We start from the raw sequence: 143,057 nt of genomic DNA on the forward strand, positions 1-143,057 counted from the left end.
CCCCCACCCTTTGGAACTCCATCCCACAGTCCCTTCACTTCGTCCCCCACCTTCCTTGCCTCCTTGAAGACCCGTCTCAAGACCCTCCTCTTCGATCGCGCCTTCTGTCACCCACCTTACCCCCACCCTCCACCCCTCCTGATCCCAGCCTCCAGCTCGGGTCTAAATCTCTGAATGTCCAGAACTCCCTCCTAAATGGCTTCGCTCTAATTAGCTTCTTGTTCTGGATTCCGCCATCAGAGGAAATAGTTTCTCTGTAGCTACCATAGCAAATCCCTTTATTATTTTAAACACCTCAAATTTGATCAGCCCTCGAGCTCCTAAACTCAAGGGAATACGGACCAAGATTATGTAACCTGTCGACGTGATTTAACCCTTTAAACCCTTGGAAGTGGGGCGGGGGGGGGACTGTGTGTGTGTGGTGGAAGCACAAGCTACAAAGTGTGAGGCAGTGTGTTGAATTTCAACACAAGCTGAGGAGGAAGAGAGTGCGTGACTGAGAGGGACGAGAGTGAGCGAGGAAGAGAGTGAGAGCTCCGAGCGGTGAGTGGAATGAATAAAACAGAGAAAGCAACTGCTGTATTGGCTGGATTGAGTCCCCCCGCTTCCTGTTTGAAGCTGTGACTCTGCTCCTCGCTCTGTGTGATCGCTAAAGGCAATATCACAGCCACCAGCCCTGACCGGGTGACAAATACCCTCTACTGACCTTTTGGGTCTCAAAGGGCCAATGCGTCCTCCCTTTCTTGGGGGGAGGGGGAATGGGGGCGAAGCGGGGAGGGGGTAGAAGCAGGGAGGGAGACCTCTCTGTCTCTGTCTGTCTGTCTGTCTGTCTGTCTGTCTGTCTGTCTGTCTGTCTGTCTGTCTGTCTGTCTGTCTGTCTGTCTGTCTGTCTGTCTGTCTGTCTGTCTGTCTGTCTGTCTGTCTGTCTGTCTGTCTGTCTGTCTGTTGTCTGTCTGTCTGTCTGTCTGTCTGTCTGTCTGTCTGTCTGTCTGTCTGTCTGTCTGTCTGTCTGTCTGTCTGTTCTGTCTGTCTGTCTGTCTGTCTGTTGTCTGTCTGTCTGTCTGTCTGTCTGTCTGTCTGTCTGTCTGTCTGTCTGTCTGTCTGTCTGTCTGTCTGTCTGTCTGTCTGTCTGTCTGTCTGTCTGTCTGTCTGTCTGTCTGTCTGTCTGTCTGTCTGTCTGTCTGTCTGTCTGTCTGTCTGTCTGTCTGTCTGTCTGTCTGTCTGTCTGTCTGTCTGTCTGTCTGTCTGTCTGTCTGTCTGTCTGTCTGTCTGTCTGTCTGTCTCTCTCTCTTGGTAGTAGTCAGGTTCCTGAGCCAGTATTCCAGGGCACTCACTGCTGATGACAGTACAGCCCGGTTCATCAGCAGGACTTCGAAGGGCAGTTACCCCCAACACGCACTCTGAGGTCCCCAAACCTTGGCTGTTGCCAACCTATGCCTAATGAAATCCTGTAGATAAGTGGTTAGAGGACTCGTCTTGCAAGTGAGAGGACCCGGGGTTCAATTCCCAGCAGGGGGCGAAACCTTGGGTAAGTTTCCTTACTCCACGCGCCTGATAATAATCCCTCAAAAAAAATAACAATGATAAATTATTGAATCACTTCAATCCACGACTGTTTGTGGAACACTGATGCCGCATTTCGCCCGCAAAGTATACAGTCAGTTCACTTTATAATATATTCTGTGAAGCGCATTGAAACACCTAGAAGACCTGAAAATGCAAGGATTATTATTATGAAATATAATGGAGTTCTCAGCTTGTTTCGGAGGCTCTTAAGCACAGTGATGGGATTCCGCATGAGTCAGACACCCAGTAAGACAAAAAAACATAGGTAACTGAATGGAAAGTGGGGGGGAGGGGGGGTGGGGTGGGGTAGAGAAAGGATTGGAGGCTATATTACTGCTCTTAGAGGGTTCTAACATTTAATATGCCCTCTTCCTGCTCGCTGGTTAGACCTTGCCTTACTGGTTTCAAAACCCAAACGACATCAGTTTCATAAACACCCACTTTGCTGCTCCTGCGAATCGTTTTGAAAAGCGTAGAGCATGTCAAAGGCTATTTACGTGCAAGTCTCCTTTGTGCCTTTTGCTAAGCCAGGTTCACTGATACTTATATAATTATAATTATATAATGCATTTACAATTGCATTTAATACAGTTTAGCGCCTTTCCCATCCGGAGAACATCTCAAAGTGCTTCACAGGATTCACTGTGTGCATTTGCGCACAGCGAGGTCCCTCTAAGCAGCCATGAAGTGAGTGACCGATTTTATCTGGGGGATTGTCGACCAGGACACGGGGAGAGAGAGAGAGAGAAATTCCTTTCGCTTTCCAAACAGCACCGGAGGATCTTCAATGTCTGTCTGAATAGGGCACAGACGGGAGTTTGGGTTAAAGTCTCACCGAAGGCCGTCACCTCCTATAATTCATTACTCCCCCCCCCCCCCCCCCCCCGACCCATATTGTGGGTGTTCAAAATTTTGAAGTAGGGGCTTGAACCCACAATGTTCTGACAGAGAAGCGAGAGTACTAAGGCTGACACCTAACCCCAACACGGTAGCCTTCTACTTTTAGAGGGGAAGATGGGGGGGAAGGGGCGGATGATAACTTTTTTTATTGAATTTAGCGCAAATTAATGCTCATCCACACACCCCCCCCACCCCACCACCTTCCCCCACTCTCCTCTCCTCCATCCGCCTTTCTCTGAGCAAGGCTCCGGCGAAAAAACACACAATTAAGGATGTGGTTGCGACTGACCTAAATATAGGTCAGAGCCATGTCTCTTGCAACAGAAAAGCCTGCAGAATAACAAATCCTTTGCATTGCAAACTGCAAGTTAGTTCTCTGCGCTTTTACTGCGAGAGACAGCTTACAAGCAAACTGAGCGCTGGGCACTGCAAGGCCCTCAAACCTTGTTGCTTGGAAGAGCACAGTCAGACATACCCAACTCCTCAGACTCTGCCTCCATGGTTCAACGTTGGCTGGTGAGGGTTCCCAAAGTCCCGGTGTTTCGACGCGGCAGGAGGGGATCTGCTGATGTCTCTGGAGTCCAGCATAGGAGCCGTTTGGGAATGGAGAAGTGCGTTGGCTTTGGGAGTCCGTGTGCTTACGTTTTGATTTTCCTCAGTAGGGGCTTGGGAGGTCAGGAGGAGTGGAGAGAGAGAGAGGAGAGAGTCGGGGAGAGAAAGAAAGGGGTCGCTGCCTGGCTCAGCGGCTGATAAACAGAGACGCAGCGCTACAGACTCTAAGCTGCCGGTGCTACACACACGCACGCCTCTCTTCTCCTCTGTGCTGTCAGTCGGCCTGTGACGTCAGCTATCTTCTCAGCACGTCTACTTCCTAACTCGCGAAAAAAAAAAAATACTTCTCGGAAAACTGAGTTTAGTCAGCAGTTTGGGCCTCAGAGGAAAGCTGGGGAGTATCCTCTCACTCCTCACCACTTCCCCCCCCGTCCGTACTCCCCCCACAACATCCCCAATGTTAAAAAGCCGGGCGTGATGGAAATGGGAAGATGGAGGGGATCACCTCTGAATCAGACGATTATGAGTACACAACTCATATAGTCTTGGCTGACACTCCAACGCCGTGCTGGGGGGAGTCTCCCTGTTGTCCTGGCCGACAACCCCCCCCAGATATAATTGGTCGCTCACTCCATGACTATTCGCGGTTCGTTTCCGTGTACAATTGTGCTGCCGAGTTTCACTCACAAAATACACACTTGCAGTATATCCAGTGCAGCACTTTGAGACAACAACTTGGATTTATATAGCGCCCTCCACGCCGGACGGCGTCTCAGAGCGCTCAGAGACATCTCAACGACACGACAAGGCTCCAAACGCAAGGCTGCAGCGCTTTAAGACATCCTCTCGACGTGGAAGTTGCAGTATCGTAAGGATTATTCGATTACTGCAGCAGACGGGGTTGTGGGGGGGCAGCCAGGCAAGTACCTGACACGGGCGGAAACCCATCACCATGGTTAAGAGTCTCCAAACCAAACTGAGAATTCCATGTATCCCACCCACACGTGGAAATCCCTGAGGTAGATTGTCGCAATGGAATGCGCACTCTCTCTCTCGCTCTCTCTCTCTCTGGAGGGAGGGACACATCCTGCTTGCCTAATTCAGGAGAGTATTGGGTGCAGGTTGGCAAGAGCCAAGGCTTGGGGGGGAGCCCAGGGTGTGCGTTGCGGGTAGCTGCTGAGAGTCTAAGCAGCTAAAGCCACATAGCTTGCCATTGAGAGCGCTGTCTGGTAAGCTTTCCTGCTGCTGGTCCAGCTCGGACCCATTAGGGCTTTGACTTCCCAGGTTAACAACAACAACTTTCATTTACACTGCGTTGGAAGGACACCTGGAAATGCTTTACAATCGGGGTGGGGTGGGCGGAGGGAGGTGACCTCAGTGTTTAAATAAACCTCCTCTTTATGCAGTGCAACTTATCACCAGTGGAGTGGGGGGCTATGGCTGTGCACAAAAGGTCTGCCATGGCCAGTTGCCCACAGACGAAACAGTCACTACACTTGCTGGTAATTACCGGTGAAGAACGTGAAAACCTGTGAAGCAATGAGCCTTGGTGCGAAAACAAGTCTTTCTTCTTAACATTGCAACAGCAACAACTTGTTGCGTGTCATACAGGTAGCATCTCGGAGCCCTTCACACCCCTGGTCCAATCCCTCCCTCCCCCCTCCTTTTAAGAGGCAACTTTAAGCGCACATCACAAGATGAGTTTGGTTGAAGAAGACCTTTCGGCCCAACTGATCTCACCATCTCCACAAAGCCCCCCAACTGTCCCCCCCCCCCCCATCACAGCATCGAGCTGCTTTTTAAACGAGTCCCAATGTCCTGGCCTCAACCCCCACCCCTTCCTGGCCACCTTGTTCCGGTCGTTAATTACCCTTTGGGTAAAGAAACACTTCCTGGTGTCAGTCCTGAAATTTCCCCTTTGCAACTTAAACCTGAATCGTCTTGTTCTACTGTCTCAGTGAGTATGTCCTGTAGTCCTGTAGCTCAGTGGTTAGAGCACTCGCTTTGCAAGTGAGAGACCTGAGTTCAATTCCAGGCAGAGGGTGAAACCTTGGGCAAGTTTCCTTACTCCACACAGAGCCTAATAATAATCCCTCCAAAACCAAACACAATAATAAATTGGTCATTTTCAATCTACGACTGTTTGTGGGACATTGCTGTGCGCAATTGGCTGCCGCGTTCGCCCACAAATATACAGTCAATTCACTTTACAGTGTGTTCTGTGAAGCGCTTTGGGACGTCCTCCCGACGTGAGGAGCGCTATGTCAAATGCATTATTATTATTATTATTAAAGTATTGATCTGGGTTTAATTTTCAATCTGATTTAAAACATTACACACCTCTGTAAGGACCTTTCTGAGACGTCTCTCAAGACTGAAGAGCTTGACTAATTGTTGCTCAGGGCTCGTTCATGAGGGAGAAGGGAATAGAAGGGAAATAACAACCACAACTTACATCTATAAAGCGCCCCTCACGCAGGTAGGTTCCAAATAGGAGAGAGGAGGGGTTGAAGTATCAACACCAGCAGAGGACTAGTTGGGCTGTTTCTGTGCTGGAAACTATATAACACTGCGATTGTGCAACTCTGTGTGATTGTATGTAACTCTATATAACTTTGTGTCTCAGTCTGGCTCAGTCGCTGTGTGCCAGCCGGGCTCAGTCGCTGTGTGCCAGCCCGGCTCAGTCGCTGTGTGCCAGCCGGGCTCAGTCGCTGTGTGCCAGCCGGGCTCAGTCGCTGTGTGCCAGCCGGGCTCAGTCGCTGTGTGCCAGCCGGGCTCAGTCGCTGTGTGCCAGCCTGGCTCAGTCGCTGTGTGCCAGCCCGGCTCAGTCGCTGTGTGCCAGCCGGGCTCAGTCGCTGTGTGCCAGCCGGGCTCAGTCGCTGTGTGTCAGCCCGGCTCAGTCGCTGTGTGCCAGCCCGGCTCAGTCGCTGTGTGCCAGCCCGGCTCAGTCTGGCTCAGTCACTCGCGCTCTCTCTCACCTCTGGGTCAGAAGGATGTGGGTTCAAGCCACACATCAGGACTTGGAATCACACAGTCTAAACTGAAACTCCAAAGCAGTGCTGGGGAGGTGTTGTATTGTCAGAGGTACCATCCTTCAGATGAAATATTAAACTGAGGTCTATACTTGCTCAGGTGAATGTTAAAAATCGAACGGCGCTATCCGAAATACTCCACCCCCCCATACTGCGCCCCGAGACATTTGGTGATGACTTACCGGTCACTCTGTTGGCCAGGACGGCAGTGGCTGTGTCCAGGCTGTGGTTGTGGTTCAGTCCTGGGTACAGGTTAATGATTCCCTCCACAACCTGCAGCAGCTCCTCCATCCTCCTCAGCACCAGCTTCAACCCCATGTCACCATCACCTGACACACGGACACACACACACACACGCTGGTTACCTCGGGAAAACCAGTCAACCCGGGAATAGCCAACCACCTTGGGAATAGCCGGGCGGGAAAACCATTTAAATATGTGGAGTCCTGTAGCATATTGGTTAGAGCAGTCGCCTCGCAAGCGAGAGGACCTGGGTTTGATTCCCGGGCAGGGCGAAACCTTAGGCAACTTTCCTTACTCCGCACGCCGTTGTTTACCAGCAGTAAGTAGGAACCCGGTTGTTAGTCGATTGACGGTCCGCTTTTCTGGGGGTAATAAGCCCTCCAAAAAGTAAGATTAAAAAATAATGATAATAATTTGGCCACGCAATCCACGACTGTTTGTGGGATACTGCTGTGCTCAACTGTCTGCCGCGTTTAGCCCACAAAATACAGTTACTAGACTTTACCGTACACTTTCCCTGTGAAGCACTTGGAGTTGCCTGGAAGCTGTGATAAGGCGTTGTATCAAATGCAAGGATGATTGTTATTATAGAGGCGCAGCGACTTACCTTCAAAGAACAGAGCTTCCTTAAAGCGACCCAAAGATTCGGCAAATTTCTTCACGGTGCAGGTGAGCAGTGAGGTCTCTCCCGGGATGGCAAAGGCTCCTTCGGCACCAGCTTTCCCCAGGGACGGGCCACCAGCAGGAAGGCACACGGCCATGGCCAGAGAGGTACCTCTACAACTGGGGCTAGGGGGTGGGGTGCGGGGTGGGGGGATGAGATTGGCTCTGTCCACAGCCAGAGAGGGGTGAGTCCAGAACCATTCAAAAACTCCCCGTCCCCGAGCACTCGGGAAATGCTCTCCACAGATCTTTTCCTAACGCTGAACCAACAGTATAATATGTTGTTGTCTTAATCGTCGCTCACATAGCTCGTTCCCTCTAACGCTGATTTTCTATTAACACTGTATCCCGTGAAGCGCTTTGAGATGACTCAACGACGTGATGAAGCGCTGTATCACATGGAAGGATTTTTATTTGAATGAATTAAATAAAATAATAATATAATTGACCCTTATCTGGAGCGGGAACGGTTTGTGAGATCAGTCCAGTGAAGGCAGGATATCATCTGTGCTCTGGAGCGCTTTCCGCACCATGTGTGTAACACAGAGAGCCGTTCGATCCCACCAGAAAGGAATCTGCCCCGAAGGGACTCTCAGCTCCGCAGTGAAGTCTCAAAACTTGTGGGAAGAGTTTTGAATCTCTCCTTGTAGTCATCCCTTTCTCTCTCACTTTCTCGCTTTATCTCTCTCTCCCTCTCTCTCTCTCTCTCCTACAATATTGGTTTTCTCTACCTCACCTTCCCTTCCTCTCTCTCTCTCTCTCTCTTCTTCTAATCCACTACCACACTTTTTTCATTGCACCTGCCACGCAGTTATCTCAAATCTGTGCCATTTCCTCAAAGACTGGTGTGTTCAGCTCAAGGGAGTGGAATTTCTACATTCCTCTCTTTCGCTCTCTCGCTCACTCTCCCCAACCCGAAGTCACATTACAGCGTTCCCTCCAAGCAGGTATGGGCTCACATTCCAACTAAGTCATCCCGATTCCAGGAAAACAGGATCGTACTACAGCAGATTAAAGGCACGTGGCTGTAAGCACTCACAAACTCACACATCTCCGATCCCCTCCCCCTATTGAGCAGGAGAAAAGCCTTTAAAGTGCCCCCAGAGAGATCCTCCCTCCAGCCCTCGAGGCAGGTCCTGTATCTCCTCAGAGCACATGGTCAGTGGCCACAGAGGGACTGTTTGTGGCAAATCAAGGACACTCGCTCCGACATACAGCATTGCCATTGAGAGCACTATCTGACAAGCCTCCCGCTTGTCTCAGCCCTACCCGAGAGAGGTTTACAGGGTTAACAGAAGCCTCGGTAAACTGATTTAAAATTCAGCCATTAAACTCACGCCACAACACAACACAAGTCACCATTTTAAGACTGATTTTAATAACATGATCGTCCCTTTATTACCTATTCCACTTCTTGCCCTGAGCTAAGGTCAAGCTGCAGTTTGAGGAAATGCACAGATTCACAGAGTCAATGCACTTATATAGTGCCCTCCGCGCAGGGTAGCGACTCGGAGCGCTTATGGATGAGATTGCGAAGTCACAAACAGCTGCTGCGCAGGTTCTAAAGTCAATTCAGAGAACAACGAGGAAGATGGATCTTGTGGCTCAGTGGTTAGAGCAAGCGAGAGAGCCCGGGTTCGATTCGCGGGCAGGGCGAAACTTTAAGCAAGTTTCCTTACTCCAGACTCTTCCGTTTACCGAGCAGTATGTAGAAAGCCGGTTGTTAGTCGGTTGACGGATCACTTTCCAGGGGTAATAATCCCTCCCCCTTCCCCCCCCAAATTAAATGCTAATAATAATTCGGTCACTCAATCTATGACTTTTTGTGGGACACTGCTGTGCGCAATTAGCTCCCATGTTTCGTCCACAAAATATAGTCACTACAATTTTACAATACATTCTGTGAAGCGCTTTGAGATGTCTCAACAATGTGATAAGACGCGATATGAAGTGCAATGATTATTATTATTAGTGTTAGAGGAATGAGCTACGGGCAGTGATTGGACAAGCGAGGGGGCTCTTCAGCCCTTGAGAGAAGGTGTCTTAGAGAGGACCTTATAGAGGTGTGTAACATTGTATATGGGGTTGAACATTAAACCCAGATCACTAGATTAGGAGGCAACAAGGCTCTAAAACAAGAGGACATGGGATTAAAGATGCAAAGGGCACTTTTCAGGTGGACACCAGGAAGTTTTTCTTCACACGCGCGCACGTGTGTATGTGTTTGGGGCGACGGTTGAAAAGATGGGATTGAAAACTTTTCGGAAAAGTGCAAGGAAAAAGTTTGATACAAGTCCGGTGCAACTCTTTCAGGGCAGATTTTTTTTTAGCTCAGAGCCGGGTGTGTATCACACACTGTGGGAGCACCACATTGTCCCATTTGCTGCCCTTCAGGAGACGTTAAACTGAAGCCAGTCTGTCTGTTCAGGTGGACGTTAAAGATCCCGTTCTACTCTCAAATAGAGAAGGAAGTTCCTCTCTCTCTCTCTCTCCGGTGTCCTGGCCAACAATCCCCCAAATAAAACTGATCACTCACTTCACGGTTCTTTGTTGGACGTTGCTGTGCGCAAAGTGTGTACTGTATATTTTTCGCCTAAAAAGTACACAGTCAGTCATCCCACTTTATGGGAATCAGTTGCGAAACGCTTTAAATTTAGACTCTTATTTCAGTGGTGGCCAATTGTTTTGGTCGGTCAACCAAACTAATTTTCCTGAGTGAATATTACTTGATTAATGGATGCACCGTGAACATCGCCAATCTTGAGCTGCAGGAAATTGATTTTAAAACAGCCGCACCTGGACTGGTACGAGTTCTTGTGGCCATCGCTGCTCTCTATGAAGCATTATTATAATTTACAAAGATGTACCAAGGGTGTAATAAAAATAAGAAGAATCCTTGCATTTGATACAGCGTCTCGTCATGTCGTTGAAACGTCTCAAAGCGTTTCACAGAATATATTGTAAAGTGCATCGCACACTGTCCTGGACCAAACCCCGTACCCCCATCTCACCAGTTCCGGCCCAGGCTCCACTGGCTCCCCATTTCCGAATGGATCGACTTCAAGATCCTCACACTCGTGTTCAAATTCCTTCGCTCTCTGGAAACTCCCTCCCTCTCCCCACCTCCTCACTCCCCAATCCACCACCCGGTCAGCGCCTCCGCTTGACCGGCACTGGCCTCCTGCTCGTCGCTTGCACCCTCCGCCCCACCATTAAAGTCGTGGGGAAGGTTTATTACCCCCGGAAGGTGATCCACCAATCGCCTAACAACTGGGTTCTTACTTGCTGCTAGGTAAACAGAACGTGTGGGGTAAGGAAACTTGCCTGTGGTTTCGCCCCGCCCGGGAATCGGACCTGGGTCCTCTCGCTTGCCGGGCGAACATACTAACCACTGAGCTACAGGGCTCCACTGTACAGCACAGAAACAGGTCGTTCGGCCTCACCAGTCCGTAACACCATTTATACTTCACGCTGTTTATAGGCACCTGTTCCACTCTTCGTTCATGTGAAGGTCTGGATTCCTGTGGATTGTATCCACACGGTCTCAGAAGTCTGACCTGGATGGGAAGGAGCCAAGGCATTGACTGCCCTCTGTTGGCAATGAAAGGTGAAGACAGCAGAACACAGAGCGACATTTGCACACGGCCTTTCACATTGGGAGGATGTCTGAACTTTGGGGGGGGGGGGGCAGTGTAGGGAGTGGGGGTGTCAGTGTGGAGGGGATCAGTGTGGGTGGGTCAGTATTGGAGGGTTAGTGTGGTGGGGGGGGGGGGTGTCAGTGTGGGGGGGTCGGTGCGGGGGTGTTGGAGGGTCAGTGTGGGTGGGAGTCGGTGTGGAGGGGGCGGTGTTGGGGGGGGTCAGTGTGCGGGGATCAATGAGGGGGGAACAGTGTAGGTGAGTGTCAGTGTGGGGGATGTCAGTGTTGGGGGGTCAGTGTAGGGGGTGTGGGTATAAGGTATGTGGGGGGGTATAGGGTGTGTGGGGTTGGTATGGGGTGTGTGGGGGTACAGGATGTATGTGGGGAGTATAGGGTGTATGTGGGGGTATAGTGTATATGTGGGGGTGCAGAGGGTATACGGGGGTATAGATTGTATATGGGAGTATAGAGCATATATGGGGGGATATAGGTTGTGTGTGGGGGGCATAAGGTGTGTGTGGGGAGGGGTTTCTAGTGTGTGGGGGGGTATATAGTGTGTGTAGAGTGTGGGGGATATAGGGTGTGTGTATGGGGTGTGTGGGGGTATAAGGTGTGTATACGGTGTGTGGGTGGTATAGGTTGTGTGTATAGGGTGTGTGGATAGGGTGTGGGAGGTATAGGATGGTGTATAGGGTGTGTGGGGGTATAGGGTGTGTGGGGGGCATAGGGTGTGGGGGGTATAGGGTGTGTGTATAGGGTTTGGGGGGTATAGGGTGTGTGTATGGGGTGTGGGGGGGTATATGGTGTGTGTATGGGGTGGGTGTATGGGGTGTGGGGGGGAAAGGGGGTGTGTATGGGGTGTGTATAGGGTGTGTGGGGGTATAGGGTGTGTATATGGGGTGTGGGGGGTATAGGGTGTGTGTATGGGGTGTGTATGGGGTGTGTGGGGTTATAGGGTGTGTGTATGGGGTGTGGGGGTATAGGGTGTGCGTATAGGGTATGTGTGGGGTATAGGGTGTGTGTATGGGGTGTGTGGGGGTATAGGGTGTGTGTATGGGGTGTGGGGGGGGAGGGTGTGTGTGTAGGGTGTGGGGGGTATAGGGTGTGTGTATAGGGTGTGGGGGTATAGGGTGTGTGTATGGGGTGTGTGGGGCGTATAGGGTGTGTGTGTGGGGGTATAGGGTGAGTGTATAGGGTGTGTAGGGTATAGGGTGTGTTTATAGGGTGTGGGGGTATAGGGTGTGTGTATGGGGTGTGTATGGTGTGTGGGGGGTATAGGGTGTGTGTATGGGGTGTGTATGGGGTGTGGGGGTATAGGGTGTGTGTATGGGGTGTGTATGGGGTGTGGGGGTTATAGGGTGTGTGTATGGGGTGTGTATGGTGTGGGGGGTATAGGGTGTGTGTATGGGGTGTGTGGGGTTATAGGGTGTGTGTATGGGGTGTGGGGGTATAGGGTGTGTGTATAGGGTGTGTGTATGGGGTGTGTGGGGTATAGGGTGTGTGTATAGGGTGTGTGCGGGGTATAGGGTGTGTGTATATGGTGTGGGGGTATAGGGTGTGGGGGGTATAGGGTGTGTGTATGGGATGTGTGTATGGGGTGTGTATAGGGTGTGGGGGAGTATGGGGTGTGTGTATGGGGTGTGTGGGGTGGTATAGGGTGTGTGGGGGGATATAGGGTGTGTGTATGGGGTGTGTGGGGGGTATAGGGTGTGTGTATGGGGTGGGGGGGGGAAGGGTGTGTGTGTAGGGTGTGGGGGGTATAGGGTGTGTGTATGGGGTGTGTGTATGGGGTGTGTATAGGGTGTGGGGGGTATAGGGTGTGTGTATGGGGTGTGTGGGGGGTATAGGGTGTGTGTATGGGGTGTGTGGGGGTATAGGGTGTGTGTGGGGGGGTATAGGGTGTGTGTATAGGGTGTGTGGGTATAGGGTGTGTTTATAGGGTGTGGGGGTATAGGGTGTGTGTATGGGGTTTGTATGGGGTGTGGGGGTATAGGGTGTGTGTATGGGGTGTGTATGGGGTGTGGGGGTTATAGGGTGTGTGTATGGGGTGTGTATGGTGTGTGGGGGTATAGGGTGTGTGTATGGGGTGTGGGGGTATAGGGTGTGTGTATAGGGTGTGTGTATGGGGTGTGTGGGGGTATAGGATGTGTGTATAGGGTGTGTGCGGGGTATAGGGTGTGTGTATAGGGTATGGGGGTATAGGGTGTGGGGGGTATAGGGTGTGTGTATGGGATGTGTGTATGGGGTGTGTATAGGGTGTGGGGGGGTATGGGGTGTGTGTATGGGGTGTGTGGGGTGGTATAGGGTGTGTGGGGGGTATGGGGTGTGTGTATGGGGTGTGTGGGGGGGTATAGGGTGTGTGGGGGGTATGGGGTGTGTGTATGGGGTGTGTGGGGGGGTATAGGGTGTGTGGGGGGGTATGGGGTGTGTGTATGGGGTGTGTGGGGGGTATAGGTGTGTGGGGGGTTATAGGGGTGTGTATATGGGGTGTGTGGGGGGGTTATAGGGTGTGTGTATGGGGTGTGTGGGGGGGTATGGGGTGTGTGTATGGGGTGTGTGGGGGGGTTATAGGGTGTGTGTATGGGGTGTGTGGGGGGGTATGGGGTGTGTGTATGGGGTGTGGGGGGGGAGGGTGTGTGTGTAGAGTGTGGGGGGTATAGGGTGTGTGTATGGGGTGTGTGGGGGGTATAGGGTGTGTGTATGGGGTGTGTGGGGGGTATAGGGTGTGTGTGGGGGGGTATAGGGTGTGTGTATAGGGTGTGTGGGGTATAGGGTGTGTTTATAGGGGGTGGGGGTATAGGGTGTGTGTATGGGGTGTGTATGGGGTGTGGGGGTATAGGGTGTGTGTATGGGGTGTGTATGGGGTGTGTGGGGTTATGGGTGTGTGTATAGGGTGTGTGTGGTGTGTATAGGGTGTGTGTATGGGGTGTGTGTGGTGTGTATAGGGTGTGTGTATGGGGTGTGTGTGGTGTGTATAGGGTGTGTGTATAGGGTGTGGGGGTATAGGGAGTGGTGTATAGTGTGTGTGTGGTGTATAGGGTGTGTGTATAGGGTGTGGGGGGTATAGGGGTGTGGGGGGTATAGGGTGTGTGTATGGGATGTGTGTATGGGGTGTGTATAGGGTGTGGGGGGTATGGGGTGTGTGTATGGGGTGTGTGGGGTGGTATAGGGTGTGTGGGGGGTATGGGGTGTGTGTATGGGGTGTGTGGGGGGGGTATAGGGTGTGTGGGGGGTATGGGGTGTGTGTATGGGGTGTGTGGGGGGGTATAGGGTGTGTGGGGGGGTTATAGGGTGTGTGTATGGGGTGTGTGGGGGGTATGGGGTGTGTGGGGGGGTTATAGGGTGTGTGTATGGGGTGTGTGGGGGGTATAGGGTGTGTGTATAGGGTGTGGGGGGGGGGTATGGGGTGTGGGGGGTATGGGGTGTGTGTATGGGGTGTGTATGGTGTGGGGGGGTATGGGGTGTGTGTATGGGGTGTGTGGGGTATGGGGTGTGTGTATGGGGTGTGTATAGGGTGTGGGGGGTATGGGGTGTGTGTATGGGGTGTGTGGGGGGGTATGGGGTGTGTGTATGGGGTGTGTGGGGGGTATAGGGTGTGTGTATGGGGTGTGTGGGGGGTATGGGGTGTGTGTATGAGGTGTGTATAGGGTGTGGGGGGTATGGGGTGTGTGTATAGGGTGTGGGGGGGTATGGGGTGTGTGTATGGGGTGTGTGGGGGGGTATGGGGTGTGTGTATGGGGTGTGTGGGGGGGTATGGGGTGTGTGTATGAGGTGTGTATAGGGTGTGGGGGTATGGGGTGTGTGTATGGGGTGTGTGGGGGGGTATAGGGTGTGTGTATGGGGTGTGTGGGGTGTGTGTATGAGGTGTGTATAGGGTGTGGGGGGTATGGGGTGGGTGTATGGGGTGTGGGGGGGTATGGGGTGTGTGTATGGGGTGTGTGGGGGGGTATGGGGTGTGTGTATGGGGTGTGTGGGGGGGTATAGGGTGTGTGTATGGGGTGTGTGGGGGGTATGGGGTGTGTGTATGAGGTGTGTATAGGGTGTGGGGGGTATGGGGTGTGTATAGGGTGTGGGGGGTGTGGGGTGTGTGTATGGGGTGTGTGGGGATATAGGACTATTGACCCCGGAAGTGACGTATCACCAACAGCGACCCGGAAACAGTAACTTCAGCTCCAGACACTGACACTGAGAGCGAAACACCGTAAGAGAGTGACAGTGAGAGAGAGAGAGTGACAGTGAGAGAGTGAGAAAGAGACAGAGAGAGAGTGACAGTGAGAGAGAGACAGAGAGAGAGTGACAGTGAGAGAGAGACAGAGAGAGAGTGACAGAGAGAGTGACAGTGAGAGAGTGACAGAGAGAGTGACAGTGAGAGAGTGAGAGAGAGTGACAGAGAGAGTGACAGTGAGAGAGAGACACAGAGAGAGTGTGAGAGAGTGACAGAGAGAGTGACAGTGAGAGTGACAGAGAGAGTGACAGAGAGAGAGAGAGTGAGAGAGTGACAGTGAGAGAGTGACAGAGAGAGTGACAGTGAGAGAGTGACAGAGAGAGAGTGACAGTGAGAGAGTGACAGTGAGAGAGTGACAGTGAGAGAGTGACAGAGAGAGTGAGAGAGAGGGTGACAGAGAGAGAGTGGAGAGAGAGTGACAGAGAGAGAGAGACTGACAGTGAGAGAGAGAGTGACAGTGAGTGAGAGAGTAACAGAGAGAGAGTGACAGAGCGTGAGTGACAGTGAGAGAGTGACAGTGAGAGAGAGAGTGACAGAGAGAGAGAGTGACTGTGAGGGAGTGAAAGTGAGAGAGAGAGTGACAGTGAGAGAGCGAGAGTAACAGAGAGAGAGTGACAGAGAGAGAGTGACAGAGAGAGAGAAAGAGTGCCATAGAGAGAGAGAGTGTGACAGTGAGAGTGACAGAGAGAGACATAGAGAGAGAGTGACAGAGAGAGAGTGTATGGGGGGGATGTGTGTGTATGGGTGTGTGTGTGTGTATGGGTGTGTGTGTATGGGTGTGTGTGTGTGTGTATGGGGGGTGTGTGTATGGGGGATGTGTGTATGGGAGGGATGTGTGTATGGGGGGGGGGGGGTGTATGGGGGGATGTTTGTGTATGGGGGGATGTGTGTGTATGAGGGTGTGTGTGTGTGTATGAGGGTGTGTGTGTGTATGAGGGTGTGTGTGTGTATGTATGAGGGGTGTGTGTGTGTATGAGGGGGTGTGTGTGTATGGGGGGATGTGTGTGTATGGGGGGATGTGTGTGTATGGGGGGGATGTGTGTGTATGGGGGGGATGTGTGTGTATGGGGGGGGTGTGTGTGTATGGGGGGGATGTGTGTGTATGGGGGGGGGTGTGTGTGAATGGGGGGGATGTGTGTGTATGGGGGGGGGGTGTGTGTGTATGGGGGGGGTGTGTGTGTATGGGGGGGGGGTGTGTGTGTATGGGGGGGGATGTGTGTGTATGGGGGGGGGATGTGTGTGTGTATGGGGGGGATGTGTGTGTATGGGGGGATGTGTGTGTATGGGGGGGTGTGTGTGTATGGGGGGGTGTGTGTATGGGGGGGGTGTGTGTGAGGCTGCGAATTAACAGCAAGGAATTGCAGTGTTAAACCTGGCGGCTACAGGTTGCTCACGCTCGCACCTCGTTGCTTTCTCAGGGGTTCCTCGGTCGGGAACGATTGCCGGACGTCCACTCGCTCGGGCCATTGCAGCAGCCGTTGCCCCACTGCTCGCCTGCTTCCCGCGGAGCGAGGCCCTGCCAGGTCAGCGCGGCCAAGCCCCGTTTATAACATGCTTCATTATAATGCTGAGAGCGTGTCGTAACGAGACGTCTCGACAACGTGATAAGGCGCCTCATCAGTACATCAACGCAGGAATTATTATTGTATTGTTCGCGGCTGTTTGTGGAACGTCGCTGCACACAATTTGGTCGTTCCCTTTTGCCGACAAAGACACAGTCACTGTATGGTGCAGCGTAACACTCTTGAGACGTCCGCCTGACGTGAAAGGCATTGAATCAAATGCAAGGACTATAATATTAATAAGCGGAGGATAGGAGGATGGTTGGGAGCGTAGACTGTATGAGTTCTAAGTTCCAACGTGAGGCCTGGAACGTACAACCTTCTGACTGAGGCCAAACCTGTGGCGTTTTGGTTAGAGCGCTCGCCTCGCAAGTGAGACGATCCAGGTTCGATTCCCAGGCAGGGCGAAACGTTAGGCAAGTTTCCTTACTCCACACTCCCCTGTTTACCTAACAGTAAGTAGGAAGCTGGTTGTTAGTCGATTGGCCGATCACTTTTCTGGGAGTAATAATCCCTTAAACAAATGCGGTCACTCAATCCGCGACTGTTTGTGGGGACGCTGCTGTGCGCAATTGGCTGCCGCATTTCAGCCACAAAATATACAGTCGGTTCACTTCACAGTATATTCTGTGAAGCGCTTTTGAGACGTCTCAAAGACGTAATGAGGCGCTGTATCAAATGGAAGTATTATTGTTATTAATGGCTGTTGACTTTAAAGACGAATGAAAGGGATAGTTACACATCCAGAGCATTCTTCGCATTGGCAAGTGAGCTTTAATGCCCACGCTAGGCTCTGAGTGCAACTCTCGACACGGTCTTCACCTTCTGATTATTATTATCAATGGATTATTAATATTACCTATATTATTACTCTTATCTTGTTTTCGTAAAGAACATGGACACTCGCTTCACTCGGGGTAAGTCGGTGATACTGGAGCGAGCTATCACTCGACCCAAGACGGAGGTCGGCCTGAGTGCCTTCACCCTGCTCTTCTCTGAGATCGTGCAGTACTGCCAGAACCGGGTCTACTCTGTCTCCGAGCTGCAGAACAAGCTGTCAGAGCTGGGCCAGCAGGTGGGCGCCCGCATCCTGGATGTGCTGGTGATGCGGGAGAAAAACGGCAAGCGGGAGACCAAGGTCATCAACGTCCTTCTCTTCATCAAGGTCAGCGTGTGGAAGGCGCTGTTCGGCAAAGAGGCAGACAAGTTGGAGCAGGCCAACGATGACGACAAGACCTACTACATCATCGAGAAGGAGCCCCTCATCAACACCTACATATCGGTGCCTAAGGAAAACAGCACGCTGAACTGTGCCTCCTTCACTGCCGGCATTGTGGAGGCCATCCTCACCTACAGTGGCTTCCCTGCCAAGGTCACCGCCCACTGGCACAAGGGAACCACCCTCATGATCAAGTTTGACGAGTCTGTGATCGCCAGGGACAAAACCTTGGATGGGCGTTAGCGTGGGGGTGGGGGGATTTGGGTTTTGGTGGAGGGGGCATTAGCAGTGCATGTCGATTCTTTTTTAATGCACCTTTCCCTCCTTCCGTCCCTCCCCGAGTCTTGGAAGAATAAGCTGGTGACATCCTTTTTAAAGTGGAAACAAGGTTTTACTTTGGATTGCTGTATTCTAGTGAGCAAACCTCAACCAACACACTGTTTGTTTCCATATCGTTTAATTTGCTTTGTCCCCTGTCCAGTTCTTTGTTCCCCCCGCAGGTACTGCTTCCAAACTTTGCTGGAGCTCTCTGCAATATTAGCCCCCACCACTCCAACACACCACTCCCTTAATTCCACCCCCAATTCTTGAACTGAAGCATTCCTGTCAGTTTCTGGCATTCGTTAGCATTTGTGTAAATTAGTGACAGTTGGTCATTTTTCTTGTGGTGTAGAAAATTTGCCCCGTTGCCCGGAATCTTGTTGACTATTCCCGTGACCGTATTTCATGTCAGTTCTGAGGGTATGGGGTGGGAGGGGTGAGGGGATGGAGGCAATTCTTGCATTGGTGCAAGTCAGTCTCGTTCTGGCCTGAGACGCAGAGCTGCACTGGTGCTTACTCTCTGCTCAAGAAGCTTCTCAACAGTAAAACAACGTACAGATGAAGCTTTATTCCTGAATTGTTATTGTGACTGGCCAAATAAATAGCTCGTCACCAACCCGTTAAGGTTTTTTTTCTGTGCATTAATTTATCTCTTAAAACGAGATGGGGGTGGAGATTGGGCCATGTTAACAGGGGGCCAGTATGTCTTGTGTCAGTCACGGGGCAATTTATGGGGACCTTATCTTGGGTGTGAAATGCCGAGACCCTGCTCTATAGAAGGGCATTATATAAAGGCGAGTTGTACTTTTGGTCATCACCATCTTAAGAGACTGACAGACTTACGAAGCTGAGGTTTCCATTTATGTATCACCCCTACACGTGGAAATTCACCTGCATTGGCATGGAAGGCCCACAGAGCAGGTATGTGTTGGAGGTAATGTCTGGAGTTCAACCAGTTATAAACTACTGCTTGCTGTTGTAAGTGCTGTCTGGAGAGTTTCCCACTCCTTGTCCAGCTTGGGGTTTGGCCTGCAGAGTTAACGGGATGTCTTCCCCCAATAACCGTTCTGTGGAGGGGGGGGTGTGGGGTAGTGGCAGGGGGTGCTGGAGCAGGGAGTGGGGGAACGGGCCAGGGAGAAAGAGTCTCTGGGTAGCAGCGAGGAACGGAGATCCTGATTTTTAAAAACATTTATTTGCACTAATCTGTGAGCTCAGCCCTCGTGCTCAGCTCCCACCTCAGCCTCCAAGCAGGAACTGCCTCAGTCCAAAACATTTGTTGGGAGGATTTGCCTCAGTGGTGATTGGGAATTGAGTGTTAGCAAGTGATGGAGCATTGATAACTATTTTTGGGGTTCAAGTCAGGATTTTTTTTGATCGCTCTGTGATTAGTCTTGCTGACCATGACTGGAGCGATGGAATGTTGCTCAGTGACTATTTCTCCTCTTTGACTCAGCTTTTGACATCAGCTGAGCTATTTGAGATGCCCTTTGCAAATGGTCAGTACTGTTGTGTATTTATTAGAGCATTGATAGATCAGAAAGGTTAAGAGTTCCCCAACTAAAATAAGCACCCAGTAAACTAGCACCGAGGTGGGAAGGCTGGGACCAACCATCCCCAAGGTGTTTTGCACCCTTGGCACAGTTTCTTTGATCAAGATCTCACTCAACTCCATTGGACTATGCGATCAGTTGATGCTCAGATTAACTCATTAGTAACTAAACAAAGGGAACGTTCTGGTAATGTCAACTCTCACTGAGGAATAGCGTGGAAACCATTCGGTTTGTAACATGCGAGACTCCCCCCAGGTTCAATTGAATAAAACACAAGGTTCCCTTCAATCCTTTGCCTCTTGTCTTTCTTCCTCAACTAAACCATTTCTCAGACCGCTCTCTACCAATTTGACTGTTGGTAGCATTCTTGCCTATTAGTCAGAAAGTTGTGGGTTCAGGCCCTGCGTGGGGACATTAATAATAATAATAATCCTCGCATTTGATATAGCGCTTTTCACGTCGGGAGAGGACGTCCCAAAGCGCTTCACAGAACACACTGTAAAGTGAATTGACTGTATATTTGTGGGCGAACGCGGCAGCCAATTGCGCACAGCAATGTCCCACAAACAGTCGTAGATTGAAAATGACCAATTTATTATTGTTTTGTTTTGGAGGATTATTATTAGGCTCTGTGTGGAGTAAGGAAACTTGCCCGAGGTTTCGCCCTCTGCCGGGAATTGAACCCAGGTGTCTCGCTTGCAAAGCGAGTGCTCTAACCACTGAGCTACAGGACTCCACGTCCACGTCAATTCACTTTACAGTGTGTTCTGTGAAGCGCTTTGGGACGTCCTCCCGACGTGAAAAGCGCTATATCAAATGCGAGGATTATTATTATTATTATTATTATTACAGCTGCAGCCCAGAGGAGGGCAGTGGGTGGTGGGGGGTCACATGATAAGGGAAGGCGAGCCGGCACTGGCGGTCACGTGACAGCCCGGCCGCGAGGGTCATGTGATGCGGTTGGCGTCACGGGGTGGGAGGCAGGGCTGGGGCAGCACGTGACGGGAGCGGCCTGCGAGGTCCGGGATTGGTCAGCCCGCGGCACGTGACGGCTGCTGGTCCGGACTCCTCCTCCTCGCCCCGCCCCGCGCGGCACGTGACGGCGCTGTGACCGCCGGCGGGAGAGCGGCTGCGCGAGGACCGACCGACCGACCGGCGGTGAGGAGAGGCTGTTCGCTCGAGCCCCGGGACACCATGGCCCTCAGCCAGGCCTCAGGTACCTGGTCACTGCCCCTCACGGACACTCTCTGCCCCTCACGGACACTCGCTGCCCCTCTCGGGGTCTCGCTGCCCCTCTCGGACACTCGCTGCCCCTTCTCGGACACTCGCTGCCCCTCACGGACACTCGCTGCCCCTCTCGGACACTCGCTGCCCCTCTCGGACACTCGCTGCCCCTCACGGACACTCGCTGCCCCTCACGTGGTCTCGCTGCCCCTCACGGACACTCGCTGCCCCTCACGTGGTCTCGCTGCCCCTCTCGGACACTCGCTGCCCCTCTCGCTGCCCCTCTCGGTCTCGCTGCCCCTCTCGAGGTCTCGCTGCCCCTCTCGGGGTCTCGCTGCCCCTCACGGACACTCGCTGCCCCTCTCGGGGTCTCGCTGCCCCTCACGGATACTCGCTGCCCCTCTCGGGGTCTCGCTGCCCCTCTCGGAGGTCTCGCTGCCCCTCTCGGGGTCTCGCTGCCCCTCACGGACACTCGCTGCCCCTCTCGGGGTCTCGCTGCCCCTCTCGAGGTCTCGCTGCCCCTCGGGGGCTCAGGTAGTCGCTGGCCCTCAGGTGATGGCTCGTCGCGGCCCCTCATATAGTTTGTGAAGCTTTTTGAGACAACAACAACAACAAGAAGATTACATGTGTATAGCGCCTTTCACGTCAGGAGGACATCCCAAGGCGCTGCACAGTGACAACATTTCAGACTCGAGCTCGGGTCAGGGGGCGAGGGGAAGGGGGGGTGGGTGGCCGATGGTGGAAGAGGAGGGTCTGGAAGGAGACTGAGGAGGGGGGGAGGCGGAGTGACTGGGGGATGGAATTCCAGAGGTTGGGAGCAGAGTGGCTGAAGGCTCTCCCGCCAATGGTGGGGCAGCCGGAGCCGCTGAGCGGAGGGAACGGGCGGGTTGGTAGGGGGTTAGGAGGTGGCAGAGGTGGGGTGGGGGCGAGGCCATGGAGGGCTTTGTAGGTGAGGACCAGGATCGTGAACTGGATCCTCTGAAGGACAGGGAGCCAATGGAGTGGGGGAGATGGGGGTCCCGGAGTTTGGTGCGGGAGAGGACATGGGCTGCAGAGTTAGTTCTGGATTATCTGCAGCCGGTGGAGGGAGGAGTTGGGAAGGCCGACACGCAGGGAGTTTGCGTAGTACGTCTCGGTGACGTGATGAGGCGCTCTAGCAAATTCCAGGATTATTATTATTGTTTATTATTATCAACCAACAACTGGCTGTTATAATAATACTACAAAGTTATAGTTAATAATAATAATCCCTGCGTGTGGTATAGCCCCTTTTGTCATTGAGACGTCTCAAAACGCTTCACAGGATATACAGTATAAAATTATATTTGTATAGCGCTTTTCACTTCGGGAGGACATCCCAAGGTGCTGGATATACTGTAAAATGTAGTAACTGTGTTTTGTGGGGGAAACACAGCATCCGATTGGGCACAGCAGTGTCCCACATATTGTCGTGGAGTTAGTGGCTAATTCTATCTGGAGGATTGTCGGCCAGGACACCGGGAGAGAGAAAGTCCCTTCTCTTTTCCAAGAGCGCCGCGGAATTACAGTTAAAGATCAATGTGAAAGATCCCGCGGAGCTGTCGGAAAAGAGAAGGGAGTTTCTCTCTCCCAGTGTCCTGGTTAACCGTCCCCAGATAAAATCGCTCGCTCTCTCCATGGCTGTGACAGAGACGGCGCTTGTCAAAGTCGCAAACGATGTCCTCTCTATCTGTGACCAGGATGCCCTATGCCTCCTTGTCCTCCTGGATCTCTACTGCATTCGACGCAGTCAACCACGCCATCCTCCTCCACCACCTCTCCTCCCTCATCCACCTTAGTAGGACCACACTCACATGGTTCGAGTCCTACTTAACCAGCCACCTCAATTTCATCTCGGCAAATGGTTTCTCCTCCCGCCCCCGCTCGGTCACCTGCAGGGTTCCCCAGGGCTCCATCCTTGGTCCTGTTGTGTTCCTTATCTATGTTCCCTCTGGGTGATCTCATCCGCAGACACGGGGTAAACTTCTACATGTATGCGGATGACACACAAATCTACTTTGCCTCCTCCAGTACCAACTCCTGTGGAGTCCTGTAGCTCAGGGCTTAGAGCACTGGCCTTACAAGCGAGACACCCGGGTTCAATTCCAGGCAGAGGGCGAAACCTTTAGCAAGTTTCCTTATTCCACACAGAGCCTAATAATAATCCTCCAAAACCAAAACAATAACAAATTGGTCATTTTCAGTCCCCGGCTGTTTGTGGGACATTGCTGTGCGCAATTGGCTGCCGCGTTTGCCCACAAATATACAGTCAATTCACTTTACAGTATATTCTGTGAAGCGCTTTGAGACGTCTAGAAGACGTGAAAAGCGCTGTATCAAATGTAAGGATTATTATTATAACTCCAGGTCCACCGATGTTCGATCAGCTTGTCTGGCAGACATCAGGGCCTGGATGAGTGTAAACTTCCTGTAGCTGAATGTAGACAAGACCGAAGCCATACTTCTTGGCTCCTCAACCTCCCTGGGCTCTCCCATCGTACTCACCGAACCAGTGCGCAATCTAGATGTTCGGTTTGACCCCCAGCTGTCCTTCCTCCCCCACATCTGCTCCCTGACCAGGATAGCCTTCTTCCACCTCCGCTACGTTGCCCGCCTCCGACTGTGTCTTACCCGAAATGCAGCTGAAACCCTGGTGCGTGCGGTTGGCATGCGTTTGGGCAAGGCGAATGGAGGGGATTCCAGAGAGTGGGGATAGGTAGGATGAAAATATTAATTGGGTGAATTTTTAGGGTGAATTTAGATGAGGAGAGAATATAAGAAAATAATAAGTCTTTGCAGTTGACGTAGAGCCTTTTATGTTGGGAGGTGGTCTCTTTTTTGTTTTAGGCAAGTTCAGCAGATATTTGGGCACAGGAGGATCCCACAAACTGCCATGAAGTGAATGGCCAGTTTTATTGGGGGATTGTTGGCCTGGATACTGGGAGAATGTCCCATCTGTGGAGTCCTGTAGCTTAGTGGTTAGAGCACTCACCTCGCAAGCGAGAGGCCCTGGGTTTGATTCCCGGGCAGGACGAAACGTTGGCTAAGTTTCCTTCCTCCACACGCCTCTGGTTACCTAGCAGTAAATAGGAACCCGGTTGTTAGTTGATTGGCGGATCGCTTTTCTGGGGGTAGTAATAATAATAATAATAATTATTATAGTAATCTCTTCCAACAACAAATCATGATTTTGTCGCTCAATCCACGTTTGTGGGACACTGCTGTGCGCAATTGGCCACTGCGTTTCTTCCACAAAATATAGTCAATTAAATTTACAGTATATTCTGTGAAGCGCTTTGAGACGTGAGAAAGCGCCATCAAAAGCAAGGATTATTATTATCTCTTTTTGAATTTTATATCCAGCTGAGCAGCCGGAAGTCACTTCTGACCCCGGCTCCCAGCGCCGTACTGGAGTTTCAGCCAAGACTGTGAGTTCAAAGTCACTTTTAACCCACGTCTTTCTGACTCTTGTTGCAGAAGTGTTACCGACTGAGGTAGGCTGTGCTCCATTGTTAAATGGGAAGTAAAAACTGAATCAATGGGCCTCAGCAAAAACAAAGTAAACGCACGTCTGCCTAAATCTGCACGAGGAGCAGCTCGTACGTCCTTCACATCAAGTGTTGGAAGAGAGAAGCAATGTGCTGTGTCTGTCCAATGCAGTATTAAAAACATAATAATAATAATCCTCGCATTTGATATAGCGCTTTCAAGTCTTCAAGACGTCTCAAAGCGCTTCACAGATTATACTGTAAAATGAATTGATTGTATACTTGTGGGTGAAACTCGGCGGCCAACTGCGCTCAGCAGCGTCCCCACAAACAGTCGCGGATTGAGTGACCAAATTATTTTTCTTATTTAAAGGCGTCAGACCGTGTCCACAACAAAGCTGATCAGAACCACGCGGGGGGATATTTAACTGCCAAACAGCGCAGTAATTGGGATGTCGTGACCAGTTTTTTAATGTCTCTCTGGGTTTGCGATGAGAAAGAGAGTGCATTCTTGTTTTTTGGAAAAAGCATGCAATGCCTATTAGTTTTGTGGAGGCTCTTGTATAAGAAAGCAGCTGCATGTTACATGCAGTCCAGCTATCTCAGAGAGGAAGTGCGCACTATGTTGCACCAGAAGAATAAACCCATTGTTTCTTTCAAGTAATGTCTTGGGGCACTTAACAGTGGTGTCGTTTGATGCTGAGCTGGGAAGAGAGGGGAGTAGACCGTAGGAATGGTTGAAGAATTGCTCCAAGGTGAAGGTGGGGGAAGTGCGAGGATGAAAACAACAGCGCAGTGTGGCCGTACAGAGTAAAACACTGTGACAGTGGAATCAGGGTTTGCTGAGTTGTGGTTTTGAAATTGGGGCTTTGTCTCATTTCAAAACAGCCTCTCTGCTGAGTCAGCGCCGATTTGGGACCTCCCTCAGTACCCTTCCCCTCGGGGAGCCGAGGGTGGGGTGAGGGGAGCCGAGGGTGGGGTGAGGGGAGCCGAGGGTGGGGTGAGGGGAGCCGAGGGTGGGGTGAGGGGAGCCGAGGGTGGGGTGAGGGGAGCCGAGGGTGGGGTGAGGGGAGCCGAGGGTGGGTGAGGGAGCCGAGGGTGGGGTGAGGGGAGCCGAGGGTGGAGTGAGGGGAGCCGAGGGTGAGGTGAGGGGAGCCGAGGGTGGGGTGAGGGGAGCCGAGGGTGGGGTGAGGGGAGCCGAGGGTGAGGTGAGGGGAGCCGAGGGTGGGGTGAGGGGAGCCGAGGGTGGGGTGAGGGGAGCCGAGGGTGGGGTGAGGGGAGGTAAAGGTGGTGTGGGGAGGGGAGGTAAAGGTGGTGTGGGGAGGGGAGCTGAGGGTGGAGTGAGGGGAGGTGAGGGGAGGTAAGGGTGGAGCGAGGTGAGGGGAGGTAAGGGTGGAGCGAGGTGAGGGGAGGTAAGGGTGGGGTAGGGGAGCTGAGGGTGGTGTGGATGAGGGGAGGTGAGGGTGATGGGGAGGTGAGGATGAGGGGAGGTGAGGGTGATGTGGGGTGACGGTGATGTAGGGGGAGGTGAAGACGAGGGGGAGGGTGGGGAGGTGAGGGGAGCTGAGGATGATGTAGGGGAGGTGAGGGAGAGGGTGGGGGAGGTGAGGGTGATGGGGAGGTGTGGATGAGGGGAGGTGGGGGTGACGGGGAGGTGAGGATGAGGGGAGGTGGGGGTGATGGGGAGGTGAGGATGAGGGGAGGTGAGGGTGATGTGGGGTGACGGTGATGTAGGGGGAGGTGAGGACGTGGGGGAGGTGAGGGGAGCTGAGGATGATGTAGGGGGAGGTGAGGGAGAGGGTGGGGGAGGTGAGGGTGAGGTGAGGATGACGGTTATGTGAAGGTGATGCTCCCCATCACACAGAGGATACAGTTCAAGATCCTGGTCCTCACCTTCAAAGCCCTCCATGGTCTTTCTCCGCCCTACCTCTGCGACCTCCTAACCCCCTACCATCCTGCTCACTCCCTCCGCTCAGCGGGCTCCAGCCTGCTTCACGTCCCCTGCCTCGCTCGCCCCACTATTGGCGGGCAGGCCTTCTGACACTTTGCCCCCACCCTCTGGAGAAGAGAGTTTTTCTCTTCTGATTTCTGGCCAACAATCCCCCTCCCCTCGATTTAAAAAAAATGTTTAAGTCATCCGTTTTACAGCTGTTTGTGGGCATCGCTATGCGCAAATTAGCCATTGCGTTCGCCCACAAAAGTCCACAGTCACTATAATAATAATAATAATAATAATCCTTGCATTTGATATAGCGCTTTTCACGTCGGGAGGACGTCCCAAAGCGCTTCACAGAATAGACTGTAAAGTGAATTGACTGTATATTTGTGGGCGAACGCGGCAGCCAATTGCGCACAGCAATGTCCCACAAACAGTCGTAGATTGAAAATGACCAATTTATTATTGTTTTTGTTTTGGGATTATTATTAGGCGTGTGGAGTAAGGAAACTTGCCCAAGGTTTCGCCCTGTGCCTGGAAATGAACTCAGGTCTCTCACTTGCAAAGCGAGTGCTCTAACCACTGAGCTACAGGACTATGCTTTCTAGAGGCTCTGAAGAGCTTTGAGACTGCGTCGATCTTATGAAATGCAAGCATTATTAATAAAGAAATCATTTTTCTTCAGAAAGTGGGAGTTCTGATTCTTCTCTCTCTCGCTCTCCCCTCAGAAAGACAGAAGCTGCTGACTTCGGTGAACAGTTATGGTTCCCAGTGTGACACAGACCCAGCGACTCCTGCCTCGAGCAGCTTGGACCTGCAGGAGGAGGAGTTGAGGAGGAAACTGAAGTATTTCTTCATGAGTCCCTGTGACAAGTACCGAGCCAAGAGCAGGAAGCCCTACAAGCTGGTTGTGCAAATGATCAAACTCATCGCCGTCACAGCCCAGGTGATCTAATTAATCCAGCACTTTGGGATCCCCCCCGATGTGAAAGGCGCTATACAAATGTGATTTGTTCTTGTTGTTGATTCCACGACTGGTGAGGATTAAACTGCACTGAGCGCACCAGGCTGGGGGGGTGGGTGAGCAGGCAGTCCGCGGGGGTGATCAGGCAGTTGGTGGGGGGAGGAGCGGGGGAGCAGGCAGTGTTGGGGGGGGGGGTGAGCAGGCAGTGGGGGGTGGGGTGAGTAGGCAGTGTGGGGGGGGGGGGCGGGGGGGGGGTGAGTAGGCAGTGTGGGGGGGGGTGAGCAGGCAGTGTGGTTGGGGGGTGAGCAGGCAGTGTGGTTGGGGGGTGAGCAGGCAGTGTGGGGGGTGGGGTGAGCAGGCAGTGGGGGGTGGGGTGAGTAGCAGTGTGGGGGGGGGGTGAGCAGGCAGTGTGGGGGGTGGGGTGAGCAGGCAGTGTGGGGGGGGTGAGCAGGCAGTGTGGGGGGGTGGGGTGAGCAGGCAGTGTGGGGGGTGGGGTGAGCAGGCAGTGTGGGGGGTGGGGTGAGGAGGCAGTGTGGGGGGGTGGGGTGAGCAGGCAGTGTGAGGGGTGGGTCGGGGTAAATAGGCGCTATAGAAATGTAATTTGTTGTTGTCTGAAGCTCAGTTAAGCAGAGGCTTAATTTGTATTTATTCGACTCTCGGGTGACATGTCTGGAGGTTCAGGTGTATTTAGAATCATAGAATTATTCAGTGCAGAAGGAGGCCATTTGGCCCATCGTGCCCGTGCCGACTCTTGAAAGCACCGTCCAAATTAATCCCATTCCCCTGCTTTCTCCCCATAGCCTTGCATATTTGTCCTCCCCAGATATCTATCCACTTCTCTCTTAATAGCTGTTATCGAGTCTGCTCCCACCACCCTTTCAGACTTTATAGATCCCACAGCACGACTGGTGACGAGAAGCCTCATGTTGTAACAGGGTGACATGTACCCGCTCCAGGTCTGAAACCGTTCTGTCACGCTCAGTGTTTGAAGTTCCTTGCACTGTGGATTCGGCACAGTGCAGACAGTTGTACCAAAGACATAAAAATGTAGGAATCCCAACAGGTTTTGTGTTGGTGTCCTGTATCGCGCTGGCTCAGCTAGCAAGACCCTCACCTCTGGGTCAGAAGCTTGAGAGTTCAAGCCGCCATATCAGAATTTTGAGCTTACAGTCCAAGCTGACACTCCAGGGCAGTGTTGGGGGAAACACTGCATTGTCAGAGGCACCGTCCTTCGGGCGAGGCATTAAAAAACGAGTCTGCCTTCATCAGATGGAATTAAAATTTCCAATGCACTATTGGAAAATCGGGGAGTGTCTCCTGGTGTCCTCGTCAACAGGTAAAATAAAATGTCTCTTTCCCTTGCTGATTGATGACAGTCCGATTGGCCTGGCACATCGACAGGACTTGGGAGGGCAGACACTGAGAGGGGTGTGGGGGGAGATTCCTCAACGCTCAGATACTATTAACCCTGCAAGCCAGAGCCCCTATGGTAGGGTAGTCCTCGCTGGACAAGCAGCAGGAAAGTTTGGATGTTTTGACTCATGTGGAAACCCATGGTGATGGGTTTCCACATGAGTCAGACACTTGGCTGATCAAAATAGCTCTGTCTGGGAAATTGCTGTCGTACAGTCAGTATACTTGGCAGTAAAGCTCTTGATGTCTTGAGATGCTGTAAAAATGCGAGTTCTTCCTTTAATGTTTCTTCTGCGTTTGTGTTCTCAGTTGATTCTGTTTGGGTTGAGTAACCAGATGGTGGTCAATTTTGCAGAAGAAAACACTCAAACCTTCAAGCATCTCTTTCTGAAGGATTACGCAGACGGATCAGATGAAACGCATGCTGTGTATACACAGGACGATGTTTACAGCTCTCTCTTCTACATCATTGAGCAGGTTAGTAGCTTTGTACAACAGTCCTCCAGGTGTCAGCCTGGTTCTGTTGGTGGCGCTCTAGCTTCTGAGTCAGGAAGATTATGGGTTCAAGCTGGACATCTTAATAATAATAATAATAATAATAATCCTTGCATTTGATATAGCGCTTTATTATTATCTTGACCTTAAACTCACATTGTTTAAGCTGATATTCCAATATGGTGCTGTTGGAGAGGGAAGTACAGAGGTGCCATCCTTCAGATGAAAAATTAAACTGAGGTCTCGGTGGCCTGTTCAGGTGGATGTTGAAGATCCTGTGGCATTAATTTAGAAAGAGAAGGGAGTTTCTCTCTCCGGGTGTCCTGGCCAATAATCCCCCCCAATTAAAATTGGTCACTCACTTCTTGGCTCTTTGTGAGACATTACTGTGCAAATTGGCTGCCTGGTTCACTTATAGCTACAGTCATTATACCTTACAGAAACTCCTATAAGGGTTTGACATTCTAGGTACCATATCAAGAATTGTTAGTTTTGATCAGAAACATCGCTTTTCTCAAATGTTTTATGTGAAGTGCCACTTTTTTAAATGGTGTGAGCAATTTGCTCTTTGTTCCTGGGACACAATCCAGATTTACATTTATATTGTGTCCGGTGGATGTCCCTAGACATCTAACAGCCCTGGTTGGGCATCTGACCTGCGGGTGGGAGCTGAGGGGGTTAGGGTGGGGAGAGGGGAAAGGTGACCGAAAGCGAGGTCAAAGAGATAGTTCTTGAGCCAGACTTTGAAAGAGGTGGAGGAGGGAGAGAGTCAGACTCAAGAATGGAGAAGTACTGCAGAAAATGATATTGAAGACTATTTGTGCAAAGTCTCCTTCCTCTTTCCCAAGGTTTTACTGAGCCTCAGAGCTGCTTTTCAACCAAGTCCGCTTCCCTGTCGTTTAATGGTACTGTTTCTGTAGGTTGCTGTTCAAGAGCACCAGTGACGCCCTGTATCTGTCGCAAATCACACTTGGAATCATTTGCATACCTCAGTGGTTAAAGCACGCGCCTCGCAAGCGAAAGACTTGGGTTCAATTCCCGGCCAGGCAAAATGTTGGGCAAGTTTCCGTCCTCCACACGCCTCGGTTTACCTAACAGTAAGTAGGAGCTCGGTTGTTAGTCGATTGGCGGATCGTTTTTCCGAGGGTAATAATCTCTTCCAAAAAAAAATAATGATTTTGTCACTCAATCCATGTTTGTGGGACGCTGCTGGGCGCCATTGACTGCTGCGCTTCTTCCACAAAATAGTCAATTCACTTTACAGTATATTCTGTGAAGCGTGGCAAAGGCGTGATAAGGCAATATATCAAATGCAAGGATTATTATCACTATATGTACTAGGCAACTAGGCCTGGAAGTCGTTGTGGGTAGACCACAGACATTTGACTTGCATAATGACTGATGAATTTGAGTCAAATGTGTCATAATAATAAATCTTGCATTTCACATAGCGCTTTATTTGGTTGAAAAGCCGCAAAGAGCTTTGCAGAGTTTTTCTGTGAAGTGTTAGTGAAATAAAACTTACACCCTGTGACATCCAGACACCAGTATGTTTTCCCCCCCAAATCCATCACCGCAGTCTCAGTGGTTAGGCACAAAGCTTGTATCTCATTAACCAGCAGTTGGGTTCAACCGTTGTTAAGGAGTCGGCTGGGTGAGTTTGTGGGGGGTGTAATTGGTTATCAATAGGGCAACGGTTTGACCGATCCATTAATTAATACGTCACAGGTTTGCGTTACACACTTTGCCGATGGGGAGTTAGTACTTCTGGATCACACCTGGCCAGTATTTGTTACGGAAGTTGAACCAGCGCGAGGGATCATATTGAGATGATCTTCTTGTTATTGTAGACTTGAAGCTGTTAGTCTGTTAAGTGGCCTCTGGTGGTTTGAGTAGGTGGATGTGGTGATATTGTCAGTGCTTTCAACACAGCCTTGCTGTGTAATTGGCCTATTTATGAAATTGGAACAATTAACAATGCAAAGGAGGCTTTTCCCTTGAAGAATTGCATAGACTGTACAGCACCGAAATAGGTCACTCGGCCCAACTGTTCAATGCTGGCGTTTCTACTCTAAATGGACCTTCAACTCATCCTAATCCCTCCCCCATACCCCTCTATTTCATGGTCTTTAGCTTCCTCCTTGGCTAGTTCTATATTCATCAATTACATGGGCCTCCTGTAACTCCTTGCTATGTGGAGTGCTTTGCATTTAGGTGTATTGAATATCATTTAGTAGTGGTAAACCTGGTTAGGTACCCATTGTGGCCAACCTGTAACAGTGGGATGGGGGAGGTGGAGGACTGGTGTCTCTAAACCACTCGCTTGTGCATTCGTTGGTGCAGGGAAATAAAACGCTCTGTAACTAATCCACTTTGTCTCCTCCCAGTTCCTGGCCCTTCAGAACATGACTCTAGGGACCTATGCCTACGTGATCGAAAATGAGAATCACACTGCTCTCGAGCTCTGCCAGCAGTTTTACAAGAAGGGGCAGATTAATCCCGCCAACGACACCTTCAACATCAACCCACTGGTACAGACAGGTACAGGTTTTGAAGACTGTGATTAATAGTTTGTCAGCTTTCAAGCAGCTTGGCTGTTTTGTTCACAAATATAGGGTTCTACGTTGCAAGTCACTTCAAACGCATTGCACAGGGGACCTTGATTCTGTCGTCACTGAGCCCTGACTCCCGATCGCTGAGGGCAAGGATTCTTCCCACTCACCCCCTGTTAACCCTGGAACCCAAAGCCGTAAAGGGTAGGGTGGTCATAGTTGGACGAGCAGTGGGAAGCTCAGCAAACAGTACCTTCAATGGCAAGCTAGTTTTTTNCTGGTTAAACTCTTAACTGATGCACACTCTTTAGTCCTCCAAGCCATGGCTCTTGCCAACCTGCACGTACAATACAAAATTATATTTGTAGAGCGCCTTTCACGTCGGGAGGACGTCCCAAGGCACTGGGCAGTCAGGGATTAGGTCCTGAACCGGGGGGTGGGGTGGGGGTGTTTGGAATCAGGGAAGGTTGAGGGTAGAGAGAGTAAGAGGGTAGCTAAAGGCATGGTCAAAGAGGAGGGTCTTGAGGCGTGCCTTGAAGATGGCAAGGAAGAGGGTGAGGCGAAAGGAATATGGGATAGAGTTTCAGAGGGTGGGGGCAGAGAGGCTGAAGGCCCGAACGCCGATGGTGGAGCAGGCCGGAGCCTGCTGAGCAGAGGGAACGGACAAGTTGATAAGGGTTAGCAGGTCCAAGAGGTAGGAGGGTCAAGGCCATGGAGGGCCTTGAAGATAAGGTGCAAATTTTAAACTGCATCCGCTGAGGGATGGGGAGCCAGGCGAGGGTGGATGTAATGGGGTCACAGAGCCTGGTGCAGGAGAGGGCACAAGCTGCAGAGTTCTGGATGATCTGCAGCTTGTGGACGGAAGAGTTGGGAAGGCCGCCAAACAAGGCATTGGCATAGTCGAGCCTGGTTGTGATGAAGGCATGTATGAGAGTTTTGGCGGCCGAGGGGGTGAGGCAGTGGCGGAGTTGGGCAGTGTTGCGGAGGTGGGGGTTGATAGTGCAGGTCATGGCACGGATGTGGGGGAGAAAAGACGGTTCAGGATCGAACAAAACGCCTAGGTTCCTGACTGGCTTAGTGAGGTGGAGTGTGCATCCTTTGATGCTGATGCTGCTAGTGCCTGAGGCACTGGTGCAACCTAATCAGGGCCTCAAGTCTTGCTGACGTTCAACTGTAGAAAGTTGGCTCTCATCCAGGACTTGATGTTTGACAGGCAGTCTGTCAGGACATCAATGGTCCTGGGGTTGAGGGTGGAGGCAGAGAGATAGAGTTGGGTGTCATCCGCTTACATGTGGAAGTTGACCCCATGTCTGCGGATGATGTCACCAAGAGGGAGCATGTACAGGTTGAAGAGGAGGAGACTGAGGACAGAGCCCTGAGGAACCCCAAAAGACGGTGCCATCTGAACCATCTGAGCTTAATACTCTCCAGGATTAGGTAAGCGTGGTGTGTCCCTGTTTTCCATTCCAATGGGTTTGGAAATGATGCCCTCATCATTCTTGCGGTGGTGATAATTAATGATTCTTGCATTGGATGCAGCGCTTTATCACAACGTTGAAATATCTCAAAAGTGCTTCACGGGATTTACCGTAGAGTGTATAAAGACTTTTTTATAAAGAGTATAGACTGCAAAGGGAATTTGTAGGGGAAAGTGGCAGCCAATTTGCCCACAAAAGTGCACAACAAACAGCCATTAAGTCAATACCCAATTTTATCTGTCAACCAGAGAAACTCCCTTCTCTGAGCTTTCCCACCCCCTCTCTTCAGCTCCCCACCCTTCTAGTTCGGGTCAGCAGTGCAAACTACTTTTGAGACTGTCATCAACAGCAACTTGCATTTATATAGCGCCGTTCACGCAAGGTGGCATCCTAGCATCCTTGAAAATGGTGGAGTCTGATGCTGATCCAGGGGGAGAGGGAGGAGGGAGGTGACCATAAGCACGATCAAAAAAAAAAAGGAAGGTCTTTAGGCTGGGATTTTAAGGTGGGAAGGGAGGGGGGAGGGAGAGAGTTTCAGAGTTTTGTGGCATAGTGGCTGAAAGCATGGCTACTGATGGTGGAGCGGAGGGACGAGGCACAAACAGGAGACTGAGCGGAGGCAGTGGGTGGTGGTGTGAGGGGGTAAGCAAATCAGAGAGGTAGGGAGGTGCAGGGCATGAAGGATTCTGAAAACGAGTGAGAGGATCTTGAAATTGATCTGTTCGATAATTGGGAGCCAGTGGAGCCTGGCCAGGACTGGTGTGACAGGGGTACGGAAGTTTGTGGGGATGAGTTTCCGGGCGGTAAAGTTCTGAATTAATTGAATTTGTGTGGAGCTGGGAAGACCAGCGGAGGAGGACATTGGAACTGTCCAGTCGGGAAGTGACGAAGGTGTGGGCGAGGGTTTCAGGTGCGTTGGTTGTGAGATGCAGACGGAGGCGAGCAACGTGACGGAGGTTGGAAAAAGCAGTGCTTCAATACGAAAGGCGCTATTGTAAAAAAAACACAGCACAGACGTAGCCTGTGGGTTATACACTGGCTCTCAGAGCAAGCTGTCCATTCAATGCTCAGCTCAGCCTTCTCCCTGGCACTGGGTAAAGGTAGACTGTCGTGTATTGATTCTCTTGGGTTTATCAGATGCCGACAGTTAATTGTCCTTTCTCTTGCAGAGTGCATTGGAGTGAGTCCCAGCACGCTCACTCACCCCACGGAGGTCCGAATGTACAGGAACTTCACACTGAAATTCTACAAGTAAAAGCTTCCTAGTGTTTTCTGATTGTCGCTCAGTGGGCTCCTGCTGTTTGCCTGTGATGGCGATGTGTAGAGTTGTTAACGCAGTTATTATTATTAACCTGTCTTTTTAGTTTGTATTTTGTGCACGGCACTGGTTTTATTTTAATTTAGTGGTTAAACTACAGCAGTTGCCCTCAATACAAACTCTGGGGTCTGTTTCCCCCCCCCCCCACCCCAAAATCTTGGCTCTCACCAATCTGCACCTAAACTGGGGGAACCCTCCAGGAAGAGAAGAGTGTGCATTCCATTCCAGACAAGGGGAGATTTCCATGTGTAGGTGACATACACGTGTGGAGCTCTGTCTCTGGGCATGGTGATGAGTTTCCGCATGCTTCTGACGAGAAAAAATTCAGAACCATGACTCAGGGTTGGGGTGAGCAGTTTTGCTCACAGCGATGATGAGGAGTAATCTTAAGTACTAGCATGCTGCTGTTTCCTTGCATGCCCTTGCATGCACCTCCCTATCTCGCTGACCTGCGTACCCCACAACCCACTGGCTCCAGTCTTCTGCATGTCGCCTGTGCCCTCTGTTCCACCATTGGTGGCCACGCTTTCAGCCACCACGCTCTGAAACGATGGAACGCCTGGCCCCTTCCTTCCCCATCTTCCAGTCGCGCCTGAAGACCTTCCTATTCGACCGTGCCTGCGGTCGCCTCCCACCAGTGCGGTGTCGTGCTCCGCCACTGTCACACACTATGGGACGCTACCCCTGCGTGAACGACGCTATATAAGTGCTGTAGGTTGTTTGTGGTGTTAGTAAAATAGCTGCAATTTTCTTTTCTGTGCCCTAGGCTTATAAACGTTTCCATAAGGTTTAAACTGAAAGCGATCAACATCCAGACGATCATCAACCACGAAATTCCAGACTGCTACACGTTTAAGATTCAAGTAAGTCGTTTTTTTCCGATGTATGCAATTAATCCCTTTCCTGGTCACCCAGATTTGATCACAAGATCAGTTTGGATGAGCCCATCTGATCTCACCCACAAAATCAGTCCATCTGATCTCACCCACAGTGTCAGCCTGGCACAGTCCATAGCACGCTCGCCTTTTAGTTAGAAGGTTGTGGGTTCAAACTGTGAATTGGACTCGTATTATAAAAATCCTTGCATTTGATACAGCACCTTATCACGACGTTGAAACCTCACGAGTTATACTGTAAAATGTAGTAACTATTTTGTGGGTGAATCGTGGCAGCACAATTTGCTCTCAGTAGTGTCCCACAAACAGACGTAGATTGAGTCACCAATTTTTATTTGTGGGATTGACCGGCCAGGGCCCTGAGAGAAACTTCTGTTTTACAAAATGTCTTAACCTTAAGACCATCTCCTCAAAATGTAATGTCGTGCAGATGTTTGCAAAATTCCTCAGTCAGGCCTGACTTTGGAAGCTGGATTTCGAGACTCGGAGATTCACAAAACAGGAAATTCAGTAATTTTTCTTACAAGACACAAAAAGTTTGTGTCAGTGATGAACCCCGCGTTAAACATTAGTAAATTGCTAGGTATGTGAAGAATCTGTGTGCTAATTGTGCCATGCTGTTCAGATGAAAGAGTTCAGTTGTCTGTGCTGAGTTTTCTGTGATACCATATTAATCCCTGCATTTGATACAGGGCCTTAACGCGTCGAAACATCTCAAAGCGCTTCCCAGAGTATTTCAGTAAACTCTAATGACTGTTTATCACGTCCTCCCACAAGATCGGTTTGGATGAAGAAGGCCATTTTGGCTCATCCGATTTCATCCTTGCAGAACATCCACCCTACGGTTGCCTTCCCCCCACCCCATCACAGCCTCAAGCTGCCTTTTAACTGAGAAGTGCTATATCAAAGACGAGCACTATTTATTTCCGAGGCGAATCTGACAGCCAATTTACGCTCAGCAAATGTCCCACAAACAGCCATGGAGTGAATGACCAATTTTTTTTTTTATCTGGGGGATTCTTGGCCAGAATCCTGGCCAACAATCCCTCGGATAAAAAAAAAGAAGGAATTCCCTTTTTTCTAGTGGTGCTGTGGGATCTTTAATGCCTACCTGAATAGGCATAGACGTCAATTTTACTTCCTATCTGAAGGACAGCACATCTGACAGCACAGCATTCCCCGAACACTGTATTACAGCCACATCCTGGACTGTCAAATATCTGACATGGGACTTGAGTCCACCACTAACTAAGATAGTCTGACAATCAAACAGAGAATTTCTGTTCAAATTGGTTTTCCCTGACCTTATAAAAATAATTACATCTGATCAGCTCATGTGAGGAGAATATCTCAAAACGCTTCACAATAAACACTGAAATGCAGTGACTATATTGACTGTAGGATTCTTGGCCAAGAGGCGAGTGAGGCAAGAGTGCTACCAACTGAGCCAGACTGACACCGAAACACATCCAAAGCTAGGTGAATGTTTGGAGAGATGTGGGTGGTAACAACAACAAATTACATTTGTGTAGCGCCTTTCATGTCAAGAGGACATCCCAAGGCGCTGGCTAGTCAACGATTTGGATCCAAGCGGGGGGTTGGGATCAGGAGGGGTGGAGGGCAGGGAGGATGGTGATCGTATGTGCGGTCGAAGAGGAGGTCTTGAGATGGGTCTTGAAGGAGGAAAGGGAGGGGGGCTAGGCGAAGAGACTGGAATGGAGTCCAAAAGATGGGGACAAAGAGGCTGAAGGTGACCACCGATGGTGAGGCAACTCGGGATGGTGAGGGCAACATGGAGCAGGCCCGCAGAGTGGACGGGTCTGCATGGAGTTAAAAGGACACAGAGGTAATCGTTGGGTCTCCTATTTAATGGCTCTCATCCAAAATGTCTCGCTAAAATGCTTGAACTTCCATTGCAGATCCTGTTCGACAACAAAGCACACAGCGGCCGCATCAAGGTCTCCCTGGACAACGACGTGGTCATTAAGGAGTGCATGGATCACAGTGTGCTCGGCTATGGTGAGCAACCACACAGCAAAAATATACCCAATTAAGCCAATGAAGGGCAATGCAACATTCTGACCAGGAGGCAAGAGCTACCGACTTTGAGCACTTTGAGACGTCCTCCTGACATGAAAGGCGCTGCTTCGGATGTAATTATTATTATTATTAAGGTCAGGGCTAATCAATTTGAACAGAGGTTGTTTTGATTGTCAGCCTGGCTCAGTCAGTAGCAATCTTGCCTCCTAGTCAGAACGTTGCATTGCCTTTCAGTGTTTTAATTTTTTTTATTAATTATAATTAAATAATACTTACATTTGTTGTACATTTATTTCATGTTGGCAGAGCGTCCTAAAGCACTTGACAGGATACACTGTAAATAATAATAATCCTTGCATTTGATATAGCGCCTTATCACACCTTTGATATGTCTCAAAGCGCTTCACAGAATATGCTGTACTTTTTTGTGGGTGCAACACAGCAGCAAGTTGTGCACAGATCCACTGTCTCCAGGATGCACAAACACTGCGATCCACTGTCTCCAGCATGCGCTGCCACCAGACACCTGCGCACAGTGTTTTGCTTTGTGCCTGTGGGTGAATGTGGTAGAAAGAAACTCCCTTCACTCTTCAAGTAACGTTTAATGTCTACCTGAACAAGCCCAGACCCCGAGCTCAGTGTAACATCTTATGTGAAGGACGTCACCTCCAACAATGCAGCGCTCCCCAAGCACTGCACTGGAGTGTTAGCCTGGACCGTATGAGGTCCAACCCTCTGACTCTGAGGCGAGAGTGCTAGCGACTGAGCCAGACTGACACGCACATCTCCTTTGCCCCACAGGTCCCAACGATTATAAGCTGCTGATCTTTGACATCTTTGTGCTCGGGTTTTGTGCGCTCTCCTTTATTTTGTGTGCACGCTCCATCATCCGAGGGGTGATGCTGCAGAAAGTGAGTACTGTTTCCCTTCCGGCTTTCCGTGCACACATCCTCCCGATGGCCAGCTTGGCAGTAGGTCAGTGGGGCACCTGTCTGCAGTGCAAATGATTCCATGCAGGACTTTCCCATTATAACTCCTCTCACCCTCCCGCACACACCCCACAGCTTATTGCGAGGTTTGGCTTATAGCTCTTGCGAGTGTTGGGCCGGCCTCCCTGGCTCTGCCTTTACCCGTCTTCAAATCCGACCTTAAAATCTGTAAGACAGAGCCTATGGCCACCTGCTCACTGCCTTTCCTCCAGGCTCAGTGACCCACACTGTCACGTTGTTGTTGTTGTTGTACAGAAGTGTGATACATCCACCTCCGGGCCAGGACGAGCTGGCTTCACATACTTACCAGTTTCCAGTGCCCCGTCTACTAATCGTCTTCAGCGAGTAGCTAAAATAATAATGACCACAATAATAATTCTTGCATTTGGCGGTGCAGCACCTTTCATGTCACGGATGTCTCAAAGCGCTTTACTGTAAAATGCTTTTTGTTGGCAAAAGCAGCAACAAATTTGCAGGCGCTGACTGCGATGTCCCACAAATAGCCACGTGAATTGAGTGGCCAGTTTTATCTGGAGGATTGTTGGCCAAGACACCCGGAGCGGGGGAGAAGCTCCCTTCTCACTCCAGCGCTGCATTGGAGCATCAGCCTGGAGTCTGTACGAGTTTAATGTCCAGGTGTGGGTGGACTTGCACCCATAACCTTCTGACTCGGTTTGCGAGAGTGCTGCTAATTGAGCCAGGCTGGTACTCAACACTGGGAGTAAAGACACGCGATGTATATGGGGGGCAGACAGCGCTGTGCAGAAACGTCCTGCAAAAAGTGGATCCTTTGGTGCAGGGGATTGTGACCTCCCCTCGGACTGTTTTTGTTCCCAGGAGTTTGTGAAGTTCTACTGGCTGCGTTATGGCCGTGAGCTGCCCTGGGCCGTGCGCATGGAGTTCCTGAACGGTTGGTACATCCTCCTGATCATCAGCGACATCCTCACCTTCCTGGGCACCATCATGAAGATTGGCATTGAGGCAAAGGTCAGAAGGCCCTAGGGATGGGATTCACGGAATGGCTCTTCATCCAGCTCTGTGTGTGTCTGTGTCTTTGGGGTGGGGGTGGGGAGTGTGCGGGGGGGGCGGGGGGGGGAGTGTGCGGGGGGGGGGGGGTTGCGGAGGTGGGGAAAGACCAAGCGATTTATGGCATGGCTGTGGGAGCTGAAGGACAGTTGAGGGTCGAACAGGATGCAGATGTTCTGTAGTGGCTCCATGGGGTGTGAGAGTGATGCTCTCAGTGACCGAGGTGAGGAGGCGCTGATGGGAGCAGGAAAGCTTCGGTCTTGTTGACGTTCAACTGGAGAAAGTTCGCTCTCATCCAGTACTTGATGTCTGACAGACATTCTGTCAGGACAGCAGTGGGTCCTGGAGTCGAGGTTGGGGGTGGAGAGGTGCAGTTGGGTGTCATTGGCATACGTGTGGAAGTTGACCCCGTGTCTTCAGATTGATGTCACCAAGATGGAGCATATAGATGTTGAAAAGGAGGGGACCATCGGGTGCGGGGGAGATGGCTCAAAGCGCTTCACAGAATATACTGCAAACTGGATTGACTGTCTCTTTCGTGGGTGAAAAACTGCAGCCAATTTCGCACAGCAGTGTCTCACAAACAGTTGTGGATGGAGTGACCACTTTTTTTTTTTTTGAGACAATTATTACCCCCGGAAAGTGATCTCGAAACCAGGTCCCGACTTACTGCTGGGTAGGCAGAGGCGTATGGAGTAAGTAAACTTGCCTAAGGTTTCGCCCGGCCCGGGAATCAAACCCAGGTCCTCATGCTTGCGAGGCGAGTGCTCTAACCAACACGCTATGGGACTCCGCTTGCACTGAAAGATTATTTAGGCGTCGTCTTCTTCTACTTTCAGAATTTTGCTTCGTACGACGTGTGCAGTATCCTCCTGGGCACCTCCACCCTGCTGGTGTGGGTCGGTGTCATTCGCTATCTGAGTTTCTTCCAGAAATACAATGTAAGTGCCATTGTATTAATTTGGTGTCACTTGGCATCAGCTTGGCTTTTTCGGGACTTTGAACTTGCATCGTCAGTCGAGACTGATGCTCCAGTACAGTGCCGGGGGGAGCACAGCCGTCCTTCACATGAAACGTCCACCTGCTCCTGCTCAGTAGGGGTTAAACATCCTGTTATTTGAAAACTGCACTGAGTAAAAGTATAGAGATCTACAGCACAGAAGAAGGCCATTTGGCCCATCGTTTCTATGCTGACTGTATTAAAGAGCGATATTTCAGTCCCATTTACCTGCCCTTTTCCCCCTCCCTCCATACCCCTGGAGTTGATTCCCTTAACCTCTTTCTAACCCCCCTTTGCCTCTTTTTGACAGATCCTTCCATATCGTACCAACTCTGTGTGTGAGAAAATGTCTCCTGACCACCTCAGTTGCTTGTTTGTTAGCTGTCTTTAAACACAAACAGTCCCTTCGCCTCACCCCATCCCTTCCCTCCTTCAAGGCACGTCTCAAGACCCTCCTCTTCGACCGCGCCTTCATTCACCATCCTACTCCTACCCTCCCTGCCCTCCACCCCTCGTAATCCCAATCCCCAGCTTGGGTCCAGTTCCCTGACTATCCAGCCTGAAAGATGCTGTGTAAATGTCATTTGTTGTTGATGCCCTGTAGCTATTGACTCACTGACCCTTATTTTCTCCCTAGATCCTCATAGTGACGCTCCGAGCCGCGTTCCCCAACGTGATTCGGTTTTGCTGCTGTGCAGCAGTTATCTACCTTGGCTACTGTTTCTGCGGCTGGATTGTGCTGGGACCCTACCACAACAAGGTGTGTGCAGAGGAGATGGTATTTTGTGGCGGATGTTGCAAAACAGCTGTGGACTTTTCGCCTTAGTGCAGCGTAAGAACGTACCAGGGTGAAGTGCCTCCTGCCCAACCTGCTGACCTGGATTCAGGCCGTTTTTCTTTTGTGAGGGAAACTAAAATGATCATCAGGTTGCTGCCCACAGACTGACCCAACAATCCCCAAGTAAAATTGGTCAATTAATTCACGTCTGTGGGATGTTGCTGTGCACAAAATTCACTGCCACAATAGCCCACAAAAACATGTGCTTTACAGTACAGTAAATCCTGTGTAGCGCTTTTGGAGGTTCTTCTGACATGAAAGGTGCTGTAACCATGTAAGGGTTATAATTGTTAATGGTATGTAATGTGCTCTTCCACAGTTCCGCAGCCTCTCCACGGTCTCCGAGTGCCTGTTCTCCCTGATCAATGGAGACGACATGTTTGTGACATTTGCTGAGATGCGGCAGAAGAGCACTCTGGTCTGGCTGTTCAGCCAGCTCTACCTCTACACCTTCATCAGCCTCTTCATCTACATGGTCCTCAGCCTCTTCATCGCCCTCATCACCGGCTCCTACGAAGCCATAAAGGTATGTACGATCAGGAGGAACCGGGGCAGAGGTGGCGGAGAAAAGCGCATCATAATAATCACCCACAAAATACACAGTCACCACACTTTACAGTGTATCCTGTGAAGCGCTTTGAAACTTCTGAGCGACATGATAAGGCGCTATATCAAATGGAAGGATTATTATAATAATATTGACATTTTTTATAGAGCCTTATATATATATATATATATATATATTTATACAAAAAGAAGGGAGTTTCTCTCTCCTGGTGTCCTGGCCGACAATCCACCCAAATAAAATTGGCCGTTCCCTTCATGGGTGTTAGCTGGATGTTGCTGTGAGCAAATTGCCGCGTTTCACCCACAAAACACCCAGTTTATTCCACTTTGCAGTAAATCCTGTGAAGCCCTTTGAGACGTGCGCCCGACATGAAAGGCGCTGTGTGAAGCGCAAGGATTACTATTCTGCTTCACGTCGGGAGGACATCTCAAACGTAAGGATTATTATATTATTCGCCCACAGAGTGTAACAGTCGGTTCACTTTATTGTGTATCCTTGAGGCACTTTGAGACGTCTCAGTGACGCGATCAGGCGCTGTGTCAAATGGAAGCATTGTTATTCTCATTATTAATAATAAATGGCCGAGCAGGAAATGTGACCGCTGTGTGTTGCTCCCCCAGCATCATGGGATCAGCGGGCTGCACCCGACAGAGCTGCACGAGTTCATCGCCGAGTGCAAAGACGCCCCGGGTTCGGGCAAGTTCCGCGAAGTGGAGAGCTCCATGTGCTCCCTTTTCTGCTGCTGCAACAGGTAAACGGCAACGACTTGTCCTCTACACGGAGACCTCTCCCCCAGGGTAACGTGTTAGCGTGGCACGGACACTGGCATGTACAGTGAGCAAGCCCCGGGGAGGGAGGTGACCATAGACATTGTCCAAGAGATCATTTTCTAGGCCGTGTTTACAGACCGTTAGTTAATATTTATCGAGCACCTCACGTGTCAAAAGGGAGAGAGAGAGAAAGGCGGAGGGGTACTACTCAAAGAGAAGGGAATTTCTCTCCTAATCCCCCGCACCGATGGCCTGCTGGCAAAATCCAGTGAAGCGCTTTGAGATGTCCCCCTCTCCCCAAACCCACCCCCCACCGACGTGAAAGATGCACCAAACGCAAGGATTCTGATGATTTTTATTCCGGGGGAAATCGTCCCGTTAGCAATCGCCAGAGCAGGTCACTGTGCGTGACCTCAGGCTGTCAGTCAGGAAGGTGTTCTGTTGCTTATGTTTTTCTGGAGTTAATTTGGAGTTACTTGGAGTTGATGTGAGCTGAGATCATGCTGCAGTCTCTAATCCATCTTCTCTTTCCCTCCCTCTTTCTTTTTCTCCCTCACTCCCCCTCTTCCCCCTCCCTCCCTCCCTCCCCTCTACTTCACTCCCTCTCTCCCTCTCTACCTCCCTCTCAGGACAACAACCTATGAGGACACCGTGTTCATAAACTGAGGTGTAAACGCTAGAGACGATGTCAGAGCCCACAGACCAGCCGAGTGGTTTAGGTTTGGGGGGAGCGGGAGGGGGGGTGGGGGGTAATTACTAGGGCAATGGCTGTGACATGATTGGATTTTAAGCGGACGCAAGGTCTCGCTCTCCTGCTGCTGCTGCTTTTAAATCACTGAACTGGTCGCACGAGAATGGACAGAGCAGATCAAGAGGAATTTGCTGACCAGAGGAACCTCAATCCCATTTGCTGCCACTGCCCTGTGCGGAGGAGGTGGATTTTTAAAAAAATTATTATTGTTTGCGAAATTGCGAAACGTTCAATGAAACTTTGCTGCAGGAACGTGACATCATGTTATTTTAAACGATGGGGAATAAAGCGGTGGCCAGGAATAACAGCCCGGCCATTGCTACAGCTAGACTGGACACAGTGAAGCTGCTCGACACCTAACCCCCAACCACAGCCCAAACCCCTAGCCCCCAGCCCCAGCACCCATCCCCTAGCCCAGCTCCCAGCCCCCAACCCTCAGCCTAGCCCCTAGCCCCCAACCACAGCCCCCAACCACAGCCCCCAGCCACAGCACCCAGCCCCCAGCCTAGCCCCACACCCTCAACCTAGCCCCCAACCATCAACCCGCCACCCCCCAACCCCTAGCCCAGCCCCTAACTACAGCCCACAACCCTCCCCCAACGTCCCAGCCTCCAGGTCCAGCATCAGGGGCAGAATATTCAGGAGGAGACTGGGTGAAGCTGTGCTGGGGTCTGGGCCTGTCACCTGTTGGGTGGTGATTGACAGAGCCATCTCTCAGGTTTTCTGCCTCTGGGCTCAGGAATAATATAGTAAACTGCTGATAACTCAACCCTGGCTTAACTTGTCACCACCTCTCAGCATCATCATCATCTGTCAATAGAATTTATTTATGTGTATATATACATCTGCCCAACTAACTGTCCGCTCCTGATCACTAGTCACTGAACTAGTGATCAGGAGAGATGAGTTATCAGGAGTTTATGGCATCGCATCCTCTGGGGTTTGGGGAAGTGGATTTCTTTATTTTTGGACTTTGCTTCGGGGTAAATGACTTTCCAATTGAGAACTTCAAAATTCCGGGTCGACCCAGCCCTGCGGATTGCACAGTCACTACACTCTGCAGGAAGAAAAGCTCTTGAGGCCTTCTCCACCTGATGAGCATTTGTATCAAATGCCTGTTTTTTTTTTTAAAAAATTATTTTTGATGTGAATTGGTTTTAATGCTATATATTGATCTGTTGCGAGGTGGGTCCCGAGGCATCACAAGTGGAGAGTATTCAGTCGGCTGGTCTCTGGGACAGCTCGGAGCTTTGCCGGTGTCGGGTTCTGTGAGGGCATCTTGCACTGTGGAGTCCTGCGGTGTAGTGGTTAGCGCAGTAGGAAAGCTCAGTGCTGGTTGGAGCGCCTATAGAATTTGAGCGGTTCCGATACAAAGCCCCAAGTACCCGTCTTAACTGTCGGTCACAGAGCGCGGAGGGAGGGCATTAAAAGACGAGTTTTCCTGTGTTATCGTACGTACAATTCTTGTCTCCCGGTCAGCTGCGTCAGGCGCTTTGAAAGCCCGTCACGACATGAAAGGCACTGCTTAAATGTGAACTCTTTTAATTTCAGTACGAATTTGGAGGATTTCTTTAATCCGTGTATTTTTCGTAGCTGCAGTTGTGAGATGGTACTAACAATCCTGGCATTTTATACAGCGCCTCATCACATTGTCAAGATGTCTTCAAACACTCCTTAGGATTTTGCTGTGACGAGTAGGGACTGAACGCGGGAGCCAGTTTTTCACATGGCCGTGCCCCACAAACAGCCATGAAGTGAGCCATCAATTTTATTTGAGGGATTGTTGGCCAGGACACCAGGAGGGAGAATCTCCCTTCACTATTCGAATAGCGCCACCGAATCTTTTACATCCACCTGAGCAGCAGAGGAGCTCGGCTTAACATCTCATCCGAAGGGTGGCACTGTATTGGATTGTCCGCCTGGACTGTGAGTTCAGAGTTCTGCTGTGGGGTTTGAACCCTCAACAATCCTCCAAATGAACTCTGTTCATCTCCTGGTTGTATGTTGCCAGAGTAAGTGACTGTCGATATCTTTGTCGTTAGTTAATGTAACCCTGCCTGGAATTACCCTGTAACCCGAACTCCGCTCACTGTAAAGTGAAATAAATCTACACGCGCTATTTTGTTTTATTGGTTCTTGCATCAACTTACACTCGTTTGTGGCCCCTTTCATCACAGGGCAAAGTCTGACCGCGGTTTAATTTTCGGGGTGGAGGGAGATGGTGAGTGGTGGAGAGAGAGCTGGAGGCACAGCCGAGGGAGAGGATTTCAGAGCCGATTACACAGCAGGAGAGGGTGCCAGAGAGTGGGGGAAAAGTAGCCCAAAGCTCTCCACCGTAATGTTATTTCCTAAGAGAAAACTAATCTGGGTTTGAAGGAATCAACATTTCCTGCTTCAGCCGTCGCCCCGGAGAGCCTGTGCCACAGGTTCAACATTCGTTCACTGAAATAGCATTCGCGTAGATTTGTTCTGAATTAACCCCTTCAATCGCAGGCCGTGGCCTCTGGTTTTACTATTCTGGACAAGTTGAAACAAGTCTCCTCATTAGATTGTTTTGCCCCTTTAGAATCTTAACGACAGCAATCGTGTCGCCTCTCAATCTCCTTTCCAGCGTGAATGTGCCCGATTTGCTCAGTCGCTCCTCATAGCCCAGTCCCTCCATTCCCCCAATCATTTTGGTTATCCTCTCGACTTCTGCCGATTAAATCGATTTTAATTACTAAAATTGTTTTAAAATCTGTTTTGAATTTAATTGTCTTATTTTTGCGGTGCGCAAATTGGTTGCCGCGTTCACCCATAAACACACGCTGACACTTAATTTTGCAGCAAATCCTGCGATGTGCTTTGAGACTTCCTCTGCCATGAAAGGTGCAGTACCAAAGGGAAGGATTATTATTAAGTTTGATTTACTGCTGTCGCAGGTGCGAGGTTCACATTAAAAATTCTTTGCAGCGCAATGAGATCACAGCACTTCACGCGGCTCTTTTTCATTTAATCAACAGTATTTCCTGGAGAGTCAGGAGTCCCAATCCCTTCCCTCTTAACTATCCAGGACATTTCTTCAAACAAAATCTTGGATGGTTGAGATGAATTATGAGGCAGTATAATAATAATACGTGCACTTGATACAGCGCCTTATCATGTCGTTGAGACGTCTCAAAGCGCTTCACAGAGTATACTGTAGAGTGAATTGACTGAATAATTGGTGGGCGCAACTTGGCAGCCAATGGCACACAGCAGCGTCCCCACAAACAGTCGTGGATTGAAGTGACCAATTTTATTCTTATTTAATTTTGAAGGAACTGTTACCCCCGGAAAAGCCGTCCGCCAATCGACTAACAGCCGGGTTCCTACTTGCCGCTGGGTAAACAGAGACGCGTGGAGTAAGGAAACTTGCCTAAGGTTTCGCCCCCTGCCCCCCTGCCCGGGGAATCAAACCCGGGTCCTCTCGCTTGCGAGGAGGCGAGTGCTCTAACCACTGCGCTACAGGACCCCGTGTCGGGTACGGTTGTTACTTCACTCCTGATCAGAATCCCCCTCGTCTTCATTCCTCTTTTCAATCTTGTATTTCAGTTTCCTGATGCCGTGGGTCAGACTCTTCAAGGTCAACGGCTCAAAGTCTTCGGGCAGTAGGAAGTTCCTGTCGATGATATCCGACGCTCTCCACCAGTTTGTAAAACAATCGACTCCCCTGGTGGTGATCTCCGCCACCCCCTCCCTCGTGATCACCTCCCCGTCCGGCCTCACAACAATCACAGTGGGAGACTCTGTGATGGCGTATCTGCTCAGCAGCTCACTGCGGGGGTGGAGGGGGTCGGGGGTGAGGGGGGAATCAAGGGGGTGGGAGGGGTGTGAGGTGGGGGGGGGAATTGGAGGAGATTGAGGGAGGGTGTTGAGGGGTAAGGGTTCAGGGGGATGGGGTGGTGTTGAGGGCGAGTTGAGGGGTGGGGGTTGAGGGGGGAAGAGAAAATCATCTTATTTTTAGTCACAACTTCATGACGGAGGGACATTGCTGTGTGTAGATTGGTTGCCCCCCACACCCACCACCCCTCCATTTGTCCACAAATGCAGTCATCACATAGCAAAGCGCTTTGAAATATTTCTGTAGCACTTACACAATTACTACACTTGACAGTAAATCCTGTGAGCTATCATTGGTGGTGGGGGGGGTGAAAAGTATTCCAGGGCACTCACTGCTGATGGCAGCACAGCCCGGCCTTGGCTCATCGGCAGGACCTGGAAGGACAGACCAGTCACTGGGGTCAGGGAATCCTCCCCCTCAGCTCCTGTTAACCCCACAGCCAAAGCCCTGACCAACGGGTCGGGTGGTCCCAGCTGGACAAGCAGCGGGAAGGCTCGGCCAGACAGGACTCTCAATGGTTTGACTGGACTCCAGCAATCACCCCCAACACATACTCTGGGGTCCCCCCGAGCCTCGGCTATGGCCAACCTGCGTTTAATACCTTCTGGAATTAGAGAAGCTCAGCGCGTCTCTCCAGAGAGTGAGAGTGTGCGCATTCCATCCCAGACACAGGAAAATCTCCATGGAATACCCACATGGAACAGTCAGTCTGTGATGGATACTCTTGAGTGCGGAATGATGGGTTATTATAACAATTTTACGTATTATTTACCAATTAGCTAATGTATTTACAGATGATCATCCTCATTCTGTGACTGTGCTTCTCTCTCCCGGTGTCCTGGCCAACAATCCCGCAAAGAACGCGGTCGCTCACTCCGCGAGTGTTTGTGGGGACGTCGCTGCGTGCAAATTGGCTGCCGCGTTTCGGCCACAAAACGCACAGCCGCTACACTTCGCAGTAAATCCCGTGAAGCGCTTTGGGACGTCCTCTTGACGTGAGAGGCACTGAACTAAGCGCAGAGATTATTGTTATTTTAAGCAAACGTCTTCCTCCCGGATTATCCTGGTTTATATCCACCTCCTCCTCCAAATGTTCCCACCAAATGCAAATTGATCAGTCCAAAAAGCAAAATTACCGCAGATGCTGGAAATCTAGAAATAAAAACAGAAGTGGTTGGGAACGCGCAGCGGGTCCGGCAGCACCGATGGAGAGGGAAGTGAGTTAACCTTTCAGGTTTCATAACTTATTCTCCTCTCTCCGTAGATGTTTGCCTGACCTGCCGCGTTTCAGCAAACTGATCAGCCGCTCATCTCACTGTGGTTTACGTGCCGTTGCTGTTCAGATCACTCCCACCCTCACCCTCGCCCTCACCCTCGCTCCCCTCCACTGGCTCCCCATCCCCCAGAGGATCGAATTCAAGATCCTCATCCTCACCTACAAGGCCATTCCCGGCCTCGCTCCCTCCTACCTCTCTGACCTACTATCCCCCTACCTACCTGCCCGTACCCTCCGTTCCTCCGGCTCCGATCTGCTCCACATCCCCCGCCCCAACCGCCCTACCATCGGTGGCCTTCAGGCTCTCAGCCCCGAGGCTCTGGAACTCTATCCCCCAGTGCCTTCGCCGCTTCCTCCCTCTCCTCCTTCAAGGCCGGTCTCAAGACCTTTCTCTTTGACCTTCAGCCTTCAGCTCCCCTCTCGACTCTCTACCACCCTCCTCCCTTCCCTCCCCCTGACCATTTCCCCCCTCCTCGCTCCCTCCCTTCCCTCCCCTCACCCTGACCATTTCCTCCCACTGCTCGGGTCCTGACCCAACTATCAGCACCTCGGGACGTCTTCCCGACGTGAAAGGCGCTCTATAAATGGAATGTTGTTGTTTGCCCAAATACATAATTATTGATCCAACTTTCACACTGGGAGGACAATGTCAAAGCGCTTCAGGATATGTCGCAGATAATAATAATCATCCTCGGATTTGATTCAGTGCCCGATCACGTCATTGAGATGTCTCAATGCGCTTCACAGCACATACGGTAAAGTGAATTGACGGTGTATTTTGTGGGAGAAGCGCGGCAGTCAGTTTGCGCACAGCGGCGTCCCCACAAACAGTCGTGGATCGAGTGACCCGATCGAGTGATTGTTATTTTTTTTCAAAATGTTTCAAAGTGCTTCGCAGTAAACCACTAAAGTACAGTCACTGTGGATTTTTTGTCGTCTGCAAATGACGACGTTCACTTCATTTCTAATCGGTTATGTTTTGGGAAGAGCTTTGAGATCGCAGCTGCTGTGTGGCCTTTCTATATATTTTACAGTTACTCCTGTGAAGCGCTTTGAGACATTCTGCCTTGATACGGCGCTATACCAAATGAGAATTATTATTAATATTAACGTTCACTTTGCGCCGAGATTGGCAGCAACAACTTACACTTACACAGAGGCCATCACGCACAGTAACATCTCGGAGTGTTCAGAGGTGGGGAATTTCATGCTGAACTGGAAAGATGGAGGGGTGGAGAGGGTGGGGGGGGTACTTTTAATTAAAAATCAATAATAGAGGGTTAGGGTTGGGGGGGTGACCGAAGGTCAAAGAGGAAAGTTTGATCTGAAGATGGGCAAAGAGGGGGCGAGGTTGGGGAATTGAGGCCGAGAGCTCCAGAGATTTGGGGCTCAATGGCTAAAAGCACAGCCACCGATGGTGGAGCGCAGGGGATGAGGGATGTGCAGAAGACCTGAGCCCAGCTGAGCGGAGGGTGTGGGCAGTGGAGTGGGTGGGAGCTGATCAGAAAGGCGGTGTGGAGGGAGGGTCAGGGACCCCATGTGGGGTAGGAAGGACGTCAGGGGATCGAACTGACTGTCTGTGACAGCCTGACACTGTACAATAATAATAATCCTTCCATTTGGTATCGAGCCTTTCGGGAGTCTGTGTCAAAGCGCTTCACACGATATACGATAAAGTGCAGAGACGGTATTTTGTAGCTGAACAGGTAATGAAGTGAGTGATCGCTTTTGTCCGCGGGGATTATCAGCCTGGACACAATTGCGCTGCGGGATCTTTAATGTCCACCTCCCTCTGTGTGATGTAAAAAGCACCAGTTCCTTCCTCACCTTTTGAAGCTGTCTGTGAAGGGCAGCGTCAGCCATCTCCAGGGCATCGTCTTCAGGAATTTCCTCTCCTGCTCCTCCGTCTGGTCCTGTGAGACGTACAGCAGGGCCAGCTGGGCGGCCCGTTCCACATAATACTCATCCAGGAGGCGAGTGGTGAAATCCTTCAGCAGCAGAGAGAAGCACTGGCACTTTGGGCATGAGCCGGAGCCAAAGTACAGGAGCAGCACCTTGTTCCGCAGTTTGCGGACAACCTGCTGCTCTGTGTCCAACTCATCTCGGTCCCTGTTGTTCTGTATCAACGTCCGATCAGCAAAGACGTCGACCATGACGGCTGCCTTTCCCTGTGCTGCTTCTCTGAATAAATCAGATCTGCTCAGTGCGGATTAACGTGCATTAAACTCAGCAAATCTCCTGCTAATGAGGTTCTCCAGGTCAGGCCAAACTCCATTTGGTCAACAATAATACTCCTGGCATGAATGCACCGCCTTATCAAGTCGTTGAGGCGACTCAAAGCCCTTCACAGGATACAGCAAATTACATCTGTAGAGCGCCTTTAACGTCGGGAGGACATCCCAAAGCACTGGGACAGTCAGGGATTTGGACCAAGAGTTTGGCGCACGAAAGCAAATAGATTTGTGCAAAAAAACCAGCTTGCTAAATACTTCTTCTCCGTGATATAACATACACATAAGTACTAAATGCGGCAAATATTAAAATACTTAAGTATACCTGAGTTTTTCTTTGACTGGTTTATCAATGTTTGGTGTAATTGTAGGCAGTGCAATCCTACATCGTGCTCAACATACAGACTATTTTCGCTGACTACAAAGCTGGTTTCACTGCCTAAAATACACTCCATGGAATGTTGCATCTGTAAAGTGTATTTGACTGTGTTTTGTGGGCAGCCAATTGTGCGCAGCAGCGTCCACAAACAGTCGTGGACTGAGTGACCAAATTATTGTTATTTTATTTATTTTTGAAAGGATTATTATCCCCGGAAAGCGATCCACCAATCGACTAACAACCGGGTTCTTACTTACTGCTCGGTGAACAGAGGCGTGCGTGTGGAGCAAGGAAACTCGCCTTACGGGTTCACCCTGGCTGGGGAATCTAACCCAGTTCCTCTCGCTTGTGACCCGAGTGATCTAACCACTGAGCTGCAGGACTCCACGTCAACCAGTTACAGTACCGAAGCTGCTTCGTTCATCCATCCCGGCCTATGCAGATGTCATTTGTCGTTGTTGTTGTTGCAGTTGCTCGCTCATCCACTTTGGTCGGCCACCAGGAGCCTCGCTCGCTTTCTCACTTTACATTTGATACGGCGCCTTTCACTTTAGGAGAATTCTGTACAGGATCTACTGTAAAGTGTAGTGACTCTCTGTTTTGTGGGCGAACGTGGCAGCCATTTTGCACACAGCAACGTCCCGCAAACAGTCGCGAAGTGAATGACTGATTTTTTTTTCTAGCGGGGGTTGGGGGCTGGGGGAGCGTCAGTCAGGATCCTGGGAGAGAGGAGCTCCTTCGGGAACTGCATTTACTACCTGCGCTGGCTTCCCCGCCATCGTCAGGAATCTGCAACGAAGAGGCCGAGTGTTGAGTACAATCTGGGGAGACTCCGCCAACACTGAGATCGTTGTTGTTGCTCAGCCGGGTGCCTGTCACACGCGGAAACCCGTCACCGTGATCAGCCGGGGTGTCTGACACACATGCAAACCCACCACCGGTGCTTAAGAGTCTCCAAACCCAACTGAGAATTCCCCGCATCCCACCCACACCTGGAAATCCCCGAGATAGACTGTTGGTATGGAACGCGCTCTGTCTCTCTCTCTCTCTCCCTGGAGGGACACATCCTGTTACCTAATTCCGGAAAATATTAGGTGCAGGATGATAAGAGCCAAGGCTCGGGGGGGGGGAGCCCAGAGTGTGTGTTGGAGTCTAACTGCACAGCTTGGCCATTGATATCCCGCTGCTTGTCCAGCGAGGACCACCCAACCCATTAGGGCTTTGGCTGCAGTGTGAACAGGAGCTGAGATCTTTTGGCCCGTTCGCTTCTTCCCAAAATCCCAGGAAGCGAGGAAACTCAGGGAAGTAAACTGGTAGCAAAGTCGCTGTATGTCTATGTTCACAACGTGTTGTTGGGTGAGCACACTGGGGGGAAAGGGGGGAAAAGTAATTTGGCGTGCGGGCGCATGGGGTGTGTTTAAGCAAGGGTGAGGGGGCGTTGGTGTCAGCGTACAGGTGTGTGTGTTTGGGGGGTGGGGATAACGTGTCTGTGTGTGGGGGTGGAGGTGAATGTGGGGGTGGTTGGTATGTGTGTGATTGTGGGTGGGTTGGGTGTGTGGGTGTATGTGTGTGGGTGGGAGGGTGTGTTTGTGTTGGGGGGGATAGTTGAGTGGGTGCATTTTGGGGGCAGTATGTGTGTATATCGGGTGTATGTGTGTGTAGGTGTGCGTGGGTGTCTGTGTATGTGTAGGGGGGCTGTATGCGGGGTATGTGTGTGGTGGGGGGGGGGGGGGGGAGTGTGTGTGAGTGAGGGTGTATGTTTGTGTGTGTGGGGTTGGGTGAGTGCGTGTATGTTTGTGTGTGTGGGGTGCGCGCGCATGTGTAGATATGTGTTTGTGTATGTGGTAGGTAGGTGGGTGTCGGGGGTTGTTTTTGGGGTGTGTATGTGTGTCAGGGTGTGTGTGGGTGTGAATGTGTGTCAGGGCGTGTGTGGGTGGGCGCATGTCTGTGTGTGGGTATGTTTGTGTATGGGTGTGTGTGTGTCGGGGTGTGTGTGGGGGTTTGTGTGTGTGGGTGAGTGTGTGGGTGTTGGGAGTAAGAGAGGCAACAGACCGACCACATCTCAAAATACAAAATATTTAGTGGAAACCAAAATATGGTTAAAAAACAAATACTGTATCAGGTCATTAATAAATGTCAACGAGACCCTCCACCCACAGCAACGCTAATGCTTGACAGACGCTGATCAGAAATTGTATGTCATTCTCTAACTCACACCTGTGGCCACGAGCCACACGATAGATTCCATTTGTACAACTAGTTCGGGACTGCTTAACTGGCGGGAGGTTTATACGGGAGCCGTGCTGGTCAAAGCTAGTTAGTAACATTTGAATTGTTGCTTGTGTGTTATTAAAGGATACGGAAGGGCGGAAAAGAGCAGAGATATCGAGTGTTGGCACAGGGGGGGCTGGAATCTCTAATACTCCAAGCTTATGGTTGATGAGGGAGGGAGGGAGGGAGGGAGGGGGAGCCTGAGGTCTCACCCAAACTGATTCCAGCAGTTTTACTCTCTCCGCACTCCCTTCCCTCTCTTAAAAATAGCCTCCGCCTCTTCGGGCTGAAAAGCTGACTGACTTGTGCTGTGCCCAGTGACTGTGCCAACGCTCTCTGAGGGGCCGTGTCCTCTGACAGACGGAAGGGTTAGGGAGCGCAGCCCGTGATCACAACCTTGGAACACTGAGCGAGAGTTCAGACAGCAAACCTCCATTTTAATTGCAAACCATTGGACACTGAGGTTCTCTCCCGAGGCTGAGGTATGCACAGCGCAGTGCTGGGGTGGGTTTATTGTCGGCGACGCCGTACTTCGGGTGAAATGTTAAACTGAAGTCCCACCTGTGCCCTGTTCAGGTGGATGTTAAAGGAAAAGAGAAGGGAGTTTTTTTTCTCTCTCTCTCTCTCTCTCTCCCCAGTGTCCTGGCAGACAATCCCCCAGATAACATCCCTCATTCATGGCTGTTTGTGTCAATTTACACAACAGCGACATCCCACACAGTCACTTCACCTGACAGTGGATCCTGTGAAGTGCTTTGGGACATCCTCCTGATGTGATAAGGCGCCATAACAAATGCAACGCTTATCCTTCTTGTTATTCTATCAGAACTTGTGAAACGTGCTGCACAGTCTCCCTGCCACAGGCTCCGTAACCCGGAGAAACGGGAATGGGATTCCAGATCCCTCGGCCAGACTTCACGGATATCTTTTCCGCCAGTTCCGACCGGCCGTCCACGCTGCCGTTTACGGCAATAAAATAATCTTTGGGTTTGACACAACGCCTCGGCGTATCGTAGCGACGTCTCAAAGCCCTTTCACAGGATTTACTGTGAGGCGGATTGAGTGTGGATTCTGTAGGCTAACACGGCAGCCAACTTGGCAAAGCAACGACCCACAAACAGCCGTGAGGTAATGACCGATTTTTAATCTGCGGGACTGACGGCCTTGGGCGGGGGGGGGGGTTGGGGGATGTAGAGAAAGAGTCACCCAACTCCCCACAGGTTACGGGAGTCAAGGTCCCACTGGTCGTAGTCTCAAGAGTGGAGGAGAAATACAGGAAAGCCCTGGCCATGTGGACACAGCTCTCACAGAGTTCAGAATTAGCCGTATCCGAGAAAAATCCACGACTCATAAATCCCGCCAGTCCCCAGCTCGTCACTGGTTGGTTTTGCCGAGAGCCAGAGCAGAGCGCTTGTTCCCTTTTGTCTATTTTTAATTGATTTAAAATTCGATTCTTGTTCATTTTAAATGTTTCGGGGGTGGGGGGGGGATAGAGTCCTGTAGCTCAGGGGTTAGAGCACTCGCTCTGCAAGTGAGAGACCAGAGTTCAATTCCCGGCAGGTCAGGGCGAGACCTTGGGCAAGTTTCCTTACTCCACACAGAGCCTAATAATAATCCCTTCAAAACCCAAACAATAATAAATTGGTCATTTTCAATCCACGACTGTTTGTGGGACATTGCTGTGCGCAATTGGCTGCCGCGTTCGCCCACAAATACACAGTCAATTCACTTTACAGTATATTCTGTGAAGCGCTTTGGGAACGTCTCGAAGACGTGAAAAGCGCTATATCAAATGCAAGGATTATTATTATTATTTTTTTAAAAAATTCTTTGATATGTTAAATGTAAGGATCAGCCGTTAGCAGGAAACTCCAGCTTGCTGTCGATCCGAATCTCTCTTCCCCCCCATTAGTCCGGTTCCCCTCGGGATTCAGTGTGCTGAGGAATAGGAATTTTAGTGTACAGGGGAGGACAGGACAGGCTGTTACTCTTCCCAGCTGATCTTTTTGAGACCAGGAAAAAACAAGCTTGGGATTGCTCCAGGAATCCCTCAACACTGAAAGCTTGGGAGCGAAGCACTGACAACAAATTGCATTTACACAGCAGCCCTCAGGCAGGGTAGCCCCTCGGGCAGGGTAGCCCCTCGGGCAGGGTAGCCCCTCGGGCAGGGTAGCCCCTCGGGCAGGGTTGCGTCCCAGAGGGCTTGACAGCAACAGAGTGGAGATGCTCTCAGCATATATAAGGCACCTCGCAGCTATAATGCGGGCTGGGCTAAATGACTGATCAAAACCAAACGCTGTATAAAACACGAGAGGACGGGGATTCTCAGAAGGTAAAGGCCTCTCCAATTCCCTCGGCACATCAACACAGGAGCCAAGATAGCGTCCACCCTGGCTCGTGTGTAATTGGCACCTCGGGGGTTAATCGGATTTAGCCCGCCCCACGCACACGCACACACACACACACTCCAGCCAAAACTCCTCAAACCAGCAACACACAGAGCCCCGGCTTCACTGTCGTCGCCCGACTCCGAACACAACGGTTTAACATTACCTGGTGGGGCTCTGTGTGTTGCTGGGAACAGCTTTGCTCAACTCACATAGGGGCACTCACAACTCGTCTCTGGACGAGGCATCCAGTGGGGGATGAGAGGTGTCCAGTGGGGGATGAGAGGTGTCCAGTGGGGGATGAGAGGTGTCCAGGGGGGGATGAGTGGGGCTCAGGGAGGGGTGAGAGGGGCTCAGGGAGGGGTGAGAGGGGCCCAGGTTCTGGGCAGCGTTGCTAATGGTCGCCTGTTCCCTCATCTTCTGTGACTTGGCCCGGTCCCAGTCGGTCTTGCGGTTCTCGTTGTCCCACTCGGTGGAGGTCTCGGTGTCGCTCACGTAACCCGGGTCCCCTGTGTAGTGTGTGGGGAAGATCAGCAGCGGCTCCACAGAGAAGGCCTTGAGGTCCCGTGTCTCAAAATGCTTCATGTACTTGGCTCTGGGGAGGAAATGTACAGCAATAACTATCAAACTGACCTTATAATAATCCTTGCATTTGATACAGAAGTCTCAAAGCGCTTCACAGGATGCACTGTGAAGTGCAGTAACTATATTTTGTGGGCGAAACGCGGCAGCCAATTGCGCACAGCAGTGTCCCGCAAACCGTCGTGGATTCATTTTTTTGGAGGGATTATTACCCCTGGAAAGTGATTCGCCAATCGATTAACAACCGGGTTCCGACTTACTTCTGGGTAAACAGAGGCGTGTGTATGTGTGTGTGGAGTAAGGAAACTTGCCTAAGGTTTCGCCCTGCCCAGGAATCAAACCGGGGTCCTCTCTCTTGCGAGGCGAGTACTCCAACTACTAAATTACAGGATTACCGAGAACACCAGGTTGGTTCGGATGAAGAAGACCCTTCGGCCCATCCAATCTCATCCCACCCTGCAGTGCCCTGGCTGACAATCCTCCCCTGTGCAAACTGCCCATTCACTTCACTGTGTGCAAATTGTCTACCACTTTCGCCTATGAGACAGTGGTTCCTGTAAAGCAGTGAGACATCTTGACGAGGCAATAACTCCATCTTGGAGCCACTTCGCCTCATCCCCTCTCCCTCAATCACCACCGTGTTCAAGGTCCTTCTCAAGATGTTCCTCTATGATCGTACCTTTGGTCATCTTTCCCCTCAATCAGCTCCCGTGGCTTGGGATGAGGGACTTGCAATCCCGGTGTTTGTTTACAGGGTGCCACATAAATGCAAGTTGTTGTTTTATGGTGTTCCCATAATTACGGGATCTTAACGCCCCCAAACCCGAACATGCACCCAGGATGCCTGTGGGTGGGGTGGGAGGTGGGTGGGGAGTGGGGGAAGTCAGACACCAGGACTCTGTGGGAGGTTTGAACACCCGCCCGTCCCCATGGCAACATGTGGCCCAGCCCCCGGGAGCAGGAAACCCGGGCTCGGCCCTTATACAATCCCGGGGTGCTCTTCTGTGAACCCTGGGATTTGGGGAGCACCATTAGTATAGGGGATGGGGAGTCTCAGGACTGCAGTCCCTCCGTCTCGCCCCCTCCCTCACCAGCTTCGAGAACCACCTCTTCGACCGTGCTTTCGATCTCCCTGCTTCGCCCCCCTGCCCTCCACCCTCCCCCAGTTCGGGACCATAACTCTGTCTGTCCAGCATCTTGGGATGTCCTCCCGACGGGAAAGGCGCTGTACACGTGTAATTTTGTTATTGTAACCCTCTCGGGATGACCTCCTGACTGGGAAGGCGCTGTGTGAATTCCTTGAGCATCACGCGCTCCGAGATGCTACAACAACCTGTAATTATATCGCGCCCTTCATACTGGGTGTCTCGGACGCTATATAAATGCAAGTGGTTGTTGTATCAGAGACACGGAGTGTGGCTGTGCGGGCACTACCTACGTCGGATGTTTATTGTACATGACAGGCAGAAACTCGTCCACAGGCAGCAGCTTGGAGAAGGGGTTGGCATTGATGAGTTTCTTCGCTCCTTGCAGGGAGATGACATAGCCCAGAGTCCAGTAGGAATAGTCGGCCTCCACCATGTTCCTCACCCCAGGCACAGGCTTTTCCGGATGATCCACCTGCATCCGCTTCCGACCAATATAACTGTCAGCAACACAGAGAGCAACCAGCTTAGTACACGGGCTTGTGTCAGCTGGGATCAGTGTCTGTGTCAGTGTGTGTGGATCTGTGTGTGTGTGGGGGGGAGGGGGGATCTCAGTGTGTGTGTGGGGGGGGGGGATCTCAGTGTGTGGGGGGGGGAATCTCAGTGTGTGTGTGGGGCAGGGGGATCTCAGTGTGTGGGGGGGGGATCTCAGAGTGTGTGTGGGGCGGGGGGATCTCAGTGTGTGTGTGTGTGGGGAGGGGGTATCTCAGTGTGTGTGTGGGGGGGGGGGATCTCAGTGTGTGTGTGGGGTTGGGGGGGGATCTCAGTGTGTGTGCGTGAGGGGGGTTCTCAGTGTGTGCGTGAGGGGGGGATCTCAGTGTGTGTGTGTGTGTGGGGATCTCAGTGTGTGTGCGTGAGGGGGAGATCTCAGTGTGTGTGTGTGTGTGGGGATCTCAGTGTGTGTGCGTGAGGGGGGAGTTCTCAGTGTGTGTGCCTGAGGGGGGGTTCTCAGTGTGTGTGCGTGAGGGGGGGTTCTCAGTGTGTGTGTGTGGGAGGGGGTGGATCTCAGTGAGTGCGTATGGATCTCAGTGTGTGTGTTATTGGGTGTGAGTGAGCGAGAGCAAATCACACTCCTCAGGTAAGATGTCCTGCAATACTGACTGAGAAGGCTTGGTTTTGTATTGGGACCAAATGATCCTGAGGTAATTCTCTTGTTACTTACATCAGATCCCAGTCCAGACCAGCCTCCTCCACCTCTTTCATCAGGTATATCAACCTCCGCTTGAAGAAGATCTCAAACCTCAAGTCATCCTCAAAGACCACTGACCTCTGTAAGCCTCGCATGACAACCTAAGAAGAAAAGAATAGGAAGAGGAAATCAATACAGATTTACCTTTACACGCAGCAGCGCCTTTCATGTCAGGAGGACGTCCCTAGGTGGTCAACAGTCCTGATTTGACTGAGCTGGGGGTGGAAGCTGCAAGGGGTGGGGTGAGAGGAATAATGACCGAAAGTGCAGACAGGGAGTTAGGTCTTCAACAAGCTGACGGAAGTCGGGATGGGTGGGGGAGATCCTGTAGCTCAGTTAGAGAGCACTTGCCGAGCAAACAAGAGACTTGGGTTCAGTTCTCGGGCAGGGCAAAACATTGGGTAAGTTTCCTTACTCCACACGGCTGTTTACCTAGCAATAAGTAGGAACCCGTTGTTAGTCAGGGTAATAATTCCTTCAAAAAAAAATAATAAATTGGTCACTCAATCCATGACTGTTTGCGGGATTCTGCTGTGTGCAATTTGCTGCTGTATTTCGCTCACAAAATGCAGTCAGTTCACTTTTCAGTATATTCTGTGAAGCGCTTTGAGACGTCCCGAAGACGTGATAAGGCTCTGTGTCAAATACAAGCAATGTTATTATTATTTAGGAGGATTCTGGGACCAGAGGGGGCAGAGCAAAGCGGCTGAAAAACCTCGCCGTTATATTGGGTGGGAGGCATGAAGTGAGCTTGGTGCCTGTCGAGAGAAGTAAATGCAACATACATTTATATAGTGGCTTAATGCGGCTTGTTGCCAATCAACTTTGCGCACACCTCCCCTCCCACTCCCTAATCGTACCCCTCCATTCCGGTTTCCCCCCTGCCCACAGTATAGAGACTGCGCTTGTGAAAGTCACAAACGACATCCTCTCTATCTGTGACCAGGGCTCCCTCTGCCTCCTTGTCCTCTTGGACCCCTCTGCCGCGTTCGACACAGTCAATCACGCCATCCTCCTCCACCGCCTTTCCCTCCGTCATCCAATTCAGTGGGACCGCACTCGCCTGGTTCGAGTCCTACCTCATAAACTGCCAGTAGTACATCTGCACAAACGGCTTCTCCTCCCGCTCTCACCTGGTCACCTGCGGGTACCCCAAGGGTCCATCCTTGGCCCCCTCCTCTTTCTGATCTACATGCTCTCTCTTGGGGATGTCATCCGCAGACATGGGGTATATTTCCACATGTACGAGGACGACACCCAACTCTATTTTTCCACCTTCTTTTCGACCCCCAGTCCCCCGATGTTCTGTCAGCTGCCTGTCAGACCTCAGGGGCTGGATGAGCACAAACTTCCTTCAGCTGAACGTTGACAAGACGGAAGCCATACTCTTTGGCTCTCGTCAACATCTAAAATCTCACGGCTCTCACCTCCTCCACCAACCCGACCTCCCCTGAAACAGTCCAAACCCGTACGCAACCTCGCTGTCAGGTTCGACCCCCAATTATCCTTCCTCCCCCACACCCGGTCCCTCACCAGCACTGCCTTCTTCCACCTCCGACGCATTGTCCGTCTCCGCCAATACCTCTCTCCGAAAGCTGCTGAAACCCTGGTCCATGCGTTTGTCACCTCTCGGCTGGACTACTCTAACGCCCTCCTCGCCGGTCTCCCATCCACTTCCATCCATAAAATCCAGATCATTCAAAACTCTGCCGCCCACATTCTCACCCACAGCAAACTCTGCTCCCCGATCCCCCCAGTCCTGGCCAGACTGCACTGACTGCGTGTCCCAGAGAGGGTCGACTTTACGATCCTCACCCTTGTATTCAAATCCCTCCACTCCTTTGCACCCCCCGACCTCTCTGACCTCCTCTCTCCTCAAAACAGTACCCGTTGCCTTCGTTCCTCCGTGTCTGGCCTCGTCCTCGTCCCCAAGTCCTCCGCTCCACCCTAGGCAGCCGTGCCTTCAGCCACTATGCCCTAAGGCTCAGGAATTCCCTTCCTCACTGCTTTCGCCTCGCCCCCTCTCTTCCTATTTTCAGGTCTCTGCTGAAGATCTTTCTCTTCGACCGCGCCTTTGGTCACTTTCCTCCCCCTCCCCCTCGCTCGGCCCCAGGATCCGCTACTGTGAAGCGCTCTGAGACGCCGTCTGGCGTAGAGGGCGCTATATACATCCAAGTAATCCTGTAGCTCAGTGGTTAGAGCACTCGCTTTGCAAGTGAGACCTGAATTCAATTCCCGGCAGAGGGCGAAACCTTGGGCAAGTTTCCTTACTCCACACAGAGCCTAATAATAATCCCTCCAAAACAAAACAATAATAAATTGGTCATTTTCCATCTACGACTGTTTGTGGGACATTGTTGTGCGCAATTGGCTGCCGCGTTCGCCCACAAATATACAGTCAAATCCACTTTACAGTATATTCTGTAAAGTGCTTTGGGACGTCCTCCCGACGTGAAAAGTGCTATATCAAATGCAAGGATTATTATTATTGTTGTCAATGCTTAAGCGCCCTGGGCCTCTACCCTGCGTGAGGGGAGCTATATAAATGCAAATAGTAGTTATTGTAAAGAGTCTCAAACACTTAAATAGATCAGGATATTGGGGTGGGACAGATCGCTGCAGTAAGAGAGGCTGCAGCTCATCTCTGTGGGGATCGTTTTCAATGCCAAATGGACTGAAGCCAAACCTAAGCTGCCTTTGGACAGATTAGCTGCTCAGCGTGTGAGCAACAGTGAAGCATCCCAGCCAGGCAAGCGGGCAGCCTGACGGAAATTGCAGCGCAGGAAGCCAATAAATAATTACAGAAATTACAGCAATTCATCCCATCAAGTCAACTGTGTCCTCCAGCATGTTCTGACAGGCTGTTACAATCCTCAGCACCACTCTCTCTCTCGCTCTCTCTCCTTACTAGAAGGCAAACAACCAGTGCTGTCAGCTGCTTTCCCCAGTGTACGCAACAACACAACACGCACTGACACCTTTCACATTGTGAGAGCATCCCAAAGTGCTTCAGAGGAATTCACTGTAAAAATGCAGTGACTGTGTGTTTTGCGGAGGCGACCGCGGCAGCCAGGGGGTGAGCGACTGATTTTGTCTGGGGGATCGTCGGCCAGGACACTTCCCTTCTCTTCTGAACAGTGCTGTGGGACGTTTAATGTCTACCTGAAGGACGGCACCTCCGACAACGCAACACCCCCCCCACCCCCACCCCAGCGCTGCACTGGAGCATCAGCTTAGACTGTGTGTGATGCCAAGTCATGACATGAAAAGGTCAAAATACTCACTGGCTGGTCCTAGCTGGACAAGCAGTGCTTTCAATGGCAAACTATGTGGTTTTAGCTGGTTAGACTCCAGCAGTTACCTCAATGCACACTCTGGGCTCCCCCACCCCCCACCCCAAGCCTAATACTTTCCGGAATTAGGTAAACAGGATGCGTCCCTCCAGTGAGAGAGAGAGAGAGAGAGAGAGAGCGCATTCCATTCCGACAATCTATCTCTGGGATTTCCAGGTGTAAGTGGGATGCAGGGAATTCTCAGTTGGGTTTGGAGACTCTTAAGCAGCGGTGATGGGTTTCCGTGTGTGACAGACACCCGGTTGTGCTAATACAAAATTGCCCTCCACTATCCCCAACACGTCACCAAACAATGCAGATACATCCCGAGGAAAACAGCCCCGCTCACCACTGCCTGTAGCCCCCCACAACAGCCCCGCTCACCACTGCCTGCAGCCCCCACAACAGCCCCGCTCACCACTGCCTGCAGCCCCCCACAACAGCCCCGCTCACCACTGCCTGCAGCCCCCCACAACAGCCCCGCTCACCACTGCCTGTAGCCCCCCACAACAGCCCCGCTCACCACTGCCTGCAGCCTCCCACAACAGCCCCGCTCACCACTGCCTGCAGCCCCCACAACAGCCCGCTCACCACTGCCTGCAGCCCCCCACAACAGCCCCGCTCACCACTGCCTTTGCTCACCAGCTCCTCAACACGGCCACTCACCTCCTTCCACACCTTGTGGTGACTGAGGAAACAGCCCAGCTCCCCCTTGGTCAGGGGTCGCCCCGAGTACGGGTCCTCGTAATCCGACATCATAACGATACCCAGACCCTGGACCTGGCTGGAGTTCAGCGCCCTGGAGCAGGGGAGGGGAGGAGAGGAGCCTTAACTCACAATGACAATAACAATCTCTACATTCAGTGTATGTAGCACCTTTAATGTGGGGAGGCTGTCTCACAGAGTATAACAATAATCCTTGCATTTGACATAGCACCTTATCACATCATTGAGACGTCTCAAAGCTTTTCACAGAATATACTGTAAGGTGTAGTGACTGTGTATTTTGTGGGAGTAACGCAGCAGCCATTGTGCACAGCAGAGTCACCACAAACAGTCGTGGAGTGAGCGACCAATTTTATTTGGGGGTCTGTCGGCCAGGACACCAGGGAGAGAAACTCCCTTCTCTTTTCGAACAGCGCTCGGGGAACTTTACATCCACCTGTACAGGGCACAGACAGGAGCTCAGTTTGACGTCGGGGGTGGGGGCGGCATCTCTGACAATGTGGTTCCAATTCCTGAGGTGGGGGTTTGAACCGACAACCTTTGGATTCAGAGACGAGAGTTCCTCTCTCTGTTGCTGACAATAACATCAGTTGGAGGGAGGGCAGGTGGGGGTCCTGTCCAGCTGAGCCTGTTAGGGTGGGGTGCATACGTTTATGTGAGCGTGTGGGGGTAGGAGGGAACATCAAGCTAAAGGTTCAACAACAACAACAAGATTTGTATAGCGCCTTTCACGTCGGGAGGACATCCCAAAGCGCTGGACAGTGACAGCGTTTCACACTCGAGCTTGGGTCAGGGGGGGAAAAGGGAGGGGAGGGGAAGGTGGGGGTTGGCCGATGGCATGGTTGAAGAGGAGGGTCTTGAGGCGGGACTTGAAGGAGGCTAAGGAGGGGGGGGAGGCGGAGTGATTGTGGGATGGAATTCCAGAGGTTGGGGGCAGAGTGGCTGAAGGCTCTCCGCCAATGGTGGGGCGGGTGGGTCGGGGATGTGGAGCAGCCGGAACCGGCTGAGCGGAGGGCACGGGCGGGTTGGTAGGAGGTCTCAGAGGTAGGTTGGGGCGAGGCCATGGAGGGCTTTGTAGGTGAAGACCAGGATCTTGAACTCGATCCTCTGAAGGACAGGGAGCCATTGGAGTTGGGCGAGAGTGGGGGAGATGGGGTCACGGAGTTTGGTGCGGGAGAGGACACGGGCTGCAGAGTTCTGGATTATCTGCAGCCTGTGGAGGGAGGGGTTGGGAAGGCCAACAAGCAGAGCGTTTGCATAGTCGAGCCTGGAGGTGATGAAGGCATGAACAAGAGTTTCAGCCGCCTGAGGGGTGAGGTAGTGGCGGAGTCGGGCGATGTTACGGAGGTGAGGGAAGGCAGAGCGGGTCATGGCTTGGATATGGGGAAGAAAACAGTTGAGGGTCGAACAAGACACCCAGGTTCCTGACTGGCTTTGGTGAGTTGTAGTGAGCAACCATGGAGGTTGATGCTGCAAGAGCCTGAGGGCCAATCAGGAGGGCCTCAGTCTTGTTCACACTCAACTGTAGGAAATTTGCCCTCATCCAGGACTTGATGTCCGACAGACAGTCTGTCAGGACAGCAGTGGTCCTGGAGTTGAAGGTGGAGGTAGAAAGATAGAGTTGGGTGTCATCCGCATACATGTGGAAGTTGACCCCATGTCTGCGGATGATGTCACCAAGGGGGACATGTAGATATTAAAGAGGAGAGGGCCAAGGACAGACCCCTGGGGGACGCCAGATGTGACAGTGCGGGGGCTGGAGGAGAAACCGTTAGAGGCGACAAAATGGAGAAGGTGAGAGAGATAGGAATCGAACCAGGCAAAGGCAGGTACGTGAAGATTAAGTAGAGGAGAGGCGGTGTATGAGGATGGAGTGGTCGACAGTGTCGAGAGAGGTCGAGGAGGACAAGGAGGCAGAGGGAGCCCTGATCACAGATGTTCAGAATGTCATTAGTGACTTTGACCAGGGCTGTTTCCGTGCTGTGGGGAGCGTGGAAGTCGGATTGGAGGGGTTCAAAGAGGAAATGGCGAGAGAGAGAAAGGAGCGGAGCTGGGACGCGACGATTCTTTCCAAGACCTTGGAGAGGAATGGGAGGTTAGAGATGGGGTGGCAGCTGGAGAGAAGAGATGGGTCCAGGGAAGGTTTTTTCAAGATGGGGGTGATGACGGCTGTTTTTAGGGGTGTGGGAATTGAACTGGTGGACAAGGAGAGGTTGATGACATCAGACAGGAAGAGGGGCCAGAAGGTGGAGCTGGGAGATGAGGAAAGAGGTGGGGATGAGATCGAGGGAGCAGGTGGTGGGTTTGAGTTTGCGGACAGTCGTGGTGAGGGAGGAGGGAGAGACAGGGTTGAAGAAGTATAGGGGGGTGGGTCATGAGGGAGAGGTGATGTGGGGGTGGCTGTGGACGGGGCTGAGGTGGCTGAACGTATCCCCTCGATTTTGGATCTGAGGAAGTCCAGCATCTCCTCACAGTTGGAGTTTGAGGAGAGGATGGGCGAGGTATGGGAAGGTGGACGAAGGAGACGGTGTGTGGTGGAAAAGAGAAGCCTTGGGTTGTCCTTTGCCTCCAAGATAACCTTGGAGTAGAAGGAGGATTTGGTGGAGGCAAGAGCGCAGCAGTAGATCTTGGTGTGGTGAAGCCAAATCTGACGATGGACCGTTAGTTTGGATTTGGTCCAGGCGCGTTCGGCAGCTCGCACTTGTGCCTTGAGAAAACGGTTCATGCATCATCAACGTACCGGCCATCAACAGCATCCACGATTTTACACGCGATCTCCTGCTCGTATAGTGTACGAAGCATCTGTGCCCTCCGGTCCGCCCGGCGCTTCAGGTTAATCAGAAAGACCTGTAGGCCAGAGAGTGGGGGGGGGGGGGAAAGCTTAGATTAAACAGGGGAAGAAATGCATCAGATTTTTGGAGGTCTGACATATACGCACGGTCACCTCATCGCTGTGCGAACTGTATCCAACCCATACACAGTATCCACTCTCCCTCTCTCTCTCTCTCTCTCACACCTCCCCTTCTCCCCCCCCACCCCTCCCTCCCTCCCACTCACTCTCTTTTTCCCCACCATGTCCCTCCCCCACTCCTCTCTTCCCCACCTCCCTCTCCTCTCTCCCCCACCGCCCCCCCCCTCTCCCCACCGCCCCCCCCTCTCCCCCACCGTCCCCCCTCTCCCCCACCGTCCCCCCCTCTCCCCCACCGTCCCCCCTCTCCCCCACCGTCCCCCCCTCCCCCACCGTCCCCCCACTCACAGAGGGACACACCCTATTTACTTAATCCCACAGTATCAAGCACCGTTTGGCGAGAGCCAAGTTTGGGGAGCCCAGAGTGTGCACTTCAGCCTCAGAACATTGTTCCCCAAAAACATTCGCAAGAAGCGATGAAGATTTATAACCGTACCTCATCAAAGCCCATCTTGTCAGGGTGCTTTGGAGCCAAATATACGTACTTTGAAGGCATCATCGGAGGGTGATTTACTAAAGAGAGTAAAACATTGTGTTGGAACGTTCACTGACCTCTCGTGTCAGGTTCACACAAACAGCAGCCACCTGAGTCTCGTGTCTGGGCCAGAAGGCACCACTGGCTCCCCACCCCCCGCGGGTCGAGTTAAAAATCCCCTTCTCGCCTTTAAATACCCTCCAGTCTCACCCCCACCCCCTCTGTGACTTCCTTAAACCCTTCTGAACTGGCCGTTCCCTTCGCTAAGCGGGTTCTGGCCTACTTCAGGCCCCCCTCCCAACCCGTCCTACCCACCCCACCATCAGCGGTCGGGCTTTCAGCCTACTTACCCCTACAGCACAGTGTTTAAAGCACTCGCCTCGCAGGCGAGAGGACCAGGGTTCGATTCCCAGGCCGCTTCAATAAACTGAAGCTCTCCCAACAATGCTCTGTGGCAGTGAGTAAACCAAACCATATATATCAAAAGACCAACAGCAAACCAAAACAAGTGGGGTAATCCTGCCCCTGGATAAACCATTGGTGAGATCGTACTTAGAGACTGTGTACAGTTCTGGTCGCCGCAGTACAAAAACGATATTGAAGAAATCGAGAAGATACAGAGGAGGGCAACCAAAATGATTGAAGGAATGGAAGGACTGGACTATGAGGAGCAACTAAGTAAATTGGGCATGTTCACGCTGGAAAAGAGAAGATTGAGTGAGCAAATAGTGAACCTGTGGAATAGGCTTCCTACAGAGGCGGTTGAAGCACAAAGTGTTGATTCTTTCATACACAGATTAGATAGTTTTCTTTTAGAAAATAACATTATGGGATAGAGCACATAGGGAGTTTGGGACATATATGCACGTGACCACCAGGAAGGTGGAAAGCAAACTAGATGGACCTTGGTGTTTTTTGGTCTCGTGTTTCTTATGTTGTTAGGGCAGAACCTTAGTCAAGTTTACTTATTCCACCCATCCACACACACACGCCCACCCATCTGTTTACCACGCAGTAAGTAGGAAACCAGTTGTTAATCGATTGGTGGATCGTTTTCTGGCAGTATTAATCACTTCAAAATAAATAACTAAATAATTTATTATGATAATATATAATTATATAGTCAATTCACTTTACAGTATATTCTGCGATGCGCTTTGAGACATCTTGAAGACATGATAAGGCACTATATCAAATGCAAGGATTATTATTACTACTACTACACTCTGTCTCTCGCTCCCTCCCTCACGTTCTTGAAAGTCTCTGTCAAGACCTTCCACTTTGACTTAAAATGCTCTGAGACGCCATCCGGCGTGGAGGGTGCTATATAAATCCAAATTGTTGTTGTTGTTGTTGTTGACTGCGCTTTCGGTCATTTTTCCCCCCACTGTCAAGCCGGGGCCTTGGGATGGTGTGTAAATGTAAACTTGTTTGTGTTGTAAAGTTGTGGGGTCAAGCTCACGGCTGACATTGCGGTGTGCAGCGCAGTGGCGGCGAGAGAGGAGGTGCCATCCTTTCAGGTGAGATGTTAAACCAAGGTCCCACCAGCGCCTAGTCCCAGACAGGCATTAAAGTCGGGTTCTCAGCACAGGGTACCAGAACAAACCGACTGAACCAGGCGTTCACCTCATGGCAGTTTCTGGGAAATTATGACAATAATAATATTATTCGAGTCCCATAACATTACTGGTTAGAGCACTCGCCTCACAAGCCATAGGACGTGGGTTCGTTTTCCAGGCAGGGCAAAATCTTAGGCAAGTTTCCTTAGGCAGTAAGGACACTTGGCTAAGGTTTCACCGTGCCCGGGAATCAAATCCGCGTCATCTCGCTTGGGAGGCGAGCACTCTAACCACTAACACTACACGACTCTCATACTTGACGTGTGCAGAAACACCTGCAGTGTTTGCCTGTAAGAAACGCTTGCAACAGTTGACGCTAAGTAACTTGTCAGCGTTTGCAGTGATCAGGCGCTCATAAATGCCAATCCTTTCTTACTTACTCATTGCCTCCAACTGAACGTGAGTAAAGCTCTCCACGTCGTCCTGCATTGTGCTCAGAGGCTTCACCGGAACCTGGAGGAACCCGAAGTGTTCCTTGTTACTCAGGTACATCTGCACTCCTGGAAGGAAAGCCACATTCAGTTCAAGTGGTTCTCGCATAGAGGCGCAGGCACACGTACACACACACAGATGGACAGGCAGAGGCGCGCACACACGCAGACGGACAGGCAGAGGCACACAGACGGGCAGGCAGAGGCGCACGCCTACACACACATACACACATGTGCGCGGAAAGGCAGAGGCGCGCACACACGCAGACGGACAGGCAGAGGCGCGCACACAGGCAGACGGACAGGCAGAGGCGCGCACACACGCAGACGGACAGGCAGAGGCGCGCACACACACACGTGCGCGGACAGGCAGAGGCGCGCACACACGCAGACGGACAGGCAGAGGCGCACGTGCACACACACACGCGCACGCGGAAAGGCACACACACACGCGCGCAGACGGACAGGCAGAGGCGCGCACACACACAATGGACAGGCAGTGGCACACACACACACGCAGACGGACAGGCAGTGGCACACGCAGACAGAAAGGCATACACACGCAGACAGACAGACATACACACAAGGCAGGCAGACACCAAACCGACAGACAGAGACACACAGACCGACAGACAGAGACCGACAGACAGAGACACACACCGATAGACAGACAGAGACACACACCCAGGCAGGCAGGCAGGCAGGCAGACAGAGACAGGCACACACACCGACAGACAGACAGACAGAGAAACACACAGAGCGACAGACACACAGAGCGACACACACACACACAGACACACACACACAGAGAGAGACACACACACACAGAGAGTGACACACACACACAGAGAGAGAGAGACACACAGAGAGACACAGAGAGAGAGACACAAAGAGAGAGACACAGAGAGAGAGACACACAAACTTCTCTCAGGGTGGAACCTGATGGACTGGTAGCTGGAGCCCGGGGGTTGGTTTCCCCCTCCCTGGGGGGGGGGGGGGGGGAAGCATAGGATGATTTATCCTCCCTTGGGGCGGGGGCTGGGGATGGAGGAGCATCTCACCTGCCCGTCTGCAGGAGTAAGCGAATACGATGATGTCGTCGAAGGCCCAGGTGTAGTCGGGGTGTGGCGGGTAGAAAGCCAGGTTCTGCGAGGCTTCCTTCCTCAGGTCAATGAGCAGCGTAGAGTGAGCCATCACCACCGGGAACACACCAATTCGCTCTCGCTTCCGCATGGGCACGTACGCTGGGGTCCGCTTATAGTAACCCTGCAACCACAGCACACGTTTACACCGGCCGACAATCCCCCCCCCCCTCACCCGCAAATAAAATTACTCGGTCACTTCATGGCCGTTTGCGGGATGTGAGGCTGTGCGCAAAATTGGCAGCTGCGTTCGAGCACAAAATACACAGTTCACTACGCTTTAATAATAATACTTGCGTTTGATAAAGCACGTTATCACGTCTTCCAGACGTCTCAAAGCGCTTCTCAGAAATATACTGGAAAGTGAATTGACTGTATATTTTGTGGGTGAAACGCGGCAACCAATTGCGCACAGCAGCGTCCCCCTACACACAAACAGTCGTGGATTGAGTGACCAAATTATTATTATTTAATTTTGAAGGAATTACTACCCCCCCAGAAAAGCCATCCGCCAATCGACTAACAGCCTACTGACTGCTGGGTACACAGAGGCACGTGGAGTATTAAAACTTGCCCAATGTTTCGCCCGTCAGGAATCTAACCCAGATCTCTCGTTTGCAGGGCGATTGCTCTAATCACTGAGCTACAGGACTCCTCTCCACTCCACAGTAAATCCATCCATCTCCTGACGTGAGGATTATTATTATTAACACTTATATTTGCGCTGCGTCTTTCACACTGGGCGTCCAAGCTGGTTAGGTAAGAGCCGAGGGGGTGAAGGGTGGGGAGGGGGCGGGAAAGATGATTGAAAGTCCAGTCAGAGAGGAAGGACTTGAGACAGAGTTTGAACGAGGTGAGGGAGGGAGGGAGTTGGAGGGGTTCTGGGATGGAGTGCCAGAGAGTGGGATGGGGGGGCAGATAGACTGATAGTCTGGCCGCTCACAAAACACACAGTCACTCCACTTTACAGCTTAGCGCTGGTGGCTCACAGCACAGGAGGCAGCCAAACCTATGAAAGGCTTTGTCACGTCCTTCCTAGACTTTTCCTACACTCTCCTCACCAGTCTCCCCTCGCTCCGCCATTCACAAGCTGCAACCCATCCCCAAACTCCGCCACCCACATCCTCACGCACCATCAACCCAGCCCTCACCAGGCTCCGTTGGCTCTCTGTCCCCCCCAACGGATCGACCTCAAGATCCTCACTCTCACCTATTGATCTGTCCACTCTCTGGCACTTCTGATTTCCCCCTGCCCAACTACTCCACTCGGCTAACTCGGACTCCCCAGCCCTCTCCATGTCACTATCAGTGTCCTACACCCTACGCCCCTCCTTCTGCAAGTCTCAGCTCAAATCCTACCTCTTTGAACGTGCCTACGGCCAAAGGCCTTGCCTCTCTTGCTTGTTGAGGATCCAAGCCAGACATTGTAAAACACCACTACACATGAAATTCGACCTGTACATGTAAGCTGCTCACCTCAGAGGTCATCCCACACCAGAAGTTTGAATAGGCCGAGCGGGAGTCCAGCATTGGAGCGATCACAGTCTTGTTCTCAGCGATGAGCAGGTTCAGGGTGTCCACGTTAGTCAGTACGTTATCGGCATCCACAAACTTCAGGGTAAAGACACAGAATCATAGTTAGCTTGCTGTAGTACGTTGAATAATAATTATAATTACAATACGCACTTGCACAGCGCCTTTCATGCTGGGAGGACATCCCGCGGAGCTTAACAAACAACTCCCACAAACAGGTATGAAGTGAATGACTATTGTTTCTAGATTCCTGTAGCGTAGTGGTTAGAGCGCTCACCTCGCAAGCGAGAGGACCCGAGTTTGACTCCCCAGCGGGGCAAAACCTTTAGGCAAGTTTCCTTACTCCACACGCCTCTGTTACTAGCAGTAAATAGGAACCCGATTGATTGGCGGATCACTTTCTAAAGGTAATAGTCCCTCAAAAACGCAATTGTTCACTCAATCAATGACTGTTTGTGGAACAGTTCTGTGCGCAATTGGCTGCCGCGGTTCACTTACAAAATCCAAACAATTCACTTTGCAGTATATTTCTGTGAAGCGCTTTAATAATAATAATAATAATAATCCTTGCATTTGATATAGCGCTTTTCACGTCGGGAGGACGTCCCAAAGCGCTTCACAGAACACACTGTAAAGTGAATTGACTGTATATTTGTGGGCGAACGCGGCAGCCAATTGCACACAGCAATGTCCCACAAACAGTCGTAGATTGAAAATGACCAATTTATTATTGTTTTTGGTTTTGGAGGATTATTATTAGGCTCTGTGTGGAGTAAGGAAACTCGCCCGAGGTTTGGCCCTCTGCCTGGAATTGAACTCAGGTCTCTCACTTGCAAAGCGAGTGCTCTAACCCCTGAGCTACAGGACTCCAGACTTTGAGATGTCTCAACGATACGATAAAGCACGATATCAAATGCAAGGGTTATTATTATTACTCGAGCAGAGAGCCCACCAGAGTGAGCTGGGAACGGAGTGAGGCCTCAAGAATAGCAATTTTAGTGAGAGTGGGAATTCGGTGTAGAGGGGAAGGAGGGGATTTAACAGTCAGGTGGAGGTGCTCATATATATTAAAAATATTCTGGGACTATGGCAGGACAGCTGAGACCTGTTGCAGCAGATTGTGTGCCATGTGGGACCTCCAGGATACTTCACTTGTCCTTAGAGTTAAGGAGCAGAAAGTGCCTCCAGCTGCTTCAGCTCAGGGTTTCGAAGAGAGCTGCAGTGCAAACGGGGGCTGAAGCCTTTATCGATCGTATGTTTCAGGAGGTGGTCACCCCACAGCCACGGAGGGTTCAGGAGGAGAGCGAATGAGTGACCACCCGGCATGGTGGGAAGAGGAGACAGACTGTGCAGAAGTCCCCCGGGAGTGTGGCACTTGCAAACTGCTTTTCTGTGCTGAATACCAGCGAGGGTGATGACACCTCAGGGGAGAGCAATCTTAGACTGATCCACGACGCAGTGCGGCAAACCACTCCACAGGGAAGAGTGCCAATGCTATTGTTATTTGGGATTCAACAGTCAGACGGCTAGACAGGCAACCGCAGACGTGAGTCTCGCTTGGTGTGTTGCCTCCCTGATGCGAAGGTGGAGGACGTCATTGGAACAGGTGCAGAAAATTCTGTGGGGGCGGGAAACAGCCAAGTAGGGTTATTGGAACCAATGACACAGCAACAGAAGAGAAAGACGCAGAAAAAAAACAAAACTGAATGAAGCAATGAAGGAATTAACAAAAGAAAGACACGGAAATAAAGGAATTAAAAGAGAGGAAAGATAAAATAATAACTCAGCTTACGGAAGGCCTGTTTGAAATGCAGCAAGGCCTGAAAAGAAGCGTAGGTGAAAGCAAAGAGTTGGAGGAGGAATTATTCAGGATGGAAGATGTGTGTGAGAACCAGGAGAGAAAGATAATGGAACTGACTTCCACTCTACATATACAACAGGGAGAAATAAGCAGAGCTGGGATAGAGAGAGAATAGCACGAAGAAAGGAGAATAGCGCTGCGGGATGGTCAGAAGAAGTGTGAGGTTATGAGCATCAAGTTGAATGTGGCTAAGGGAGCAGTTAACACCTTGATTAACCGGCCATCAGCCACTGAGACAGACCACACTCAGTGTGAGAGAGAAATAGAGAAACTGAAGGAGATGCTGATAGGCAAGCAGGCAATGGTATGCACCACCGCGTTAAAACGGCAATAGATGAAATATATTCGGACATGCGTGAGGAAGAATCAGGAAAGTCAGTAGCGGTCATCGCTACTACTCAGAGCCGGGTTCACCCAATGCGTACAAGGAGCCAGGGGACCGAAGGGGAAAACGAGGCACACGCAACCTCCGGTAGTAACACAGGCAGCGCGGATGATAGAGAAGAGATACACAGTCGGGCTTTGAGACCCGAAGAGGTAGCAGCATATGTGAAAGAATTTGGGACTATCAGTGAAAATACCTGTCCCACAGAATTGAGCCAGCGCTATGATTTGTTCAGGGATTTGTTCTTCCGAATTAGAAGAACGAGATCTCAGGAGGATATTGTTAGGTAGCCTTGAGATTAGAATGAGAACTTGCCTACCGAGGGACAGCCTGAACCAGAAGTGGGGGGCACAATTTCTTTTGACTGCTGTAAAAACTGCTCTCAGAAGAGGAAAGGCATGGGATATAAGTAGGGAATATGGAATGACGGTACAGGGAGAGAGAGAGAGAGAGAGCCCATCTGTGTTTCATGAAATTGGTAGAATTGTATAAGCAGAAAGTATAGAATCGAGAGATGCAGAAGGGTCGGCCACATATCGAGAGATATTTTTGCAAAAATTATCTCCTGAGATTGAGGCAGCGCTATGGGGATCGGTGGCAACAGCAACACCATGGACAGATCTAATAAGGATAGCTGATGAGGTATACTATCGAAGTATGAGACAAAGAAACTTCAAAGCGTCTGAAGTAAAAGCAGCTCAAATAAAAGAATTGTATGTCGAAGAAGTTGAGGGACAGAGTAGGGGTAAAGGTAGAGAGCGAACAATAGAGGGGGAGGAAGACCGGCACCACCCGATTATAAAAACAACCGAAATCAGCCAAAAGATATTCCGACAACCGACTGGCCTGTTTCCTGTGCAAAAAAGCCATCTTTTATTGGGCATTCTCTTGCCCATCTTTTATTTGGGCAAGCGAATGCCCAAATAAAAGATGGCCAATTACAGTGTCGTCTATCTCGTTAGACAGGCTCGCAAACATTCCCTTCGACCAGCTGGAAAGTATGATTACAACCTGGAGGGCGACAAATAATGTTTAGAAGGACTGTGAGAAGAATACCAGAAACGTCGAGACTGTAAGCCCCTGCGCCCCACCCTTAGAGGGGGATGTGAACATCGTAGAGTCATCTTACTGACTCTCAAAAGCCCCCCAACCCACCGGTAATACTGGTGTGGTAAGGGATACTACACTTGAAAATTTGATGCCTATTAATTTCTGGAGAACTACGGATACCGACATTGTTTGTGACTGCCGCCTTGTCGGGGGCGAATCACAAACAATGTTGGTAGACACAGGGTCTAATATCACGCTTTTCCATTCCAAACATTCTGAAACGTTTCCAGGGACGACAGGCGAGTCGTTTTCCCTAACTGGTTTCAATGGACCGAGGCAAGAAGGGATCAGACTAACCAATTCCTCCCTCAAATTCGGGGACAACATTATTCAGGTAGCGCAACCAGCGGTGATGATGATGCCGAGAGAGAGAGGCATTTTAGGATCCGATGTCCTCCAAAAGAATGCTGTGGAAGTCGATTACACCAATTCGTGTTTATTGATTCTCCACAAAAAATGTTTCCCAATGAGAACAGCCACCATGTAATATCCCATGTTTTTGCCATCATGGTTATAAAAAAAACCCAGAGGTTTATGAACCGATAAGCCGCCCTAAACAATAAAATCACTGAATTAGTAAGAAGATACGATAAAGTTATTGCACGTCATAAATATGATTGTGGCAGATTGATGAGCGAGGAGGTTACAAATGGACCAACTCATTCTCCTGCCAAGCAGCACCCCGTTCCAAAAGAAAGCCTCCCGTACGTTCGTGATACCGTAAGGTCCTTACTTGATCACGGGGTTATACGAGCAGGTACTTTCACCACTAACTCTCCTGTAAGGAAACCAGATGGGACATGGCGGTTGACCATTGATTATGGAAAGCTTAATTCCAGTAAAAAGAGACGATCAATTTAAATTCGCTTTTACCTTCGATGGACAACAATTTACGTGGCAATGCTTTCCGCAAGGGTTTCACAATTCTACAATTTTTCACAAGCGAATGGTGGAATTCCTAAGAGACTGTGACATACTGGATGAGTCAGCAGTGTTACAATACGTGGACGATATCTTAATCACTTCGGCTAGAGAAGTGGAGCGTTTGGAATTACTGGACTCTGCACTGAAAAAACTTTTGATTGCAGGGTTAAAAATTAACCCTCGTAAAGCCCAGCTGCTACAACCGTCCGTCAACCTTTTAGGAATTATTCTCTCCCATGACGGACGATCCCCAGACTCTTGTAAAGTGGTCATTGTGGCCTCCCAGTACCAGTGACTAAAACAGCGCTGTGATCCTTTTTGGGCTTGGTCGGGTATCAGAGAAACTTTATTCCCCGATTTGCGGAGATCACCAAACCACTATATAACTTGTTGTCTGGGATAAATCATGAAGTACAAGGAGAAATGGATTGAGGCTCACACTGAAGCGGTCACGCTGCTAAAACAAGCGATTATGCAAACCACTTGCCTCATATCACCCAACCCCAACCTCCTGTTTCATCTGGAGGTATCAGCAACGTCGGATAGTTTGTCAGCAGTATTGGCTCAAGAGCATCAGGGGTCAATGAGCCCGATAGCCTACGCCTCTCGACTGCTCACGGGAGTCGAAGAGTCGCCTGCGAAAAACACCTTTTGGCCATCTTTTGGGAGGTGAAACATTTCACATACATAACCGGCCTACAACAGATAGTCCTACATAATCCACATACCCCATTGAGCCTTTTGATGAAGCCTGGAGATAAGTTGGTATCCTCGCAACAGTTAAACCATTGGACTCTCATGCTTATGGCATGGAATATCCACAGAATGCCTAAGCAGACACTGTTAATACCACAAATGCTGCAATACGGAGGAAAACCCCATAAATGCCCATTACCCGTTACAATTCTCGGACCGTCCGGTATCGAAAACTCCTATAGAACGCGGAGATACGGAGGTACACGATGCTTATATTGATGGTTCCTCCTACTATCATGAAGCTAAACCATGCACTGGCTTTGCAGTAATGTTGCCTGACACGACTATCGGATTTTCATGTAACATCCATTCCGCCCAGTATGCAGGACTTCTTTCAATTATTCTATTCTCACCCTACGGGGGGCCATATGTCCGCCAATTTGACAATATCTAAAATTTTAACTACAGCTTGGTGGCATACAATTGAAAGTGACATAACCACAGGCACTAATCGTTGTCTGGTTTGCGTGCAGCATAACCCAGGTCCACCTGCCAACCGTGGAGCTCCATGTAGAAGTACATTTCATAGGTCCTCTGCCTGCTGCGCCCGGCAACTACAAATACGTCTTGGTCATTCTTGACATATTTTCTAAATGGATAGAAGCTTTTCCCGTTAGAGTTGCGACAGCCATTACGGCAGCACGGGTACTATCGAGCGAGGTGATCGGCAGGTGGGAATACCGATGGTTTTAGACAGCGACCAAGGGAGGCACTTCACAGCAAAAGTTTTCAAAGCCATCACTCAGAAAATGGGTATAAAGCAACAATTGCACATTGCGTTCCACCCACAATCATCAGGGGTGGTGGAGCGCGGCAATCGGACAATTAAAACATTATTACAAAAATATTGTGCAGATCACCCCACTCAATGGCACAGATGCTGCCAATGTGCTTAATGGCACTAAGATCCACCCCACATTCAGCCACGGGTCTGACTCCTTACCAAGCTATGACAGGGAGAATAATGAGACTACCCGGGCACCTACTACACCCCCTACCTCCAGGGCAACCCTTGAAGGGAACCCGAGCCTACAGGGGGCTTTCAGTGAAGCATGGGTATGTAAAATGATTAATCATATCCAACACACAAATGAATTTGTGGCTAACAACCTAGGAAGACCTAAACAACAGATGAAACGGTATTTCGACAAAAAGGTAAGGGAATGTGAGTATACCATTGGAGACACTGTTATGGTACTGGATTTCAGTAAAAAGGAAAACCCATTTCTACCTAAATGGAGGGGTCCATTTCCGATTATTGATAAAGCCAACCCATCAGTATACTTGATACAATACACAGGCAGAAAGGGGGCTAAATTGGCTAAATGGCACCACATTAATCAATTAAAATCAGTAAAGTAACTGGTAAGCTAACGAATATTACTCTTGTTCCGCAGAAGCTTGGCGGGATGGATGCAGCAAAAGCGTTCCTTCTGATGCTGACCGTGATAACAACGAAGGAATACACGCCCCCGGACATGTTTCCTGAGTACAGAAATAACTTCCTCCGTCTCCTCACATACTCCTATATGGGACAAAGATCGTCGCCAAATCTTATCATCTAATCGAGGTAGAGTTGGGGAATCATCTAACCTTAACCTGCACCACTGACGAAGGCAGCGATGACACAATAACATTTCAAAGACACCGGGCAGATTCGGGGGAAGACACCTCTGTTGGCAGGTGGGGTGTCTCTATGTTGGGACCGCACCAGAGAAATAATGACTCTGTGGAGCGGGACTTGATTTTCGCATACGTCTTTCACCGCCATGAGGATTTTTCTAACTGCTCAGTGGAAAACCCTGAGGGAACATATGCATACGGGGCAGAAGTGAGAATAACTATCATACCAACTATGCCCCAGAATGATTCATGTCCCCCTCTATCCGCTGGCCCAGGTAATGGGCTAGTGATTGAATGATTGTATGATGTATTATACCCTAGTATTGTGAATTAGTATGTACATTTTAATCTTTCTTTATGTGATTCTGTTTACAGGGACTTTTATGATAAACGAAAGGAGGAGATGTTTAGAGAATTCGTACAATGTAATAAGGGCACGGTATTAGGGGATGGTACAGGGACTGTAATGTCACCAAGAGAGGCAGCAGAGTGGATCGGTATAGGTGAAAAGACATTGAAGATCGTGTCAGAACAATGATCTTTCCATACGGTCACTATATTCCTCCAATATCCAGCAGCCTAACAGCTATCATCGACAGTTCCCACATCTCACAAGAACATTTAGTAAAATCACGACTGTCCAATAAAGAGATTGACGAGGCTATCCCACTACTGAGAGAGGAACAACATTGGTGGGAAATGGTGTATAATATTGGGGAACACCCACTAGCCAGATTCGCCTCCTACATTTTCATAGTCGTTCAAGTGATACTCACTATTACAGTGATTCTGACTATCCTCCGTTTACGAACAGTAACTAACCTAATCACTCGGCAACAATGGGGCTGTCATATGTTGAATAACGGATTCATGTGTTGTTCCGATCAGATGAGAGATCGTAAAATTGCATTTTTCTCACTCTCAAGGTGAGGACTGTATCAGAAGAGAGGGTAGAGAAATTGGAAAGGATAAAAAAACAGAAATAAACAAAAATAAAGATAACTAGAAAGGTTAGCAAAGGTCAAGGTAGAAAAGTCGCCTGATCTGGATGGGATGTATCCGAGGTTGTATCCTGAGGGAAATAAGGGTGGAAATAGTGGAGGCTCTGGCCACAATCTTTCAGTCATCCTTTGATATAGGAGTGGTGCGCAAGGTTGCAAATGTTACATCCCTGTTCAAAAAAATGGAGAGAGATAAACCTGGTAACTACAGGCCAGTCAGCCTAACATCGGTGGTGGGGAAACTCCTAGAGACAATAACCCGGGACAAAAATAATTTCCACTTAGCAAAGTATGAGCTAATTAATGACAGTCAATACTGATTTGTTAAAGACAAATTGTGTCTGACAAACTTCATTGAGTTTGATTTGATGATAAAATGGAGAGGAATGATGAAGGTAGTGCAGTTGATGTAGTGTATATGGACTTTCAGAAGGCGTTTGATAACTAGACGAGTTAGCAAAATTGAAGCCCAGGAGATCACAGGGACAGTGGCAGCACGGATACAAAATTGGCTGAGAGACAGAAAGCAGAGTTGTTTTTCAGACTGGAGAGAATATACAGTGTGTCGGTATTAGGACCACTGCACTTTTTAATACATGTGAATGACCTGGACTTGGGTATAGAGAGCAAAATTTTAAAGTTTGCAAATGACACAAAACATGGGAACATGGTAAATGGTGATAATAGTAGAAGAGCAGGACAACATGGACAGATTGGTGAAATGGGCACACATTGCATATGGAATTTAATGCAGTGAAGCGTAAGGTGATGTATTTTGGGAGGAAGAATGAGGAGAGGCAATATGCACAACATGGTAGTTATAAACAGGGTACAGGAGTAGAGAGACACGGGGATTCACATATACGGGGCTTTGAAGGTGGCAGGACAGGTTGATAGAGCTGTTAAAAGCACGTGGGATCCTTGGCTTTGTAAATAGAGGCATAGAGTGCAAAAACAAGGGAGTGCTGCTGAACCTTCATAAGTCACTGGTTAGGCCTTAGCTAGATCGTGTGTCCAATTCTGGGTACCACACTATAGGAAGGATGTCAAGTCTTTGGGGAGGGCGCAGAGGCAATTTTCCATAATTGGTACCAGGGATGAGGGACTTTAGTTATGTGGAGAGACGAGAGAAGCTGGAGTTGTTCTTCTTAGAGCAGAGAAGGTTAAGGGGAGGTTTAATAGAGGTGTTCAAAATTATGAAGGATTTTGATAGAGTAAATAGGGAGAAACTGTTTCCACTGGGCGGTGGGTCAGTAACCAGGGCCAAAAGATTTAAGATAATTGGCAAAAGAACCAGAGGGGAGATGAGGAAAAATTAATTAATTTATTAACATATACTTATTTATCTATTTATTTTACACAGAGTTGCTACGGCCAGGAATGCATGCCTGAAAGGGAATTGGAAAGGTACTTAAAAAGAAAAAAATTTGCAGGGAAAGAACGAGGGAGTGGGACTGATTGGATAGCTCTTCCAAAGAGCCGGCACAGGCCTCCTCCTGTGCTGTAATGCTCTATGATTCTATCACTATTTGTGGGAGAATTGTTGGTCAGGACACTGGGAGAGAAAATCTCTTTTTGAATAGCTCCACGGGAACTTTGACGTCCACCTGAACTGGGCACAGACAGGAGCTCAATTTAATGTCTCACTCGAAGGATGTCACCTCCGACGACACAACACCCCGTCAGCACTGCACTGGAGCATCAGCTTAAACTTTGTGATTCCTGACGTGCGGACTTGAACCCTCAGCTCTCTGACTTGGGAGACGAGCGCGCTACATCATCCGCAAACATGGGGTTAACTTCCACATGTATGCGGATGACACCCAACTCTACCTTTCCTCCTCTACTCTCAACTCCACGACCACCGATGTCCTGACAGCTGCCTGTCCGACATCGAGTCCTGGACGAGAGACAACTTTCTTCAGCTCAACGTGCGAAAAACCGAGGCCCTCCTGATTGGCTCACGTCAGCGCCTCCGCACCTCAGGCGCTGACACCATCAGCATCCAAGGCCGCACTCTCCACCTCTCAAAGCCAGTCAGGAACCTCGGCGTTTTGTTCGACCCTGAGCTGTCCTTTCTCCCTCACATCCGCACCACAACTGGCACCGCCTTCCATCACCTCCGGAACATTGCCAGATTACGGCACTACCTCACCCCTCACGCGGCTGAAACCCTGGTTCACGCCTTTGTCACCTCAAGGCTGGACTATGGGAACTCTCTCCTCGCCGGCCTTCCCGCCACCTCCCTCCACAAGCTGCAGGTCATTCAGAACTCTGCAGCTCGTGTACTGTCCCGCACCAGGCTTCGGGACCACATCACTCCCACCCTCGCTCGCCTCCACTGGCTCCCCATCCCCCAGAGGATTGATTTCAAGATCCTCATCCTCACCTACAAGGCCATTCACGGCCTTGCTCCCTCCTACCTCTCCAACCTACTATCCCCCTACCTACCTGCCCGTACCCTCCGTTCCTCTGGCTCCGGTCTGCTCCACGTCCCCCGCCCCAACCGCCCTACTATCGGTGGTCGGGCCTTCAGCCTCTCAGCCCCGAGGCTCTGGAACTCCATCCCCCAGTGCCTTCGCCTTGCTTCCTCCCTTTCCTCCTTCAAGGCCGGTCTCAAAACCTTTCTCTTTGACCGTGCCTTCAGCTCCCCTCTCGACTCTCTTCCTCCTCCTCGCTCCCTCCCTTCCCTCCCCTCACCCTGACCATTCCCCCCCTCCTCTCTCCCTCCCTTCCCTCCCCTCACCCTGACCATTTCCCCCCTGCTCGGGTCATGACCCAACTGTGCAGCGCCTTGGGACGTCCTCCTGACGTGAAAGGCGCTCTATAAATGGAATCTTGTTGTTGTTGTTGTTGTACTGATGGGAGTCGGGCCGGCCCACGCCGGAGCCAGCACACAGCGACTGAGCCGGGCTGACACACAGCGACGGAGCCGGGCTGACACATTGCTGGAGCTATTGTGGTCCAAACGTTACTTACCAGGATGTAGTCGGCCCATCGCTCTCGCGCAGTTTTCAATGCCGCTTGGCGTAGCTTCATAACATGTTCATAGCGGGCATTCGACCAGTGTTTGGGTCCGGTTTCGTCATAGTAGGATCTAGAGAGATCATTTGCAAACAAGGACACCGTGTGAAACTATTACAGCCCACGTCACTTTAAACGCAGTGCCAGCCTGTGCTTTGCCCATGTCATCTCACTTTGAGATCTTGGAACCTTCAAGGCCCATTTCAAGACCCAATCTCTTCGACCACGCCTTCGGTCACCCTGCCGACCCCTACCCTCCCTGCCCTCCAACCCTCCTGATTCGTACCCTCATCTCAGGTCCAAATGCCTAACTCTCCAGCACCTTGGGATGTCCTCCCCACACAAGAGGCTCTACGTAAATGTAACTTGCTGTTGTTGACATTTGCCTGATGTGACTCGTCACCCCAGCATGTTTTCCGTCAGCAGCAAAATGCAACAACAACGATTTCCACTTATATAGCGCACTCCACGCAGGGTAGCGTCTCAGAGCGCTCGACAGTGGCGAAGCCTGACTCCGAACTGGGGGAGGAGGGCAGGTAGCCCAAGTACAGTCAAAGAGGAAGGTTTTCAGGTATGAATTGAAAAAGAGAGGGAAGGCAGAGGGATTGAAGGAGAGTGTTCCAGAGTTTCGAGGCGTAGTGGCTGAAAGTAAGAACTTCGATGGTGGGGAGGGTGTGAGGGACGAGCTAGTGCCAGTCGAGCAGATGCACCTGCTGCTGGATTGGGGGGTAGGCATGTGGGGTTGGGAGGATGAACTAAATGCACCGTCAAAGAGGAAGATCTTGAGAAGGGCCTTGAAGGAGGTGAGGGAGAGGGCGAGGTGGAGGGATTCGGGGATAGAGTGGGGGCAGAAAAGCTAAAGGCCTGACCGCCAACGGTGGGGTAGACAGGGCGGGAGACACGGAGCAGGCCAGTGCCTTGGACAAGCTTGTCCTAACTGGACAAGCAGCAAGAAGCTTGTCAGACGGTGCCCCTGATGGGGAAGTGTACCTGACCAGCAGCAGGGACTTACCTGGGCTCATCCATGGGCCGCCACTCCACTGAATGGTACAGTTTCTGTACGTTCACCAGCCATTCCCTCAGCACCGCAGTGGTATTGTCTACATTGTGGTCAGTCGCTACCCTACACAGAGAACACCATGTAAGAAAGATAATTACAAATCCTGGCGTAAACACAGTGGACTTGGGACAGTACCTAAAATCCAAAGCAAGGTATGGTATAGAACTGAGCGAGAGAGAGAGAGACACAGAGAGAGAGAGAGAGAGAGAGAGAGAGAAAGAGAATGTAAGGATCGGAGACCAAAAATGTCAGACAGAGAAACAAAAGAGAGGGATATTTGTTTGGCAGCCATGTGTCTGACACATGCAGAAACCCATCGCTGTGCTAGAGTTTCGCCCACAAAATATACAGTCAATTCTCATTGCTCTCCAGAATTAGGTAACCAGGTTGCGTCCCTCCAGGGAGAGAGAGAGAGAGAGAGAGAGCACATTCCATTCCGACAATCTGTCTCTGGAATTTCCATGTGTAGGTGGGATGCCTGGAATTCTCAGTCTGGTTTGGAGGCTCATAAGCACGTTGATGGGTTTCCCCCAGCGTCAGACACCCGGCTGGTCCCCCAAAAATCCCGTGTTCCACATCTAAGAAGTTAAAAAGATGCAAAGCGACTGGGGCAATTATCATAAAATGCAGCTTTCGCACAGGCGCCTGCACACATAATTATAATATAATAATATAATAATCCCACTGAGCAGCAGCTGTCACTTACAGCAAGTGACCGGCAAGAATATACATAATGCAAATACCCTTTAACCCTCTAGTTGTTGATAAGAGGCCGTCTCAGCTACTTCAAAGATAGTTTCTCCTCTCCCAGCGGTGAGACCCACTGGCCCTGTCTATTCACGGACCTGCGCATGTTCCAAAGAACACAGTCTCTCCAAATCCCCACTGCTGTCTACAACACAGAGTTACGTTTACATGGCGACTTTCGCGTCGGGAGGCACTTGATAGTCCTGGCTTGGCACCTGAGCTGAGGTGGTATCCGAGAGGGGTGGGGGACATGAAGCCACCCATGTCTACTCAGCAGAGGGAGAAGCCGGGTTGACATGATTTAAGAAGGTGACAGAAGTAGAATGGGGACAAGATCTCATGCCCTCCAGAACCCCCTTTAATGGCGAGGACAAGGATCTTAAACTTGATTCACTTCAGGGATGGTGAAGCAATGGAGTCAGGAGAGGGTAGGGGGTGATACAAGAGCCATAACTCAGTCCGCCAGCTGTTTGATCAGAAGGCCAGGCAGCCAGCGGGATTAGATTACCTTCAAACTGAAAGACCATTTAGTGCTCTATACGGCTCGAACAGCACAACAGAGAGGAACTTGCATTCCTATAATTCCCTGTCGGGTCCAAAAGCACTTTACATCAACTGCTGCCAACGGCAACGACTGCTTTTTCAGGCGAACGAGGCTGGTGTTTTGTGCACCAACAAGCAGCCTGAAAAGCCTCAAGTCATTCACCAAAACCACTTCTGGTGCCGCGCATGGCGCATAGAACAACACTGATCGTCGCATTTGATACGGCGCCTTTCACGACACAAAGGCGCCCCGAAGCACTTCACAGGAAATGCTGTAAAGTGGTTTGACAGTCCATTTTGTGGGCGAAACACGGCAGCCAATTTCACACAGTCGTGTCGCACAAACGGTCATGGGGGATTGTAGGCCAGGACACAGCAAGTCACTACGCTTGACAGTGATTACCTGTGAATCCCCTTGAGGCGTACGAACCTGGTAAGGTCCTACAATTAATAATAACTAAGGATCTATGCGTTCAATATATAGTAACCGAAACATCTCGAAGCAATTCAGTTTCCTGCTACTGTGTATTTGTAGGCGAAAGCGGTAGCCAACGCGCACACAGCAATGTCCTACTCCACAAACGACACCCATCTCTATCCCACCTCCACCCTTGACCCTCGACTCAAGCACCGTTGATGTCCTGGCTAATTGTCCTGGACGAGAGCCAACTTCCTCCAGCTCAAATTTTGGCAAGACAGCGGCCCTCCTGCTTGGCTCCTGGCAGCACCTCCTCACCTCAGCAGCTGGTGCTGAATAACCTGGTTATTAGTCAATTGGCGAATCGCTTTTCTGGGGGTAATAATCCCTTCAAAAAAAATTAAAAATTGATCACTGAGTGACTGAATTATTATTTTTTTTTGGAAGGATTATTACCCCCGGAAAGTGATACGCCAATCGACTAACAACCGGGTTCCTACTTACTGCGAGGTAAACAGAGGCGTATATGTTGTAATATATCCTGTTCTCAAAACTGTGTATTCCTCTCTCCGCTGTTCATTCTTTCTCTCCCTCCCTCTCTCCCCCCAGAAACAAACTGAGGGGCACTTTACAGCTGGAGAAATAGTGAAAAGCTATAGCAAACATCTTTGGTCTGTATAAATAGCAGAGGACTGCAAGTTTATATATATATACACACACACACACAAAGAATCCGTGTGTGACAGACACATGTGCATTTGGCACCGCTGACCAGTTTATTTGGCAAAAGCCACAGCTTCTCCGCCTGCAACTTCAATAAGAAAGTGGATTCTTTCCTCTATTAAAAAGTTAAGAGTCTGCTAAGGAACTCTATAGAGGCGATGCCCTGAGGCAATGAATGAAGTTTGGAGTCCAGATGAGCACATTCCACTGTACACGTTGCAACAGATCCAAAAGGGACAAAACCTACTCGTTCTCTGCTAAAGTGCTTGTATTTTTATAGCTTCACTGAAACTGCTCACAGTGCTTCTGCAGGCATTGCTCGTCGCACGTCCTGACGTTCTTCCGAAACGCAGAGCTACTCCGTCCTAACGTCATTTATGACCAATAATAATCCCTGTATTTGATATAGCGCCTTTAATGTCAACATCTCAGAATGTTTCTCAGGATTTTACGCAGAGTGCAGTCACGGTGTATTTTGTAAGAGAATGCGGTAGCTAATTTGCTCACAAGCGCGTCCCACAAACAGCTGAAGAGTGAACAATTTTATCCACTGTTAACACTTTTGCCTTCGAGTCGGAAGGTGACGGTTCAAGCTCCCACCTCAGGATTTTGAGCCCACGGTCCAGGCTGACACTCCAGTGCAGTGCTGAGGGGAGTCCTGCATTGTTGGAGGTGCCGTCCGTCAAATGAGTCGTCAACCTGAGATCTCTTCTGTGCGCTGTTCAGATGGATATTGAAGGTCCCATGACAACAACAACAAGATTCCATTTATAGAGCGCCTTTTACGTCGGGAGGACGTCCCAAAGCGCTGGACAGTTGGGTCAGGACCCGAGCAGGGGGGGAAATGGTCAGGGTGAGGGGAGGGAAGGGAGGGAGGGAGTGAGGAGGGGGGAAATGGTCAGGGTGAGGGGAGGGAAGGGAGGGAGCGAGGAGGGGGAAATGGTCAGGGTGAGGGGAGGGAAGGGAGGGGGCGAGGAGGGGGTAGAGAGTCGAGAGGGGAGCTGAAGGCTCGGTCAAAGGGAAAGGTCTTGAAGGAGGAAAGGGAGGAAGCGGCGAAGGCACTGGGGATGGAGTTCCAGAGCCTCGGGGCTGAGAGGCTGAAGGCCACCGATGGTAGGGCGGTTGGGGCGGGGGATGTGGAGCAGACCGGAGCCAGAAGAACGGAGGGTACGGGCAGGTAGGTAGGGGGATAGTAGGTCGGAGAGGTAGGAGGGAGCGAGGCCGTGAATGGCCTTGTAAGTGAGGATGAGGATCTTGAATTCAATCCTCTGGGGGATGGGGAGCCAGTGGAGGCGAGCGAGGGTGGGAGTGATGTGGTAGTGGAGGCGAGCGAGGGTGGGAGTGACATATTTCAGGAAGAGGCTTCTGCCAGGGTCTACGAACAGGACGCTAGACACAGCCATCAAAGCTAGTCTCCAGACGTGTTTCTGTGACTGGACCTCCAGTTATCTTTCCCTTCCCCACCCTCCTCGGCTCTCAGCCCAGCACTCCGGGACGTTCTCCCAAACTGAAAGGCGCTGTGAAAATGTAAATTTTTATTGGATTGCCACAGACGATTCAACTAAATCCAAAAATCGACACAGTCGTGAAGTAAGAGACTAGATTCACTGTAAAAAAAAAAAAAAAAATCGGTATCTATAAAGAATGCTTACATTTACTACTGCGCCTTTCACGTCAGGACAACACAAAGCCCTTCACAACATTCACTGAATAATCTCCCCTGAGAACGCCTATGCCAAGCCCTCTCCTGTTCTGATTGCTTCGTGAGATTCCCTCCAGATTGTTGCGCTCACAATCCGAGCGCTTGACCCAGCAGCTGACTGCATCGTCGAGATGTCTCTGAGCGCCTTTACCATAAAGCCTAGTGACCGTGTATTTGTAGGCGAACCTGGTAGTCAGTCTGCGCGCAGTAACTTCCCACAAAACTCGATCACTGCACTTTACGGACCAGGCCATCGCTCGATAATAAATAATACAGCTTACATTGCACCCTTTACACAGCCTAGAGCACTTTAATAATAATAATCCTTGAATTTGATATTCATTTTTCACATCGGAAGAACATCTCAAAGCACTTCATAGGATAAGGTTCACTGTAAGGTTCAGTGATTGTATATGTTGTGGGCAAAACGTAGCGGACAATTTGGGCTCAGCAGCGGCCCACAAACAGCCGTGGAGTGAGTGACCAATTTTATCTGGGTGATTATCGGCCAGCACATTGGGAGAGAGAAACTCCCTTCTCTTTTCCAACAGCACACCGTGGATCCTTAACATCCACCTGAACAGGGCACGGGCAGAAGCTCGGGTTAACGTCTCATCCGAAGGAAGGCGACTCTGCCAACGCAGCCCAAACTCCCGCGCCCGCTCTCCGCTGCTGAATTGGAGTGTCCGCCTGGACTCTGAGTTAAAGTCTCCGAAGCGGGAGCCTGAGCCCACAGCCTTCTGACTTAGAGGCAACAGTGACAGCAACTCAACCAAGGCAACAGCCTCGAAGAGGGTGACTATAAATTGGTGCAAGAAATGAACAGGAAATTGGGAGTGGAGTACTGAGGATGAGCTGCCACAGCTACAGGTCAAAGAACCCCCCTCCCTCCTGTGCTGTGATTTCTAAAATTATATTCTTTTTGTCTTTTAACGTGCGCTCAGGCCATTTCACCACCACAGCACAGCAATAACACTCAAATATAACCTGACTCGGTCCCCAGCGCTTGCACCTCTAAGTCAGAAGGTTGTGAAATCAAGTCCCGCGTCAGGACTCTTCAGCTCACATTCTAGGCTGATGCTCTAGCGCTAAGCTTGTGTGCCTGCGTGCATGTGGTGGGGGGTGGGGGGGGGGGGGTTGAGAGAGAGGGAACGCTGCATTGTTTCGCCCACAAAATACAGCCAATCCATTTTACAGTGTAAAAGTGGAGTCCTGCAGCTCAGTGGTTAGAGCGCTCACCCGGGTTCGATTCCCGGCAGAGCAAAACGTTGGACAAGTTTCCTAACTCCACGCGCCTGCTTACCTAGCGGTAAGTAGGAACCCAGTTGTTAGTTGATTGACGGATCACTTATCCAGGGGTAATAACTCCTTCAAAAAAAGATTGGTCACTTCAATCTGCGACTATTTGTGGGACACTGTTGTGCACAATTGGCTGCCGCGTTTCACCCACAAACGAGTCAATCACGTTATAGTATAGTCCGTGAAGCTCTTTGAGATGTCTCAAAGGCGTCTCAAGCTCCCACTAGTAGGTTGTGTCAGTGGAAATTGCACATTTCCCCAGCTTCTACAACCAATTCCCGTGTGAATTTTAAGCACAACTTAGATTACAGTATGGTCTCAGTCCTGTCAGGGCGGCACTCGCAGTTACTGAGGCCGTATTTAGAAAACGGAGAGGCGAGGGGGGTGTGTGTGTGTGCGGGGGAGAGAATTAAACAATGCAACCCTTTCAGATAAGATGGTGAGCCTGAGGGACCTGCTAGCAATGCATTGAAAGGAACCACAGAGAGCAAATGAACCAGTCAATGTCTCCAATGTCGACATCTGTCTATCTGTCTCTCTCCCTGTGTGGCTTCCTGCCTCGCTGGGAATTGAAAGAAAAAGAGCAATTCCAATTCTTAGCGTTTTAAAAACTTTTTTTTTTCTCCTCCTGGTATGAAGTTAAGGGAAAAGGATTGGCCCAGGAAGAGGATTGGCACTGCCTGTGGATAATAATAAAAAATTATTGTGAATTAGTTGACAATTGAATTATTACCCTGGGTAAGTGATCAACGGAACAGCGTCTTTCATATCACGGGGACGTCCCAAAGCTCACCACAAGCTATACTGCAAAGCGCAGGTACTGTGTTGTTTCGTGGGTGAAACGCGGCAGCAATTTGTGCGCAGCAACGTCTCCACAAACAGCCATGAAGTGAGTCACCAGTCGTATCTGCGGCATTGTCGGTCAAGACACCAGGAGAGAGAAACTCCCTTCTCTTCTTCAACAGCGCTACGAGATCTCTAACATCCACCTGAACAGGGCGCAGACGGGAAGAGAAGTTTAACGTCTCACCTGAAGTGAGCGCGGGTTCGAAGCCCCGGTCAGTAACCTGATTAGAAAGGCCACACACACACAGCAGCTGTGATCTCAAAAGCTCCTTGCAAAATATAACCGATTAGAAATGAGGTGAACATCCAGCTGCACAGGCACGGAGAGCAACTGGTCAAAATATCTCACCCGAATGACAGCAGTTCCAACAGTGCAACACATCCCAGCACTGCACTGGAGTGTCACCTTAGACCACACAAGTTCTAAACCCCCTTATGGGGCTTGGACCCACAACCCTGTAACTCTGACATGAGAGTGCGACCGACTGAAACGCAGGATAGCTGCTCGGTCCCAGGTAACTGAAATTGCGGGTGGCTGGTTAGGTGGTCTGTACATCTCCAATAGGCATTAAAACGCCATAATTACATGCTAGTTGTAACACGTCAGCACCTCTCGTTTCAATCAGCCTTCGCTGCGGGAGCTGTTTGCACGGAACAGCCGCCCACGTGCTCTGACCGGCACCTCTAACGCCCCAACTCAACCACAAAGTAACTCGCACATGGTTTCTAAAATGGAGTCGTGCTTACGCGCTCAGCGTTTACACGCAGAGTGAGGTGATCGCAACAGGATGTTTGGGAAAAGAGGGAGTGTGTGAGACTGGATAAAGCAAGAATGTGAGTGATACACACACACAAGGTAGACAGAGAGCCTTATTGCAAAAGGGATGAAGGGATATGGGGATAAGGCAGCGTCAGGTTATTAGCCGGAGTTAGATTAGAAGATCAGTCATGATTGAATGGCGGGGCAGGCTCGAAGGGCCGAATGGCCTCCTCCTGCTCCTACACGTTATGTTAGAGCCACAGAGCGAGTGATCGAGAGATAGACAGAGAGCCGCAGAGCAAGTGAGTGAGAGAGAGATAAACAGAGAGCCACAGAGCGAGTAAGTGAGAGATACAGACAGAGACGCAGAGCGAAAGAGAGGGTCACAGTGGTGTGTGAAAAAGACGAGAGAGTGAGTGAGAAAGACAGAGCGCCACAAAGCGAGAGAGAGAGAAAAACAGAGCCACGGAGTGCGAGAGAGACAGAGAGACAGAGAGGGAGAGAGAGTCGCAGAGTATGTGAGAGAGAGAGCAAGCCACAGAGTAAGAGAGAGTGAGTGAGAAAGACAGTCACGGAGTGTGAGAGAGCCAGAGAGAGAGAGAGAGCCAGACAGAGAAAACCCCAAGTATATCTCACAATCAATCACTATCGCAGTCAGGCTCACCACATGACAAGCTACCCAAAGTATTTTATTGAAAGGAAGCCATAATCACAAACCCACACACCGCAATAGGGTCCATGTGCTGGCACGTCGCTGCAGGTGTTATTCTGGAACTAAAACTCTCCAGCTCTCAATCAACACAACCGGGCAAAGCGGAAGCCTCGGGCTGACAAACAACAGGACTCCGCAAGTCCTCCCCGAAAACGTAACATCTTCTTCAATGCAAGAGCAACGGTGTTAAAGGACGGCGAACCTTAACTTTGTCAACAAGTTTATAATCTGTCAAACCAGCACTGCCTTGAGGTACGGATGTTCAGCGCTGCTGCACGCAAATATGCACGAAATCCACAGTTCAAAGCCGGGAAAAAATCACTAAATAAACAGGCGCTAAGAGCATTTTCGTGCCTCACAACCTCTTGCGATTGAAACAGAATCTATCTTAGTTTTGAATATCAATCTAATGATCCTTGCATTTGACATCGCACCACATAACACCATCTCAACAGATTTACTGGAAAGTAAAAAGGCATCCACTATCTCTTTCGTAGGCAAACGCGACGGCCGGTTTTGCACGCAGCGACATCCCACAAGATAAGCCAGGAAATAAACGATTCATTTAATCCAGTTGGCCAGGACACCGGAGAGAGAAACTCGCTTCTCTTTTTTAATCTTAAACGTCCACCCGAACAGGGCACAGGCAGGGAGTTTAGTAATCAACGACTGAGCCGAAGGACAGTTCCTCCAAGCAGTACTGAGCGTCAGCTTAGACTTTTACGGGTTCCAAGTCACAATACGGGGCTTGAACCCACTGTCTTCCGACTCGGGGGCAAGAGTGAGGCGGTCTGAAGCAGGCCGACACACGGAGCAGCCCACGGAGTGAAGAAGGATATGGATGGCATTTAGAAAGAGCTGCAGATGGCTGAGCCGGGGCCCCTTTTAACTAAATACTAAATACTACCCAGGCGAGTATCAGGTTGCAGAGTCGTCGAACGTGTCAAGTCTTTGAAATATCTCAATACCACAAACGTCAAATCACTTTCAGCTCCGGGGCAAATGGCCCATTTGTTTTCCAATGGACCAAACGTGTACGCACGGGAAGAAAGCCATTTGAAACCAGAATCCACTCACTTCTGAAATATGTGCTGTGAATCTTATCTCAAATTAAGTCAAGTGTAGACTTACAGGTGAACGCAGCCGCCGAGTTTGCACACGGCAACATTCCACAAACAGCCATGAAGTGACTAATGGAATAACGGTGGGGGATATTGGCCAGGAGCCGGGAGAGAAAACCCCCCCCCTCCTTTTTTCCAACAGCACCGCGGGATCTTTAACAACCCCTTGAATGGGGCAGACAGGAATTCGGTTCAATGTCCGTCAATGCATTGCTCCCTCAGCCTGTGCTGAGTTTGAAGTCGGTGTTATAAGACATGAACCCACAACCATCTGATGCAACGATAACAACCCGTCTGGAGGACGTCCCAAGGCGCTGGACAGTCAGGGATCCGCACCCGAGCTGCGGGTGGGATCAGGAGGGGGTGGAGGACGGGAAGGGTAGGGGTAGGAGGGTGACCAAAGGCACAGTCGAAGAGGAGGGTCTTCAGACGGGTCTTGAAAGAGGCAAAGGAAGGGGCGCGGCTACGGACTGTGGGATGGTGTTCCAGAGAGTGGGGGCAGAGAGGCAACATCAACAACGTGCATTTACACAGCGCCCCTCATGCAGAGTAGGATCCCAGAGCATTTGACAGTGGCGGAGCTCAACGCTGAGCTGTGGGGAGGGGGAGGTGACCGTAGGCACAGTCGAAGAGGAAGGTCTTCAGGCGCGACCTGTAATAATAATAATAATCCTCGCATTTGATATAGCGCTTTTCACGTGGGGAGGACGTCCCAAAGAGCTTCACAGAACACACTGTAAAGTGAATTGACTGTATATTTGTGGGCGAACGCGGCAGCCGATTGCGCACAGCAATGTCCCACAAACAGTCGTGGATTGAAAACGACCGATTTATTATTGTTTTTGGTTTTGGAGGGATTATTATTAGGCTCTGTGTGGAGTAAGGAAACTTGCCCGAGGTTTCGCCCTCTGCCTGGAATTGAACTCAGGTCTCTCACTTGGAAAGCGAGTGCTCTAACCACTGAGCCACAGGACTCCACAGTGGAAAGGTGGTGGAAAGGAGGGCACACGGGACATGCAGGAGGCCGGAGCCGGTCGAGCCGAGGCCAGAGCGCAATCGACGAGTCAACCCGACCCTTTGTGATATCCGATTTCTTAATCCACAACGCGAGCAGAATACGCGGTCGCGCCAGTTAATCACGTGAAGTGGTTTTGAGGCGTCTCGGCCACATGACAATGTGCGAACCAAAAACAACAGTAAATTGGCCATTTTCAATCCACGACTGTTTGTGGGACATTGCTGTGCGCAATTGGCTGCCGCGTTCGCCCACAAATATACAGTCAATTCACTTTACAGTCGTGAAGCGCTGTGAAGCGCTTTGGGACGTCCTCCCGACGTGAGGAGCGCTATATCAAACGCGAGGATTATTATTATTATTATTATTACGAGTTTAAAGATTATTGCAGTCAAACCTGTCCAAAACAACCACCTCCAGTCAGTGACCGCCCAGGAACGGCTCCGCAGAGCACAGCACTACAGACCCCGACTCAGGGCTCCGGAGTCGGGCGGTGAGGACAGGTTTGACTGCAACAGTATTCACCGCTTCAGAGACAAAATGCCTCATACAGAATGGGTTTGAAATCAATCAAATCACTTTAAACCAACACCCAACACGAGCCCATCCTCCCACAACCACACCACACCCACACCCCCCCACCAACCCATACACCCCCACACCCCCCCCCATCCATACACCCCCACACCCCCCCCACACCCCCACACACACCCCCCCACACCCCCACACCCCCCCACCAACCCATACACCCCCACACACTCCCCCCATCCACACCCCCCCACTCCCCCCCCGGGCGGCCCCTCACCACAGGCCGAGGCTGGCGGGCGGGTAGCGGAGCCGCTCGAGGGCTCCGAGGCTGAGCGGGAGGCTGTGAGCCGAGTTGCGGGCGATCAGGGCCACCATCACCCGCGGCCTGAGCAGCGGGGACTCGGGCGCCCAGCGCTCCTCGGCGAAGTAGGCGGCGGCGGCGGCGGTCAGCGCCACGAGCAGCGGCGCGAGGGGTCGGGGTCGGGGCCGAGGAGCCGAGGCCATGGCGGGCGCCGCGCGAGGAACGGCTCCGCGTCTTAAGGACCATTTGCCGTCCTCCGACTTTAATTCCCCGGCAGCGCCGTCAGGCGACGCAACACACCCCCTCTGTCCCGAGCGCGACGCGGGTTAACTCTCTGCTGCTTCCCCCCTCACACACACACTCACACACACACAAAAAAAAAACCCTTTCTCGCTTCGTGTGACTGCGGGAGAGAGGCGCGATTATTTATTTGTCGGCCAAGACAACGCAAACACCCTTTAAGAGGACGTTCGCCTTTAAATCCCCCCCTCCCCACGCTGTGCCGCACCGGGTGACTGGACCGCCGACGGCGGCGGAGGAGGGCGTTAAAGGGGGCGCCTTTAAAGGTAGGGCGCGACCCGCTGCACAATTACTGACCGCCGACAATAAATCGCTGACTCGGGGATGGGAGATGGCACTCAGGCAACAGAATTGGCCTGACAGAGGGGGCACTGAGCTGGAGGGAGGGGGTGGGGGGAAAGCAGGAGGGAAGGAAGATGACGAAGGGGATTGCGAACATTTATCCTTTAATAATAATAATAGTAATACTCGCATTTGATATAGCGCTTTTCACGTCGGGAGGACGTCCCAAAGCGCTTCACAGAACACACTGTAAAGTGAATTGACTGTATATTTGTGGGCGAACGCGGCAGCCAATTGCGCACAGCAATGTCCCACAAACAGTCGTAGATTGAAAATGACCAATTTATTATTGTTTTTGGTTTTGGAGGATTATTATTAGGCTCTGTGTGGAGTAAGGAAACTTGCCCGAGGTCTCGCCCTGACCTGCCGGGAATTGAACTCAGGTCTCTCACTTGCAAAGCGAGTGCTCTAACCACTGAGCTACAGGACTTTCACCAACAGCAGACCTTATTGTTCTCCGCAAAGCAGCTTCTCGCTCAGTTGCTCAAGAGCTTCGTTTAAACTACAAAAAACATAATTTTTGGGGTTCAAAAGTTGGGATTCTTTTTTCTTGTCAGCTCGTGGAGTGGTCGGTCGATCGATCGCGCTCTCACCTCTGCGCTAGAAGGCTGTGGGTGTTTGGGCTCATGCCATCGAGTCCTTTGGGCTCACACGGTCCAGGCCACCGACCCCAGCCGGTCAATCGCAAGCGACTTCTTCGAGCGGCAAGAAGCGGCCGACAAACTCCGTCCCAATCCAGGGCAATCCAGTTTCCATTAGCTACCGAGCTGCTATATTTTGTATGGCGATGGGTGCAATCGGCACACTCACGGCTGAACAAAAAAAAGCGGGTCCATAAATGAAGAAAAAAATCAACAAAGGAAAATATATTTGGTTGCCCTACCAAGAAAGTTGGCTGCTCCTGGTCTCGGCTGACACCCCAGTGCAGCGCTGGGGTTGGGGGGGGGCAGTGGTGGATGGTCGAGGGTATCTGACCTTATGGAAGCTGTTTAATGTGATTCTTAATATCACAAGAACAAGATTGGTTCAAATGAACAACACCACCAAATTGCCTTTACATAGCCCTTTCATGACGTGAGGACGTCGCAAGGCGCTGGACAGTGAAGGGTTTGTACCTCCTTAAAAAGGAGAGGACCAGGGATAGAGCCTTGGCTAGAAGAGGGAAGCTATGGGACGCTCCAAGAGGGAGAAAAGGCGGGGAGGACAAGAAGGGAACGGGAATAATGGAGGATAGGGGACAAGAGGGGGCATTTAGGGGGAAGGCACTCGGGTAAGGGGTGACTGTCAAATGATGTAATCCAAGACTAAGAGCGGGCGATCAAAGAGTCAGGCGGCTGTCATGGTGTGGGGGTGGGAGGGTGCTTAGGGAGAGCAGTGCAACGAGGTGAGAGAATCCTGCAGCTCAGTGGTTAGAGCTTTGCAAACGAGACACCTGGGTTCAATTCCAGGCAGAGGGCGAAACCTCGGGCAAGTTTCCTTACTCCACACTTACTAGTACTCCTTACTAATAATAATCCCTCCAAAACCAAAACAATAATAAATTGGTCATTTTCAATCTACGACTGTTTGTGGGACATTGCTGTGCGCAATTGGCTGCCGCGTTCGCCCACAAATATACAGTCAATTCACTTGACAGTGTGTTCTGTGAAACGCTTTGGGACGTCCTCCCGACGTGAAAGGCGCTTTATAAATGGAATCTTGTTGTTGTTGTTGTTCTGTGAAACGCTTTGGGACGTCCTCCCAACGTGAAAAGCGCGATATCAAATGCAAGGATTATTATTATTATTATTATAGAGCCTGAAGCCCTGGAAACAGAGCACATTATACAAACAACACAATGTGGTTAGGAGGGTTGTGTGGTTATCTTAAGATTAGTACTTCCTAAAAAGAGGAGGAAGACCCTTCAGTGTATCTGATCTCATCACCTTTGGAACATTGCTGTGCGCAATTGGCTGCCGCGTTCGCCCACAAATATACAGTCAATTCACTTAACAGTGTGTTCTGTGAAGCGCTTTGGGACATCCTCCCGACGTGAAAAGCGCTATATCAAATGCAAGGATTATTATTATTATTATTAACATCTGCCCGATCATCACCCCATCATGGCACCGAGCTGCTTTTTAAATGAGCCGCAGCCTCTTGGCCTCAACTTCCCTTCCTGGCCACCCTGTGCCAGTTGCTAATTCCCTCTGGGTAAAGAGAAAGATATATCCTTTTGCCTCGGGTCCACAGGATGATTCACACACAGACTGATGAAGCCATTAATGTTCACAAAACCTCCCACTGCCATCAGCCTAGGATGAGACACAGAAAATCAATTACACTTCCCTCTCACTAACAATAAAAATAACAATAATCCTTACATTTGATACAGCACCTTTCACACCGGGAGCACGTCGCAAAGCTCTTCACAGAATAAATATACTGTAAAATGCTATAACTGTTTTTGTGGGTGAACACAGCAGCTAATTTGCACAGAGAGATGTCCCTACAACCAACCGTGGAGTGAGTGACCAATTTTATTTGAGGAATTGTCGGCCAGGACACCAGGAAAGAAACTCCCTTCACTCTTCGAACAGCTAAGTCTTAAGATGGAGAATTGAAGATAGATAAAGAGGCGGTGAGGTGGAGGCATTGAGGCAGAGAGTTGCTGAGGATGCGGGTGAAATTGCTGAAATAAGGGGTTAGGAGGTGACCAATGGTGGAACAGAGGGAGTCAAGGGCTGACACTGCAGTGCAAGCAAACATATAAACAAAAATTACATTTGTATAGCACCTTTCATATTGGGAGGACGTCCAAAGGCGCTGGACAAACATTTTTTTCGGACCCGAGCTGGGGGTTCGGGATTGGGGAAGTTGGAAGACAGTGGAGGGAAGGAAGGAGATCGAAGGCATGGTTGAAGAGGAGGGTCTTGAGACGGGTCTTGAAGGAGGCAAGGGAGGGGGTGAGGCAGAGGGACTGCAGGATGGAGTTCCAAAGGGTGGGAGCCGAGTGGCTGAAGGCCCGCCCACCAACGGTGGGGCGGGCTATGTGGGTACGTGAAGCAGCCTGGAGCCCGCTGAGCGAAGGGAGAGGGCAGGCTGATAGGGGGTTAGAAGGTCGTAGAGGTGGGGGGGGCAAGACCATGGAGGACTTTGAAAGTGAGGACCAGGATCTTGAACTGTATCCTCTGTGTGATGGGAGGTCAGTAGAGTCGGGCGAGGATGGGGGAGATAGGGTTGCGAAGCCTGGTGAGGGAGAGGACATGGGCTGCAGAGTTCGGTATGATCTGCAGCCTATGAAGGGAGGAGTTCGGGAGGCCGACGAGCAGGGAGTTTGTACAGTCAAGCCTGGACGTGCAGAACTGTACACACGATAGACTCACCGATGTTCATTTGTGCACTCGGAGAGACCATTTCCTCTGTGTAGCTTGATCTCACCCTCTGTTCACTCTGGCAAAGCATCTGCAATATTCCTCCTTCACATTTAAAGAAGAGGAAATGGGGCAGGAAATTATTGTCTTAAGAAAAATAACAACAACAACAAAATTACGTTTATAGAGCGCCTTTCACGTCGGGAGGATGCTGTTGAATGTCTCGCTCCAGACTTGGCTTACGTGACTAAAAAGGTCTACGTTTGTGAACGAAGAAGACAAATCTATCCGATCTTAAGAAGAGATATTCTACAACCAACATTGATCGAACCACATGAACAAGTCGGTTCCTAATCACAGCCGCTGTATCAATCTGATTAATTCATTGTACTGAACAGCATTTTATCATTCATGTCTTATGCTTTTATGATTGTCCAACCCATATCTGACCATTAAGCCATATCTGACCATTAAGCCATATCTGACCATTAACAAATCATAGAAAAATGAGAGATTGCAAATCTTATTTTCTCACTTTCAAGGTGGAGAATATTGAAATATACCATCACCTTGAGATGCATTGGTATATTTCAAAGAGCAAACTGAATGGGGCTTAAAAGTAGTTGCGCTGGACCGGTTGAGGTCAGTTTCTGATTAAACGGCTGCAGTCTCACCACCTGTCTAACCTCAAGGCTGAAAAACAAGCAGCTGTGGAAGGCTGCAGAGACGTAGTTCAATACCTCTCTCTCTGTGAAGAAGGGCTATCTCTGTGTCGAGGAGAGGTGGAGTTGGAAACACATGCAAGAAAGATGTAACTTTGACATAGTTGGGAGTTGTGTAGAGGTTCAGCGCACTTCCCAGAGGAATCTATCGATTCCACTGTATCTACTGTGCCGGGGTTGAGGGAATTTACCTCCACGAAGAAAGTGACCTTTAAAGGTGAAGGAGAAGTGAGTAATATGATTTTAATTCTGTCTGTGGCCTAGTATATCTGTACAAGGGATACAGCGTAGCTGATTTGTCTGTTCAAACGTTAACTAAAACCTATATTTGAAATTAATGTGGTGTCAAGTAAATTTGCCAACAAATTGGTGAGCCAGCCAGGGGCCGCGTGTATCCCGAGTCGTTGTGATCGGTTGATCAAGCCGGGAGCGCGTAGGGTAAACCGCTCTAAGATAACCTGGACAAAGTTACCATTGGTCGGAGAATAGGTTTATATTAGTAAACCAATCTGGTCGGAGAAAAATTGTTTTCAGTTCTATGTGTGTGTGTGTGTGATAGATAATTTGCAGTTTGGATACTTTGAGTAAAGTTTGAGTCTGAGGATTTGCTGTTTTTCTGATAGTTTGGTTGTTTGCTATTTTTACCTTACTGTTTATTGCTATTTGATATATTATTTGTATTTGCTGTTTTATGACTATGTTGTTTCATTGTGTATTGAATTTTACTGTTTGCTTTCCTGACTATAATTGTGTTTGCTATATACCTTATACTGTGATCACTGTACTAAGACCAAACTACTTACAAATTGGCTGTTTTTCCAGCTAGTGATCATGCCCAAGCTACAATTGATCCCTGGTAAAACTAGTGGTACAAGCATTTTGAAGCAGTAGCACAAATAGATTAAATTTCTCTTCCCACCTTACGTGATGGTCACCCATTTTACTGCAATCATATTAACCATTATTTAAAGAAACGGGAGATCGTCTGTTCCCGTATTTCAGTAATGCTCAAAGCCAGCAGACAAGGATAGAGGGAACACCCACTGAAATAATATAAAACATTTCTGTGGCCATACTGTTTATGTGAATCATGATATTATTGATAATGATGTGCTCTAATTACAGATGCTGATATTAGTTGAAAGGATTGATGTGGTGGCTGAGGTCAAAGGGATCCGTGAAGATTCTGACGGTGGTAGTGGGCTGTCCTGCCGGCTTGACCCACTCGAGGATGTGGACTGGACATTTTGCAATCCCAGAATTCTGGTTTGTCTTAAGCTGACCAAAAGGAAATCGCAGACTCGTGAACTTGTTTTGCTCAAATAGAACTGGTTCTACATATCACAAAGACATTGGCAACATCAGTACATTTAAACTGCCAAAAACAAAAGGAATGTACCGACCTTGAAGGAAATGTTTTGAAACCTACAACGAATGGTAAAAACTAGCTGTTGAATGTCTCACTGCAGACTTGACTTACGTGACTAAATAGGTCTACATTTAGGAACGAAGAAGACAAATCTATCCGATTTTAAGAAGGGATATTCTGCAATCAACATTGATCGAATCACAGTAACAAGTCAGTTACTAATCACAGCCGCTGTATCAGTCTGATTAATTCATTGTACTGAACTTTATTATTCATGTCTTATGCTTTTGTGATTGCCCAAGCCATCATTTTAGTTACAATGATTGTGTCTTTATGTTATCTGTGCTCGTATTCAGGGCTAATGCGGGTGCAATCGGACCATTTACAGTTAGTTAGCTTAACAAATCTTAGATGAATGAGAGATTGAAAATCTTATTTTCTCACTCTCAAGGTGCGGACTGTTGAAATCTACTGACAATTGGGGCTTAAAAGTAGTTGCGCTGGACCGGTTGAGGTCAGTTTCTGATTAAACGGCTGCAGTCTCACCACCTGCCTAACCTCAAGGCTGAAAAACAAGCAGCTGTGGAAGGCTGCCGAGACGTTGTTCAATACCTCTCTCTCTGCGAAGCAGCCTGCGAAGGGTGGGGGCTATCTCTGTGACGAGGAGAGGTGGAGTTGGAAACACATACAAGAAAGATGTAACTTTGACATAGTTGGAGTTGTGTAGAGGTTCAGCGCACTTCCCAGTGGAATCTATCGATTCTACTGTAACTATGTAAGTGTGCCGGGGTTGAAGGAATTTACCTCCATGAAGAAAGTGACTTTTAAAAGTGAAGGAGAAGTGAGTAATATGAATTAAATTGTGTCTGTTCCTCGTACATCTACATAAGGGATATAGTACAGCTGATCTGTAGCTCATTATCCCTGAATCTGATTGGGTTAATGAACCCGCCGAACGCCTGGGGGCGCAGGATGGGAACAATTGTCAGCCGCTGTGAAATGTGATTTAACAGGCTCTGCCGGCCTAATGGGTCGGATGCGAACAACAGGATGTCGTCCACAACCACTAAAGTCGGAATTCGGAGGTCACCGCCCAGAAAGTGCATGAACCAAAGGCCCTTTCCCGATTTCAAACTTTCAAGCTCCCTGACACAGGGAACCGACGAAAAGATCGTGGTGCTCAGCTGGCACCCCCCCACCGTACTACCAAGGGCGTCGTAATTTTCGTCCTCTCACCCCCGACCAGGGAGGACTACCGATGCACTGCAGCCCAAAGCACACACCCAACCGAAAAAACGACACTCGAGGCATATAGGCAGCACCGCCACCTACTTGAAGAGCTAATCTGCTTGTCTCTAGCTGCTTATAATGTCGAAAGTCAGTCGGGAGAACATCCGGATTGCATGCTGCCAAAGTGGCTTTGGAATCAGACATTTTGCAAACTCGACGCGCTGGTTTCAAACTTTCGTATCTCGGCTCTCCGACATCACGGAGAATGCCAAAAAGAACGTCATTCTCTGCTGATACCCTGCGGCACTACCAAGGGGGTCCCGAGTGCCTTCTTCTCAACCCAGAATGCGTAGCTGGCTCCCTGCGCAGAGTGATGGTTGATAAACACAGAACAAATGGAAGAAATGAGTAAGTGTCTGCTGGAGGGTTCATGAAACGAAGGCCCATTCCCAATTTCAAACTTCGGAATCTCGGCTCCCCGACACCGCAGCGACCCGCTGAACAGATCATCGTCCTCGGCCGGCAACCCTGCCACACTACCAAGGGGTTCCCAGTTGCCATCCTCTCACCCCCGAAGGGGTAGGACGACCGATGCACCGCAGCCCCAATCACACATCCAGCTGAAAAAAGGAAGCGTACAGGGAGCACCGCCAGCTGCTCGGAGAGCTAATCCGCTTGTCTCCAGCTGCTTCTGAAGCCGAACTCCAGCCAGGAAAATATCCGGATTGCATGACGCCGATGAGGCCTCGGAATCGGAAATCTTGCAAACACGACCCGTCGGTTTCAAACTTCCGTATCTCGGCTCTCCAACCTCGCAACGACCCACTGAAAAGAATGTCATGCTCGGCCTCTATCCTGCCACACTATCAAGGGGGACCAAGTGACTTCATCGTACCCAACAATGTAGCTGTCTGTCTGCGCCCGGGGAAGGTTGGTAAACACCAAACAAATAGAAGAAATGACTAATTGTCTGCCAGAGGGCTCATGAACCAAAGGCCCCTTCCTGATTTCAAATTTCCGGATCTCGGCTCCCTGTCTGCGCAGGGACCCACCAAAAAGATTGTGGTGCTCAGCTGGCACACCGCTGTACTACCAAAGTGCCATCCTCTCACCCCTAGCGCGGCAGGACTACCGGTGCACCGTAGCCCAAACCCCACACCCACCTGATAAAACCACCAGCTGCTCAGAGTGTTAATCCGCTGGTCTTTAGCTGCTTCTGATAGCCAATGTCAGCCGGGAGAATATCTGGATTGCATTCCGCCAAAGAGGCCTTGAAATCGGACATTTTGCAAACTCAACCCACCAGTTTCAAACTCCTGTATCTCGGTTCTCCGACATCGCAGTAACTGCTGAAAAGAACGTCCTAATCGGAAGGCACCCCACCACACTATTAAGGGGGTTCTGAGTGCCTTCTTCCCACCCTGGAATATGTAGCCAGCCATCTGCGCCCAGGGAGCATTGGTAAACACAGAACAAATCCAAGAAATGACTAAATGTCTGGTGGAGAATTTTTGAACCAAAGGCCTCTTTCTGATTTCAATCTTCTGAATCTTGGCTCCTTGATGCCGGAGCGACCCACCAAAAAGATCTTTGTACTCAGCCAGCAGCCCGTTACACCACCAAGGTCGTCCGAATTGCCATCCTCTCATCGCCGGCCGGGTTGGCTTACCGATGCTCCGCAACCCAAACCACATATCCAGCTGAAAAAATGAAGCGTATATGGAGCATCGCCGGCTGCTCGGAGAGCTAATCCGCTTGTCTCTAGGTGCTCCTGAGGCCAAACGCCAGCCAGGAGAGTATCCGGATTGCATGCCACCAAAGAGTCCTCGGAATCGGACATCTTGCAAACTTGACCCGTCGGTTTCAAACTTCCGTCTTCCGACATTGCAGTGACCGCCAAAAGGAATGTCCTGCTCAGACAATACCCTGCAGCACTACCAAAGGGGTCCCATATGCCTTCAACCTGCCCTAGAATATGTAGCCAGCCGTCTGCACCCAGGGAGCGTTGGTAAACACAACAAATCGAAGAAATGACTAAGTGTCTGGTGGAGAGTTCATGAACCAAAGGCCTCTTTCCGATTTCAATCTTCTGAATTTTGGCTCCCCAAAGCCGCAGTGACCCTCCAAAAATGATCATCATCCTCGCCCGGCAACCCTGCCACATTACCAAGCAGGTCCCAATTGCCGTCCTCTCACCCACGAAGGGATAGGACTACCTGTGTACTGAAGCCCAAACCACACATCCAGCTGAAAAAATTAAGTATACAGGGAGCACTGACAGATGCTCAGAGAGCTAATCCACTTGCCTCTGAGGCCGAACGCCAGTCAGGAGAATATCTGGATTGCATGCCTCCAAAGAGGGCTCAGAATCGGACACCTTGCAAACTCGAACCACTGGCTTCCAACTTTTCTATCCCGGCTCTCCGACATCACGGAGAACGCCCAAAAGAATGTCATGCTCGGCCGATACCCTGCCGCACTACCAAGGGGTTCCCAAGTGCCGTCTTCTCAACCCAGAATGTGTAGCTGTCTCTCTGCACAGAGTGATGGTTGTTAAACAAAGAACATGGAAGAAATGACTAAGTGTCTGCTGGTTGGTTCATGAACCGAAGGCCCCTTCCTAATTTCAATCTTCCGTATCTCAGCTCCCCGACACCGCAGGGACCTGACAAAAAGATTGTTGTGCTCGGCCGGCACCCCGCCGCACTGCCAACGGGTCCCCGAGTGCCTTCTTCCCACCCCAGTATGTGTAACCGGCTGCTGCGCCCTGGGAGGGTTGGTAAACACAGACAAATGGAAAAAAAACGCCTAAGTGTCTGCTGGAGGGTGCACGAACTAAAGGCCCCTTCCCGATTTCAAACTTCTGAATCGTGGCTCCCCATCGGAGCAGCGACCTGCCAAAAAGATTGCAGTGCTCAGCCGGCACCCCACCGCACTAACAAAGCAGTCCAAATAGCAACCCTCTCACCCCCGACCAGGCAGGACTACCAATACACCGTAACCCAAACCACACACCCAACTGATAAAATGAGGCGCTTGGCCGCCACGAGCCAGTTATCCCTGTGCTAACTTTTCTGACGCCTCCTTTTTCAAACCCAAAAAGCCAGAAGGATCGTGAGGCCCCGCTTTCGCGGTCTGTATTTGTACTGGAAATCAAGATCAAGCGAACTTTTGCCCTTCTGCTCCACGGGACGTTTCTGTCCTCCCTGAGCTCACCTTAGGACACCTGCGTTACGGTGTGACAGGTGTACCGCTCCAGTCAAACTCCCCACCTGTCACTGTCCTCGGAGCAGGTAGCGCCCGGATGCCCGGACGCTTCCGACCCGAAGCGAGAGCCCCTCGGGGCTCGCCTCCCCGCCTCACCGGGTAAGTGAGGAAACGATAAGAGTAGTGGTATTTCACCGGCGGCCGGAGCCTCCCACTTATTCTACACCTCTCATGTCTCTTCACAGTGCCCGACTAGAGTCAAGCTCAACAGGGTCTTCTTTCCCCGCTGATTCCGCCAAACCCGTTCCCTTGGCTGTGGTTTCGCTAGATAGTAGGTTCATCCATTCATGTGCGTCACTAATTAGATGAAGAGGCATTTGGCTGTTTTGTTTTATTGACACTCAGACTGAGATTCTCGAACAAGTTATGGTTCAGTACCTTGGCATTGTAGGGCACAACTTGGCCGTCCAACACCCATGTATGTTGATCTTTGTGGACGATTAAGTCCGGTGTACGTATGCCCGCTGGTGTGGGGATCGAGGGCTCCAATAGTACTCGGAAGCCCCTTCCCCACAGCTGTTGGGCAACATACATACAGACCTGGTCATGTCTTCACGCACGAATTGAATGGGTGCGGAAGCATGACTGGGAAATATGGACTAGGGTTTCCCGGGAGCTACATCCTCTGTCACACCAGGGATCAGTTTGACTCCTGACCCTTGCACGGCGACTTGCCGTGGGGAGCAGGTTGCCACGGACCTGCACACAGTCGATATAAGACCAACCGGTCAAGTCTCCACAGCCCTCAGACACCCAGTTTTGGTATCCAGGGACTAAGTTATTATGACTGAGCCCCTTCCCATCAACCAAGTGTTCATGCAATAACCGGTCACGGATATTACGCGTCGTCTTAGTGCAACGGAGAGTTTCGCCAGCGAAATTCCCCACACATGTTCCCTCCAGAACTCGCTTCCGGTAGGAGGGAGATTCCACACCTTTATTCCACATATTTATTCCACACCTCTCATGTCTCTTTACAGTGCCAGACTAGAGTCAAGCTCAACACGGTCTTCTTTCCCCAATGATTCCGCCAAGTCCGTTCCCTTGACTGTGATTTTGTTAGTTAGTAGGTTGGGACAGTGGGAATCTCGTTCATCCATTCATGCGCATCACTAATTAGATGACGAGGCATTTGGCTTTTTTTTGTTTATTTGGCAAATTCGCACTTTTTTATCCTGGAGGGCTACAACCAGATACTAACCGTGCCCTGGTTTCGGAACATCGGCATAGTTGTTTCCTTCCATGCGTCATCTCGTCCCGCGGGCTCCGAGGTCCCTTCATCTCAAGCGCTCCGTTCTTTTCGTAAATACCCTATAGGCATAATGAGTGTACTAATCACCAAGAGAGATATTAATTCTAAATCCCTCTTTGTCAAGCCCAACTCCCCAAGGGATAAGACGAATTTGGGGCACCGCACTCCCCTCCAGTTGAGGGTTATTGAGGAGAAGGTAATGCCACTAGAATCAGGGAAGGTCTGATTGACCCAATTCCTGATTTCAGGGTGTCATAGTATGTAACTTTGTTGCTATGGGCAGCGTCCAGGTTGGCATTGTCAGCCACTATTTGGCTGTCCAACACCCATGTATATTGGTCTTTGTGGACGATTAAGTCCGGTTTACGTATGCCCGCTGGCGTAGGGATCGTGGGCTCCGATATTACTCGGAAGCCCCTTCTCCACAGCTTTTGGGCAACATACTTACAGACCTGGTCATGTCTTCGCACACGAATTGAATGGGTGGGGAAGCATGACTGGGAGATGTGGGCTAGGGTTTCCCGGGAGCTACATCCTCCGTCGCACCAGGGATCAGCTTGATTCCTGCCCCTTGCACGGGGAGCAGGTTGCCATGGACCTGCACACAGTCGATGTAAGAGCGACCGGTCAGGACTCCAGAGCCCCCAGACACCCAATTTTGGTATTCAGGGACTAAGTTGTTACTGCTGAGCCCTTCCCGTCCACCGACTGTTCGAGCAGTAACCGGGCCCAGATATTACGCGCCGTCTTAGTGCAACGGAAAGTTTTCCCAGTGAAATTCCCCGCACGTGTTCCGTCCAGAACTCGTTTCCGGAAGGAGGCAGAGTTTATCGTCTCTCTGACTATCGCTGAGCCGGATTGCAGTAAACGGTTCAACCGATTGGTTGTGAGTACAGGAATGGAAGTTCTGAGGCATGGAATGCCCAGACCCACATCCTGTACAGTAGCATGAAAATAACTCGTTGGCATGATCCTAGGCAATTTTAACCAGAGTTTGCAGATCCATGGTCTTGAGGGGTTTGATGGTTCAGCGCCCCAAGACTGAATGATATTGAAGATTTGGAATTAGTTGGTTATTAAAAATATAAATACGTTGTGGTTTCAGGGGGGCTCGCGAGAGGTTCTGGATACCTTGATCCAGAATTGACCCAACAGACTCACCCCTCCCCTGATGGTGGAAATTCATTCCAAGATATTTAAAATTAGTTACTGCTATATGTTTAATGGCTGATTTTGTACTGTAAATTTTTGTGTTGCATCGACGAGATAACGTTTGTGTTTCCCGTCGATGACAATGGACAATGAATGTGAGTTAGTAGGGTTAAGTGATAACCCTATGTAAACCAAATGATTGCTAACATAATTAAGAAGTGTCTGCAGCCCTAAAGGTGTGGATGCGAACAACAGAATGTCATCCGCAAAAACTAAAGTCGGTATTTTAAGTTGACCGCCCAGATGAGCTCCTATCCGGGATAGTATGGTGTTAAGGATCTCATTCAAGACGAGGTTAAAGAGAAATGGGGAGATGGGATCTCGCTGCCTCACCTCCCTTGTCATTTGGATCGGTTCACTTGAGCAGCCTTTGATTTTTGTGAAGCAATTAACATAGGTTGATCCTATGTAATCGCTCAGGATCTTTGAGATACTCCGCAATTCCATGCCACAAAAAATTGAGCCATGATTTATGGAGTCAAAAGCTTTGTGGGCATCCAGCGAGGCGACACAGAGAGGCAACGGACAGGAAGTACTATATTGAATAATGACGTCAAGGGTTGTTGTGTTTTCTGCCTCTCCGTCACCCGAGCAGAATGCTCTTTGACCGGGATTAAATGATATGTTCTGTGAGCATCGTTTTGCTAGAATTCTATGGGAAAGTCATGTAATTGTAAATGATACAGTTATGGAGCGGTATTGTCCTGCTTGAGTTGGGGATATAACCTTTGGGATTAGGGTAGTTTGATTAGCCCTGAAGGGAAAGGGAAGAATAATTTAACCATAAATTGAACATTTTGCTCAGGTAACGGGTGGCAGAGGTTTAAGGGTCTCAACAATGATTCCAGGAGAGCCAGGAGGAGGCTGAATGACAGTCCAGTGGCACCTCACGATGACAGTGGCAGTTGAGTAATCCCAACAAACGCTTCACTTGGGTCTTTGAACTTGTCCCTGTGTGCTTGGACCCCCAAACCACCTGGAGTGGTGAACTCAAGACACGCAGAGAGTCATAGTTACTCCCAATCACCGTTAGTCACTAATGAGATGATGAGGATTTGGCTTTTTTTTTAATGGCACTCAGTATTGTGTTGTTTTGGAACTGTCATATAGGTCCAATACCCACATATCATCATGTGTGCGGTGCCTCATCTAATTCTAATAACAAATCGAGTAACCAGATGCACCCATTTTTTTATCCTTGAGGGCTTTAACAAGATATCCGTGCCCTGGCTCAGGAATCAGTCAGCTAGGAACTGACATTCCCAACCTCACTGTATCTTGCAGGGACTGCGATGGCGACATCCCAGGCGCTCCGTACTCTTCTTAAATACCTTAAGGGTATTATGCATGTACTCAAGTACCCGTATCAACATCAACTCCAAGTCGATCCTTCCCAATCCAAGCTCCTTTAGGGTTTGGGCAGATTGAAGGCACCATGCTCCCATCCAATTCAGACTTACTGAGGAGAATGTGGTGCCGCCTGAGTTAGGGAGGGTTCTGTTGATCCATTCCCTAATTGCTGGTGTATTATAGTATTGGATTTTATTCTCCTGGGCTGCTGGCAAGTTGGCATTGTCAGCCACCACTTGACGTCCAATACCCAGATATGATCGTTTTTGTGGATAATGATATCCAGTTTACGTATGGCCCCTGGGGTGAGTTTTGAGGGCTCAGTTATTACCCGGAACCACTTTCCTCCCAGCTTTGGGGCAAAAGTACTTACATACCTGGTCATGCCTCCTCACGTGAATTGCATGTGTGCGGAAGCACGACTGGGAGATGTGTGCCACGGACTTTCAGCCCCCATCACTCCAAGGATCGGCTTCTCACCTATCTCTTGCCCTATGACTAGCGGTAGGGAGCAGGTTGCCCCTGACCTGCACACAGTCAATGTAAGATCGACTGGTTAGGACACTCGAGCCTCCAGATATCCAATTTTGGTATCCATATAATAGATTGTTACTGGAGAGTCCTCTCTCGTCGACAGACTGCTCATGCAGTTGCCAGGCCCAGATGTTTTGCGCCGTTTTGTCACAATGAAGCGTTTCCCCTGCAAAACCCTGCGCTCCTGACGCTTCCAAACTCTTTTTCAGAAGGTGTCAGAAACTATTTTGTCCTGCATAATAGCCGATCTGGAACTGAGTAGTTTTTAAAATCGGTTTTGCATGAGAACAGGAATGGAAGTTATGAGGAATGGGATCCCGAGGCCTCCATCCTGAGTAGCAGTATGAAAATAACTCGAAGGCTTATCTTTTGGAGTCTAAGCCACCTCCGAACAGCTCACGGGTTTGCAGATCCAATATCTTGAGGCGTTGCATCATCCATCGCCCCAAGACCAAATCAAAATTGTATTTTGGTATCAGAATCATTACTCGGGAATCACCATGTCATGGAACGGGGAAGTTAATGGGGCAGTGGGAAACAAATGAACACATGGTGGGTGGGGAGGTAGTGGGCGATGGGGAGTCGGGTTTGCCTTGAGCGCCTCCAACAGCGCAATATAATCTGCTCTATGGCGCCACTGCGGAAACAATTTGGCAAGCTCTTGATGTATCAATTTAGCACCAGAGGCCACCAGGTGGGCTTCATGCAAGCCCATTGAAAGGTCTTCCTCTCTGTCGCAGCTGGTTTTAACTCGCTGGGGCAATTTAGATTGTGGAACTCATCTGGATGTGCCACTCTCCCGTGGACACCCAGACCATGGGTGCTCGAAAAGACACAAAAAGAAAAGGCACTTCGCTTCCGAGTAGCCAGTGGGACCTTCCTCTGCCATGGGCACACTACTTTGGGGAGCAGCTGCGGCTGCTGTCATGAATCCAAAGAGGGAGTGCGAGTGCACAAAGTAGTTTGCGTCAGTGTGCAAAGTATAGACCAGAAACTAGCCAATACTTACCCAATCCTTGCCAATTTTTCAGTGACCCTTCCAGGTCAACTGCTAGGATCCCCCCTGCAATAGGGTAGGCAGCGGGACGTCTGAGGAGGCGTGCGAGATTATTAGGGAGTTTAACTGTCTCCCGGATTTTTGTCAGAGTTACCTTCTCTGAGAGCTGTCAGACGATTAGCCGAGGCAGCAGTTACCAGGAGAGCCACGAGGAGGCTGACTGACAGTCTATTCACGGAGAGGCTATTACCAAAGTCACCTCGCGATGACAGTGGCAGTTGAGTAATCCCAACAAACGCTTCACCTGAGTCTTTGAACTTGTCCCTGTGTGCTTGGAACCCCAAACCACCTGGAGTGGTGAACTGAAGACACTCAGGAGAGTCATAGTTACTCCCAATCACTAATTAGATGATGAGTATTTGGCGGGCTCAGATGTTTTGTGCAGTTTTGATGCAATGAAGGGTTTCTCCCACGAAACCTGCACTCGTGACACTTCCAACACTCTTTTTCGGAAGGTGTTGGAAGCCATTGTGTCCTGCATGATAGCCCATCTGGAATTGAGTAGTTTGTAAAATCGGTTTTGCATGAGGACAGGACTTGAGGTTCTGAGACATGGGATCCCTAGGCCTCCATCCTGAGTAGCAGCATGAAAGTAACACATGGGCGTATCCTTTGGAATTTAATCCACCTCCAAACAGCCGCACGGGTTTGCAGGTCCAATATCTTGAGGCGTTGCATCATCCATCGCCCCAAGACCAAATCAAAATTGTAATTTTGGTATCAGAATCGTTACTCGGGAATCACCATGTCATGGAACGGGGAAGTTAATGGGGCAGTGGGAAACAAATGAACACATGGTGGGTGGGGAGGTAGTGGGCGATGGGGAGTCGGGTTTGCCTTGAGCGCCTCCAACAGCATGATATAATCTGCTCTATGGCGCCACTGCGGAAACAATTTGGCGAGCTCTTGATGTATCAATTTAGCACCAGAGGCCACCAGGTGGGCTTCATGCAAGCCCATTGAAAGGTCTTCCTCTCTGTCGCAGCTGGTTTTAACTCGCTGGGGCAATTTAGATTGGTGGAACTCATCTGGATGTGCCACTCTCCCGTGGACACCCAGACCATGGGTGCTCGAAAAGACACGGGAGCACTCGGGGCACTTCGCTTCTGAGTAGCCAGTGGGACCTTCCTCTGCCATGGGCACACTACTTTGGGGAGCAGCTGCGGCTGCTCTCATGAATCCAAATAGGGAGTGCGAGTGCGCAAAGTAGTTTGCGTCGGTATGCAAAGTATAGACCAGAAACTAGCCAATACTTACCCAACCCTTGCCAATTTTTCAGTGACTCTTCCGGGTCAACTGCTAGGATCCCCCCTGCAATAGGGTAGGCAGCGGAACATCTGAGGAGGCGTGCGAGCACACCTCAACAGTTCTGCGATCGCCTAGAGATTATTAGGGAGTTTAACTGTCTCCCGGATTTTTGTCAGAGTTACCTTCTCTGAGAGCTGTCAGACGATTAGCCAGCTGCCAAGGCAGCAGTTACCAGGAGAGCCACGAGGAGGCTGAATGACAGTCTATTCACGGAGAGGCTATTACCAAAGTCACCTCGCGATGACAGTGGCAATTGAGTAATCCCAACAAACGCTTCACCTGAGTCTTTGAACTTGTCCCTGTGTGCTTGGAACCCCAAACCACCTGGAGTGGTGAACTGAAGACACTCAGGAGAGTCATAGTTACTCCCAATCACTAATTAGATGATGAGTATTTGGCGGGCTCAGATGTTTTGTGCAGTTTTGATGCAATGAAGGGTTTCTCCCACGAAACCTGCACTCGTGACACTTCCAACACTCTTTTTCGGAAGGTGTTGGAAGCCATTGTGTCCTGCATGATAGCCCATCTGGAATTGAGTAGTTTGTAAAATCGGTTTTGCATGAGGACAGGACTGGAGGTTCTGAGACATGGGATCCCTGGGCCTCCATCCTGAGTAGCAGCATGAAAGTAACACATGGGCGTATCCTTTGGAATTTAATCCACCTCCAAACAGCCGCACGGGTTTGCAGGTCCAATATCTTGAGGCGTTGCAATGTCCATCACCCCAAGAACAATCGGTATTGTAATTTTGATATTAAATGATACATAAATATAAACATTCTTTGCTGTGGTTTCAGAGGAGCCATCGAGAGGTTCTCGAACCCTTAATCCAGAATCGACTGTGCCGATTCTCCCTTTATGGTGGAAATTATTTCCCAAATATTTGATTGATTGCCGACAATGAAATTAATGGTAGATCCTTTACCATATATTTTTGAGTTGCGTCAACGAGATAGCATTTGTGTTTCCCGTCAATTACAACAGACAAAGTTTATGACCTGGTAGGGGTTAATGATAACCCTATGTAATCCAAATTTATTGAAACATGATTTAGCAGGCTCTGCAGGCTCTGGTGTGGATGCGAACAACAGGATGTCGTCCGCTGTTCGATCCGCGAATTATGTGTCTGTATTTGGAGAGAAAAAATCTGATACAAGTAAACTTAAGAAACAAAGAATGGGTTTTTATTTTTACTTGTATACAGGAGCACACAATTGTTCCCGTATACGAATAGGATCTAATGTCTCCCTGTCAGACAAAAGATCCTCTTTATCGGTATGATTACGTTTTATACAGGAGTACAAAAAAATACACAGAAGGGGTGTTTTCCCTTACAGACCAATCACGTTTGCTGCAAGTTTTTCCCACATTTCTTGTCTCAGCGAGTTTCAACTGCACTAATCTTGAAGTTTTGCTAGAAGGCCATTTCTATATTCTCACCCGCTTTTCCTTAGACTGTGGCCTTCAGATAACGGAATTCTACAATAACAAGTCTAACCTACTTATATCTGCTTAAAAGCGCTTACTCTGCGATAGGCCAGAGCACAAGCTACGATATAGTTTTTTAAACATACCATAACATCTTTTTTCCTCTATCACCGCACACACTAGAGTTGGGATTCAGAGGTCACCGCCCAATGAGCTCCGATGCCAATCGGCATGGTATTAAGGATTTCATCCAAGACAAGGTTGAATAGAAATTGGGAGAGTGGGTCCCCCTGCTTCATCCCCGTCGTCATTGTGATGACTTTGAAATGACGTTGTGGAATTAGCATTTGGTGACTGCACATAGTCAATTAAGGTCTTAGGTTAGACCACTTGCTTCCTTGGCTCGAAATATCGAGCCATGGTTGACACAGTCAGATGCTTTCTGTACATCCAGAGAAGTGATATGCAGTGACAATAGCTGCCAGTACTTTGTTTTAAAATTGCATCTACGGTAACGGTATTCTCTGCCGCGCACTTGCCCGAGGAAAATGCATTCTGAACATCTTTTTGCCAGCATTTTATGGAAGGATCTTGTAACAATGGAAGATATAGTTATCGGTTCAAATTGACCAGGTTCAGTGGAGGAAGAAAACTTCAGGATTAGGGTTGCGTGATTCTCCCTGAAGGGAAGCGGAAGATATGAATGGGTTAACCAAAGATTGAACATTTTGCTCAGGTAGCGGCAGTGCAGAGCTTTAAATGTCTGTACGGTGATTCCGTCCGGTCCTGGGGTGGAGACCAATAAAGCTTCTTGACATAACCTAATATCCTCTTCCCTGACTGGAAGCTGAGCTCCCAGACAACTGGGCCTGGGGATATAGGCCTGTCATCACGGTTGCTTGGTTTAGAGAATAAACCAGCCCAATATTTTTGCGTATTTGGGGGTAGGGCTGAAGAAGTTTCTTTGGCCCAAGTACCGTCCAGGTACACACGTGCATACTTATTGCATTTTTTAAAATAACATGTTTTGAATGCGAGCATAGGCCTTCCTCCTGGTCTCTCTTTTGGCACCAGAGCCACTGACTTTTATTACACGTTCTTGATCTATATTACGGTCAGGTAGTGCTCTCGCACCGCCTGTCCTCAATTTGCCTGGACATGCCGACTCAGTGAAAAGTGCAGCAAGTTTATGGAGTTTATTTTGGATTATGGACTTGGGCTCCAGGCCTATGCAATTATTTTGTTCAAGCTCTCCTCTCCAGGGTCCCCATCGCCTCGGGGTAAAGCCAAAAGGTAACTTGTGATCTCTTGACAGTGAACCTCAGCAGTATCTGATATTGTATGGAGCACCTGTTTTGGTGATTTCTTGGAAGGATCCATTGAGTTTTCCTTGCTGCTGGAAACTTCCGGGTTGGAGATCACAGTAGACAAGCGAGTGTTTGAGGCCACGGGATCAGTTACCTTGGATTGTATAGGAAAGGATTGAGGAGATGGATTGGTCTGGAGCACGCCCAAAAGTTTGATACAATCCGGCCTCCGGCGCTTCCCCTTGATCGCCTCCACACCTCTGTGTGGAAGTAATTGATGGAGTTCTTGATTTACGAAGCGAACTCCGGAGGCGGCCAGGCGGAGTTCATGGAGGGCCATTAAATGGTCCTTCTTCATCCCACCTGGCCTTAAGATGTTTAGGGAACTTGGCGAGGTGGAATTCCTCAGGATGTGAAGCCCTCCGGTGCACACCCAAACCACAGGTACCAGAAAAGGTACCGGAATACTCGGGGCAGACCACCCCCGAGGATCCGGCAGTACCCCCGCCATGGGCACACTACTTAAGGAAGATGCAGCGGCAGCTCCTTTTTTTACTCATTTTTCTTGTGCTCATGAAGTACGTGTGGGTATGAGTACCAACCAGTACTCACCAAACCCTCACCAAACCCTTGCCAATTTTTCAGAGTGGCTCTTTTGGGTCTACTGCTAGGATCCCCCCCGCAATAGGTTAGGCAGTGCAAGCACACCACAACAGTTCTGGATTTGCCAAGAGATGGATAGTTTATTCAGGAGTTTAACTATCTCCCAAATTTTTTTCAGATTTGCCTTGGACCTGTCAGGCAATTAACCTGCTGCCAAGGCAGCAGTTTCCAGGAGAGCCAGGAGGAGGCTGAATGATGGTCTACTCAGGGAAAGGCTATTACCAAAGTCACCTCACGATGGCAGTAGCAGTTGAGTAATCACAACAAACGCATCACCTGAGTCTTTCAACTTGTCCCTGTGTGCTTGGACCCCCAAACCACCTGGAGTGGTGAACTCAAGACACGCAGAGAGTCATAGTTACTTCACTTATAATGGGGTTCTTTTAATGAACCTGAGGGAAGGAGAAAGCTGGTTCGGTACCCATGCTTCATCACGGTGCCGAGCCAAATTATACCTGTGTCGTTGAATTTTGGCCTAATTTCAAGCCAAATTCGCACCTCTTTTATCCTGGAGGGCTACAACGTGCCCTGGTTTCGGAACATCGGCATGATTGTTTCCTTCCATGCCTCATCTCATGCCCCAGGCTCCGCGGTCCCCCCGTCCCAAGTCCTCCATGCTCTCCGCAAATATACAATAGGCATAATGAGTATACTCAAGCACCGAGAGAGATATTAACTCTAAATCCCTCTTTGTCAAACCGAACTCCCCAAGGGATAAGGTAGATTTAGAGCACCGCACTCCCCTCCAATTAAGGGTTATTGAGGAGAAGGTCATGCCACCAGAATCAGGGAAGGTCTGATTCATCCAATTCCTGATTGCAGGGATATCGTAGTAAGTGATTTTTTTTTTGCTGTGGGCGGCATCCAACTTCACGTTGTCGGCTACAAATTGGCTGGCCAACACCCCATATATAATAATAATAATAATAATCCTTGCATTTGATATAGCGCTTTTCATGTCGGGAGGACGTCCCAAAGCGCTTCACAGAACACACTGTAAAGTGAATTGACTGTATATTTGCAGTCGGGGAGCGGCGGCAGGACAGCGCGGGGAGGAGCCTGGGCCTACTGACCCAGGTACTTAAACTCGACGCCGGAGTGAGTTCAGCTAGGGGGGGGGGGGGGGGGGGGGGGGGGGAGCGGGGGAACTGCGACGTCATAGATTAGTTTTCAGGTGCGTGCGCGTGCAAAAAAAAAAAAAAAAAAACCCTCTGCGCCCCCCCCCCCCCCCCCAGGGCTCACATCAGAGCCCACTATGGTCCTGTTGGGTTCGCTGCCCCAATCTACGGGATAATGCCATCCACCTGACCGCTCGCTCCCGGTCCCCGCGTGCGCACTATGGCTGCCGCTTTGACCCGAGCCCCCTCACCCCCTCCCTCCCCCCTCCTCTCTCCCCCAAACCCTCCCCCCTCTGCATCTCTCCCGCTCTCTCCTCTCTCTCCGTCCCTCTCGTCTTCTATCCCCACTTGACCCTCCCACAACCTCCCTCTGTTCCAGTCTGGGAATCCTCCGCCGGGCTCACCGTGGCACTCGGCGTTGGCTGTCCAGCAGCAGCCACACCGACTGCCCCATTCCCCACCACACTCGCCACCCACCCCGGACACAGACCCGGGGAGTCAACCTCTCCTCCCTCATCCCCATCCCCCCACCCCTGCCTCACAACCTGGACCCCCCTCCCCTCCCACACACCCTTCTGTCAACCGCTCCCTCCACATCGGACTGCAAAATGTCCGCTCCCTCTGCAACAAGGCCCTGGTCATCAACGATCTCATCCTTGATGAGAACGTTGATATCATGGCCTTAACAGAAACCTGGCTCACCCCAGGCGACACCTTCCCCCTCACGGAGGCCACGCCACCCGGCTACACCTCCCACCACATCCCCCGCCCCAACCGCCGTGGCGGTGGTGTTGCCCTTATCTCAAGGACACCACTTGCCCTATCCCCCTACTCCACTGGCTCTTTCCCCTCCTTTGAGCACCTCACCCTCTCCCACCCCTCATTCCTCTCCCTTAAAATCCTCCTCCTCTACCGGCCCCCTAAAACCTCTCCCACCTTCATCTCTGACATTTCAACACTCCTCACATCTCTTTGCCTCTGCTCTGATCGCCTCATCATCCTGGGCGACTTTAACCTACACTTCACCCCCTCCTGCTCCATCTCCACAGACTTCTCTTCCCTGCTCTCCTCACTCAACCTCTCCTTACACATAAACTCCCCCACTCACAGTCACGGCCACCCACTCGATTTGGTGATCACCCGGGGCCTCAGTGTCTCGGATGTCACTATTACCGACAAGGCCATCTCTGACCACTACTTCATCTCCTTCACCACCTCCACCCCCCTCCCCACCTCCACCAGACCCACCACCATCTTCTACCGCCCTTGGAAGAAGTTACCCCCACAATCCCTAACCGATGCCTTGGAGTCCTCTGAACTCCTCTCCCTCTGGCCTTCAACCCTCACCGACCCCTCTTCTCCTCTCTCCCTCCTCCACAATACCCTCTCCTCCACACTCGATACTCTTGCCCCCATCACTTCCCGCACTGTCTCCTACTCCCGCTCCTCCCCCTGGTACACCACCCACCTCCGCTCACTGAAAAGCCAGGTGCGGGCTGCTGAACGCACCTGTGTCAAATCTGGCCTAACGGTCCACCGACAAATCTGGCTGGACCTCCTCAAAATTTACCGCTCCACTCTAGCCTCGGCCAAGTCGTCCTTCTACTCCAGGATAATCCTGGAGGCGAAGAACAACCCCAGGCTACTGTTTTCCACCACAACCCGACTCCTCCGTCCCCCCCGCCACCCCGCGCAGGTCATCTCCTCCAACCTTCACTGCGAGGAGATGCTGGATTTCCTTGAATCCAAGATCAAGGGAATCCGCTCCGCGGTCACTTCCCCTCCAACTTCCACCCACCACCCACCCCTTCCCTCCCACACTCCGACTCCTACCCATCCTCCCCTACACACCTTCGTACCCGTTTCCCCACCCTCTGTCACTGAACTCATCCTATCCCTAAAACCAACCACCTGCTCCCTTGACCCCATCCCCACTCCACTCCTTATCTCCCAGCTCCACTTTCTTGCCCCACATATCACTGACATCATCAACCTGTCCCTCTCCTCTGGCTCTGTCCCCATTCCATTAAAAACTGCCATCATCACGCCCACCCTGAAAAAACCCTCCCTTGATGCGTCGCAGCTATCAAGCTACCGGCCCATCTCCAACCTCCCCTTTCTCTCCAAGGTCTTGGAAAGAGTTGTCGCCTCCCAACTGCGCTCTTTCCTTTCCACCCATTCTCTTTTCGAACCCCTTCAGTCAGGTTTCCGTGCTGCCCATAGCACAGAAACTGCCCTGGTCAAGGTCACCAATGATATCCTGACCATCTGTGACCAGGGCTCCCTCTGTCTCCTCGTCCTCCTCGACCTATCGGCAGCATTCGATACGGTCGACCACGCTATCCTACTCCACCGCTTGTCCTCCCACCTCAACCTTCAAGGCACTGTCCTTGAATGGTTTAGGTCGTACCTTTCTCACCGTCTTCACTTTGTCTCGACGAATGGCTTCTCCTCCACCCCCCGTACTGTCTCATGTGGTGTCCCTCAGGGCTCTGTCCTCGGTCCCCTCCTCTTCACCCTCTATATGCTCCCCCTCGGTGACATCATCCGCAGACATGGAGTTAACTTCCACATGTATGCGGATGACACCCAACTCTACCTTTCCTCCTCTACTCTCAACTCCACGACCACCGATGTCCTGACAGCTGCCTGTCCGACATCGAGTCCTGGACGAGAGACAACTTTCTTCAGCTCAACGTGCGAAAAACCGAGGCCCTCCTGATTGGCTCACGTCAGCGCCTCCGCACCTCAGGCGCTGACACCATCAGCATCCAAGGCTGCACTCTCCACCTCTCAAAGCCAGTCAGGAACCTCGGCGTTTTGTTCGACCCTGAGCTGTCCTTTCTCCCTCACATCCGCACCACAACTGGCACCGCCTTCCATCACCTCCGGAACATCGCCAGACTACGGCACTACCTCACCCCTCACGCTGCTGAAACCCTGGTTCACGCCTTTGTCACCTCAAGGCTGGACTATGGGAACTCTCTCCTCGCCGGCCTTCCCGCCACCTCCCTCCACAAGCTGCAGGTCATTCAGAACTCTGCAGCTCGTGTACTGTCCCGCACCAGGCTTCGGGACCACATCACTCCCACCCTCGCTCGCCTCCACTGGCTCCCCATCCCCCAGAGGATTGATTTCAAGATCCTCATCCTCACCTACAAGGCCATTCACGGCCTTGCTCCCTCCTACCTCTCCAACCTACTATCCCCCTACCTACCTGCCCGTACCCTCCGTTCCTCTGGCTCCGGTCTGCTCCACGTCCCCCGCCCCAACCGCCCTACCATCGGTGGTCGGGCCTTCAGCCTCTCAGCCCCCAGGCTCTGGAACTCCATCCCCCAGTGCCTTCGCCGCTTCCTCCCTTTCCTCCTTCAAGGCCGGTCTCAAAACCTTTCTCTTTGACCGTGCCTTCAGCTCCCCTCTCGACTCTCTTCCCCCTCCTCGCTCCCTCCCTTCCCTCCCCTCACCCTGACCATTTCCCCCTCCTCGCTCCCTCCCTTCCCTCCCCTCACCCTGACCATTTCCCCCCTCCTCGCTCCCTCCCTTCCCTCCCCTCACCCTGACCATTTCCCCCCTGCTCGGGTCATGACCCAACTGTGCAGCGCCTTGGGACGTCCTCCTGACGTGAAAGGCGCTTTATAAATGGAATCTTGTTGTTGTTGTTGTATTTGTGGGCGAACGCGGCAGCCAATTGCGCGCAGCAATGTCCCACAAACAGTCGTGGATTGAAAATGACCAATTTATTATTGTTTTTGTTTTTGGAGGGATTATTATTAGGCTCTGTGTGGAGTAAGGAAACTTGCCCAAGGTTTCGCCCTCTGCCTGGAATTGAACTCAGGTCTCTCACTTGCAAAGCGAGTGTTCTAACCACTGAGCTACAGGATGTTGGTTTTTGTGGGATAACTATGACTGTCTGCGTGTGTTGAGTTCACCACTCCAGGTGGTTTAGTGTTCCAAGAACTCAGTGACGAGTTGAAAAGTCTCAGATGAAGCATTTGTTGGGATTACTCATCTGCCACTGTTACTGTGAGGTGTCTTTGGTAATAACCTCTCCCTGAATAGACTGTCATTCAGTCTCCCCGTGGCTCTCCTGGTAACTGCTGCTTCGCTGTCTGACAGCTCTGGCAAAAATCTGGGAGATAGTTAAACTCCCTAATAAACTATCTATCTCTAGTTGACCCCAGAACTGTTGAGGTGTCTTTGCACATCTTCTCAGTCATGCCGCTGCCTACCCTATGCAGGTTGGATCCTGGCAACTGACCTGCAAGGTATCGCATTCCAACGCAAACTATTTCACGCACGAGCATCCCTAATTTGATTAATGAGAGCAGCCACAGTAGTACTCCCCAAAGTAGTGTGCCTATGGCTGAGGAAGATCCCAGTGGCTCCTTGGAAGCTAAATGCCCCGAGTACTTCCATGTCTTTTCGAGCACCCGTGGTCTGGGTGTCCACAGAAATGTGGTACATCCAGTAGAGTTCCATCAGTCTAAATTGCCCCAGTGTGCTAAAGCCAGGTGGGACGGAGAAGAAGACCATTTAATGGCCCTGCATGAAGTCTGCCTGGTGGCTTCTGATGCTAAATTTATAAGTCGAGCTCGCCAAATTGCTTCCACACAGGACTGCGGAAGCCATTAAAGGTAGGCGCTGGAGAGCAGAATACATCGCCCTATTAGAGGTGCTCAAGGCAAACCCGACTCCACATCCTCCCCCCTACCTCCCCACCAACGCCTACACTAAGTGTTAATTTGGTTTCCATTTCCCCGAGAATGCCTTTAACTTCGCCGATCCCGACACCTTGAGTCCCGTAGCAACGACAATTTGTCCTGTGCTGTTATAACCACAGATGTTGCTGAGACACACCATCAAGGAAGTATCGATTATATTAGGTCTTTACCCCCGGTAATGGCAACCCCGGAGAGGAAACCATAAACCAAATAATAGCACGCATAAGGCTTTATCCCAACTCCATTATAACTTCCTTATTAAATAAACATGCGGAACAATTAATCAAATTGGCCACACCAGGCATTTCGAAGGTAGGGGCGGGAGGCCGCCTGTCTGTAATAAACCACTTAAACTAAATAAAAAGCCTAGCAGGGAGAAAAGGGCAGCTTGGCGGAAAGCCAATGCACGTGTGCAAAATATTTATAGAAAAAATCGCAAGAAGTATGCGCAGATGTGCCTGGATAGGACATGGTCTGAGGAAGCATCCTCGGCCCTCCCCACTGATACTCGTAGTTATTGGGCAAATATTTTTAATAAAGCCTCCAGTTCTGATGACTGGCCTGCAGACCCCCAACCAACTGTCTGGGAGCTTGTGCTCCTGATTAGGGAGGAAGAGGTCCAGACCTGCATCGGTAGCTTATCAGTTTCCTCTCCCGGACCCAACGGAATCACCAACGGGACCCTTAAAACTCTGCTGTCCCGTTACCTGAGAAAGATGTTCAATTTATGGTTAAACTATTCTTACCTTCCCCTGCCCTTCAGTGCTAATCAAACTACCTTAATCCCAAAGGTTAATTCCCCAACTGCAGCAGGACAATTCTGCCCCATAATTGTATCATCTATAATTACATACATTTTTCATAGAATTCTTGCACAACGATGCTCAAAGAGCACATAATTTAATCCCTCTCAAAGACCATTCTGCTCTGGTGACGGACAGAAAACACAACAACCTTGATGTCATTATCCAATACAGTACTTCCTGTCTGTCTGTCTCTCTGTATCGCCTTGCTGGACGCCCACAATGCTTCTAACTCTGTAAATCATGGCTCAATTTTTCAGTCCATGAAATTACGGTGTATCCCAAAGATCCTGAGCGATTACATAGTGTTGGGAAAAATGAATCCCGGGTTCGATCAAAAGACTCGATAAATACCAATCATGGCGTGACACACTTTTGAATGCTTTATTTCGATACACAAGTATTATCAATCATCCAATAAAAGAAAAATAAATTATCCAATAAGCAACAGTAGAATACAATGGTTATATTAAAGTCTAACAATTATAATTGATTATATTAAAAACAATTGTGTTGGGGCGGCCCCTGTCACGAGGCAGACTATGTCGAAATGTAATGTAGAGGGTCCCCTCGTGATTATTGATTGACGCATAGCTCGATAAGATTTTGTATAAAGGTGAGGTGCTTGCTCCCATTTGGTGTGTAGTGTTGGGAGCAGCACACAAGTAGTTGTTGCTATAATTACTACACCCCATATATGTGAAAATAAAGCTTGTTAATTGAACGCCGCACTGACTCCGTTGTTGAGCTTCTGGTCTTCTGAGAGCAATCGCACATCGCAACTGGGTTCGACAATTTGGAGGTTCCACCGAGATCGAAAGACCGGGTTCCCCTGAGGCTTCACGACTCCGCAGCTATCGGCACAAACATTGTGCACAGCTAAGCATTCTTACCACTGTTTGTGTCCGATGTGTTGTTGAGACGCAGTTGCTGAACGTTCCCGGCCTCTTCGATCTAAGGTGCAAAATTTGCAATTTGTTAGACCTAAATAATTTCAGGCGGCTTAATACTGTAAGGTATAGTACTTGGGTATAAGGAATTGGCCAGAGATACTATAAGAAATAGTATATAGACGTCTTAAGTAAGGTAAAGTCTTAAAAGTCTTGCATGCATAAGGAATCGGCCATTGAAGTTAGAGACAGATAATTGATTGTTTTTATTTTGTGATTGTGTTGGGGCGGCCACTCACTTTGTTCTTAAAATTACCATGGGACAGTCATTTAGTTCGGCTCAAAGGGCCGATAAGGGGACTCCAGCTGTCTATATGGAAACCCATTTTGGCCAACACAGTGTTTGCTATCTGCGAAGCTGGACTAATTTAACTAAGGATCAGCCTTGCTCCTGGCCTCCAGACGGGTCCTTTAATAAAGATCGTATTGCCGCTCTTCAGGCAGCAGTACATGCCAAATCTGAGCAGAGTGGATGTGGTAGCTGCGTCTGCAGGAAGCATAACCTATCCCCACAAATAGCGGCGCTTAATTTATGGGTCTCCGAAAGCCAAAAGCGACAAGCGCAGAGTATTCTGGCCAGCCAACAGAACTCAGCGGCAAAGCTAATGGTGGCTAGGAAGAAGAAAACAGAAAAGGAAAGAGGTGCAGCTGAAGAAGTCGCCCTCTTAACAGGATATAATGAGGACGAGGAACTGACGATGGCAGCAGCTGTCTCAGCGGTGGGGGTATGCCAATATCCCAATATCGGCTCCGCCTCTACGCTGCCTTGTGTTTCCCCCTGTCCCCCAAATTCACCAACCCCTTCAAGTGATTCCCATAAATTAACCGCAAGTGGTTCATCCGAACTCCCAGCTTCCTCGGTGTCTGATGTAAGGGGAGTGCCCTCCACAACTACCCTTACATCTGAATTGTCTTCGTCCTCCAAGGGAGGAACGCCTATGTTTGCTCCTGCTGACATAGCCCTGTTAACAGGCACCCCTAATCCCCGACCCTCTGCTCCACCACCATATTCCAATTCCACGCCCACTGGCGGCTCTTGGGTTTCGGAACCAATAATGAGTGACAATGGGGCAAACATGTTCCCCATGCGTGAGTTTCCAGCCCCTATGGGCGGCACGTTTGACATTTATCGCCCATGGACGGCGACAGAATTGAAAGATTTAATTTTACAAACCCCTACCCCAGACGAAGATTTTGCGAAGGCTGAAAGGGCACTGACGATTATACGCATGTGTCACAATCCTACTTTTATAGATTGGACTGTGTTCTTGGAGGTGTGGTTGCCGCCCTCCAAATCCACCCAATTATTATCAGAATTGCGCCAAAGGTGCACCAGTACTGACAACACTAGGCCAGCTCGTCCCTCCGTGTTCACAGTCATTATGCAAATTTTGCAATGTCTGTATCCTCAGACCTCTGATTGGACTAAAATCAGCAGTTGCACCCAGAAGAAAGGAGAAACTCCCGACGAATATGTTGAGAGGTTTTCGAAAATCTTCTCATGATATTCAGGGATTCAGAATGTAGCCGATAACCAATCGCCCTTCGTGGCGGCGCTGGTGGCTGGTCTTGAAAAGGACTTGCAAGAAATGTTTAGACCCTTATGTATTGGTTGGGAAGGCAAGGTATTGACAGACATACTACCGGTGTTGAGACACCGTTACAAACAGCTTGAAGCAAAGAAGGAAAAAGGGACTGAAATAGCCTTTGAGATGGCGGTGTCTACGATTGCTGATGGGTTGGCGTCAGCAGCGCGGGGATCGAGCCCTGCGTTGGCCACAGGTACACATGCACCTGACACCATGAGTGGGCTTATGCCTACCACCCCTGCCAATGGTTCTACCATAATGCAGAATGCCGCACCTCCTGGAGCATGGTTTTGCCCGGGAGGCATGATACCTCAAATGAGAGGCTTCCAAAAGCGGAGACCACGAGGGCGAGGTAGGGGAAGAGGAGGTTGGGGCAGAGGAGGAAATAATTTTGGGTACAACCAAGGGTATAACCGACCTGCCTTTCAGCAAGGCTGCCCTCCCCTACCTCAGCCTCAGCAAGTTCCCGGAGACCCTAACCAGAATTGTTTTTCGTGCGGGGTATATGGACATTGGTCCCGAGATTGCCCCACTAAGAGTCAGGGATCCCAGATCCAGTTTTGCCCCCAAGGTACGGTTGCCTACTCACCCCCAAGGATATCAGCAGGCACAAACACGGTTCCAGCACCGACGTATCAAATGCCTATGATAACTGAAGGAATGCCACCACAATGACTCTCAATGGCCCCAATGACTCCCCAATCCCATGTTTCCTCCAAATTCTTGGAAGTTCCCGATCCCTGTATTCGTCTGACCGTAGATGGGGAGGAAAAGACGTTGCTTGTCGATACAGGGGCCACCTATTCAGCTTTAAAAAATTCAAATTCCATACAACCAGGTAATACTGTAGCAACAGTGGGAGTTTCTGGGAAACCTGTGCAGATGGCTAAGACTCAACTGGTTGAGGTAAAAGGGGATATAGGTGACAGTACAATTGAGGGTTACCACCAGTTTTTGGTGAATAGTGAGTTACCAATTGACCTGTGTGGGCGAGATTTGCAATGTAAAATGGGAATAATTATTCAATGTACCCCGGATGGGGTTACCTTGTTGGCACCTGAACGTGAATACTCGAAACTATGCTCCTTGATTTCTCCCAGCCCCCAGAAACTGCAATCCCGAGGTTATTTTTGTTGGACATTGCTAAAACTTGAGGTGTTATCCTCTGTCATGTTCCTTTATGATAACGAGCCACTCCTTGAATGTTATTTTTTAGACCATGATTTGACAGCACCCACTTCCCCATTGCATTGCACGGCCTTTTAGGTTGAAATATGGAGGTGAACATAACTCGGTTCAAGGAACACGTAGCGGTTGCTTCCACTATTCAGGCTCACTTTCTCTATCTGGGACCACAGGGTATTGCAGCTGCGTGCACTCTAACAACGGAGGAGCAGCTTTATTTTAAGGGTAATAACTCCGACCCTCATGTAACATTAGGAGTAGCAGACGGGTTCAGCCCAAGGGACTTAGGGCACATGGTCAGGAAGGCAAACTGGTCGTCAAGTTTCACTGAACTTTGCCCTGACATTTTATACGACCCAGTTTTACGGATTTATAAGCTGTGTATAGGTCCCCTCCCACTTTTTACTATGTTCGAATTTATCCAACACACTCACACTTTATCTTCCCATGTTCTGCCTCTTCGGCCGGCAGATCCAGAGTAGTTGGAAGATATAGACTCCGCCCTATGGACCACACACCCCAATGATGTAGGGAAAATACTGACGGCAGCACCCTTCAAGGTACAGGTGCACCCAGAAAAACCCCTTCCCCACCGCGCACAGTACCCACTGAAAAAGGAAGCCGAGGAGGGAATACGAGCGGTAATAGAAAGCCTGTTGGATCAGGGAATAATTATAAAATACCGTAGTCTGTAACACTCCCATCCTGACAGTCCTTAAGGCGGATGGAAAGCGATGGCGCTTTGTCCAGGATTTAAGAGCGGTTAATGATGTAGTAATACAATGTTGCCCTGTAGTCCCTAATCCGGCGACTATTCTGACAGCCATTCCCGCTGCTTCGGTTTGTTATTCAGTTGTTGATTTATGTTCTGCGTTCTTTTCAATCCCAATTCACCCAGAGTCCTACTACTTGTTTGCTTTTACGTACAAAGGTGAACAATATACATGGACCAGGTTACCCCAAGGATACTGTGAGAGTCCCACTATCTTTTCTCAGACTTTGCGGCATGACTTGCAGGATTTGCAATTTCCAGGGAAAAGTACCCTGATCCAGTATGTGGATGATTTGTTAATTGCGAGTCCATCCGTGGAGGGTTGTGAGAAAGATACCAAATACCTCTTGCAGCAATTGGCGGTAAAAGGCCAAAAAGTGGCGAGAGATAAATTACAGCTTGTAAGGCCACAAGTCCATTATCTAGGACACGATTTGTGTTCAAGACACTCGTCAACTTTCCCTTGATAGGATAGAGAGTATTAGGAAAATTCCCAAACCATCCACAATCAGGCAAATGAAACACTTTTTAGGGATGGCCAATTACTGTAGACAGTGGATTAGTGATTACGCTCAACTGTCTAAACCTCTGACTGAAATGACTAAACCGACTACCAGCCTAGAACCCTTAGTGTGGAAGGTGGAGGCGGACCAAGCCTTTGATCGGCTCAAAACGGCTTTACAGAGCGCCCCCGCTTTAGGCATTCGCAATTATGACAAGATATTTAACTTATTTGTGCATGAAGTCGGAGGATTCGCACAGACAGTTCTCACTCAAGAGCATGGGGGAGGCCAGCGCCCGGTTTCATAATTCACTTCCAAGTTGGATCCGGTAGCCAGCGCACTTCCAGGATGCCTAAAGGCTGTTGCCGCCACATACTATGCCGTTATGCAAGCTGAGGGGTTGACGTTAAATCACCCCCTTATCGTGCCTGTCCCGCACTCGGTCGAGTCATGTCTACTTCGACATGCTACTCAACACTTAACAAGTGCCAGGAGCAGCAAGTATGAGGTGGGTCTACTATCCAACCCAAATTTAACTATTAAACGTTGCACTGTTCTAAACCCAGCAACCCTTGTGCCCATAGAAGAGGAAGGGGAACCTCATGATTGCCTTAAAGTCAGTACATTAGAGACAAAACCTCGCTTAGATTTGAAGGAGAGTCCCTTGCAAAATGCAGACTTTGAATGGTTTGTAGACGGATCGGCTTGTAGGAATGAGTTCGGTCAGCCCTGTGCAGGGTATGCCATTGTATCTGCTACCACCGTTATCGAAAGTGACTCGTTACCCTCCACCACATCTGCACAGGCTGCAGAGCTAACTGCTCTAAAGCGGGCGTGTGAATTGCCTGAAGGGCAAACGCTCAATGTGTTCACTGACTCCCGCTATGCTTTCGGAGTTTGTCACGATTTCGGTCAATTGTGGAAAAACCGGGGGTTTCTTACTTCAAGTGGGTCCCCCATTAAACACAAAGACCTTATAATAGGTCTTCTCACCGCATTACTGCGGCCAACAGCCATTGCGGTCATAAAGTGTGCGGCCCATACTAACCAAACTGACCCAGTCTCTAAGGGAAATGCTCATGCAGACGCTGCTGCTAAACCTGCTGCTTTAAGTAAGCCTGTAAAGATATTAACATTACAACAGACTATTAAGCACCCCGCTGTCACTGATACAATGCGTGGTGAGATATTTCGGATCCAATACGAGGCCCCTCTGGAAGAAAAGCAACAGTGGGCCCGCCTAAATTGTTTCATTAACGACCTAGGGATTTGGGTCTCGAATGAATTAAAGGTAGTCCTGCCCCGGCAAATGTTCCCATGGATGGCACATGTGTTGCATAATTTTACCCATGAGGGAACCCAGTCCATGTATAATTGGATAACGAAGTCATGGTTTGCCCCAGGATTAACCCCTTTTCTCCAGCAGGTTGTGAAGTGTTGTGTAATATGCCAAAAGTTTAACCCAGGCAAGGTTGAGGATGTGGCTCTGGCGTCCCATCCTCCCCTCAGGGTCCCTTCGAGCACCTTCAAATGGATTTTATTCAGTTACCAAAAGCCGAAGGGTATCAATATGTGTTGGTCATTGTAGATATGTTTTCAAAATGGATTGAAGCTTTTCCCTGTAGGAAGAATGATGCCACGACAACGGCAAAAATATTGTTAAGGGACATCCTTCCTCGATTTGGCATTCCATCTCGCCTTTCCTCCGACAATGGTCCTCACTTTATTGCCACAGTAATAAAGGACATTTGCAAACTGTTGCAAATAAAACCGCATCTGCATTGTGCATATCATCCCCAGTCTGCGGGGGCTGTTGAAAGAGCTAATGGGAACTCTAAAATTAAAATTGTCCAAACTCTCTGAGCAGACAAAATTAAATTGGGTAACAGTCTTGCCATTAGCCTTGATGCAAATGAGGAACCATTCAAATGCAAAAAGTAAGCTGTCTCCTCATGAGATCATTTTTGGAAGAAGCATGCCCATGGTTTTCCCCGCACACATTGAACCATTGCCTGATGTGCATGCCCTCGAGGAAGGGATGGTGCAATACTGCATTGCGTTGACTAAAACCCTATCTAGTTTTAATTCGCAGGTTCGAGCGCTCCAACATCCACCGGCATCTGATCAATGCCACAAGTTTCAGCCAGGTGATTTCGTTTATATCAAGACCTTCAAACGAAAGAACGGACTGAGCCCGCGCTGGGAAGGACCGTTCCAAGTTCTATTGGTGACCCACACTGCTGTGAAGGTTCGAGAGAGGTCTAAGTGGATTCATGCTAGTCACTGCAAAGCAAGCCACAGTGGACTCCGGCGATTGCGAAAAAGCCTAACGCTGTTACCTTCTCATTTTTGAACGGACTTTGCTTCATTATGGGGTTGTTTTTTTGTATGTTTTTATTGTTTTTGCTATGTTGCCATACTTACTCTCTTGTCCCAGGAGGAGGTGTTTACCGACTCTTAATCTCCTTAAACCGTGACCTCACCGTATCTGATAATCAGTCGGAAGCCTGTTCTTCCGCCATTTGTTACACTAATATGCCCCTTGAAAAACGATCCTCCATGTTTAATGCTCATCTTTTGTTACGGAATGCTCCGGATAGATCATACTCAGCCGATTTGAACTGTCCTGAGGATTCCGGTCAATGTCAATCAGTCCGTAACAATTCCATGATTATGTGTTATTGTTCCATTTATTATCACTGTTCTTTTACCGAGTCTTGCTTATATTCCACTGAGCGCGCCCGGTTTTCCAACGAAACCCAGTTTGTATTTTTGCGCCCTGGTACCTATAGGACTAGAATTTATAGACCTGTCTCAGGACTAGCGCAAGGGTTTAGCTGAGCCCCCCTTGCCTTCCACGTTACTGGTCTCGCTTCCTCGTGACGTTCCATTTGCTGACATGTATCCCCTTAAATTTGCACACCAACGTTTGTTTGGCGACTCTTTAACAGCAGATTCTCCCCAGCCTTTCCAATTGCGAAATGTTTATATTTAGATGCTCCAGACTGTGAGCCTGCATAGAAATAAAACCCGTGTGTGGATTATCCCCACCGTCACTCCAGATGGGGTACCCTATGATGGCTTTCCCATTATCTACCTGTGAGCTTTGTTCCCTTTTCCATCTGCAAGTTGTGCAAACCCCACCTTGTTCCCCGTTACACCCAGAATTACAGGATTGCAGTGTGCTCGCCAATCCTGGAAGCCACAAATGTGTAATCGTGACTGCGGCAAGCCCCCTAAGATTGGTACTGCCACTATGGTTTATGCGGGTTTTTCGTTCTGCGTGGAGTCCTTTTCTGGGACTGAACCACTGGGGTTTCTGGATTCCCACCTTTGTAACACCACATATCCTTATGCTGCGGTGGCTGTTTTCCCCTTTAATTTCGGGGATTGCCAGGTCGCTTTATCATCACACATTCACAGGAAGTTAATGTACTCTGTTAATCAGCGCTGTGCCATTTCCCCGATTCATAAGGATTTCTATTGGGTTTGCAATTCTACTGTCTATGCTTACTTACCGGCAAATTTTAAAGGGAGATGCGCTCTCTCTCATTATTTTCCTATGATTCGTTTAACCAATACCCTGCCTTCTGCCCCGGCCCCACTGGTCCTGAATACCTCCAGCCTACTCCCTCCCCGCCAGGTTCATCGCTCTCGCAGAGCCGACCCTTTTCACACCCATTCCCAGACCCTGTGGAATCGCATGCTCGGGGCTCTTCTCCCTAATTACGGAGTAATGTATGCCCTTGACCAAATTTCCATTCTCTCTCAGGCGGTCTCTTCTTTGGCCTCTGAAACATCTGCAGCGTTGGCTCTCGTTAACAAAGACATGTCCGAGATTCGCCTATACGCTATGCAGAACCGTATGGCCCTCGATTATGTTTTGGCCGCAACGGGAGGAGTGTGTAAGGTCATTGGACCTAAATGCTGCATAACAATGATGATTTTTCTGGTTCTATCTCAAACATTACCAAAGAGATCAACCAAACAGGGCATGATGCGGGTGATATCATCATACATTCTGGAGGAGGATTATTGGATTGACTGGGTAATTGGTTGCAAGGTATGGGGCTAGGATGGTTGGGCAGTGCGGTCCAGGTTCTGTTGGAAATAGGCCTAATCCTTGTCTTTATTGTTCTCATCACTAAGTGTGCCCTCATTTGTTGCCCACAATGTTGCAAAAAGACTACACGCACTATGATGACCATGAACATGGTCCAAGTCAACCAACACCTTAGCCCATTTTCCCCGCGTGATGAATGTGACCTTGAGATGCCCTTATGCCTTTCCGGATTCCCTCTCGGAAAGCAGTACACTCGAGGGCTAAAGCATGGAAGGGTTATCCCAGGGATAAAAGGGAGGAGTGTGGAAGGTAAATTCAGCACATTCTGCAAAGTTAGCAAATTAAGCAAGTCATGAGCATTAAAGACCAAAGGGCAAGAGGCCAGGGGGCTCTGGCCTTAAGTGAAAAATATGTTGTCATGAAGTTAGTCACGAATGCTCGTGATTGGCATTGTTTAAGATAGAAAAGCAGATGTCTGGTATCAGTACCGCATTCTGGAATCATGTCTGGAATTGGTTCTGGGTTCAGATAACGTTTGAGTCCTGTAGCTCAGTGGTTAGAGCACTCGCTTTGCAAGTGAGAGATCTGGGTTCGATTCCCGGCAGGTCAGGGCGAAACCTTGGGCAAGTTTCCTTACTCCATACGCCTAATAATAATCCCTCCAAAAAAAAAAAACAATAATAAATTGGTCATTTTGAATCCATGACTGTTTGCGGGACATCGCTGTGCGCAATTAGCTGCCGCGTTCGCCCAGAGATATAGTCAGTTCACTTTACAGTGTGTTCTGTGAAGCGCTTTGGGACGTCCTCCCGACGTGAAAAGCGCTATATCAAATGCAAGGATTATTATTATTATTAATAACGTTTAGCAGTACCGGCATTTTCACATTCTCTAAATGTTGTGTTTCTCTATATGTATCTAATCACGAAGGACAGAGTGATTGTCCCCTAAAAACACCCCCTGTCACGAGGCAGACTATGTCGAAATGTAACCAGTTTAGAGGGTCCCCTCGTGATTATTGATTGACGCATAGCTTGATAAGATTTTGTATAAAGGTGAGGTGCTTGCTCCAATTTGGTGTGTAGTGTTGGGAGCAGCACACGAGTAGTTGTTGCTATAATTACTACACCCCATATATGTGAAAATAAAGCTTGTTAATTGAACGCCGCACTGACTCCGTTGTTGAGCTTCTGGTCTTCTGAGAGCAATCGCACATCGCAACTGGGTTCGACAAGACCAATATACATGGGTGTTGGACAGCCAAATAGTGGCTGACAATGCCAACCTGGACGCTGCCCATAGTAACAAAGTTACATACTATGACACCCCTGCAATCAGGAGTTGGGTCAATCAGATCTTCCCTAATTCTAGTGGCATTATCTTCTCCTCAATAACCCTCAACTGGAGGGGAGTGCAGTGCCCTAAATCCGTCTTATCCCTTGGGGAGTTGGGCTTGACAAAGAGGGATTTAGAATTAATATCTCTCCGGGTGATTAGTACACTCATTATGCATTTACGAAAAGCACGGAGCACTTGGGACGTAGCAGAGCCCGTGGGACAAGATGACGCATGGAAGGAAACAACCATGCTGATGTTCCGAAACCAGGGCACGGTTAGTATCTGGTTGTAGCTCTTCAGGATAAAAAAGGTGCAAATTTAGCTTCCAATTAGGCTGCAAATTTGATGAACACAACTATGATTCGGCACGGCACAATGATAAACCGTAGGTACCGGACCATAACTTGTTTGAGAATCTCAGTCTGAGTGCCAAATAAAAATAGTCAAATGCCTCGTCATCTAATTAGTGACCGGCCGCCAGTGAAATACCACTACTCTTATCATTTCCTCACTTACCCAGTGAGGCGGGGAGGTGAGACCCAAGGGGCTCTTGCTTGTGGTCGGAAGCGTTCGGGCGTGACCCGCTCCATGGACAGTGACAGGTGGGGAGATTGACTGGGGCAGTACACCTGTCACACCGTAACGCAGGTGTTCTAAGGCGAGCTCAGGGAGGACAGAAACCTCCTATGGAGCAGAAGGGAAAAAGCTCGCTTGATCTTGATTTCCAGTACGAATATAGACCAGGAAAGCGGGGCCGCACGATCCCTCTGGCTTTTTGGGTTTGCAACAAGCCTCGGACTTGCTGACGTCCAGTTGGAGAAAGTTGGCCTTCATCTAGTACTTGATGTCAGACAGGCAGTCGGTCAGGAACTCTGTAGTCCTAGAATTCAGGGTGGAGGCAGAGAGGTAGAGTTGGGTGTCATCTGCATACATGTGGAAATTTACCTCATGTCTGTGGATGATGTCACCAAAGAGGAGCATGTAGAGAGTGAAGAGGAGGGGACCGAAGACAGAGCCCTGAGGAACAGCGCATGAGACAGTGCGGGTCTGGAGGAGAAACCGTTTACCACGATGAAGTGGAGGCGGTGGTGTGAAAGGTAGGACCTGATCCAGTCAAGGACAGAATCTTGACGTTTGAGGTAGGAAGAGAGGCGGTGGAGGAGGATTGAGTGGTCCATAGTGTCGAAGGTGGCAGAGAGGTCGAGAAGGACGAGGAGGTCAGGATGTCGTTTGTGACCTTGACCAGAGCAGCACGGAAACCCGATTGGAGGGGTTCTTGCAGGGAGTGAGAGGGGAGGAAAGAGCGAAGCTGTGAGGCAATGGCTCTCTCAAGGACCTTGGAAAGGGAGATTTGAGATGGGCCAGTAGCTAGATAGCTGTGATAGGTCGAGGGAAGGTTTATTCAAGGTAGGGGTGCTAGTGGCTGTTTTGAGGGGGGAAGGAACAGTGTCAGATGACATAAGAGACGTTAATGATGTCAGCAAGAAGTATGGCAAGGAGGTGGCGCTGGGATTTAAGGAGAGGGGTGGGGATGGGGTCGAGGGAGCAGGTGCTGGACTTCATGGAGGTAACCATGTTGAAGACAGAGGAGGGGATGACAGGTTCGATGGTGTGGAAGGAGGGATGGGTAATTGTTGGATTGGTAATTGTGTGGGATGAGGATAGAGAGGGTTTGGAAGTTGTGAGGGCAGTAGCAGCTGAGTGGATTCCCTTGATTTTGGACTCAAGGAAGTCCAGCATTTTCGCGCAGTGAGAATCGGAGGAAAGTATCTGCGAGGCATGTCGGGGAGGGCAGAGGAGCCGGATAGTGGTGGAGAACAGGAGACTGGGATTGCCTTTCGCCTCCAGGATTAACCTCCAAGAGTAGTGGTATTTCACCGGCGGCCGGAGCCTCCCATTTATTCCACACCTCTCATGTCTCTTTACAGTGCCAGACTAGAGTCAAGCTCAACACGGTCTTCTTTCCCCACTGATTCCGCCAAGCCCGTTCCCTTGGCTGTGGTTTTGTTAGATAGTAGGTTGGGACAGTGGGAATCTCGTTCATCCATTCATGCGCATCACTAATTAGATGACGAGGCATTTGGCTTTTTTTTGTTTATTTGGCAAATTCGCACTTTTTTATCCTGGAGGGCTACAACCAGATACTAACCGTGCCCTGGTTTCGGAACATCGGCATAGTTGTTTCCTTCCATGCGTCATCTCGTCCCGCGGGCTCCGAGGTCCCTTCATCTCAAGCGCTCCGTTCTTTTCGTAAATACCCTATAGGCATAATGAGTACTCAATCACCCGGAGAGATATTAATTCTAAATCCCTCTTTGTCAAGCCCAACTCCCCGAGGGATAAGACGAATTTGGGGCACCGCACTCCCCTCCAATTGAGGGTTATTGAGGAGAAGGTAATGCCACTAGAATCAGGGAAGGTCTGATTGACCCAATTCCTGATTTCAGGGGTGTCATAGTATGTAACTTTGTTACTATGGGCAGCGTCCAGGTTGGCATTGTCAGCCACTATTTGGCTGTCCAACACCCATGTATATTGGTCTTTGTGGACGATTAAGTCCGGTTTACGTATGCCCGCTGGCGTAGGGATCGTGGGCTCCGATATTACTCGGAAGCCCCTTCTCCACAGCTTTTGGGCAATGTACTTGCAGACCTGGTCATGTCTTCGCACACGAATTGAATGGGTGGGGAAGCATGACTGGGAGATGTGGGCTAGGGTTTCCCGGGAGCTACATCCTCCGTCGCACCAGGGATCAGCTTGATTCCTGCCCCTTGCACGGCGACTTGCCGTGGGGAGCAGGTTGCCATGGACCTGCACACAGTCGATGTAAGAGCGACCGGTCAGGACTCCAGAGCCCCCAGACACCCAATTTTGGTATTCAGGGACTAAGTTGTTACTGCTGAGCCCCTTCCCGTCCACCGACTGTTCGAGCAGTAACCGGGCCCAGATATTACGCGCCGTCTTAGTGCAACGGAAAGTTTTCCCAGTGAAATTCCCCGCACGTGTTCCGTCCAGAACTCGTTTCCGGAAGGAGGCAGAGTTTATCGTCTCTCTGACTATCGCCGAACTGGATTGCAGTAAACGGTTCAACCGATTGGTTGTGAGTACAGGAATGGAAGTTCTGAGGCATGGAATGCCCAGACCCCCATCCTGTACAGCAGCATGAAAATAACTCCTGGGCGTGTCCCCAGACAGTTATAACCACCTACGGACAGCCGCTCGAGTTTGCAGATCCATGGTCTTGAGGCGTTTGTTGGTCCAACGCCCCAAGACTAAAAGATATTGCTATTTGGGAATTAAATGATTGTTAAAAATATAAATACGTTGTGGTTTTAGGGGGACCCGTGAGAGGTTCTGGATACCTCGATCCAGAATCGACCCAACGGACTCACCCCTCCCCTGATGATGGAAATTAATTCCAAGATATTTAAAATGGTTTATTGCAGTTAATGTATTAAGTGGCTGGTTTTAACTATAAATTTTTGTGCTGCACTGACGAGATAACGTTTGTATTTCCCGTCGATGACAATAGATAGTGAATTTGACTTAGTAGGGTTGATTGATAGCCCTATGTTATCCAGATTGTTCGTAACGTCATTCAGGAGGGTCTGCGGCCCTAAAGATGTGGAATTGAACAACAGAATGTCGTCCGCAAACACGAGAGTCGATATTTTCATTTGACTGCCCAGATGAGCTCTGATCCCGGATGGTATGGTGTCAAGAATCTCATCCAGGACGAGGTTAAAGAGAAACGGGGAGATTGGATCCCCCTGCCTCACCCCCCTCGTCATTGGGATCGGTTCACCTGGGCAGCCTTTGATTGTAGTGAAGCAATTAACATAGGTTGATCCTATGTAATTGCTAAGAATCTTTGGGATACCTCATAATTCCATGGCACGAAAAATCGAGCCGTGGTTTACGGAGTCAACAACAACAACAACAACAACAACAACAAGATTCCATTTATAAAGCGCCTTTCACGTCAGGAGGACGCCCCAAGGCGCTGCACAGTTGGGTCATGACCCGAGCAGGGGGGAAATGGTCAGGGTGAGGGGAGGGAAGGGAGGGAGCGAGGAGGGGGAAATGGTCAGGGTGAGGGGAGGGAAGGGAGGGAGCAAGGAGGGGGAAGAGAGTCGAGAGGGGAGCTGAAGGCTCGGTCAAAGAGAAAGGTTTTGAGATCGGCCTTGAAGGAGGAAAGGGAGGAAGCGGCGAAGGCACTGGGGATAGAGTTCCAGGGCCTAGGGGCTGAGAGGCTGAAAGCCCGACCACCGATGGTAGGGCAATTGGGGCGGGGGATGTGGAGCAGACCGGATCCAGAGGAACGGAGGGTACGGGCAGGTAGGTAGGGGGATAGTAGGTTGGAGAGGTAGGAGGGAGCAAGGCCGTGAATGGCCTTGTACGTGAACATGAGGATGAGGAGTCGAAGGCTTTGTGGGCATCCAGTGAGGCGACACAGAGAGGCGACAAACAAGAAGTACTATACTGGAAAATAGCGTCGAGGGTAATTGTGTTTTCACCCGAGCAGAACGCTCTTTGTGCGGAACTAAATGATATGCTCTGTGAGCATCGTTTTACAATAATTCTATGGAATAATCTTGAAATAGTGGATGATAGAGTTATGGGATGGAATTGTCCTGCTTCAGTTGGGGATTTATCTTTGGGGATTAAGGTAGAATGATTAGCCCTGAAGGTCAAGGGAAGGTAGGAGTAATTTAACCATAAATTGAACATTTTGCTCAGGTAACGGGACCGCAGAGATTCGGGAGAGGAAACTGATATACTACTGATGCAGGCGCGGACCTCCTCCTCTCTAATCGGGAGCACAAGCTCCCAGATAGTGGGTTTGGGATCCATGGGCCTGTTGTCAGAATGAGAACGTTTATTAAAATATTGGCCCAATAACTATAGGTATCAGTGGGAAGGGACGAGGATGCTTCCTCGGACCATGTCCCGTCCAGGCAGATTTGGGCTAATTTCCTACGGTTTTTCCTGTAGATATTTTGTATTCGTGCATAGGCCTTCCGCCTAGCAGCCCTTTTCTCCCTGCTAGGCCTTTTGTTACATTTAATTGGTTTGTTACTGGTGGGCCTCCTGTCCCCTACCTTCGACATGCCTGGTCCGGCCAACCTGATTAGTTGTTCTGCGTGTTTATTTATTAGGGTTAGGGATAGTTGTTAGGTAATTTTCCGTTTTTACCTTCTTTGTATACTTCTGCAATTGGATGTTAGTTCATTCAGCAATAAACACAGTCACACAGTTCAATCACTAAGAGTACATTTATTCATCTAAATCAGGACCAGTCAGTTCAGTCTGGTACAGAGTTAGGGTCGTAGCTTCACCAAGCTGACGACCCCGTTGTGGGATTCAACAATGACATTTATACTTAGAATCACAAGTATGGGGAGGATCCTTCGCCTCCAATCGTTAGATTTGGCCATAGGTCACAATGTGGTCGAGCTTAGCCTCACGTACATAGGATGTGTATTGGGCATTGTCTCATACTCCAAGGCTGCGGTTAGTCTGCACATACATCTGTTGATTCGGGTTTACCTCCTTCATGGAACCAGTCGTAATTGGTTCCATGCAGTTGAGCTGCACGTTTCTAAGATCAGATGACACAGCCTGCTAAGCTTCTCATTGCAGGGTTTACTAAAGGTTATAACTTTCTGCCTTTTTATCTATCATTCCCTCCTTTTATAATCTTTATTAACATTGCCATGTGCCGGTACAGTCCCCAATTTATTTTCTCGGATGCCTCTTGTTGCCTTGTGACAATTTAAAGATGCATCGTCATAGATGGGATCAATTGTACTTTGCTTTCACGGGTCAGATTAATAATCCTCCATATCATAGATATTCCACTTGGTTCCTGTAAGCTTTTTACCTGATCTCGCATGTGCTGGACAATATTTGTGATATTCTCAGAACTGTCTGGTATATAGGTACAACATTCAGAGCCAATCAAGGCACAAGTACCTCCTTTCTCTGCTAGCAAAATGTCCAAGGCCATTCGGTTTTGTAAGGCTACTGTGCGAATGGCAACCATTTCAGCTGATAATTCTGTCAATGCATCTGCTGTCTCATTTGCCACACTTTCTAAAATTGTTTGTAATGTTGCTAATTCTAGATTTGTGCGGAAGAGTCCATATGGAGGAACAAACATCCCAAACATTTGTTCATACTATATCAGTGCTCTCCGTGTCCTATGCTGCAGGGCAGGGTGGTCAGTTAATTGGGTAAGGTGAAAGTATGGGACCACATATCCCAAGTAACATGAACCAGTCCAGTCAAGTGGGAGCCAGGGGTACGCTCTTTGACCACATATAAGGTAGGTGTTATTCGGTGCCTCTACCACTTTCCCTGATAGCTGTACCTCAGCTTTATCCGGAGAAGAACCATTGCTCGTGCAGTTAGTACCATTCAGTGAGATACTTGCAATCTTTCCTGTGTCGCCCACATATCCGAATGATACACGCTCAGTGCAGGCACTGGTCCCAACAACAGTGCCTTGACTATTATAACCTGTATCCCCTCTACTAAAACAGATGTTACCCGGTGTTTTAGGGACGGTAAACCATGGCGCTTCTTTCTTCCAATCGAATTTCCTTATATATATCCCATTAATTTGTGGAGTCCTGTAGCTCAGTAGTTAGAGCACTCGCTTTGCAAGTGAGAGACCTGAGTTCAATTCCAGGCAGAGGGCGAAACCTCGGGCAAGTTTCCTTACTCCACACAGAGCCTAATAATAATCTCTCCAAAACCAAAACCAATAATAAATTGGTCATTTTCAATCTACGACTGTTTGTGGGACATTGCTGTGCGCAATTGGCTGCCGCGTTCGCCCACAAATATACAGTCAATTCACTTTACAGTGTGTTCTGTGAAGCGCTTTGGGACGTCCTCCCGACGTGAAAAGCGATATATCAAATGCAAGGATTATTATTATTATTATTATATTCTCCTGTCCTTCACATGTCACCATACTCACATCAAACGCCCCCCACCGCTTGGAGTCCTAGAACAGTTTCAACCTTTGTCAATGGTATCACATTAAGGGGAAAACCAGTCTGAGAACTATGGGGTATTTGAATACATACCCAACACCTTGTCACACTTGACGCCTTTGCTGCCTTATGTGCAGCCAAGAGATATGTATTCCTCCCCAGACTTGTTACCAGTCCAAACCATAGTCCAAGACTGAGAGTCCGTAGCCATGCCATCTTGCTAGTTGCTTCTTACGGCGGTGGTGTCTTCTTGCAGTGGCTATCGTGGACCCAGGTGTTCCGTTCCGCAATCCGTACTGCCGTTGGTGTGGTTAGTAGCACCTGATATGGTCCTGTCCACTTTGGTTGATGCCAATTCTTCCTTTTGATGTCCTTAATTAGTGTCCAATCTCCTGGCTGCAGTGGGCATGGCTCGGTGTTCTCATTCAGTTCCTGGGGTGGCAATACGTTTCTCATAGGCATTTTGTTCTGAAACATTTTTTTCATATATCCTGCAAGTCCGGCCTCCTCCAATTCTGTACGTTCTCCAAGCATGTAATATGCTCTACCCATAACAATTTCATACGGGGAGTTTCTTGCTCCCAGGTGTAATTCTCATACTTGTCAGTGCTAACGGTAGACATGCCACCCAACCCTTCCCTGTGGTTTCCATGGCTTTCTTCAGCTTATTTTTAAGTGTCCCGTTATGTCTTTCTACCATTCCTGCAGACTCTGGATGGTAGGCACAGTGGTTCTTTAAGGTTATCCCCAAGTGGATCCCCACATTTCTTAGGACCTCATTCTTAAATTCCGGCCCATTATCACTGTATAATATTCGCGGGATACCCCATCTTGGTATTATTTCTCTGCATAATATCTTTGCCACTGTTACTGCATCCACATGGGTGGTGGGGAAAGCTTCTACCCAACCCGAGAAAGGACATACCATTACTAGGCAATATTTTTTTCCTTCGCATACGTTCAGATGGATGAAATCCATCATCCAATGAGAGAAGGGTTCTTTTGCCAATGGAATCTTGCCTTGTTTACATTTTAGTTGTCCTTGTGGGTTATTGCGTAAACATGTTATACATTGTTGACAAAATTTTTGTAAATAAGTGGTTAGTCCGAATGTCGTATATTGTTGGTCTATCATTGTCCTCATCCCTCCTTTTGAGACATGGCATTTGCCATGGCTCAATCCTGCTGCAATGGGAAACAATGATCGTGGTAAAACTGGCAGTCCAGTGTTTCCAACCCATATGCCGAATGTGTTTAGTTTGCATCCCATGTTTTTCCATCCTCGCTTCTCAAGGGTGCCTGCCTCTGATTGCACCGTTTTAATGAATGTCATGTCAATCGAGGGTGGTGTTTGTGACGCGAATATTTCTGCAAGGGGCACTGCCTGGGCAGTTTTATCCGCAAAAGCATTTCCCCTTGACACCAGGTCTTTCGCAGAGGTGTGGGCAACACACTTAAGTATCGCTAATTGTTTTGGGAGTTGTAATGCATCAATTAGGTTCAATATTAAATCAGCATGGGAAATTGGTTTACCTGTGGAGGTAACCATACCCCGGTTTCGCCACTGTCCGGCAAATATGTGGCAAGTAGAATGGGCATATTGTGAGTCTGTATAGATGTTATTAATTTTTCCCTTCCCCAGTACACAAGCTCGAGTAAGCGCCACAAGTTCAGCCATTTGTGCCGAATATCCTGTTGGGAGTCTGGCTGCTTCTATTACCGTGTCCTGAGTGCATACAGCATACATACTTTGGGAACGGCCCACCATGTCCTTTTTGCATGAACCGTCCACAAAGTATGTCACATCTGCATTCTCAAACCTTGTGTCCGCCAAATCTACTCGCGCCGCTACTGACTGTGAGGTCTTTTCTAAACAGTCGTGAGGGCTACCCTCGGAAGGTACTGGCAGCAAGGTTGCCGGATTCAACACCGTGCATCGTTCAATGGTTAAATTTGGGCAGGTCAGCAATGTGGCCATACAGGATAGCTGGCGTGCTGGCGATAGGAAGGCATGTTTAGTTTGAAGCAATAATACCGAAACTGCATGTGGAACCAACAACTTCAATGGTTGGTACAGGACCAGGGGCAATGATGCGCGAACAGCCAGAGCTGCTGCTTCTACTGCTTGTAAGCAGCAAGGAAGGCCTCGAGCCACTGGATCCAGTCAGTGTGAGTAATAAGCCACGGGTCGCATTCGCGTTCCAAATGGTTGTAAGAGGACAGATGCCATAAACTCATTTTTAACGCAGACAGTTTGAGTGTATGGCTTTACAGGGTCAGGATGTGCCAAAGTTTCTGCCCTGGATAAAATGGTTTTTATAATTTCAAATGCCCTTATAGCCTCTGGGTTCCACTCAATTGCATCCTGTGCCTTCATAGGGGTATCATAAATCAACCCTAACAAGGGCTGAGTCAGCTCCGCATATGAAGAGATCCAAGCGCGGCAGAAATTAGTCATCCACAAAAATGACATCATCTGTTGTTTAGTTTCGGGCCGCGGAGCTTGCATTATCGCAAGCTTTCTGTCTTTCAATAAGGATTTCCCTTCCCTAGAAATTGTATGGCCCAGATATTTGACCTCGGGTAGACAATATTGTAGTTTATTTTGGCTTACTTTATGGCCCCATTCTTCCAAGAATCTTAAGCAAGCCAGAGAATCTTGGCGGCAAATTTCGTTAGACGGGGAACATATGAGTATGTCATCTACATACAACAAAACTTGACTGCCACCCGGGGGCTCAAATTTTGCCAGATTACTTTCCATACATTGTGAGAATATGGCCGGGGATTCAACAAATCCCTGTGGACATCTGGTGTACGTATATTTCCTTCCCAAAAATGTGAAGGCAAACCAAAATTGGGAGGCCTTGTCAACCGGAATAGAAAAAAACGCATTTGCTAAATCAATTACTGTAAACCAAGCTGTATCAGGTCGCAAATTGTTCAGCAAGGTATTGGGGTCGGGTACAACTGGGGTCCGGGGAATCACTGCCTTATTTACAGCCTGTAAATCCTGAACCAATCGCCACCCTTGTGATGGCGCTACCTTTTTTACTGGGACCAGGGGGCTGTTACATGGAGAGTCAGGGCAATCCACTATGATGCCCTTCTCCTTAAGTTCCATAATTATGGGTTCAATTCCTTCAATGGCCTCTGGTTTCATAGGATACTGCCGTTGGTATGGGCGGTGTGTTCCTTTTGGTATGATTTTAATAGGTTCAATCCCTTTTATTAGTCCTACGTCAGCTGATCCTTTGGACCATAGAGCATCAGGCAGAGCATTCAACTCCGCCTCCTGTTCTATTTCCACTCCTAACAGTCAGGGAACCATCTTCCCTGAGTGCATCTTCCTAACTCTTTCACATTGATACACCCAATTCAAACATTGTGAGTAGAGACCTGTCCTCGGGGAATACCATATCCCTGCATCCTGAGTCTCTTCCCAATCCTGTGCTTTTATCCCACAATCTACCAGGTTACCCACTTGTTGCCATGACTTTTTGCATCTCTTTGCAATTGATACATGGGGGTTCCCTTCTCCCTGGTATAGCTGATCATCTAACGGTTGGAGTAAAACTTTCCCTCCCATATCAGTTGCATTCCAATATATACATTGAATCGTTAATCGTGTGGAACTTCCCAATTTGAAATGTCTCTCATATGGCAACGAACTTCCCCTTTTTCACGGTACCACATGGTACAGTGCAGATCCTCAGGCAGGTGGAAGTCACTTTGTTCCATGACCCGCTGGTGTGCCAATCTAAGCAGTTCCTGTTGGAATTGTCCTGGCCCTTCCTTTAACTGTAGGGCATAATAGTATTGTGGTTCCCCCCTTTCTTGGATAATTAGGGTATCTTCAATCTTTTTTTTGTACGTAACCTTAACTGCTTCCCATCGGTCGTCACCCATAGGTATCACTCCTAACTTGAGTTTAGTTAACACATCTCTCCCTAGTAAATTAACCGGGCATGTCATTGATATAACCACTTGTGCTTCTACAGTCTCTTTATTCTTGTAACAGAATTCAAGAGGTTCCGTGACGCATTGTGTTTCTAAGTCTCCGGACGCTGACCGAATATCAATTTTTTCCTGACTCTTTTTATAAGGAAAAGTTGCGTCTCTCATCGTAATAACCGTTCTACATGCTCCTGAATCGCATAAAAACGGTATGTCAATTCCATTCACTCTTAATGTCAACCAAGCACTCCCAGGAGACTGTATTAACGCCAATATACGTTCAGTCTCCTCTCTCTCCTCCTCTCCTTCTTCTTCGGGCTTTTGGGACTTCCACCGGTTTGGACAATCCCTTGCCCAGTGTCCCATTTTCCCACAAACATAACATTCTCCCCCATTATTGTTCTTTTGCTTCCTCTTTCTATTCTGCCATGGTTGTTTATTAACTTCTTGTGATATAAATCCCTCATTATGCCTATTATTCCTCTTCTCTTCCCTTGTTATTCGTTCGAAATGGATGGCATGATCTAATACCGGCTGGAGTGCCCCTGTACTCCATGTTATCAAGTGTTGTTTTACCAATTTTGAAATATGGGGCACCATTCCTGCTAGGAATGCATTCTTGATTTGTTGTGCCCATACCCCAGTATCATCATGTGGCTGTGGTGGTTCAATTCCACTATTAGAGTTAAATACCTTATGCAACCGCGTATAGTATTGCATACATGTTTCATCTTTTCCCTGAATACAATCTGTTATCGCTGAGTAGTTACATCTGGCTCTATAAAATGCGACTATTCTTCCCAGTAACTGATCCAAGGGTCCCCAAAACCCATGTTGGGGACGGTTTGCCGGGGCTGGTGGTCGGTCATACAATCTAGGTTCGCCTACTTCATTCAATGCCGTCCAGTCCCCTCCTACCTGACACCATTCCTGACGCAACACCTCTCTTATACATTGTTCCGTTTCTAGACTATTCAGCCTATAACTTGTCATGGTTTGATACATAAAGTCTCGAAACTCATTTCCCCCTTGATTGGGATGGGGACAGGCAACCATTGC

At 49.8% G+C, this 143,057-nt stretch overlaps 4 protein-coding genes across 5 annotated transcripts; 2 read left to right on the top strand and 2 right to left on the bottom strand.

The window, feature by feature from the left end:
• The first annotated feature begins 14,686 nt into the window (after positions 1-14,686).
• trappc5 (trafficking protein particle complex subunit 5) lies at positions 14,687-19,758 on the top strand. Its single transcript, XM_042344692.1, has 3 exons — positions 14,687-14,794; positions 16,237-16,341; positions 17,273-19,758. The coding sequence occupies exon 3, from the start codon at positions 17,276-17,278 to the stop codon at positions 17,840-17,842; it is 567 nt and encodes a 188-aa protein (XP_042200626.1). The 5' UTR covers positions 14,687-14,794; positions 16,237-16,341; positions 17,273-17,275; the 3' UTR covers positions 17,843-19,758.
• Positions 19,759-20,575: 817 nt separating this feature from the next.
• On the top strand, positions 20,576-43,627 carry mcoln1a (mucolipin TRP cation channel 1a). 2 transcript variants are annotated; one of them, XM_042344689.1, is made up of 14 exons: positions 20,576-20,686; positions 26,865-27,082; positions 28,823-28,990; positions 31,396-31,549; positions 34,208-34,289; positions 35,123-35,219; positions 37,172-37,271; positions 38,094-38,203; positions 39,119-39,268; positions 40,147-40,248; positions 40,945-41,067; positions 41,465-41,671; positions 42,334-42,464; positions 43,113-43,627. In XM_042344689.1, the coding sequence occupies exons 1-14, from the start codon at positions 20,665-20,667 to the stop codon at positions 43,147-43,149; spliced, it is 1,701 nt and encodes a 566-aa protein (XP_042200623.1). In that variant the 5' UTR covers positions 20,576-20,664; the 3' UTR covers positions 43,150-43,627. The 2 variants fall into 2 exon arrangements, with proteins under 2 accessions (XP_042200623.1, XP_042200624.1); XM_042344690.1 differs by lacking the exon at positions 20,576-20,686 and adding an exon at positions 24,586-24,955.
• Positions 43,628-46,718: 3,091 nt separating this feature from the next.
• On the bottom strand, positions 46,719-50,696 carry nxnl1 (nucleoredoxin like 1). The gene is made up of 2 exons (XM_042344697.1): positions 50,200-50,696; positions 46,719-47,030 (listed from the first exon to the last, which is right to left on the bottom strand). The coding sequence occupies exons 1-2, from the start codon at positions 50,523-50,525 to the stop codon at positions 46,751-46,753; spliced, it is 606 nt and encodes a 201-aa protein (XP_042200631.1). The 5' UTR covers positions 50,526-50,696; the 3' UTR covers positions 46,719-46,750.
• A 4,365-nt stretch (positions 50,697-55,061) lies between these two features.
• colgalt1b (collagen beta(1-O)galactosyltransferase 1b) lies at positions 55,062-93,786 on the bottom strand. Its single transcript, XM_042344688.1, has 12 exons — positions 93,278-93,786; positions 82,539-82,649; positions 81,482-81,599; positions 70,786-70,920; positions 69,229-69,433; positions 68,117-68,236; positions 66,079-66,155; positions 65,415-65,521; positions 62,615-62,747; positions 58,590-58,717; positions 57,661-57,867; positions 55,062-56,235 (listed from the first exon to the last, which is right to left on the bottom strand). The coding sequence occupies exons 1-12, from the start codon at positions 93,502-93,504 to the stop codon at positions 55,863-55,865; spliced, it is 1,941 nt and encodes a 646-aa protein (XP_042200622.1). The 5' UTR covers positions 93,505-93,786; the 3' UTR covers positions 55,062-55,862.
• Positions 93,787-143,057: the final 49,271 nt, after the last annotated feature.

This window comes from Callorhinchus milii, unplaced genomic scaffold (assembly GCF_018977255.1).
Source record: "Callorhinchus milii isolate IMCB2004 unplaced genomic scaffold, IMCB_Cmil_1.0 Scaffold29, whole genome shotgun sequence".
Classification (NCBI taxonomy): Eukaryota; Metazoa; Chordata; class Chondrichthyes; order Chimaeriformes; family Callorhinchidae; genus Callorhinchus; species Callorhinchus milii.

Coding starts and splice junctions, on each gene's coding strand:
- trappc5 (XM_042344692.1), top strand. CDS start 17,276: ATGGACACTCGCTTCACTCGGGGTAAGTCGGTGATACTGGAGCGAGCT.
- mcoln1a (XM_042344689.1), top strand. CDS start 20,665: ATGGCCCTCAGCCAGGCCTCAG. Junction 31,550..34,207: donor CAACCCACTGGTACAGACAG/GTACAGGTTTTG, acceptor TTTCTCTTGCAG/AGTGCATTGGAGTGAGTCCC. Junction 34,290..35,122: donor TTCACACTGAAATTCTACAA/GTAAAAGCTTCC, acceptor TCTGTGCCCTAG/GCTTATAAACGTTTCCATAA.
- nxnl1 (XM_042344697.1), bottom strand. CDS start 50,525: ATGGTCGACGTCTTTGCTGATCGGACGTTGATACAGAACAACAGGGAC. Junction 47,031..50,199: donor TTCACAGACAGCTTCAAAAG/GTGAGGAAGGAA, acceptor CCACCCCCGCAG/TGAGCTGCTGAGCAGATACG.
- colgalt1b (XM_042344688.1), bottom strand. CDS start 93,504: ATGGCCTCGGCTCCTCGGCCCCGACCCCGACCCCTCGCGCCGCTGCTC. Junction 70,921..81,481: donor GATGGGCCGACTACATCCTG/GTAAGTAACGTT, acceptor TTTACCCTGAAG/TTTGTGGATGCCGATAACGT. Junction 58,718..62,614: donor ACCACAAGGTGTGGAAGGAG/GTGAGTGGCCGT, acceptor TTTTCTTCTTAG/GTTGTCATGCGAGGCTTACA.